This window comes from Astatotilapia calliptera, chromosome 2 (genome assembly GCF_964374335.1).
Source record: "Astatotilapia calliptera chromosome 2, fAstCal68.1, whole genome shotgun sequence".
NCBI classification, from domain to species: domain Eukaryota; kingdom Metazoa; phylum Chordata; class Actinopteri; order Cichliformes; family Cichlidae; genus Astatotilapia; species Astatotilapia calliptera.
In genome coordinates this window covers 32,066,422-32,210,600 of record NC_137423.1, presented here as the reverse complement: position 1 = coordinate 32,210,600, position 144,179 = coordinate 32,066,422, and the positions used below count along the sequence as shown (strand labels likewise).

Genomic DNA, 144,179 nt, shown 5'->3' with positions numbered 1-144,179 from the left:
CACAAAACAATGACCTAAAAAACACTAACAACATGTAGCATTACACAGTGTTTTCTTGTGTAAAACAAGGACACATCTCTGTTTATAATTTCAATATATGTTACTGGAATGAATCAGACATCATGCAGAATTCGTTAATATTTGTTTATGTATTTTTATTTTTTTGCACTAAGTAATCCCAAAATACAAGAATTTGTATACACACCATCCACTGATACACATACAATAGTAATGCTATTCTACTCGGTCTCCTCCATTTGGCCACAGGTTCTCATCCACATCACATCTTATGTCATCTAGGGCAATACACCTAGGAAAGAATCTTCTGGCATGCCAGAATTGAAGGAGTTGAAAAATTGAAGGAGTAACACCTGTGTAGATGTTCATCTACAATGAGAATAAGCTGTGGCTGGTTAAACTGCATTTTTAGATTTAAAATATGTTTCAATAAAATATTGCTGTTGCATTTTGCTGTCTTTTTAAGTTTTGCATTGTGTTATTGTTTTGGCCATAAGTTTAACAGTTTTGAAAACAGTATGTAAGCACATGCGAAATGTCCTGTCCGTACAAAGATTTTTGGCAGTTGTTGTGTCTGAGTGAGAAGATAATTCATGAAATTTGAGAGATGTAGTCATTGGATGCATTTTGTGCCAAAACAATGATAACTGGTCCTCAGTTTAGCCCACATAGACTTCTGTTGTGCTCACTGTGTGAGGAGTTTTGCAAACGTGACCTAAGTATTGAGAAATGTGTCCTAGCGTCTGTAAAAAACTGTAATACAACCATGTCCAAACTGGGCGTGCGGAACCCTACCTCCCATATTATCTGTCTGCACCAGAATTCTTTCCTTTCTGTGTATGAGTGTGTGTGTGTGTGTGTGTGTGTGTGTGTGTGTGTGTGTGTGTGTGTGTGTGTGTGTGTGTGTGTGTTACCAAATCTACTGCTGACTATATATGGTGATATAACATCCAGCTTCAAAACACTTACTGTAAAGTGCAACCCACAAAAAAAGAAAAAAAACCTTACTGAGCGTGGTCAAGGGAAAGGCTACAAGACCTTCTCCAAGCAGCCTGGCTTTTCTTTGACCACGGGTGGTAATATTGTTAACAAGTTTCGAGTCTGTGGTACCGAATTAACCTTCAGGTATGTGGTTGCAAGAGTAAAATTGACCTCAGATTGAACAGCAAGATACTTCAAATGGTAGAAAAAGAATGAAGGAAAACTTCAAATCTAATAAAAGATGACCTCAAAGATCAACTGTGGCCAGTTGCATTGTATGTTGCTTTCTGAAGGGGACTTTTCTACATGGAAGGCAATTCAGAAAGATCTCTTTAAAAAAAACGCAGAAAAGGAAACATTAAACAAGCTCAAATCTACTTTAAAAAAGTCAAAAGATTTCAGGGAAAATGTCCTTTGTAAAGATTAAACACAGATTGAGTCATGGTGAGTCGCTTAGCTTTATGTTTACAGCAGAAGAGAAATCATCTTTCGAAGGAAAAAACAGGATTTTAAATAGAGGACTTGCTTAATATGAGATTCTGTGACTGGCACGGAGTATCTTGAAACTGTGCTGGGCAGGATGAAATCAGAGGATTATCGAGGCATTCTGGGGTGATACATACTGCCCAATGTCAGAGAGCCCTGTCTCGTTTAGAGGTCTTGGCTACTACAAGAGGATAATGAACCTAATGAAGATACATCCGAAAACATCCAACTCTTTAACTCTTTTGAAGTGGTATGCGGTCCTGATGTTAATCCAAATGAATATCTGGCAACAAGCTGAAATTTGCTGTTGGGAAAAGGCAGTTAGCTAAAGAAGACTGGACTAGATTACCAGTTGACAAGCATTTGATTACAGTGCTCAAAAGACTTGATATTTTTGTTTTTCATTTTCTTGTGTTGTTAAAAATTACATTTTTATTTTCTTTGTTTTTAATCAGCATCTGTTATATTGAAAAAGGAATGCACACTGACGGAAACCTACTTCAGGAGAAAATTTGGAAATAAGTGGAACGGTACTAAAACATTTGGACCACATCTATTGAAGAACAACCAGCTTTGATCTTCACCACAAGGCAAGATGCAGGTTAACAACAAATCAGTGAGCCTCCCAAACTTTCACTAAGAGCATCCTGCAAATGCCGAGGATCAAGATAAGGGAGCCCTTATCTCCAGCGTGACCAATTAAAAAAGACACTGATCCTTCCACCTTTGACCTTTCAAGCCTCTTGGCGCTCAAGAGCCTGCAGCCCAGAATGTCTGGTTCACATCCCACTGTGGGCTCCATCAACAATGCGGATTAACTTTAACCCTCTCATCACTGACCTTTAGAAGTCAGTCAGCCACTATGTTTGGTTGCCATCAACTTTAACCTTGAATGGGATTGCATGCAAGAGGCAATTCACTTAACAGCCATATGTAAGTTACGTCGTCATTTTTTACAATTTGTTCTCGTACTGCTAAAGGCCTCTGCACATACCCAGTGATTTCCCTGTCAACCATCATTAATGGGGAAGTGGACATCTCAGGCTCTGGATGCAAAGATAACCTTAATATATATTTCTCACCCTGTAATATGTCTGTCAACAACATCCGCCGTTCCTATTGGTAGCCACTTCAATCGCTGGCCCGCCGACTGAGCATTGGTAATTGTTATTTTGCCTGTCAATGCTACAACTGAGCCACCACATCACTGCCACTCTTTCTGTGTTTACGCTCCTTAATACCATTTAAGCATCACAATTCCTGCAGGCCCTTTCCAGCCCATTTGACACATTTCTCAAGTCACTAGCAAATAAGATGGTGTGAGTACTTGCTTTGCCCTCCACAAAGAAAGAGTATTTCGTATACCTTTTGTGAAAGAGCATCATATTGAAAAGGGGAGGTCTAAGCAGTGCCTCAAACAAAATACAGCCCTCCTTTACCTTTAGCTCTAACACAGCTACACAATGCAGTCAATCCTCCCACCTAGAATTGTGACAGGGACAGTGACAGAGAGGTTGTATAATTTGTGCCGGGAAGATGGCATATCAAAATGGGATACTCCTACAGTTGTTTGTGCGCTTTCCTCAAGAGGTGTTCAGGCCTCAAGTATTATTCACTGCATTCCGGGTGGAGGAGATTTGTGGTTGATTCCCATGCTGAATCATCAGCCTTTACCTGCACAGTGTACCACAGCTTCTAAAGGGCTGTGCTTAGCATTAAAGGATGTCAGTGAGAAACTTGGATGAGAAGCTTTCTGTGTTAATGTACTTTTGAAGGTTCAGAATACTGGCCAAGACTGGGCCATCTAGTTCTTGGCCAGCTTCTGCTAAGGAGAGGATTGGAGTGACAAATCATTACTGGCTAACCTAATGCTCTGTGTCAACTGGGATTTGATGCAATGTGTGGGGTCAGGAAGCCCCCTTAGGTATAGCAGGATAGATACTGCAGATTAGAGTATCACTGCAGCACTGAATGAAGCCAGTGGCCTCAGCCATTTAAAGAAGTATGATCCTATTAAAGGCTGATGGCAATAGTCCTAGGGTGTGTTCAGAAAGAGTGCAATCTGAGTGTAATGTTGAAGCTAAGACACATGTGAATGTAACCAAGTCATATTTGCTTTGGGTGAACTGGGATGAAGACATATTTAAGGTCATTTTTTGTTTCACCTTGAAAGTGAAACTCACGTTTAACCCAAGGTTGCATGACATTGTATAAATACATGGAAATAAAAAGAAGAGCAAAGTCCTTTAGAGAAAAGTAGAACAGTTTGACATCAGTCTGAGCTGTCTTAATAACACGGTCAGGGACAGTGTGTAGGTTAGTAGGTAGCTTCAGCTGATTTTCTTACGATTAAGTTTAGTAGGACAATGCTTCACTTTGTTAAAAGGCATTAGTTCTCAAAGGCAATGTAAGTGTTAGTGTCAGTGTTTGGTTATATTTTAGCTACATGCTAAAACAAACATTGACAGAAATGTTTGTGTTTAAAAGAAAATCATACATTGTAAAAAAAAAAAAAAAAGGTATTTCTTTCAAAATTTAATTCAAACTTTCACATATTTCTTATTCCTTACAAGCAAATTGAACTATTTCAACCCTTTTTGATTTTGAGGATTTTGGCTTAGATGTAGCTTATGAAAATCAGAAATGCTCAAATTAGAATATTTCAGATCATTTCGATTTTCATTTTTATTCTCATAACTTGGTTGGAGCTCCTTTGACACAAATTACTTCTATGCAGCACGGCAAGGAGGCAATCAGCCTGTGGCCCTGCTGAGGTGTTACTGAAGCCCAGGTTGCTCTAATAGTGGCCTTCAGTAGTTTTTGGTTGGGTGTTTCTCATCTTTTTCTTCACAATAACTTGGAGATTCTCTGAGGGATTCAGGTCGGAGGGGCTGGTTGGTCAATCAAGCACAGTAATAACATGGTCAGCAAACCATTTTGTAGTAGTTTTGGCACTGTGGGCAGGTGCTAAGTGCTGCTGGAAAAGAAAATCGGAATTTTTTTCATAAATCTTGCCAATAGATGGAAGCATGAAGTACTCCTGGTAGATGGGAACATTGACTTTGGACTTAATAAAGCACAGTGGACTAGCCACCATCAACACAGGAGATAACATGCTACTCCAAATCATCACAGACTGTATAAACTTCACACTGGACTTCAAACGCCTTGGATTATGCACCTCCTGACTCTTACTCCACTAAATCAGAACTCTAGGATCTTGACTTCCAAATGAAATGCAAGATTTCAATATGTTGTCTTTCCTTACTTTGGACCACTGAGCAACAATGCTGTTCTTTTTCTCTTTAACTCTTGTATGCTGTTCATATTTTCATTACTCAGGAAATCTTACTGCCTGTGGTGGACAAATCAATGAACCCATAACAATTTATATAAAAATACTTAATACTTCATCTTCGCCACCATTTTTGGGGGCCTGGTTGCACCACATTAGCAGTCACACGAGGCGGCTGTAGTGAGAATGCCGTTCAGCACCACCAGACTTTAAATTGATGGTGCCGCTGTAGATCACCTGGTTGAGCAGGTAAGTCTTCACTACTGAGCCTAATTTGAATCTGCCCTATAATATTTCCTCTGTGCCTGTTCTTCTCACTTTCACCCTTTGTCTGTTGTCTGCACTGTTCTATCAAATAAAAGCAAAAGGCCTCATGCTCTGAAAAATCTTCCAAAAGTCCTCTCTCTTCTAAAATCACTGAGGTCCTCTAATCAGAGAATCATTTTGTCATGCTGATGGACAAGGAGCCACACATGCAAAGCTATTTATTCGCTGTGTCCACTACTGATTTGCAGCTGGGATAGAGAGTGAGAAAATAAAGTGTTTCCCACAAGACAAAGACTAAAATGTGCGGTGGAAGCAAGCGGGTGTAGGTGCTTGAAATTTAACAATGTTGGAGACTTGCGCAGGAAAAAAAATAGAAGAAAGTCAAAACACACCTACACACACGTGCAAACAAATACACACTACTCACACGGCAACAGCAAGGCCTGTAGCAGAAGGGCAGAGTAACACAGCATGTCCATTATTTAATGAGATAGATGTCCAGTGGACCTAAACACCACATGTTTAATATCAGTGTGTATGGGAGGGGTTACAATGTGAAGACATTGAAAATATGTTGTTTTAGGTTTTCTTCACAGAAAATGAACCAAAGGCAAGGAGTCTGAGGGTTTAAATAATCCGGCTCTTAAGTCTAACGTCATTAGCCATTTCAATTCCTAAATTCAAATAAACACTGTGGTATAACTGTGAGGTTCGAATGGCCCAAATTCTTTCATCTCCAATAAAATGTTCTGTGTGGCTGCTCTCCCAGCTGTTACAATAAAGTTTAATGACCAGGCATCCGTGAAAAAGAGGATTTACGAGTTTAACAGAGTTTGAAGTTAGCAGGAAGTTAGCTCGCTAGTTTTTAGCTAAAAATTATATACCAAGTTCTTACCAAGGGATTTCTAAAATAATTTTAAAAAAAGTACAGTTTACTTTATCACTTCAGACATAAATGAAGACAGAAAACAAAACAGCAGCAGTGTTTTTAGGGTTATTGAAGTTATAATCCTAAAAACATATAACTGTATATATAGCGCTACTTGATGGTTAGCTTCAGAGCTATGGTTAAGATAATATAAACAGATTAGCACAGCGAAGATGGCGAATGAACATGAACTTTTTCTGCCTCAATAATAGTTAATATGAGGGTGCTCAATGGGCAGAGACGAATGCAATCATATGGCAGGGAAAACATGATGGAAATGGACCAAATTTCAGTCAAGAGAACACCTGTGATGATTCATCAACAACGTGAGGTTAGTCATTAATATGCTGCTGCATGGTTTGGATTGCTTGCTATGAAAAATCGCTGATCCTCAGCTTCGTGTACCCTTTCAAATCTTATTTATCCTCAGAGTGGTTAGTTCTTTTTTGAAGCATTCAAATGTTTGGTGTCTGGCAAACTGTGAGCTTATTGGCTGTAGTTACATTGTAAGGTTTTAAAAAGTGAGCTTAAAGATGCAATGCACTTGAACAGTGCTAATAAAAAGCCATAGACTCCTACAAAGAACATGGATTATTTTTAGAGGCTTGTTTATATTAAATAAAACAAAATACAAAACCGTTACAACACATTTAAAAGACAACAAACTTAGCAAAAGGAGAAGGAGCTTTGACTTGAAAGCAGGGTTGAGATGTGATCACTTAACAAGCAATATTAAATTTCATATTTTGTCTTTTGGTAAACATTTATTTATCCATCCATCCATCCATTCGCTACTGCTTATCCTTTTCAGGGTCGCGGGGGATGCTGGAGCCAATCCCAGCTGTCATAGGGCGAGAGGCGGGGTACACCCTGGACAGGTCGCCAGTCTGTCGCAGGGCTAACAAACAAGGACAGACAACCATTCACACTCACATTCACTCGCACATTCACACCTAGTGGCAATTTGGATTATCCAATTATTTATTTATTTATTTTTTGTTTCACACATGGTACAGCAGTAATTCATTTCCCATACACAACCTTCCTTTCAATTAAAGTAACACTGTTTCCATGCATGAAAAGAGCAGGAAGAAGAATAAATTCTTATTGACACCTGCCCCCTATCTGTGATAATACAAGTAGGCAACCAAAATTACACTCTGACAATATTCTGCACATAATATATGTAGCTGCCATCACCAGTGTGTGAATGTGTGTGTGAATGGGTGGATGACTGGATATGTAAAGCGCTTTGGGGTCCTTAGGGACTAGTAAAGCGCTATATAAATACAGGCCATTTACCATTTTTTTTTATAACAAAACAAAACAAACCAAACAGAAAAATATACTCAACAATGAGCAATACCACTAAATCTCAAACTAAAAGGATCATATTTCTACAATTAAATTCTATTATTTTCAACTTCTTCATATTGGTTTATCATTTTATTCTTATAGCAGATTTTAAATTGAGAAACATTTGTACAACACTGAAGATGATCACTGAGAGAATTCCAGTTTCTTATGCCTATGTCTGTTGGACACATTTGCCTTTGTGTGGTTCGAGCAAACCGGTGCTTAAAATAAAACTTCCTTCTGCCGTCCCCATTTTCTGAACACAATACTAATAAACTTTGTAACTTAAGAGGTAGTGTTTTATTTTTTGCCCTAAACATAATAGTTAATGTCTGTAATTTCACTATGTCTTCTAGTTTTAATAATTTCAATTTTATAAACAAACTATTAGTGTGTTCTCTATATTTAACATTGTGCATAATTCGAATCGCTCTCTTCTGTAATAAATATAATGGTTTCATATTAGTCACGTATGTATTCCCCCATACTTCAACACAATAGCTCAGATAGGGTAGAAACAATGAAAAATATAATATTCTCATTGTCTTGTAATCTATTATATATCTTACATTACCCAGGATATAAATACTTTTAGCCAACTTTTTTTAACATGTTCAGTATGTGATTTCCATGTTAACTTGTCATCCACTATTACACCCAGAAAACGGAATTCTGTCACTCTTTCAATTAATACTCCCTCTATAGATAATACTATCTCTTCCTCCTTTACATGGTTTCCAAATATCATAAACTTTGTTTTTTCCAAATTCAGCGATAACTTATTTACATCAAACAATTTTTTTTATTATTTTCATTTCAATAACCATCATTTTAGCCAATTCTTTCAAGCTTTCTCCGGAACAATAAAAATTTGTATCATCTGCAAACAAAACAAAATTTAACATTTTTGGCACATCACAAATGTCATTTATATATAAATTAAAACAGGTCCAGCAGAGTGGAAGACCACAAGGGTTAAGACACTGGCATCACCTGGAATACAACAGTTACATCCCTTTCCCCAAGATAGCTGCAGATGTACTGATGCTCTGTCTGAGACTGTGCTTTAGGAAGAGCCTCAATCAACTCCTCGTGATGCTCTCCCAAGTCCTTGAATTGCCTTTTTTGACAGTCTACACAAGGCCACCCTCATCCCTGTAGCTCGTGTACCTTTTCCCTCCTTGTCAGCATTAATGTTTTGATGCAACGCTCTGTGAACAAACAGGTTTTTCACCAATAACCTTTTTTGGCTCACCCTTGTTCTTCTGATGATCATTTTGCAAATTTGGTGCCCCCCCCCCACCCAAAAAAAAAGCAATAAATCAAAGAAATATTGTTGTTTGGCATCTTACTAAACCTTACTCTAAGAGTAAAGTCCTAGTCCTAGACCCAGAGTCCTAATCCTGTAGAATCAATGAGTTGGGGTCTTGGTGCTATTGCCCCACCAATAAACACTGAACTACCATCGGTACATTAATGATTACATAAGAGCTGTGATGCAGAGAACAAGTAATCTTTTGCATTTTGATGGTCATTGTTCAGCAGTACACATTGCAGAGGCATATATGTGCAGTTTGTTCAAAGACCAGAATATCAAAGCTTGTTGGAACCATGGAAAGGGTAGTCTTTGCCTCACAACACCCGTCAGTTGCCTTTAATCTATTTCAACTAATATTACATCACAAGAAAACATTTTGAAATAGACAAAAGGAAAAATTTCAGTGAATACGTCTCTGTTTTTTACAGTTACGGTGTATTATTTGATGTGGCACACCTTTCCTTTTCTTTTCCTTTGGTGCTTCCTGTCACTGTCCAGCAAAGGAAAAAAACAAAACAAAACTTGGTTATCTTGATCATCCTTGCTTTTTTCCAACTTTACATGAACAAAGAAGATTTTTATTCTCTTAGGGACTGAAATACGCTGTCAGCGACAACAGAATGGTTACCTGATGCACAAAGCTCTCTGTTGTTATAAAACCATTTACACAAAGCAAATGATGCTGACTAAATGGAATGGCAGTGTAAGACTAACTCAAAGGAGACACATCAATTGAGTCAGAATGTGTTACTTTTTAGCAGCTGTACATCCGACCAAAAGCACTCTTAGCTTGAAGTGTGCTTAGTGTCACTGCCAATTTCGAAATGAATACCCTCTCTTAGCGTCCGATACCAACATTAGTAGGCAATTGGCTAGAGTAAATGGGAAAGTGGATAAACATTATCTATTGCTTTTATACAAACATAAACAGTCTGTTCACATTAGTGCTACAGCATTTAACAAGACTACTTCTCTCAAACTAATACCTCTGAATGTTAAAAAGAGGCAACACCGGGAAGAAAAAGAAAACGGAATTATTAAAATCAAATTAGTAATTTTAGTTATTGCTTGGACTTTGAATGACACTTGTTTTTTAGTAGTTAATGTCATCCAGACAAATGGAAATCAATTTTAATGAATGGTCAGGTTAATTTTTCGCAGAGAACCTCTAAAAACAAAAGCATTGGTTCTTCACGTGGTTTGATTAAACTTGGCTGTCTCTGAGCATACTAATGTGATGAAGTGCACCAAAAGTGTCTATGCTTGATTGCAATGCACTGTGATTATTTTTTAATAGATTTTCATCTTTTACAGTTGAAAGGGGAAGTTACAGCTGACACATATTTATGTGATATTGTTGGTATTGTTGCACTTAAAATGGTCCTGAGACGTTTTTGGAGGCAAAGGATTTGAATCAGCACAGAGTGCCCAGGGAAACAAAACAAATGATCCTAATTCTAACAAATTGTTGTAATGCCAGTGGGCTTCTTCCCAGTGGTTCTTTTTATAAATTGGGACATAATGCAGCAGTAAGTCAAAGCATCCCTCATTTTTTATGGGACAAACTCGATGATCTGTGTGCCGAGTGTGGGCTTGAAGACACACACAAGTACACTCAGACTCTTGCAGGCACATGCAGACACTGCACCTGCAGAATTGTAGGACTAGCTCACTGGCGATAGTGGGAGGGGATATAAATGGCCCATAGCGGACCGTTCCCAGCGGGCAGATAGTGATAGTCAAGCAAGTTCAAGGTATAATCTCCGTTGGCCCATGAGGGGGACTAATGAGTGACTGGAAGAACGGGGAGGAAGATGATTATACTTTACATACTAACCTTGGCAACTGGGCCTGTCCTTTAATGACGGCATAATTCAGCGTTCACCTTGGGAGACTGCCATGGGTTTTGGTTTATGAGGTCACCCAAGTAACCTCAATCATTCAAGTGCACGCTCTGTCTTTGCTTCAGTGACTTCCCTCAACACACACACATACCAAGGCACGCGCACTGCCCCCGTGTTAGAGATAGGCTGCCTGCCGCCGCCACCACCAGCGGCAGAACAGGTTAGATCACAATCGCGCTTTACTATACCCTCGGTCTGATATCCTTGTGCCGGGCTGACTTGTTGTTACGAGTGGATTGACAGATGCGCATATAACTCAGGATTAATCTTCCAGTAAAAAAGAAAAGAAAAAAATGAGAGAGAGTTTGACTGTGTATGTGTAAGTCCACATGTGCCTCGTATAAGTGAATAAATTTGTCAACTAATTAAATGTATCACATTTTACTTTTACTTGCTTTTTAAAAAAATGTTATTTGTGTTGTTTCTTTTGTTTTTTATTTTGAAAAAATCTCACAGAGTTAAGATAAAATGCCAACTGTAAATAAATCCAGTGTATTTAATCACCGGATTTATCACTATACTCCAGTCATTTGGCATTTTGCGTCACCTTTTCAGCTGCTATCTTCTTACATATGGAAAATTCTTTAAGCACAGAAGATGTGAACAGAAAACGAGGCAGCTATACTTCCTTTGATCAATAAAGAGGTTTTAGCTGAGCCACAGCGAGCTGACGCCATAAATCTAAAGATTTCAATATTGTGCTTTCTAAATGGTACTTTTAAATCTTTATTGTGTGATTTGTTTATTCTTGGTGCTGCAGTGATTTTACTGCAATTTTATTTACCTTTTAAGTTACAATTTTTCTGCTGCTAGATCTCTACCCCCGACCATTACTAATTGATACTAGATCTTATTACATATTGATCAAAAAGAGGCTGTGCCACGTCCGAGAACATCGTCTAATTAGATGATGTATATTTCATATGGCTCTTTTGCAATACAATACAACATACTGATGTATTAGAATATCCATTATTCATACAGAACGCCAATACATTTGACATATTTATTTTTCAGTCTGCCTTGGCAGTCAAGCTATTTCAGAAGATGCATGCATTTGACTCTAATTTTTGGATGCATTGTGCGGGTGTGGCAAAGTGGATCTCTTGTCTACATTATTAAAGGCCTCAGATGTGTTTTTCCTGTTTTCAGCTGATGGAAATATATTATCATGAAGCTGTGGAGAGCTGGAACGGCACATTGTATTAACAGCTCCCGACTTGCTCTGGTGCAAAGTACAGGATGAGTATGCTTGACTCTACAAATATTGCCTGTGCTCCCCTTGTATACTGGAGAGGAGGCAATGCTCGCATGTCTGTGTGGTGATCAGAGCAGAGTTTATATTTCAAGTGTGTGAAATCATCATTCGCACTTGTTATGTTAAGTCTGTGACGAGTGCAGAGATTCAAATGACCAGAGGGTTAACATATAGGGGTAAAACATACATTTAATGGCAGCAGTAAAATGAGGATTTAGTCAGCAAACAAGGCGGCTGTCGCAGCAGCAAAAAGCACAACGAGTATATTCTGCAATAGCTTGGATAAAGCAGGTTTTCGTGTGAAAAGTTGCAAAATTGATCTAGACTGCACTGCTCAGACTAAATTTTACAGCTGTCGACCTTTGTCCAAAGTACAAAGGTTAGATTTGGATTTTATTTCAGTTTTCAAAAATCCTCTTATGTCTAGCATAAGTTATGTCTAACATGGTAAACAGCTTACTGGCTGTGTAACTTAGGAGTGATGTGACTGATTACAGTCACATCGTGGCAGTGCATGACAGTAACACTGATGGCATTCTTTGACAATGAACATACTGTACAGTGACAGTGAGTTTTGTGAGAAATTACAGCCACTCTATCATTCAATCTTCTGCCTTCTCAACTACACTCACTACTTAGTCTTGTCAGATTTAGCCATGCAGAGTCTCTTTAATGACGACTTTTTGAATTTACTGTGAGCTTTGATGTGAGTTGGCAACTCAGACTGCATTCAAGCACCTGTCACTATTTCACATTCGGAAGAGGGAAGATGGGGAGACAGACAGACTGAGAGACCAGCAGGTGTGTGCTAAGCCTAGCAGCGTAGACAATATACTGTAGCCAGACAAAAGCTTGGAAACCGATACGGGCAGCCATCGACAAAGATGTTGTTATTATTATTGGCAAGTGTTAGTTCTCAACCAGAAGTCGTACTTTTATTTGGCCAAGGTTTGGGCAAAACAGTGGAATTGATCTGGAATTGATCAAAATGCCTGTATGGCTCCTCTCATCTAAAGGGGATTTCATTGATCTGCCAAAGTCCTTCTCTATAATTGCTTCAGTGAAGTGTAGGAACAGCAGTTTCAGGTGGATAGGTATCAGAGGAAAGAACACAGCTTGGACAATTTACAGATCCTTAAACTTAAAAAAAAAAAAAAAAGCCCGACCCACCATCCCCACCCACTGCAGCCTAGACTCCATCCGTTAGAGGCACATCGGTAAATGCTGATCTATAAAAAGAGAAACTTGATCACCACACTTAAAGCACCCGAGATGAAAATAGAATTTTTTTAAAAAACACAACTTTAAATTATATATTCTGATACAGCTGTAAGACAGACAAATCTTCTTAATCCATATTATCGCCTCATCTCTCTTATCTAGATGTATGCATGCAGGCTTATGTCAGTCCGTAGGTTTAATGTTACTAGACTGCCACCTAGTGAAGGCTCACGAAAGGTCCCCACACTTTCCACAAGAGAAGTGAATGATGGATCGATTCAGCTGCTTTGAGCAAGGTGTCAAAGCTTGTCTTTTACAGACTCTTTTGATGGCAACACATTTAGGATCTTAGTAGCAGTGACACAGTGAATGATGATTTGCATAAATCACTAACAAATCCAGACACTTGGTTTCTTTGTGATACATTCCAGTTATTATAAAAACTGAACAGAGAGTTTTTGAGTAATTAAAACTGCAGAATGCTGGTAATTTTTCTGTCATTGCAGATTAATCAGAATATAAGTTATGGATGTAGACATCTCTATTTAATAAATAATGGACGTCTGCAAATCTATGATCCTCTGCACTCAGCTCTCCCTTCCTCCACTTTCCAGTTTTTCTTCCTCCTTCCAAAGAATGCCAAGAAATTTACTGCCATTAGGGCAATCTGCAGCCAGTGGATGAGTTGTCTAATGTAGAAAGCAGAGCCAATGGCTGTTGTTAAGTCTTCAGAGAAAGTGAAACCCCTCAATTACTTAGCATGGCTTTTAAAAGGTACATAAACCTCAGTGATTTGGATTTCTCATGTGTCTGAATCGTTTTCAAAATACAAAGATGAAGGTTTCGGCAGTTGAATGAAAGAAGGAAATATGGAGGAGTGAAATGGAGCACCAATATAAGAAAGGTCACAGACACTGTATCTCCCAGTGGAACTCTTACCCCTCGTCTAAAGCAGTGCCTTTTTATCCTTCCTCAGAAAAGAAAATGCATGTAAGAATTTGTATGAACTAGTTTATGGTTAGTTGAGCTTTTTTATATCAGAAAAAAAGGGAAGAAAATCAAAAAGAAAGGAGAAGACAGAAGCAAGACATTGTGATGATTTGTATTTTCCAGCCTGTCCCTGCCACTTGGCAGTGCAAACAGAGATTTTGTGTTTTTTGGCCAACATTTGAGCTTAAGTTGACAAGAAGAGAAAGAAAGAAATAATATGTAGGTGGTTTCACCAAGAGACGAGACCATTTTCAGTCATGCTTGAGGAATTTGGAAAAAATTTTATGTCTCTTATTCTTCATCAGAAGCCATCAGATTTGGATCGTTTTTATCAGACCGTACATTATGTCCCCCAAATATGCAGATGGCAGTCCCTGTCTTGTAGAACTGAGTAATGACTAGGCTGGGTAAGTATTGTTAAGGGACTGTTACAGCAAACCCAATGAATTGCACAGTGGGGGCTAATTGAGAGAGAGACAGACTGGGGCATGATTGCTGCATTCTCCAGAGATGGTTTTGTCTGAGGCCAGGCGAAGGAGAATGTCGCCTTGTCTTTTCTGTGATTACCATGCATCAAAAGCAGATTACACTCATAAGTATTAGTAGGTTACAGATATTATTTATTCAAAAGCAACACTGCCTGGCAACTGGATTATTCTCTTAAGACTAATCAGACTTCTTATTCATTTACTATTCATCTTAGATTCTAAAATGGATATTAATAATAGATGAGCTATAGAACGACAAAAAGAAAAGGAGAAAATAACAGTGAACTGTCATAGCAGCTCTGGTTTTTCAGTGTTGTGCTGCAGTGATGGGTTATTTGTGCAGGCAATGGGTTATTTTTGCAGACTTAAATCAATTAAAGCGCTTTAAGGGATGAATTACCCAGCTTTTTACTGTAAGCATATATTCGGGCAATCTATTGAACAATGACATTTGTATAGACATAATTTAATGAACATCTGGTTTTCAGTGGATGCCTAATGATTTCACATTCATCTTCCACTAAATGGCTAAAGTGCACACAATTACGTTTTTAATTAGCTGTGAATATGTTTCTGTCAATTGGAGTGATTCATCTCTGAAACATGAAATGAATCACGTGATTTCAAAAAGACTGCATTTGTTCTGATTTTGGAGCACTAGAGTATGTCTTCTGGGTTAAAAGTTCTGTCGTTAAAAAATAGGTCTCTTTAATAATTCTTGATATTGCTTTGTTCTCCCCTCTGCAGAGGAGACAAGGGGATTATCTTAAAGCAATATTCATTTTTCTCCCAATTCACAACATGAAAAATTTGAAAAGAACTCACACATATATATATATTTTATCATTGTGCTTTTCATCTGATAAAGAAATGTCCGGCTCCCTAATGAATACTGTTTGGCACTTCCCAGTCTGCAAGACCTTTTAGACTCCTCAGTGTGCTGCTGACAGTCATTTCATCTGGCCCGATCACTAATTCCTCATTAGAAATGATGAGCTTCTTCATCACCTCTCTTTGCAAAAGGTTAGCCCTGGGCCCAGAGGAGGGGAACGGAGTCCTTCACTCTGGACCTGACGGAAAGCTTCATAAGGCTGCAGCTATTGATTGGGGGCTTCAGGTTGCCTCTCCACCAATGTAGGGGCCTGCAATGCAGCATACTAAGCTGATGTGTAATCAATGACTCATACCACAGCCGCCCTCTGCACGGACCCGTCAAATTATACAGTAGTCATCCAATATCTGACACAGTGTGTTTTTAAAACTGCCTTCCGGAAGAATGACACACCAACTTACACAGGTAACTGCACACAAGCTAAAGCCGATGTGAATACGTGTACAAAATCGTGCACACTCTCAGACACAAACAAGCACTGAGTCCTGCAGGGCTACTTTTGATTTTTTTTTTCACTCTCTCTCTGTCCAGATGAAATGTTTATCATCTCAAATACTCTGTGAAAAACATATACAAGTTATAAAATCCAACCCCCTTTGGATACGGTTGCTTTTCGAGTCTAATAGGCAGCTGTGAGATGTGGCCTGTCTATGCACTTGGCCTGGCAGCAGCTCCAATGTGCCCTCCTCCTCCTCTTCATGGGGTTTAATGATATGCACAAGCACACTCCGGGGCCAGCTTCCCAGAGCATTTAATCCACAGAGATATGATACTATGCTGGATGTTGTGTCATCTATCAGAATCTCTCTTCTTTTCTTATTCTCTTCACTTTTTCCCTCTTTCCCTCTATAACATCATGCAATGCTGAAAGAGTTTGATCAGATGTCTACGATATATTGACCTGTACAACTATCTATGTGTTTTCAGCTGATAAAGTAATGTTACTCCTTTTAAAGTTTAAAGACTGTAGCTTTTATTGTATTGTTTTACTTTGACTCTGTATTCAGTGCCAGTGCTTATTGCTGAGGTGCTACTGAACTAAGCTCCCCGGAGATACCTTTTAGTAAAAGAGTGGGCTTAGTTCTGTTATCTCTTCTCATTTATAAAGTTTAAATGTTAGTATGTAATTTTCTTTTCTTTTTTTTCCTTTTGTCTACTAAAGCTTAGATGCTCTCACCGCTCATTATAGCATGTTAGTTCTCAGTTTTTTCTCAGTTTCTTCTAAACAAATGTTGGGACCAGTGTAAAAAAACATCCCAAACATTGCCTTCTGTGCTTTCACCTCTTACATTTGTGGTGTTTTGGCTGGAACACTCTAAGAGCTCTCAGGTTACCCTAATATTATGTACTGTTAATGAGTACTAAAACAGACATTTATGTCTGAGGAAATATCACTTATTATCACTTTAGCTCTGTGCTACTCATTGTAAGCATCACAGAAACTGCATTAGCTTCATGCTGTAAAATGCTTTTACATTTATCAATATAAATTCTCCAGATCAGTTTTGTTAAGGCAAGAATGCCCATCAATACCATTCTTTATCCATTACATGGTCCATTACATTGTCCCTATGGCTTCCTAAAAAGCCATTAAGTAACAAAATCTCATGGAGGAAACCTAATCTCTCACATCACAGGGAGTTCAGTTTGGAGCCTTTATCAGAATATGTTGCCCTACTTTCCCCTAGGTTTTACTTAGCAGCATGCAAGACAAATGGACAGCCATTAGCTGTGTATTAATTACATGTAAAGAATTACTTTGTTAATCAATCACACGATTTTTCCCTTCACTTGTCATATTAGCTGATGACAAAAACAATAAAACCTGGAAGGCCTGTTCTGTTCTAATCTCTGTGTAGTGCAAACAGGCTGGAACACTGAATGCATCTGCTTCTTGTTTCTTCTGGAGATGCACGGTGCCGCGCCACCCTGCCGAGCAAAGGTTCACAAAAACACCTCAAATAGAACAGACACAAATTATCATGTCAAGATAGATTAATTGCAAAGATTGCTGAAAGACCAATGATTACCACTGTCAGAATGCATAGATGTGCAGACACAGCAGCATAATTGCTTTTTAGCGTGTATCATATAAAATTATCTGTTCCTCTCTGCAAGAATGAATATCAAAGTAGCAACGCATCTAATCCAAGTACTGCAAATGATTAGAATGTGTTCAGTCGCTGTCGCAGAATAATGGGACACTGGTGACAAAGTGTTTCTAAGCTCTTTTTATTCAGTTCAGTTACTCATAAAGTGATTTACACTACCTTCTTTCTTAGCATACAGTACATGTGTAGTAGCTGATTTAATATAATCATCATTGGGTACATCCGGTATGGCATAACAAATATAACTAATATTCATAAAAGTAATTGATGTATTGAGTTGTGTTGGGGCAAAATGTTGTTATACAATATATATATTAGTTATATCAAGATAGTTATATCAGGATACTCTGGAAAGGAAGAGATGGAAATAACAATACAGAGTAAAAAAGTGATCTTGAAGAATGTGAAACGGTCAAACATTAGATGTCATCTATCCAATTCAGTTTACTTTAATCTCTGTTGGTCTGTCTGGCTTTCCATAAACTCCTCCTACATAATCAGGTGTTGAGCAAACAAACCTGACACACAGGTACATCTTAGACCTCTGAAGATTGTCATCAATATCACATATTATGACGTCACCTAACCTAGCAACATACCAACAGGCTAAGATAACCCACTCTAGCATCTATGCAACTATGACACCACTATAGCATTGTGTTTATAATGTTTATTCCCTGACAGTAACTTCTAATTTATTAACAGAGAACTCGAATTATACATGATATATCATGTTGCCAAGCAACCATCTATGATACAATAACGTGCTTTTTTCCCAACTATGGTGTCGTTTATAGTATCTATGATAGTTTACCTTATTTGACATATTGAGAATTTCATCATCCCAATATTTGCATCATTTCTATAAACACTGTTACATTTCTTTCGATTGCATTTAAAGCTTTGCAGAATAGTAAGCAGAATATTGCATTGTCTCTGCTGGGGTATGAGTAACTGTGGTGTAGGCCCTAAGGCATGGGTATGACAACAGAGGTAAGAACAAACATTTTTACCTCCTCTGAGCTTATGCACTGCATCCTTGGCCAGTTTAGTGCGTGCAGGGCCCCCTGTGAATACACCGTGTGATACCATTGACACAGATTATGGATTTTACCTGCTTAAAAATATGCTATGTGGAAGCGTGGAAATGTCAGGGAAGGTACCCAGGCTCTGCGATTTAGTGGGAATTTATAGATCACCAAATGCTGCTCTCTAAGGGAAGAGGGAGGGAAAGTCCATGCAGAAGGCTCGTCAGAATGCAGCCACTGTTTCCCCATTTCACCCTAAGCAAGAACTGATATCTGGTAAATTTGCATATACATGTATTTGCACAGATCCAATCAAACATCAAGGTGCTGACACAATTCCAGGATTCAAAGCGGAATACCAACCAGTGTTGCGGCTGTAACTAATACCCACTGCCCAAGGAAGAGGAGGGAAGGGTGCATTAGCTTTGGAACAGATAACATTAAAACTACAGAGGAGTTTTAAGGAGACGGCATATAGCAGCACAGGTCAGGTCACTTGTTCTTGTTACAGCTGGAGTGTGTCAAGCAAGTAAAATGGATTAAAGGTGGACAAGCTATCCTGTCATGTACCATTCGGTTCAATGGGGCATCTGTTACACATAGTGTGAATAATTAATTATTTCTCTCAAAAGCATCTTATGTCCATACAGTATGTCTGGTAAACATAATCTTAACAAACTGTCATGGTAGATGTGTGACCAATTTTGGATCAAAGGTTCAAGGTTACTTGGAAAACTCTGTGGGCTTATTGAGATAAGAGATTTGTCTGCATAGAAAATTTCAAATCCTGTGTTGCATTTCGTGTTTTTGTGCTCATATATCTGCAGCCAGCGAGGACTAGCGCGAAACCAAAATGCATCAAACCTCAAGAAGTCAAAGTGTAATGATTGCAAAAAAGAGTTTTTTCTTTTTCTTTCTCTTTTTTCAGAAATGCAGTTAATGAAAGTGGAGAAACACAGTGGAGGAAAGGAAATAGAACAGAGGTGTTTGAAAGAATATATTAAGACCTGAATGGAGAGATAGAGGAAAAATATTCCTCATCCGCAGTCCTCAGAATGTGTTATTAGGGAATGATTTCAACAGGCTCTTAGTAGCTCTCATTAGATGGTGTATCAAACCAGAACAAAACTCACTTCTCCTAACTATGTGGAGGAAGTGGATTGGAAAATTAAATGGGGAGAGGAGAGTGAGGCAGCAGTCTAGGCCATGCTCTTGTCACCGTGCCCCTGCTCCCACTAACAAGTCCGCTCAGTCGGCTCGCGCTGAAAGTCATTCACATGGTCTTTAATTTCACTTCATTGATTAGAATTTAAAGCCCCAGAATATAGCAAGGAAGACATTAAGATTATCTGTTCCCTAAACCGTTCACTGAACATTTGTTTTTAAATTGTGGCACAGTATGGCTGAAATCTTGTCTTTTGAGTTTGTGGCCCTAAAACTTCAGAAACTTTCCAAACTGGGCTTGCGTTCACAGTTGGGCACTATGTGAGTGTGTTTTCTAAAGAAGTATATATTTATATACTGCATGCAGTAGATCAATAAAAGTAACATTTCATTAATCTTGACATGCTGTTCCTGCTTGATGCCAGATGCTGGGGACACAAGCTGTCGAAACAATAGACATGCTCTTCAGTGCTTACTTTCCCCTTCCCTGTTTTCTTTGTTTGCACCTCCAAAGACAGCATTACATCTGTCAGCAAGATATGATTTACATAAACATCAAACTATTCTACCGAGTATCTGTCAGGGAAAGTCTTGAGACTAGCAAAATATTAGCATTTCAAGGTTGTATTTACACCATGTTCATATCTATTTTGCATGTACTATTTTTATGTGTTCTTAATTTACACTTATATGGTTTCCTATATCTCTGACCAAAGCCAGAGGGTTGATATTTTATACATTAAAGCGCTTGGACATTAGATAGCAATAACATCCTTTTTTGACAAAAAAGGACAAAATACACAAAAAACCTCAATACGTGACACTTGTGAAGTAAGATGCAAGAACAAAAATAATCATGCAATCATGCGGTATCATGATAGTGATGAAAAAAAGTCACTCGAGAAAAGAATTACAAATAACTTCAGTTCCAATTTATTCAGCAACTGTATGTAATCACATCTCTAAATGGAAATTATATGTTGGACAAGTCCACAGCTATTTTACAAGGCATTTTTACCGCTGATTGTACACCAATCATGTCCCGCGTGTACAACAGTTTGTACGCAGTGGAACTGCTGTTAATGTTAACTCTATGAAAATTTCCTGATGCTTCTCGGTGGTATGTATGTTCCTCTATAAGCTTGTTTTTGGAGTTGTGAAGAAGAGTGTTTGCTTGTGTAAATGCTTATTTTGCGCGGACACACTCAAAAAGAGACCAAAGTGGCACTCTTGATGCCATTTGCATGATTAGTTGTTATTGCTTAACAGGGCAAAGCGTTAGCCTGAAATTACAGTTGTAGAGAGTGAACCAAACGGCCAGTTTGATTGGGGGGTTTTGCACCTTAGAAGAAAAATCATAATAACACGATTTATATTTCTGTAAACTAATGATCTCTGTTTGTTTACAAAAACTTAGCTGGTTTTGCTGTTATTTTTCTCTACAAAAGTCAGAGTCTGTATGCTTCTGTGCATAGAAATAACACACATGTAAATACAGACCTAATGTCATTGTTCCTGTTTGAACTAAAAAACCACGTGAATGCACTTTTTTGACTGTTAAAAGCTTCTTATTTAAAAAAGAAAAAGATATAGTTTGTATGTTGGTAAGTAAGGTTGGATGATTGCAGTTCTCTTTAACACTATTTCCAATCAAAATCTTTCAGATGTGACTCAACTATAAAGAACTTTTACAGTCAAGGTGTTTTTAATGTTAACTGTTACCCTATAATTAGATGACTACCTAAACAGATACTCCTTCAGTCCAGGAGGAATCCAGCATTATTACCGAAACTATTAGACTGAATATTGTTGTAACAATACAATATGCATTAACCTGGTGGTTGGTATGAGCAATTGGGATATATTCCATTGACAGGTGATTTTAAAAACACCATTATTTTGAGTATGAAGAGCAAATTAATACTTTTCTAGGATTGAGCATTGCTGGAAAGATCTGCTATAATGTAAGAATATAACTAAAAAATACTATATAGATAGATAGATAGATAGATAGATAGATAGATAGATAGATAGATAGATAGATAGATAGATAGATAGATAGATAGATGGATGGATGGATGGATGGATGGATGGATGGATGGATGGATGGATGGATGGATGGATGGATGGATAGATAGATAGATAGATAGATAGATAGATAGATAGATAGATAGATAGATAGATAGATAGATAGATAGATAGATAGATAGATAGATAGATATGCAGAAATTATTTTCTTTGCATCATTAAATGATTTCAGCTTCTGATATCTTTGTGGACCTGCAATAAGCTATATAGTCTTCTGAACTTGCACCTTGTACTTCAGGTAGTGTATAGATTAATACTGCCTGCACTATTTTACTTTGCTCAAGTGTAAGGATCAATACTCTATGAATTTCTAAGCTCATCTTGGCTTCGGGGATAGCCTGTAACCTGTGGCACTGACACTCTCATCTATGCCTTAAGTCTTCTCCAAAGCTCTGAATTTGTACTACAAAACTTCTCTATTGATGAGCCACAGAAAGGTGATCTGCAATGTGTTTAATAATGGACACAGATTGTCCTGCCTTCGTTGTTGCTTTAAAAAAACTGCACTCTGTAGGCATTGTACATACACATAAGACCACTGTATTCATTACGTCAGCTCTCCCCTGTGTTCAGACTAATAAGTATTAAATGCTAGAGATGGATTTGTAAAAAAAGCTGTAGCACTTCTGCCAATAATTGAAAAATGGCAGTGCAGAGGGTTTGATTTAGTTTTACGTTGTTCCAGTTTAGTAAAATGAAAAGTGAAGCATTATAAATTGCAGGTGTAAGCTTTAAAGGGCATTGGAATACAGTAGTTTTTCAATAACATACTGGAGGTGAAATCTTTTCTTGAATTGTTTTAAATGCTGACCACTGCAGATGCACCTTAAATTAAAGTTTGGCAAGTGTAACAACTTACAGACAGCAACCAGCACAATTGTGATGTATTTTTGGACCAACGTACACAAACTACATAATTAGCTGCTTTGCATTTTTTGTAATTTCAGTTTGACATCCTCAACTCTACACATCGAACTCACTGCAATGACACTGTTTAGCTATGCAACACGAACTTTGAATGCTGGGAATTACTCTTCTAAACTGACATGTGATACAGTGAAAAGAGTTCTTTCATTATTGAAGATGAAGATTAATAATGTATTTTCTATAAAATTTGTTGAAGTTTCATCTAATCTTTGTTTAATAAATCACAACATTTTAAGCTGTGGAAAATGTAAAAAATGAAATAAATAAGATTATAAATATTAAACTACAGTAGAAAAAAGTAGTCTAGATATGGTTTCATCCCAATAATACATTTTATAATTGCTAACTGCAAAGTATCACATGGTCAATTTAATTTGTTAATTTTCAAATATAATTCTGTTTTTGCAATTTGTCGTGAAAAGCCCTCAAGTTACCTCGAGGCACTGGCAAAAGAACCTGCCCCTGATTTTAAATGTCATGCAGCAAGAGCTAGACATAAAAGATTTAAATAGGCAGCACAGCTCTTAATAAGAATAATTTTGGATCGGTTTAAAATTAATGAAAGTTAAACTAAGCATTAACGCCCTAAGTCTGTTTTTTAAAACTTTCAGAACAGCTGAAAGTGTGTAGATATTGAAAGTCTGCCTGAACACTAACAGCATCAGAGTTTTGTGATAACTTTGAATTCCTAGAATGTGACACATTGTTGATGCAACAGAAGACCAGAAGAGCCAGACAGTTCTTATTCCTAGGGTGGCAAATACCACCATTTCATCAAAGGAACTAGTGTTTCAAAGTTATGCACAAAGAGTTCTTTGGCTTTTGTGGCATGATTTACTGGGACTAAGCTCTAGTGATGAGTGTTTCGCTCCCAACTTCTCACAATTTATTACTTCTTCCACGTAAAGAAGCTTTTTACATTGCATTTAAATGCACTGAATAATTGAAATTTTTCAAAGTCCATATAAAAGTTGAGAAAACAACAAAGCACACGAACCATCTATGGTCAAACCTGAGACTTATCTAACCTAAAGTAAATGTTATCTCTCAGTGTCTCAGTGTCTAATAACACCATGGTTTCTTTCAGATGCCTGTAGATTGCAACAAAAAAAGCTCTTGTAAATTACTTTTTAATTTACTTTGTTAATTAAGTCGACTTAAAAGAGAGGCACATTAAGCTTAATGCAGAAAAAAGGAATACAACCTGTGATTTAAATGCTTTAGCACATTCATTACAAGTTACATCTTGTCTCGTCAGACATTGATTTTTGCAAATATCACTGTGGCTAAGCTTGCTTTCTTAGTGTTGTGCTGAAACATCTTATTGGCACCCCTCAATAATAAGCTGCACAAGCTTTTTTTTTGGTAAATTCAATTTTTTTGCTGTTCCAGAAGTCCTTCTCTACGGCTCAGAGGCCCAATGCCAAAAAGCAGTCTTATAGTGCTGATGTTTTCTTAAAAGCCACCAAATTGTATCAAGGCAATATTATTTATACTCAGCTGAGCTGAAGCTTAACTTTCATCCTGGGCATGTCAACATCACAAATATTTTTGAGGCAGTGCTGCCCCAGTACTAAGAGCATCAACGTTTTTGCAGGGTATGACTGAATATTAAGTTTCATAGAACATGTACATGCACAAGAAGCACGGCCTCAAAGTGAAGAAGGTAAAAAGCACAAAGAAAATCTGAGAGGTGCAAAGATAATGATAATGACTCACGAACCAGCAATAACTCGCATAACCATTTTTTTTTGCATTTCATGTTACAGTTCTTGTTCGTATTTCACTAATGGCAGTAATCTTTTTCTCAAATCTCCCATTTTCTCAACCACATGTCCATCTGGGGTCACGGGGGGGGGGGGGGGGGGGGGGGGAACCGGAGCCTATCCCAGCTCACAGTCTAAGAGATACAAGGTACACTCTGGACAAGTTGACTGTCCATTGCAGTAGTTTCCAACACTCTTTAGTTTTCTTTAGTTTTATTATTTTCATTTTATTATAACTCACCTGTAATAATTCAATTAAAATCCAGCTAAAATTGTTTGGTTACTGCTTCATGTGAAACCAGAGAATAATCAAAGAGTCTTCCCCTCCATCTCGTGTTTGAGGGTTTTAGTTGGGAGAAACTGATGTGGTCAAAAATAAGATCTACCTCTCAGAATTTGATGCAGTCTGAATTTCATCTGACACACAAGTTCTAGTCCTTATCATCAGCTCAGCCTTCCTTAACTTTCCTTGCTGGAGAGAGGTAACACAAGCTGGAATGGGTTGGACTGTAATCCCTGCGGATACAGTGAATCTACATTGGCAAAAGGACAATAGTAATGATATTCACCTAATCTCCGTTGACAGATTCAGGACATGCTTTTCATTAACACAAAAGTGGATAAGAGAGCAATAAGCACTGTTTCAGAGTTTACCTAAATCCTTTAAAGCTAACTGAGATTCATATTCTGGTGTCACCTGTCTCCATCTGCTCTGTCTGCCTGGGCTTAAGCCAATGCAGGTATCATATTTACTGAGCTCTTTGACATACTTTTTCAGCTGTATTTTTCAAGGAGCGTGATTTCAACGATCACAGGGACAAAGTTAATTTCACCGCCAGCCACATAAACTTCAACTACATCAAGAGTTACTAAAATAAGTCAGATGCATGTAAGAAGACACTGTGCCTCTGTTTTGGGTTTAGTGAGTGCTTTGACATTTAGTTTAAATGACCCAAAAAGTAGTTACTTTAAAATCTTAACTGTGAAGAGGATGTAGAAAGCACTTCAAAAAAAATTTCCTATTTCCTAATATGCTAAGTGGCTTCGTGAAAAGGTCTTTATATAATCCAATTGTTCATGCAGGAGAAGTGTTAAAATCCCAAAGCATTCTAAACATATTGAGGTGAGAAAAGCAGTTATGAGCTGACTAAACCCTTTTTGTTTAATTAAAATACAAAAGTTCCACTGGAAGCGTATCTGCTTTGTCAACATCCTTCTTTCTTGTATGAAAGACAAGCATCAGATTGTGCTGTCAGTCATTTCAATAGAACAGGTGTTTTTCAAACGCCGGCTATCTCACGCTATAAAGAAACTTTTCGTCTTGCCTAGTGGAGAGATCACTGAAGCAAGCTCACAAACAACTTTTTTCTCTCCATTTTTCATGAAGTGAAAGCGTGTCAGAGGAGTTTCTATTCAGATTGCAAAGGAGGTAAGAAGAGGGAGGATAGCACTTATTTTTCTTTTTAATTAGCTTCATCTGAGGAATTATCCAGCACTAATATAATGGCTCGATTCATCTCCCACACCATCTGGTCTGAGAGTGGTGAACCTCTGGAGCTGATTGCTTTCCCCTGGTGCTGTGTCGGGGTAATAGGCTGTTCAAAGGCTGCTCTGGGCTCAGACAGCTGAGCAGAGGTGGGGCAGAAGCAGCTGGCCTTGGCGCCATCACCTGCTGCCTGTCAGAAGGCTTTGAATATGGTCCATCCATGCCCTAAGTGTATGTATCTATGTGTGCGTATGCGTCTGCTTGTGTACGTGTGCAACATAACTGAGAGTCAACTTGAGACAGAGTATCAATTTCATCGTCTTCCTTAAAAAGCTGTAGAGAGAAACAGTGAGAGTGCAATCACTAGAGCTCACGTGAACATCTGGAAGAGGTGAGCCACATGACGAATAAGGAATAGTGAGTGGCGATTATACCAACACTTCAGTTGGTTTCTGGTTCTGCACGACATACGACACCATTAAGGAGACACATCGTTTTCTGTATATAAATTGCTTTTGGATAAACTGTACACAAGCCTAAATCTCTGCAGTTTTTCAATCATTTTAATTATATTTTAACATATGCGCCTTAATTTTAAAATCATATCACTGTCACTCAAGCTTGAATCCAAACACTAACTGTCAGAATAGCAGGGACTCATTTGGACAGTTTGACAACATATGGCTTGACACACGTCCTCCAAGACCTTACACTACAGTGCACCGAGTCCCTGCATAGCTGACACCTGTTGACTGTGACCTATTTTTGGCAGTAATTTTCTGTTTAGAGAACATGCTGTGGTTATAATGGCACCTATCTATACTGTTAAACAAAGAATATGAAAATATTAAGTTTTTAACAAACAGAAAAATCTATTTTGAGTCTGCAGCATATAATAGTAGCTAGATATTGAGTTAGATTTTTACAGTTCTGTTTAACTACACTGATTTTTTTTTTTTTTTTTTGTGAAAAAGCTCTGACACACTCTGTGTAACTTACCAGGTCAGCACCAAACAGCTGCCAGACAAATTTCGTGACTTACATTTGACAGCTAGTCAAAAACTTACTGGCACCTCAACTCTCCAAAAGGTCACAGACTCAGTTCTTAGAGCCAGTTATGCATCCAGCCATTTGGCCCACCTTCAGCTCCCTCCCTGGCTGCCTTTTAGCTGAGTCATTCCTTGCACATTCACCAAATGTGTAAATAAACCTTCTTGCCTCTCTGATTTAGTCTCTTGATTGATTGAGTCTCTTGAATGGGGTACACTATTGACAGTTTGCCAGTCTAATACAGTGCTAACACTTTGTGACAGAATCACACACTCACTCAAACATAAATATGACAGTCAGTGTAGAATCATTTAGGGATGTACACATCTAGTAAACTGTATATTAAAACATTACTGCCCTTGCTAGTCGATGCCAGAAATGCCAGTTGGTTAAATGCATTATTTTTATTTCATTAATATATCACAGCTTTTGCCAGTTTAAAGCTGTTACAAGGCTACCTGTCACTACCATTAGCTGCAGCCCTGAAAGCCATAACCCTGCACCTCTTTCTTGCTGATGTTGTTTGAAAGAAGGCAACTGGACTTTTTTCGGTTTGTGAAGATGTTTCGTCTCTCATCCAAGAGTCCTGGGTAATTAACTCTTAGTAGGAGCAGTCCCCTTTAGAGGTTGTCGTGAGGGTCTTTGGCCCACTAATGCTCATGTAAGTCGTCACATGATCCAAGGTGTCAAAAAAGCATGGGTATGGGTCATTGTTACCGGAGTGAATGGTTCGAACCTCTGTGAGACACTGAGGTCACATGAGGCAAGGTGTGAGTCGGAGTTGAAAGTGGAAGGGATCTCAAGACTGCATTGTTGCTGGCCAATAGCTGATGTTGTAAGTCACCACCTCTGTTCAGTGGTCATTCACAGTGGACATAGATGGCCTCTGAGAACCAATGGTTTGAGTTCTTTTAAAACTGAAAAGGTCTTGGATGAGAGATAACTGAAGAGATGTGTAAACAAGAAAAAGGAAACCTGCTGCTAGCACAGCTACGGTTAGCTTGACAGAAACATGATTAACAGTTTCATATAGTTACTTAAATACAACAGAAGAATTTGGTTGGCTGATGGTTAAATTTGACCATTTGATGTGTTTTCAGTTCTACATGTTTCTGAAGCTTTTCTTTCTGTTAGACTAAATTATTCACAGGAAACATCCCTAGTTTGGACTGTGTGAGGAAGCCGGAACACATGTACAAGAAGGCTGTGTAAACTTGGTAAAAAAAAATGGCCCGAGGCAAACATCTGATTCGAACCAAAAACCTTCTTTCTGTGATGCTACCGTTCTAACCTGTTCTAACACCATGATGCACTCACTTCAAGTCAGTTTCATTTTTATTCTGCTGCATTACGTTTTATTTATATGCCACAGTTTTTGTGTTTGGCTTTGTATTGTAAAGTATAGCCCTACAACAGTGGGATGGAACATCTCATTTTTAGAAGACCTCGACCGTTGATGGAGTCCAGCTCAGGCAGGGGCAGCCGGAAGACAGAAAAGAGCAGCATTTAGAGATCACAAACAACATAGGTGATAAGACAACGGGTGGAGAGCTGTGTCTCCAACTATGCAGGTTTTTGATCACTCTGTATGTGAAAAGGCAGGGCCATAAGCTTTTTCTACCTCCTTTAGGGCAACAGTAGTATTCTTGAGTAAGCTTTCTGGAGTCCTGATGTCTAACCACCAAGAGGTGTTTGATTGACCAAAGTCACCAGTGCAATTCAAGACATATAACTCCATATGTCTATAGTGTTTGTTCCATTTTATTACAATATTTACTCTCTGTCCTAGCCCTTGCTTTGTCTGACCAGTAGGCCCAGCCAGATTCTCCTGACCAACTTTTCTTTGTTCCTCAGGTGTATCGTTACATTGCCCCAGTCTTCAATAAACAAACAGGCCTTGCCATCTGTGACTGCACTACTGACAGCAACAGCAATTACTATGTTATCTACACCATATTTTCTATATGGCAGCAAAATTGCATGAGTGGAAAATACCCCTTGAAGCATTTTGGGTTCCCTGTTTGTATATGATATGGTGTATGAATTTGTCTTTGTGTCCAAATCACATTTTGATCTTTTCCCAGAACTTAGAAGCACACGATCATGTTTCCTCATTACAGTTCTTATGTTACATCATTGTAAAGGGCCGGGTATTCATCTTACTGGGTTGATCGTGACCGTGTGGTTCCCTAAACCTGCCAGTGATACAGCAACAGATCTGATGGCGTACTAGGGAAATATCTGGTTTTTCTTACTCCAGTGTGTGTTTGCTACAAATAACAACCCAGCCTATACCTGGGCTTTTAATTACACTTACAATGTTAACACTTTCATACTTGCAATTATTGATCATGTTTTCAAAGCTACCCATTTATTGCCATACCCCGTTAGCTAGTGAAAGTGTGGGCCTCTGGATGAATCATTTCTTCCAGCTTTGTGAGATTTTATCTGACATAGTTTCTGACAGAGGTCCTCAGTTCTCTTCTCATGTCTGGTAGGTGTTAAGTTCAGCCCAGGGAGGCACAGTAAGCCTCCCATCCTCAATATAATGGCCAAGCAAAACAGGATAACGAGTAGAAGGAGGATGCACTGTGCACAGTGTTGACTGCATTACCTCTGATAATCCTTTCACCTGGAGCTGCCAGTGACCCTGGGTGGAACATATCGGTAATACTCATACGCTCAGATTCCTTGTACATTTCACAATTTGTTAAATAGATCTCTCACTCAAGTCTATCATATAAACAGTGTAGTTTACTTTTTCACAAATGTCGCTGTTTACATTTGGTTAGTGTCTCTCAAAATAACCCTCCAGCAGCAAAAACTGAAATTATAATTATTGACTAGAATCAAGGGTAACAGAAATAAAGCCCTCCAAGAAATCCAGGAATCTCTGTATGTCTGTCTATGTGATGTGCATATATGTGTGTGTTTTTGTCTATTTGTGCAGCCCACATAAAGTCTTGGCCGATGTATTGCTGGGGGCATAAGAAAGCACAATGTCGACTTTGAGGTCATAAGCTGTAATCTTATTTTAGGCATCTTTTCCCTGTTGCTAGGCAGTCACTATCAATCAATACACAAAGCATGTCACTCATTTTGCTGGGTCAGAGAGTCAATATAAAGATGGACATAGCCAACCTTGACATCATCAACTGGTATGCCAAGTCCAGTTTTTGACGCTTCAGGCTAAAGCCATCACCATCCTAGGTTTTTCAAATCTAGTGTCTCAAGCATACCAGAATTTACTTATTAATACTTTTGTATTAATAAGACTGAGCCCATAAACTCAGCAGACCGTCGAGTGTCATTTTCCCATAATAAGACTTATTTTTGCAACCTCAATAATCATCTTTCCATTCTTTCATGGAAAGAACGCAGGTTTAAGGCACTTCTTCGTGGGCTTTACTTTTCAGACTTGGAAGCTACATCCATGTTTTATATACAGATGTACTCTGTCTCTGTCCCTTGCGCTGCTGTTTTCACTCAGTTTATTTGACACTAAAACGCAAGGATGCCATCTCCATAAAACCTCTCTTGACATGTCTAGATGACATTAAAGCTTGGTTGGCTCGAAACTTTTTAAATTTTAATAAAAAGAAAACAGAAGTGTTGGTGTTTGGACCCAGTGGTCCCTGTGAGTCCTCCTCTGTTGTTTTAGGATCCCTGGAAGTCTATTTTAAATCTGTTGTTACTGACCTTGGTTTTAAGTTGGACAGTGATTTTAAATTGGACAACCAAATCAGAGCAGTGGTGAAGTCCAGTTTTTATCATTTAAGGCGACTGGCAAGACTAAAATCTTTTCTTTCGAGGCAGCACCTTGAAACAGTGATCCATGCTTTTATTTCTTCCCGCCTGGACTACTGTAACTCACTTTATGTGGGGGTCAGTCAGTCATTGCTCTCACGTCTGCAGCTGGTTCAAAATGCGGCTGCACGACTCCTAACAGGAACTCGAAAAAGAGAGCATATAACCCCCGTGCTGGCCTCTCTGCACTGGCTGCCTGTGTCTTTTAGAGTTAATTTTAAAATTCTTATGTTTGTTTTTAAATGTCTACACAGTCTTGCCCCGCCTTACCTCTCTGAGCTTCTTCATCCCCACATACCCTGTCGGTCTCTCAGGTCAGCTGACCAGCTGCTCCTGGAGGTACCGAGATCCAGGAGGAAGTTCAGAGGGGACAGGGCCTTCTCTATTGTGGCTCCAAAATTATGGAATAATTTGCCCATGCATGTTAGAGAGGCCCCTTCACTGTCCACTTTTAAATCACGTCTTAAAACCCACTTTTATTCCTTGGCTTTTAACCTCAGTGAGACTTAGTTTCTTTTTTAATGCAGTAGTTATTTAATTAATGATTTCACTCTTCTTTTATTTGTTTTTTATTTATATCTCATGTAATTTTATTTTACAGTTCCAATGTACAGCACTTTGTGTCAGCTGTGGTTGTTTTAAAGTGCTTTATAAATAAAGTTGATGATGATGATGATGATGATGAATATGCTAGGATTTATGATCAAAACATCATCAATTGAGTCTTGACATCCTTTGTGCAGAATTATGTTACAGTGATGTCTAGAATTTAGAATTAGGATGATGACTGAAAAATGTCACAGGGATATTTGAGAATTTTAGTTTTTGGTAGTTACTTTTAAGATGTTTAAAAACATAGTGTTTACATAAAGTTCACAGTAAATTAGAAAAGATACGTCATTTTCTCTTGTAATTAGAGTTGAGGCTAATTCAAATGGCTTGTTAACTGAGCACATAAAAACAGCAAGCTCAGTTTACTACGCTTGATATTAGACAGTCTGTCTTTGCATTTGTTTGTTTGTATATGCTGTTGGTGAGCTGTCACACCAATCAAATGAGATGTTGGGACCAAATGTAAAGTTGACCTTGTAGAGTGAAACCGCAAGCTGCGGAGTGACGCTAGACGCACAGCAGATGTACGGGGTGAGCATTGTCAAAGCTGCCGGAGAATATATGCTAATTAGTCATGGGCCAATGTTGCCTACGCTAATTAGTCATGTAGAGCTATGGTGGCTAATGCGGTTAAAGCATGCTAGTCTGGTTTATATTGTTTAGTAAATAGTAATGTGGAAATACATCAGAGGTCTATCTCTCACTCATGATCTAATGATAAACATGGGATAGTGGCTTTGGCTTTCCCATTTTGTCTTTGTTTTCTTTCTCATGCGTGTGGGTGGGTATCATAGCTTGTGATGCTGTGATTGTTATTAGACTACACACAGACCCTCGTAGTTTTTCTGTCCTTGAACACAAAGCCTGCGTTCATCTTCTTGAAAACACAAATGACCTTGTGTTTTCCTTAACGCTAAATGACATCTGCATTTCCCAACTTGGAACTGTCAGGCGCAAGTTCATGCTGGGACACTCCCTCCACATTTTCTATTACAATATTATCCATGATGTCTAAATCACATGCATCAAAAAATGCAGAGGAGTAGATTGAAAAGGCAACAAGCCGGAATATGATGAGTTCTCTGCTTGACTGACTGAGCTGAAAATAGTAGCATGCTAATATGTATTTCTGACAAGTACTTTTGGAGACACTTTGATTCGCTCCTGAGGATGTATTTTTGGGACCGTCAGCCCTTTTTTATTCTCATGCAGCACCAACCCTGCTGTAAAAGGACTGCATATCTACATAAAGGCATTGCTCTTAATCAAGGAGACTTGGAATTCACAACATGGAGAAAACATGTAAAACAAATGAGGACATACCTCGACTTAACAGCGTGTACTGTAGAAATTAAGAGTGTGTATGACTGCAAGGGGGTGGAGGTGAGGAGGGGGTTATTGAGGGTATCTTATCTAACAGTTGAGCAGGTTTATGGCTTCTAATAGGCACCCTGTCGGATTGAATTGTAAATATGGAGCACCATTGTGCATTCAAAGGTGTGTACATCGTCTGCTTCATTTACCAGATGCTAAGTCATGACCAGCTCGTTTATTACACCGTGCAATCCACAATTAAAATGAAGAGAGGCTCACAAGTAAAAAGTCATTTACCTCAGCCCACGCTGCACTTACACACCAGACACAAATTTCACTGTTACTTGAAAACTTCCCATGCATGGAGCACATTATCATTTGATTTCCATCCAGGGTTCTCAATTAAAATTATACAGAGGTTGCATTTCATTACCTGAGCTCGGGGCAATTTGCAGGCCATTAAGCTTCTACCTGTATCAGTGGAGATGTTTTTGAGGTGAACATCTGGGGTTGAGGAGGTAGAGCATGAAATGAAATGCCCCTGGCTATCTGCTCTGCTTTTTGTCCAAAAAGGGCCAAGGGTATTAGAACGCCATGCATAGTAAAGAGTGTGTTTCTATGGACTGCAACAAATTGGTCTGGGATCTGAATAGAAATAGAAAATCAACCTTGAATGTTTGGCACCAAGTTTGTCAAAGCACTTTCACAGAAAAAGTGTTTTGTCGTATACTGTTGGATGTCTTTTTTTTTTTTATTATTATTATTATTATTTTCACTTTGAAACACATCTCATCAGTGAACCTTTTTTTTTTTTTTTGCTGTCAAAATCATCGAGCCCTATAAAAATGCAAGGCACTCCTTGGTGAATTCCCCAAAAGGGATCGTGATTCTCTATAAAACTGTAATTGATTTTTGTGCCGTGTAATAATAAAGACTTACCATGAAGAAAAATACTCTTATGAGACCTTTTAACAACCAGACCTCATTACACCTTGGATCTAATGTTTTTCTTTGTTTGTTTATTTGTTCATTTTATTTTTTTGCAAAACCATAATTTAAAATGCAAACTGCAATTACGCTGCTTAATTATATAATATAATTTGATTGGTGATGTACTAAAAATTATGGCTTACAACAATTATTCTCTGTAAATCTCTGTTGGAGTGCTGATATGTATTCTGTGTTGTCTGTGTGCGGATTTTGCTCGGATGAGATAAGACTGAAATATGTCCACAGACTACAGTGGTAGATAAAAATAATCAGATTTTCATTTCAAGAGATATAAATGACATACTCATGTGAGTTGTATGAGCAAAATTTTGTTCTTAGATGTTCTGTTTATAGAAATGCTTTAACCATTTGCTTTAAGGCAGCAACGTGTTCATCAGTTTATTACTGATCATGTTACTGTAGCAGACTTTTAGAAAGAGCTGCATATAGTGTGGCATCTAAATATACAATATAAATCCACGCTGTGATCACACATTGGTATGTGTATTGTATTTCACCTGAGTTAGCATTTCTCTTTATATTTGAGCGTACGCCATTACATATTTAAAAATTGCACTGTTTTATATGTAACAAGCAATATCCATGCTTTTCAGGCGTTATCAAGTTTTCCTGTGCTTGCTATAGAGTCCCGACCTTTAATCTTCTGTAGTTGAAAGACATGAAAAAATTAAAAAGCCGGTCTAATATCTTTCATGAAAAAATGAGGAAAAAAAAAGATCAAACCCCAAAGCGAAACCTATACTTAGTACGGGGCAGCTTTGGTGTGTCTCTTTTCACACTGTTGTGAATAATGACATTTCTTTGTTGGGGATTATAGGTCCTTGCAACAGGGTATTCCAAACAAATTTTGCTTGTGACAGCCTGAAATGGCTTTCAGTTTGTCAAATAACTGCAGAGTTGCTGTCTAAGTCATGCAGTGAACATCAGTTTCCTTAACACTGTGAGGCAGCTGCGTTAAGAGAGCCCCAGCACATACTAGCTTTTCATTTCTGTTATCATACTCCAACAGTATGGGGATCTCGCTGGAGATTTGTATGGTACAAGTTGTATTCTAGATGATATGCAGTAATCAGGCCCTTTGAGTCTCCTTCTGTCTCTCTCCCTGTCTCTCTCTCTAGTCTGTCTCTCCCTTTTTCCCCTGCCCTGACTAAAGCTGGTGAGCGTGGAAGTTTTGCAGTGTTTTAGCATTACATCATTCCACATGGCACACTATTAAGCTTTTGGGAACTGGGAAGACAGCCCAGGCCTTCAGATTTGTCATAGCATTGAGCTCCATTGTTGCCCTGAACAGATGAATCGCATGTTGACCAAACCAGGACTGAGCTGGAGGAAATAATTAATGCACAGTCCTCTTTGTTTCCCTCAAATGCAGTGCATGAGCAAGTGGTGACTACTGCTCAGATTTTGTCCCTTTTGTGTCAACACTGGGGACACATATTTATTCTGCGAGAGGCATGGCCTCTCTCCATCTAGCCCTCCATCTGCCCATATGATATTCCATCCAGGTACGATGTCATGGTGACGCTAAGTTATGCAGTGGAATTTATTGTCTGCACTGCGGCAGATTACCGTTGCTTAACATGCCACACAGGAGACTTAAAGAGGCAGCACTTTTTGCAGTGTTGCATCCCGCTGGCAACTGTATCCTGGAATGGCTGAGGCATGCTGGGATACCTAGTTTCCTATGCAGTGCAGGACAAAAAGCATACAGAGCATGCAGTACACTGCAAGAGAGGACAAGGGAAATTAAACACAACAGTGAATTTTTATTTTACCTGTTAACTACATTTTTGCTTTTAGTTTTTGTAACACTAATGCATGCACTGACATATTATCCTGACCCTTTTGGCAATTTTTGTCAAATATCTGGCATGTGCACTGACTATTAGAGCTATTAAAAACCAACTCACACGCTCACTCTCTTCACACTTTCTCTTTCTAAAATAGGTTGTGCTTAGGGGCAGTCAGGGGAAACATTAAGTTATGTAATGATCAGGTGTGTAAACCCACTGTTTACAAGGACAATATTTTGTATTACATTCATTCCAAGTGGCCTTCAAAGCTGGTAACTAAGTATTAGTTAGTATTCCTTCCAGCCCCATTCTAAAATAAAATACAGATTCAACCCTAAATAATTTAACACCTCTGCATTTCAAACAGGGGTATCAGGAATGAGCCTCAGGATGAATTTGAAGGGAAAGTTTCTTATGAAGCTAAAGGCTATGTAACAAAAGGCTTAAGCTACTTTGAGAACAAGAAATTTTCCTGTTAGAAAAATGTCTAGTAAGAAGAGAATTAATCTTTTGAAGTTGTTATCTGCATACATACGCTATCAGATTCAGACACCAGGCTATAGGAGGATAAGAAAGGTTCAACTTTTGTCCACCGTGGGCAATCCTCCTGGCAATATGACTGCTCTGTGGGTTTTACCAGTATGATGCTTATTGCCTTGGGTTAAGCAAGAAACAAAATGTTTTAAAATTGATCAAATCAACCCTGGTATGCCTCTGCTCAGACCCCATCTAGGTTCTTAGGAGTATTCCCTACAGCTGAATTACTGGGCTTTGCAACATAGCTTTACAGCACTTGCACAGTGTTGTTACTTTAGAACTGTCACACTTGTATCACTTTCACATATTTGTCTTTTTCAGTGCCCATATAATGTGTTATGTTTGTACTGTAATATGTTTGTATTGTATGTTTGTATTGGGGCAGGGATAGCTCAGTAGGTAAAGTGGTCGCCCCATGATCGGAAGGTCGGCGGTTCGAATCCACTTAACGGCTACCCTGAGGTACCCCTGAGCAAGGTACCGTCCCTACACACTGCTCCCCGGGCGCCTGCTTAGTGGGCTGCCCACTGCTTCACTGAGTGAATGGGTCAAATGCAGAGAAAAGCAAGTAATTTCCCCATGGGGATCAATAAAGTATCCATTATTATTTATATATGTGCAGAATAATATGTATATAAGGATAAGGTGCATCACTGTTATTATGTTATTTTTATTTAATTTTATTTGATTACATCCTGATGCCAAACAGTCTATCCATCATTTATCCTTTTACAGCTTGTCCTGTTTTTCATGTTGTGTGTGCTTGTCTTGTGCTGTTGTTGCTTTGTTAAAATAAATAAAATAAAATAAAAAAGTTACAATTTATGTGAAAATAAAATGTAATTTATAATTTATAATTTAAATAAAATGAATTAATTTATAGATAGATAGATAGATAGATAGATAGATAGATAGATAGATAGATAGATAGATAGATAGATAGATAGATTGATTGATTGATTGATTGATTGATTGATTGATTGATTGATTGATTGATTGTGTGCCTGCATGGGTCTGATTCTATGTGTGTGAGCCATGGAAAGGCAAAACAAAGACAGCAGCTTTAGCCACTATTGTTGAAGGGAAACAACATCAGCTTTTATACCAATTTCTTACCCTCCTTCAAAGAAAAATATCTGGGAAGAGTTGCAGAAAAACACAACAGGCTGGTAAGAAAGATGATACCAGAAGAAAACATCACTAACAAGTTGGATATGTCATGTAGGTTTCCACTGTAAACTTTTGTTTCTCAAAGATGACTCGCTGTGTTGCCACACACATGAATTTCTACAACTTGCGCTTCCCCTACTGTCGTGATATTTATGTCAGGAATTATATCGGTTCCATTTAGACCGAGCAGCAAAGCAGGAAGCATTCAGTTTACAGCATGTTTTTTTGTACCCAGTAGCTTTTCATCTTTGATATATCTCTAAATATAGGAAGGTGGTATTAGCAGCACAACAATCTGTGAAGAACTTACTATTTTTAAAACTAATATTTAGCATTTTATTAATATTCATTTTGAATTGTTCATGTTCAGAAACCTTTTGTGGATGTTATGGGAGTTAAAACCAAGCATTAATATCATTAATAGTTTCTTCTTTTATACTTGCAGTGAGGTCTGTTCAAGGCATGCTGCACATTTCCAAATTATTCTCCATGCAGTAAAGAAGCAATTTTTAAGATTCACTTATAATACATTGTAAATATAATTGGTAAATACATATTATATAAGTGTTGAGTATTAAGGAACATGTGATTTTAAGGGAAACCAGTTTAGAAAGGCTGCAAGTTAATTTAGAGTAAGAAAACATATTTCCAACAGTGTTGTTTAGGTTAAATCCTATCAATAACTCATTACTTATCACTGACTTGAAGAGTAGTTGACTAATTACTCTACAGAAAACAAATTAGTTGCCTTTTGTCTCCAAGGAAACAGTGACAAAGATGCCTTCAAACAACTCTAAAGGCTGTAGGTAAAATGTATGTGAATTAAGATAATGGGGTTTTAAGAATTAAGATCGGGATTCAGATTCTGGGAGTGACATTTTTCTTTTTTTGACTTTGATTGCATCAAAAATACAGACTGTTAGCTAAACTCTGAGCATACAGTATTTATCTGTTTAATTCATGGACATTTCTGTTGTGTTGCACATGTAGAATTGCTGCACAATTGCCACCTCCGTTTTTTGTTTGCAGTTGGCCACATGTTTTTAACTGAGTTTTGTCAAGTTTTTGTTATAATCTCACCCTCTATTCTTCAGCTCTGACAAACCCACATAGGCCTGACCCAAAGTCTGCAGGGTGTTGGACATTTGTTGGCTCTTTATCCATTCCAAGACTCTCCATTATGGCTCTGGATGACAGATGAAGATATGCCGATGTTCTCCCTCAGGCTGTAAAGCATAAGGTCTAACCTTCCGTACAGCAGAAGTAATGGTCCACACCTTTAATTGTCGTGGGCTGTTCATCTTCACTAACAATAGCAGTAAGCAATGGGTCTGGGAAAGAAAGGCAGTCGTGTCTGACAAAGGAAGTGATTTAGTTCTGGAGGCAATTCGTAAGCGGTCGTTGCACGGGCAGCAGTAATGTGCAGAGAAAGATCATATAGGGTAAGAGGCATAGCAGACACAAGAGTGGCACACAAGCAATGCTAGATGGTTTTTTTCTTCTATTGCAAGGATTTATAAGGAAAAAAGCTGTTAAAATATATATTGTGTGTGTCCTTCAAGGAGCTATGCTTGTGTTATTGAAGTGGACATGATGTTCTCTGAATTATGGCTACTGCAAAGACTTAGAAAGTGAGTTGGACAGAGCAACTTTGTTCTCATGTCTGTATCTGTCAGAAAACAAACAACACATCTCATTTAAAGAATTGAGCTGCTTGCGTATGTGATCTTTTTCAGGTCTTGATGTTTTCTCATTATTCCATTTGATGTCAAAACACCATTTGATGCTCAACTTTCAAAGGTCTGCGTTAGGTTTTGTATTTCTTTATGCCATACGAGCTTCCGAAGAAGCAAAACTGCTGTGAAAAAAATGTGCCATTGATGGGTGACTAGTTTGCTGTCTGCATTAGACACATAAAATAAGGAATATACAAGTGCAGTTACCAAATTAAAGTGTGTTCCCTGGGAAAGTTGAGGCCCATTAAAATGATAGATTGCATGGTGTATGCAAAGGGATGCTTTACACCCACAAAACAGTCTAATTGCATTCATTCCTGTGAGAAGTCCGTAAATGTTGAATCTAGATTCTCAGGCGTATTGGCAGCAAGCTGCTAGACAGCAGATGACTAGCTTCAAACGAGTAGCGAGGGGGAGGGTTGTAAAATCTTGACAAACAGTGAGAGCCAGCGTCCACATCATCTCTCGCCCCTGACAGGCTTCCCCATGCATGAATTCAAAGCTGGTAAAACCATGGCTGGATTCATTTTGATCTGACATCCATCATGTAGATCAGTGTTGTGGTTTCACTGTACTGTGTCCACGATAAGATGTTTTGGCAATCGGCCCATGACATCTGTTAGAGTCAGTCAAGAGAATCTGGGACCAATTTGGCATTTGTGTCAAGTTATTGTTGACTTTTTGATTTGAGTGCCTTTCATTCATTATACAATAGTCACCAAGGTATGCGATCTAGGTCTGATTGAAAAACTTGCTTAATTTGAAGATGTCATTATCTGTCCATGAAGCTTGTCGCTGTGTCCTAATTCTCCAACAATTATACACACACATATATATATATATATATATATATATATATATATATATATATATATATATATATATATATATATTAGGGGTGCAACGATACACAAAATTCACGGATCGGTTCGGTTCGATACTTTGGTGTCACGGTTCGATATTTTTTCGATACAAAAAAAAATGTTCATGCCTTTTTAATTTGTCATTTATTAAAATTATAAATATATATTTTAACTCAAAAGTACAGTTTTTAAATTTAATGTTTGTGAAACAAAAAAGTAATAAAAAAAATAAAAATATCTCAGGGCTTGCAAAATTTCAAAATCCCTGATAGCCCTTCGGCCAGGGACTCTTCAGTTTTTGGGTGTCCAAAATAAATTTAAGTAGCCCGAATAAAAAAGAGAGCAATTTTTTGATTGATGTTTTGTTTCCTGTTTTGTTTCCGTTACAATATTATACTTTAATGTATAATATTGTAACGGAAACAAAACATTAATCAAAAAATTGTTGAAACACAAATTACAACATTGTATAAAAATTACAATCATCAACTCAAATACTTGGTTCTAATTGAACAGAAATTTCTATGAACTTGTAAGAACTGTGTAGGACATGAATCAGTCTGTGTCAGATCCTGAATTTGAAAATTCCACTGAAGTCACGGGTAAGAGGCAAGTGGAACCAAGAACTAGGACATTTGCTGGACGGCCAACACGTTAACGAGCTAACTGCGCTAACACACTAGCTCCCACCCATGTAATTGAGCATTGCGTGGCACATCCAACATACTGTTTTACTTTAGTCCATGACGCGCTTACCTTCAGGGTCATACGTCACATGAAAGCCAAAATAGTTCCAAACGCCAGATCTGAATGAGGGTGGGGGAGGTTCAATTTGCCATGTTGAAAGGAGAGCTTAACTTCTGTCTCACTAGCTTGCCCTGCGCTCAGTGAATCTGCGTTCGACTACTCCGCCTAGGCTGCACTGTCGAGCGCAGATCCACTGAGCGCTCAACACAGACAGCATCGGTCAGAAGGACAGTTGATAACATAAATTAAAAATTTTGTATTGTTTGATACATATGCGTACCGAACTGAAAGCACTGTATCGAACGGTTCAATATCGATACGAATATCGTTGCACCCCTAATATATATATATATATATATATATATATATATATATATATATATATATATGTATATGTATGTACATGTATACATGTATACATGTATACTATATATATATATATATATATATATATATGTATATGTATGTACATGTATACATGTATACATGTATACATATATATATATATATATATATGTGTGTGTGTGTGTGTGTGTGTGTGTGTGTGTGTGTGTGTGTGTGTGAGTGTGTCTGAATTAGGAGGGCCTGCAGGAGGGACTGGCAAAAGTGTTATTTATTGGAGGTAAATGTGTTTTGTCTTTCATGTACTAAAAAATCCATTAAGAAGTAAACGACACAAAATGCTACAATATCAGTGATGGTGTGAGATGCACCCTAGAAGCATTTTGAAGAGTCAAGGGCTCTTTGATGGTTATTGCTGTAAAAAGAAAAAAAAGACACCCATGAAAGTTGGTGGACTGAGACAGTTAACCATGCAGTGGTTTCCTTAACAGCGCTGTCCAAATCCACTTAGAGAACCCGTCTCATATCTGCATTATAGAACTATAGCATAACAGTACCAGCTTGTATGGCTAAAGCATGGCAGCATGTGTGTGGAAGGCGTTAGGCAGATGGGATGTGTCTGATATTTCTCACTCAACATAATGAGACGGGAATGCGCTTCACCAATTTTAGGGCCCGACTGATGGCAAGAGACACAGTGCCCACTCATACGGGAGGGATCTTTCCCCTCTTCAAAGATAATGAGATGACAATGTATTCAACTATCATTAGATAGAGACAGGGTTTGGGGGGAGGATAGAGGGAGAAACGTTCTACAGCACTTGTCTGCTGCCTTTGATCAGCCTGAAAAGCAACTGTCACTCTCTGTATCAGTGCTGGACTCATAAAAGCTCAGCTAACTACTTTATCACTGTCAGCGTCACTAAAAGGCTGTAGTTTGTAGCGTACGTGCATTCTCGAGCGGGTGATTTTTCAAGCTCACCTGGATTGTTATCTGAAAATGAACACACATCTCAGCGGTTAGATATTGTCCTGCTGCCCGTGTGATGTGTTAAATACATCGTCTCTTGCTGAATTCAGTCGTTTGACAAAAAATTGTTGCAGTGTAAAATCAATTTGCCATCACCTGGGAAGAGAAGGCATACCATTTTGCCTGACATGGCACTCCATTGCAACATGTCAAAAGTGCCATGTTAACAGGCTTATTTAAGCACGCTTGACGGGACAATCTTATTCTAAGTTGACAGTTTGTTGTGGCACTTGTAGAGGGATCCATCTAGTCTTTAGTCCCCATGGTGAAGATCTCTCGCATGCTGTTTTTTTTTTTTCATTCTCAGTCTTTTAAGAACACTGTGTTTTGACATATAAGCCGTCAAAATCCTTTCTTTTTTTCCCAGAAATTCTTCATTTAGTATTAGGCTAACTGATTCGTTCTGAAGTTATCAGACTATATTTTGACAGAAAACAATTATGCAGTAAAATTATTTCTCTGGAGAAAAATGTGTTTGGCGAAATCCACAGTTCTCTCTGTGTAAGATTTTATGTTTGTGATGCAGTGGTTTATGACTTACAAGAACTCGAATGTCCCCTAAATCCAAAAAATACTTATTATATAAGAAAGAAACTTTGTAAACATACTCTGTCTCCGCAACCAACAATCAATATAGTAAAATGTTTGCAACTCATGCTGTGTTGTTGCATCTTTCTCCCATCCCTTTCCATCTCTGTTTGCTGTCACAAAAAGAATAAAATATGAGGGAAAGCTGCTTCTTCAGTCCTAGAACTATATATATATATATATATATATATATATATATATCCCCCAAAAGCTAGGCACAGACCTAAAGGAAAAAAATAGAACAGTCTGTCAAGCTTTGTCACACAATTATGAGACATTGTTCAAACTTTTGTGAAGCCAAAATCCTTTTAAAACCTGACAAGTCAGAACTCATCTCGTTCAGAAGCTTCAAGCTCCCCTTAAAACTCAGCAAAACGCTCATTCGAAGGTAAGAGAACAAGTTGCCTTAACATCCAATTTCCAAACATTTCATCATCATGTCTCAACAATTATGCAGGGTTATTAGCTCAAGTATTTGTCCTTGGCATCCTTAATGCCGGTTGAAATTTATTATGAACAGTAATGGTATTGGAGATTTTGATTTGCCATTAGCCTTAGTAAGTAGATCCTCTGCAGTGCAACAGCACCCTCTCTTGATAATTTATGATAGAATTACCTCACCGTACAAGAGCCTACAGTATGCGTGCAGGATACTGGTGGAACAAAACTCAAGCAAGGGATGCATATTCCATATTTTGTCTCTAAACCTCATTGAGAAAACAGTGAATTAAATATTGCATTGCAAATGCTTTTTGGAACATGTGCACTGCAAACTGATCGCCCATTACTACCTTGTGCTGTGCTTTCTCATGGTGCATACAATCCACTTGTCTTTTTCTCAGAGTTTTAAGCACATTTTATAAGTCATACATGTTTTATCGGCTCTTTCGCAATGCTTCAGAAGCAGAGGAACCAGGCAACAAAGCATGTATTCGAGTAGAGTCAGCATGGAAATGTGCAGCGTGAAAATGCTAAACATTGCATTTCAGCTAAATGAATGCAGATTTAAACATTTCATTGTTTAAATCTGCATTGAAATCTGCACGAATCTCGGCTGAGCTCAGAAACAGTCAAGCTACTCCACCCATTGGGATCTTAATATTTTATATATTTTTCCAGAGGTGTTCAGCAACATGTTGTGGCACAAACACATTTTCTTGGGCCCTTGAAACTAGAATTAAATTTTGATTTGAGGCAGTGGATCTTAGTTCAGTCACGTAGCCAATTCAGTGTGTATCCATGTGTGTACTGCAGCTGTTAACCTATTACTAGATTGACTTGGTAAAGCAGCTTAGTCTGACGGTGCTGTTAAAGATTAGGCAATACTGAGGTAAACTATGAGATGAGTATACAGAATTCTGTATATTTGCATCTTGTTGCAATCTTCGCAGGACCAAATTGAATAAAGTAATTCTAATCATCATGGCCCCATATTTCCACAGCACTGCATCTCAAATTAATGTACAGATATATACTGAGGAATTCCACATTTTACTTTGAGAGGTGAGTTTAGATCAAAGCTATTATCCTTTTATTGATTTCCCTCATGAGCTCTGGCAGGAAAAGATGCAGATAAACAAAAATAGAAAGCTAGAGAAGACGATTAATCTTTACATTACGTGAAAAAAAGGAAAGTGCAAAAGGGATTTTTTTCCTGTTATGTGTCTAATATGCTGTGTATTTTAAAATCACCAACAGGTTCCTGAAAATTAAAAAAAAAAAAAAAAAAGTGCACACGTGGACACATAAGCCAATATTATGTATGCGAAAGTGATTGAAATCTTACCAAACAAGCTAGAGGATGGTGGGTTGAAGGGACTATTTGAAGGGTAAACAATGGGGAAAAAACAAAGGCAAGCAAAAGCATTTGGTCCTCATTCTGTTGATGGGAGATTGAAAAAACACAGCAATATCAACAAACATGCTTGCTTGATTTAAGAAGAGGGCACTGCAGCGAAAACAAAACTAAGGTTAACGCTGACAGACATCAAAGCAGCTTCCAAGCCTGTTTAGTCAAAGAATCGGTTATGTTTACTTGAAGCAGAACAACAAGAGTAATGAAAATGTGCCCGGTGTGGGGCCACAACTCTAAACATGGATTTGATCATGCAGAGAAGACTGAAGTCAGTTTATTTATTGGTTCTCATGCTGTACAAAATTATGATAAAAACATTAGCATTTGGCCCCAGAACGTGTTCGAATTACAGTTACAAATTATTAAGAAGAAGGTCGTAATGTTTCGTTTTTCTAAACAGATATACCAACTACAAATGTAAAAATTCGAAACATTTGCAATAGTGAAGTGCTGTGGCAATCAGGTTTCCTAGTGCTGCAGGTAACGTGTAAAATAAAAGCTGTCATAGATTCACATAGCTGGTTTAGATGCACCTGATTCCACTGCAAGGGTTTGTGATGAAAAAAAAAAAGATCTATGTAACTCAGAAGGTCTTATATCCTTAAAAATACAGACAGGACGGTAATGATCGTCATATATAATATTATGTAAATCAAACGAAACATTCACTCGGCTAGCATGCCCAGGAAGGAAGCCAAATGAACAGCAATGACTGTAGTGATCTGAGGGCGCTGGTTTAGGCATGATCCTATAAACACAAATGTCATTTCAGAAAGTTCACAAAAATCTGTACAGCAATGTGAAATATCAATGTGATATATTTTTCTGTAATTCACAAATTTGTAAACCTTTAGAACATGTAACTAGTAACAAGACATCTAAAACAAGCAAATGACTTTGGTGTTTTTTAGCTACAGGCTTAAAAAAAGCAAAATAAAAGCAATAAAACGTCTAAATATTTTATTCAGAAAAAAAAGATCATTTCATTGCTTTACTTCAACCCTCAGTGTTCACAGTGGTCTCCTATGCTTCAGAAGTGATTCTGACCACCCATGAGGAAAGACACTGGTACGGTTATTTCTATTTGTTACAACAATTTTCATTATAGTGGCTATAAATGGAGATTTAATCCCAAAAATATATTGTGTGAGATGGTACTGGTACGAAATGTTTGCGTAGAAATGTAAACTAACCTGGAGTTTGGCTTATTTGTTCAGACTGTAAGTTTTAAATGTAATCTTGCAGACATTCACATCACTTTTCATAAAACTAGTATAACAAAGCCGTACAACAAAGGCCTGGCGCTGATTCTCCGCAGCTTGGCCGAGTCTATGAAAATTCTTGATTGGTCGAGAATGTGAAGAATGTGCAGTGCATTCCAGTTTCTGAACAAGTCCTTCCCAGTGGGCAGGCATGTCCACTAATGATAGCAACACTGGTTTATGGGCAAGGCTCTGTCTGTGTTTCCCTCTGAAAATTCTGGAGAGGCGAGTTAAAGTAAGAAAAAATAAAAGCATGACTCTCAAAGGAACCGTCCTTGATCTGTTGTTTTGTTTGTCCACTCTTCTTTGCTGCTCCCTCATTTGTTACCCATGCTGTTTTGAGACAAAACGCTCAAGGCAATTTCACCACCACCACACAGGCGCCTGCCCTGCCAATGTTAAGAGGGACCTCCTACAGGAAGACAGAGAGGTACACATCAGTCTTTCATGTAAGGATGGCTTTTTAAAAAAATCCTGTTTTACTTCATGCTGGTAAGGAGGTCAAAGGGTCAAGATTTAAACCAAAAAAACGTGCAAAAAGAAAAGCAACTATAAAATATTGATAGGATTCAGTCACTTCAGATTTAACTGAAGCGGTGATGTTGGTTGTAACTGTTCTAGCAAAATATCTGCAGTTCTATTAAAGTTTTATTCTTTTTATAACTTTTTAAACTATTTATTTTTCTCCGCTGGATTTTTTTCATACTTTTTCTAATCTAAAATAGTAGGAATATATTTCATAACTTTGTTTTTGCAGTTTCATTAAATTGAGTTAATGCAATTACCTCAGTCCACTCATTGTTCTGTGCATCGTAGGACTCCACAGTGTTCAAATACGACTGGCCGTCATATCCGCCCACTGCATAAAGTCTGTCACCCAGCAGGCAAACACCAACCGCATCCCGGGGAACACTGAGGGGAGCCACGGTGGTCCAGGTGTCCGTCTTTGGGTCATACCTGTAATTAAAATATTTGGTTGAACAACTGGCCTTGCATTACATTACTCAGTATGGCGAAACAACATTTTCTCTAAAAGTTCATTTACTCAGTCAGTCTAACAGCATCTCATCCCCACTAATTGGAACGGCCTTATGTTCCTCCTGTTTAATCACAGATGTCTGAATGGTCACAGAGAACTAAAGTGAAACATTAAAGCAAAAGACAAAGCTGTCTTTCCAAAAGCAGCTGGCAGATGCTCGGTCCAGGGAGAACTTGACTCATCAGACAGAATTTTCCACAGAAAGATTTTTTTTCATCTGTTTGTCCATATTGGAAGTTAAGAGGCATCATTTGATTTACTTTTTATGCTTATGAACAAAACAGTCACTCAAATGTTTAAAAATCCGTCCACTATGGGAAAAAAGTGTGAATTGTGGTTGTTATTATTATAGTATTGTGTGCTGCTTGTTAAAAGTACATCAGTAACAATGTATATCGAACGGCTCATCCAACTTATCCCAGTTGGCAAAGTTAAAGAGGCAAGGTACATCCTGAACAGGTCACAGGGCTAACACAGAGAGACAGAGAACTACACACTACCATATACACAAGTACATAATCACCACTTAATCTACCAAATGTGTGTTTGGACTGTAGGAGGAAGACTGAAGACTGAAAACTTCTACTCACAACTTCATCTGCTAATAAGGTGCAAAGAAAAGAACAAAAGTTTAAAGAGGTTGAAGCTCCAGCAACACATGCGGTATGAAGAACAACTTTATTGCCTGACCAGCAGATTTCAGCCTGTAGCCTTGCAACATTTTATCTTTTTTAGACTTGCTCTTCATGGAAGAACAACACTGTACCGCTTTCAACTTTTGCTCTGCTCTGTGTACCTTGAAAGTTGTGCCAGACATCTCTACTCTGTTTGCACAACCTTTTATCTTTGTGAGACACACTCACCGTGGAAGAACTGCATAATACCAGAATGCTACAGGCTGTTTCAGCTACAGGCTGAAACATGTGGGTAGAACAGTAAAGTTGTTCTTTGTACTAGGGGTGTATCTGGAGTTTCAGCCTCTTGAAAGGACCTACTCAACCAGTAGGTATAAACCTCTAAAGTTATACAGTACTGACCAGTGCATCACCATGACAAGAGGGAATATATATATAAATATCTGAGTAAAATGTGATGTCCTAGAAAAAATGATGTCTGTATTTTATCACAAAAAACAAAAAAAAAAAAAAAAAAACAGTTACGTGTATTTAAACCACGCCAATGGGTTTACCTCAGGTTTGGACTAAAGAGGATATTGTGGCCACCAGATGGTGCCAGATACTATAACATAAAACCATGTGAAGCAACAGTGGTCTCTACAATAGGGTATTGCGTAATGCAGACATGTCTCCAAATGCAGGAACAGGGTGGGGATCAAGAGGAATTCCTTTTTGTTCCTTTGAGAAATTTTCCTAACTTGACCCCACCCATTACTGAGTTCAATGAACATCAGTCCAAACACACCATTGTCTTCTGTGTACTCTGGAGATGAGGACGTGCATTTACTGACCTCTCAACACAATCGGAGAGTCTAGAACAGTGGTTGGAAGCAGGGGCATCGTGTCCTCCCACGGCGTACAGGAAGTTGTTGTATGTTGCTACACCCACTCCTCCTCGTCTCTTGGTCATTGGTGCACACATGCTCCACTTGTTGGTGTGTGGATCAAAGCACTCCATCGACCTAAGACAGGAGCTTCCATCTCGACCACCAACTGCAAATAGTCTGAAAGATTCGAGTAAATTAAGCAAAATTATGAACGAATATTCGACAAATGAGTAGCCGCTGCGTGCTTCGAAACAGAATTGTTATCTAAACATTATCAGAACAGTGATAGTAAGACAGATTGTAGATGATACGGTGCTGAGCAGAACGTTTTTCAAAGATAGTTTTCTTAGATAAGAAAAGATAACATCAGTGGGTTAAATGTAGCTTGTAGCTCAAAGGAGCAGCAGCTTCTTTTCTACTTCAGCACACAAACATATTCAAATTAGGCCGAAAGCTGGTCTGTTATTTGCCTAATTTACTTTTAAATTGTGTTGTAAGGTATTTAATACATACAAATACATCAAGTGTTTTGCATTTATGGAGTCTAGATTATACTGTATAAATTACCACACTAATCAGAGCAGCCTTTGCTCCGAGCTGCACTGTTGCACAGCCACCTTGGAGTTTATCTGACGCAGACCACAAAGGAAGTATAATGTTGTCGAACTAATAGTGCATTAATACTGTGCTCCAGCTTTTCCTGGACCACTGCACTGTGAGTTACACAACCATACTTGTTTTATTTCATGCTCAAATCCAGCTGCAAGTTTACTGCCTGCAAAAACATTTGTTCCAGCAAATCAATAGCTAAAACTGACTAAGAGGTGCAGGAATAAAGACTAACTGTGCTATCCTTATATGCAAGTTTACTTCAGTCAAGTAGAAAAGTAGAATTTATGGACGGCAGCACCCTAAAAAAAAGAGCATACTCCAATTAGACTTCCTTTTTAAGTGTGAATTGCCTGCAAATGTCTGCCTTCTTAGTACTAATTTGCAGAGGGCAATGGCTTCAGAGGCAGGCAAGCGGAAATACAATAGCACACTTTGCATTAAAGTTTAAGGTTGCACATTTTAATTAAAAGGCTATGATGGGATAGTCAAACAGGTTAGACAAAGATGGGGGTCATAGCAACTTACTTTCCATTAAGTGCTGTGACTCCCATAGTGCTCCGTGGTGTCGACATGCTGGCCACGTAGTTCCACTGTCTGGCCTGTGGGTCCCAGCGCTCCACCGTGTTGAGATAGCTCCAGCCGTCATGGCCTCCTACGGCATACATGGGACCCTCCAGCACAGCAATACCTGCAGAAATAGAAATAAGAAATGAATGCTATCCAAACAATTAATGCTGTAAAGATAAATAAGATGAATTGTCCCATTAGATACTGCATATGAAAAAAATCAAACGCTATAAATATTTGCTACTATAAATATAACGAAATAAAGAGAATATTTTATATTTTATATGCGTGTTTTGATCATGTGTGATTTTGTCTGCATAATTATATTAAGTTGTTTCAAATGTTCATGTGTTTACCTCACTGAGGTTAAATGAAACAAACATTTTTGCCAAAATTACATGAAAAAGGTATTCGAACACAGAAACCTTAAAACATCTAAGAGAATAATCAGTGAAAGAAGTCCAAAGATTTCCAAGTGAATGTTATTCTTAGAGAGTCTGAGCAGAGATACGTTTCTCATTTTAGAACAGAGCAGAGTGAGTCAACCAGCTGGCCAAAGCTATTCAGAAAACAGGAAGACTATAAAACTGCTTTGTTATTCCTCGTCCCCCAGTCACATAGGAATGGTTATTTCCACCAGCGTCAATGCAGAGGGTGCTTTAGCACAATGGATTTTTATATGAAAACACTTATTTCCTTTGGTGAGAGTTCAATTATTTAGAGGAAACATGAGGACAAGACCGCATTCAGAGAACCTCGAGTGACATAAACACTGTCAAATGAAAACTGGTCTTGTAGTGAGGCTTCTTTTTATTACTGGCTTGTGGGTTGGGGATAAAAAACAACACGTTTTTTTCCTTTTCTTTACCCATAAAGCACACAGCAGGAAATGGCTATGCGGGGATGTTGGTAGACACTAAGTTAAAACATATTCAGAATGAAAATATGCACAAGATAAGCAAAGCACCAAGAGATATTTGGTACGTGAAAGATCAAAGACAGCGCAGGTAATCTGTACAGTGTGATCTCCTGGGCTTGCTGATACCTCCGACCACACTGTGTGAGTGAGCTGAATGCTTTGACAAGATCTCCCTCCTCTGTTACCCAGACGTGTTTCAACTGTGAATCAAAATGCTTCTGATATGAGATTTATTGGGCAGGGAAGGGTAAGGAAGAGCAGGGCCAGCACAGCTTGCCAAGCTTTGATAGTGGAATGGAAAAAATATCAAAGGTATATGTCAAAAAAAAAAAAATTTCTTAACAGCCTACCAATTGTGACCTTACTAAATATGTATCCTCTTTGGTGTTTCAAAAAATCTGCTTGGTTAACTGAGCTGAAACCTGAAACATATAGAACCATATGTGTTATGTCTTTGTAAAAAAAAATTTCATCATGAAATAAAAGCAGTTAATGAATTTTTTTTTTTGAAAATTGATGGGTTGCAGTTTGTAATGAAATGATCATTCCAGTTAGTTGGCATTAGGCAGCATAATATTCAAGACAAAGTCACAAAGTTGAATTCAACCACAGTCCTTGCAGATAAGATGATCTCAGTGCCAGCCTACAGTAGCAAAGAGTTCAGCTGATGAAATGCTTTCATTTGGGAAATCTCATATGCAATGTGCTGTTGGGCATTTGCAAGCTACTTTGCAACCCACCTCTACCCTAGGTCCTCCTTTTATACTGTGCCTGATTTAACCAGCATCAGAGCTGTTATCACTGCTTCCTGTTCTGTTCTGTATGGAAGGCTTGCTGCTGCTCTTCCTACCTATAGCTTTCCATTTGAAAAAGAAGTATGGCATGTTTTTCCTACATTTTTCTTTCCATGTATGTGCATGGAAAGGCAAGTAAGTTTCAGAACACAGACATAGTAATAATGCTACTAAAAATGCATGAATGCCAATGTAAATAACAATATGCTGTTGGCCAGTTATATGCCAATCACTCACCAAGCCCATGTCTGTGTGTTGACATTGGGGGCATGGTGGACCACACTTTGCTGATGGGGTTATAGCACTCCACCATGTTGGACGTCTTCAGTCCATCTCTCCCTCCAACCACGTACAACTTATTATCTATCACTGCCACACCAAACTGCAGCCGGCGCCCATTCATGACTCCAACCTGGACCCAAGTGTTTGTTCGCAAGTCATACTTCTCTATGGTGGTAGAGCCTGAAATAAAACAAAATACCGCAATTTAGATAACCTGTGTTGCCATACACTTAGAACAATTGTGTATAAGCTAGCTCTCTCTTTTTTATACATCTGGCAAAGCCATCTTCAGAGTCTTTTCAGTAAGTAGCTATGTCGGATACCTTTGGTAGCATCCATTCCTCCGACAGCATAAAGTGCACCAACAGTGGATTTCCTAGGTTTTGTTCTTGGGCTCTGAAACATTGGGCGTCTTTCAGGTAGAAGGTGATACTTCATGGCTTCCATTAGCAGCTTTTGACATTCCAGATCATCAGAGAACATCTTGTTGTTTTCCAGATCTGCAAGGAGCTATATTTCAAGAAAATAAAAATTAGCTGCATTATAATGTGTGCCGAAAATTTCTAATGTTTATGGTATTTATAGAAATCTCTCTTGTGGAATGGTATTTGTAATATAATGTGTAGATTTTAAATCCCTTTGGAAAAGATGTCATATATATATATAACTGCAAAACAGCATTGAAAATTAAGATTATGATATGTTTTAATTAAAATGGGGTGAAAGCAAAAACAAAATTATCTAATCTTTGTCTATCATCAAACTATTACTTTAAAGGAAGTCACTATATAAATTATTGCAATTAGATAAAACAGCAAAGACATATGAAACACACTGTATTTTAATGATTTTACTTCTTTTTTGTAAATGCACTGCAGAAGAGCTAAACTTTTCTTTCTATTCTGAGAAATAGTAGCACTCTTACATTTCCGCACATTACAGAAACTGCAGTGAAGTTGCTTTTTATGTGGGTTTTCTCAGACATTTCACTTTCATATATTTTTGCATTTATTCATTGATACCGCTATGCCTGCGAGACTTAAAAAGAACTTTACCAGTTTTGAGAAGAAGAAAAAAACAATGATTCATTTCTGTTGTTTATTTGCCTCGCAGCAAATGGCATCTCCCAAGCCATGGATGAAAAACCTTATGTATCATATCTTCCACATATTTTTCATTTTGCAAACAATAATGCTGCAGGTTACTTTCCTGCATACTGATAATAAAAAAAAATAACTTGAGCATAATTACTTTTGGAAAGCAAATTTGTCAGTGAAAATAAAATACCATTTAAAAAAAACAGATATGTTCATGCTTCATATCTGTCAAAAATGCTTATCTGTTTCCTGTTAGGTTATTTAAATCAAGATGACCAAGTTGTAAGTCAGTGCTTACTTGCAGAAATACAGCATAATTTTACATCACATGAACTGTGTTCGTGTTAGTTATTATTTCTATTCATTTCATTATTCATTTTAAGTTAACAAAGTTATAAAATGAGGAGTTACAACCTGGACAGAGTATCAAAGATCACAAATCACACCTTCTGTAATGAAGCCAAGCTGACTTGTACCATCCGAATCATCAGTCACAAGCTCTAACACAAGCATAAGCGACTTACAGTCCTGATCGGCTGTCTCACCTGTGGAGGAAGTAGGGGTAGGCGGATGTAAGCAAGAAGCACCCCGAGGTCCTGTTGTCGATTCTGGACATCATACCTCACCCACATCATCAAAGCTTGGAAGATCGTCTCTTCATCAGGAACATTGATGTCATCGCTGGAGAGCAGCTTAACAATTTCAGCTGTGGGGAGCAGCAGGAACTCCTGGTTCTGAATGACCTCGAGGAAGTGTTCCTGGAACATAGCGGAGACGCAGAGGAGACAGATAATCATCAGTTATTAGCCGAGGAGTACGCTTGGTGCAGCATTTTGTGTGTGTCTGTGTATGTTTCTACATCTCTGAGGTCCAAGTGGCACAAGGACAGAGAGGTGAAGAAAAATGAACGTGAAGAGAGATAGAGAGTGCCAGTTTGAAGGTCTTTATCTCCAATAACCGATAACCGCAGTGAATCGCTCTCCATTTCTCAAATTATTTCTTTCCAAAGAACAGATGAAGCCATCATCTGTTTAACTTAGTTCAGTAAATAAAATGATCCACATAACAACAGACTACAAATCAATCTGGTATAGAGCATTCGCTCCGAAAAGCCTCCTCTTAAGCTAATATGGCATTTTTTCTGCTGATCATACATGATACCAATAAGCCTTTATAAGTCTTTAATGAAAAACAGGCTCTGGAAACCTCCATTACAATCCCACCAATGGTGTGTCCAGTTCCAAGTTTGATGGAAGCTGTTTTCTATTGCCTTTCTAAAGATTAATCTTCCATTTATTGGCCAGAAGCCCAGGCAATATTAAAGCACTGCATGGCTACCTCTTCAAGGGCTTTGTCTCTGGGCAGTTCCATTAGAGATGATATATAAAACATTCCTGCTCATATGTGCATCTATGGTATGTCCAACATTTGGCCATTTTTCTGCACTGTTTATGCTTTAAACAAAGCAGTAAAGGATTCATCATTATAATCTTTAACAAATCGAGTGTTCACTGTAGAAAGCATGAAACCAGAAACAAGCATGCTATTGATCATCAACATGCAACACATTGCAGTGTTAGTCCGATCTATCTTTTGAGGGCAGGTTTTAAGAGCTTAGCAAGGAGAGCCTTAATGAAATGAGGGACATCTATTGATCTCTGGTGCTAAAGAGAAGGGAGGAACTCAATCCAGCTCAATCTTTGACATTGCGTTAAACCAATAAATTTGTAACTGCAAATGCTGAAGAGCTTACAACAAAATTGAAAGCTTAGCCAAGTTTGTTTCATAACCATTTAAAAGGATGTGTTTGTAGATACTGGCAGACTCACAGCAGTCAAGTAAACTCCTCAGAAAACGAGACCAGCGGCACAAGATATTAACTGATTTAACTGAAAGAGTAATTGAAAAACTAATACTTAAACTAATGCGAGGCTGGGAAAATTACCTTCCAAAAACTTTTGATTACTATTTAATTTGCACTGGTTTGCAACAAAGACTGCTCTTTATTCTTTCCTGAGATCAGAATTCATTTACAAAATCGAAATTGTCAAGTATTAATTGAAATCCTGTGTGGAAATCAAAGTATTTTATAGCTGGAAAAATATTGCAATATGAAACTATATAATATTAAACGTGTATATACTGAACATTAAAGTATTCTTTCATGAAGGAAAACGGTGTCAGAAGCTGCCGTGCTGCAATGGGAAAAAACAAGCTTATCAAAACAAAAATCTTCAGCTGAGGGGATAGAGGATAGTCTTCCAGGAAGCCCGAACATCCCTGCTCATTACTGACGTTACTGAACAGGAAGCTGGGCCTCTTGTGCAGTTTTATGATTAGATTAACCTCCTGGTCTCGGATGGGGACTGTGTAAACAGAGTGAGCAGATGTCCTTTAGGAGATAACGCCTGTCTTGTGCTGTCAGTTCTGCATGACCAGCAAGAAATTATCTGACGAACATGTGGGTGAATCCTAATCCAACAGGAATATTTCTCACAGAAATGTAGAGTAATTGCATATCTTAAACAAATAAATCCTAACAAGCGGTGTCAGGAACTCGGTTGGTTATTACTTCCTGTGAGTGCACAGTAATGAAACTAAATTTTTTAAAAATTCGTATTAAAGTTATGTCTTTTATGATTAAAGAATCCCCTGTGTGTGTGTGTGTGTGTGTGTGTGTGTGTGTGTGTGTGTGTGTGTGTGTGTGTGTGTGTGTGTGTGTGCGTGCGCGCAATGATGAGTGCAATCCCATTATTTATTATGATCTGAATAATGCAGCCCACCACGAAAACGTGGTCTGGCTCTGTTCATAGTCCTACCATGGTGTAGTTATGAGCCACATTAAGCAGGTCCACACAGCCCTGGGCATCTGCAAAGGAACGAATTCCCAGGCAATTGGAGGGATGAAGCTGTTTCATCAGAAAGTTACAGCAAACCTGGATGACTTGTGAAAGCTGGAGGAGACAAGCTGCTGCCAGTAAACTCTCAATGGTCTCCTCTTTCAGCTCAAGGACACCTGCAATGTCACAACATGGAAACTACATGAAAAACAACACATGACCGAAACTGCATGGAAGCAGTTTTGCGATTAACATTTGAATCAAATAAAAGGCATCAACAGCTAAATTATAGCATTAATAATGAAATCACTTAAAATCTTTTACAAGGATAGCCATTATTATGATTTTTACCACACAACTTTTAAACTGTAAAAAGTGGATATTTTGATTAAAGCATATTTCCCAAACAGCCATTTGCCCAGTTTAAAAAAAAGAAGCAATTTTGTGTTGAAGTCCTGCCCAGTCTGCCAGCTCTATGATGAATTGTCTTATTGATCCATTTTAATCATGCTGCATTTCAGAAGTCTCATAACTACTTACAAGGGCTAGTGAATGTCTTTATAAGCACTCACCAGTGTAGGCAAAATGAACCAGGGATCTGAGGGCTTCTGGATCCACTCCCTCCATCTTTATCTCTTCTTGCTTTGCCTCTCTCACGTCACTCGTGAACATAGCAGCAAAGTAGTCCGACACAGCACTTAAGACCAATCTGCCATAAAGAAAAAAGATCAATGAATTGGGTTACATGGTGGGAGATCTATGGTCTTGTGGTTTTAAGAATGCCCCCAAATGAAGCTCTGCTTCCTAACAAACAGCATGCCTCACATGACTCAATACACCATATTCATAATGTACTGTCAGTGTACTTATTCCATTTTACAGTGATTTATAGCCCCCTTCCACCACTGTATGATTCCACTTTGTCAGCCTGTGATAAATTATTTTATCCCACATACAGTATGTTATGTTAATAGCTACAATGGTCAGACTTGTAATTATGTTAACTAATTTGTCTAGCAAGCTCAAGCAACAAGCTTGTGGATTCATGAAGGAAATGTGAATGAATAAATCAGTCAGCATACATTCACACGCGCTTACAGTTTCTAATATGGATTTTTATGGTTTAAACTTTGCTTTACATGATTGTATCTGAAAGTAGAATTTAAAAATCCAGCTATAAAAATTCAGGCAACTAAGTTACTAAGATACTTCTTTTCTGGCACTGTGGAACGTACCAGATCCTTAACATAATATACCGTGTGGATAGACATACAAGCAGATCCACACAATGGTTCTCAGCAGTCAAGAGATGCCATGAAGTGGATCACAATATTTGTCCATGTAGGAATAAGGCTGGGCAATGGTGTAATTAGATCACACCGGAGGAGATATTAGAATGCAAACCAGTGAACATTGAGTTTGCATACCTTTCTTGTCACCGGAAAATCAGAAGAGACTTTCTTTGAATTTCAAAGCTCATCCAATTATCCCCCATATAGATCAAACTGACCAAATTTATTGCAAACTGTGGTCCAGACCAAAGTCTGACTGCCTGCATTGCTATCTTAACGAAGTGCATCCAGATGAGCTTCTTTTTAACTCTGATCTAAAGCAGTAAGTAATTAATGAAATCAAAGCAGACAGAGGCACAAACACCAACCTGTGAGCCGGTATCTTGTGGTCCCCTGCTATCAAGAGGACATCACACAGTTGCTTGTGCTGGAGGTAGGTCTCCATTTTCCGGAATGTCTGTTCCGCATGGTTTGTGGCTTGGAAAAACTCATCTGAGGAATTGGTATTCATTCTGGAGAAGGTGCTCAGAACCAACCTGTGGAAGAAGAGCAAAGAGAGAGGAAGAAAAAAGACGTGGTGTAATTTAAAAATATAAAAACAATTAACCCTGACTGTATGACTGCAGTATCTTTACAGTCTGTGCGGTATAATCAACATGTTGCATTTTTAACACAGCATTAAAAATAGTTTGCCCCTCCCTATAGGTATGGAATCTAGGCATGTTTAAATGTTTGTCTGTTTGTTTGTTTGTTTGTTTGTTTATGATGAACTGACACAATATGCAGGGAGATCCACTGAGGGAACACAATGGTTCTTAGCATTCAAGAGATTTCATGTGATCTCTTTAATTCAGCTCATTCAACTAAGGGCTCCAATATTGACAACATCATGCAATGGATCACAGGGTTTGTCCATGAATAAGCTGTAATGCAGGAATACGGCTGGGCAATGGTGTAATTAGATCACAGTGGAATAGAAATTAGGATGCAAACCAGTGAACACAGAGTTTGTATACCTTTCCCATCATCAGAAAATTAAAAGAGACTTTTTTTTTTAATTTCAAAAGCTGCCTAGGGAACAAAGCAAAAACATTAATCTACTAGTTTTAAATGGGGAAAAAATATGCTGCTGAATAGACGTATCAGCAGATCCATTGTGTTCACTCAGTGGATCTGCTTGTGATCTGTTTAATTCAGCCATTCATCTGGATTTTTTTATTATTTGCTTTTGTTTATTTATTTATTTTTTTTGCATGATTTTGTCATTTATGAAATCTAATACCAATGTAGGAGCAGCGACTCCATTTCTAGAAGACAGGAAACACAAGTTAGCAGCGCTGTGACAAATTATTCAAGAAAGTGTATTACTCTCACTTGCTGTTAACTTTATCTGTCCAAATATGAACTAAAAACAAAATTAAATAGCTGTACACAGCAAGATAAACAGCAAATTACCAACGACACAAAAGAGCTTATTTGGACACATTGCACTCCTGAATCCTTTTTTCCCTGCAGTGAATCTGCATCTTTCTTGCCACTCTAAGCTGAAATTAAAACTCTTATGGACTAAACTCCACACATAAGTGGATAACTAAGCACTGCAGTCCAATGGGACAAGCCAGCAGCACAATCAATGCAACAGCTTTGCAGCGAGAATGCGCGCATGCCTTTTTGCCTGTTCCTGTGTGCCTCTGCATATCTGGGTGTGCATGTGTGTTTTCCAAAAAAACAGCGACTTAACAAGTGAACCAGCCTGTTCCTCACAGCATTGTGGTAAGGCTGAGTCCCCGTCCCCATAGGCTGCTAGATTACATGCTGTTTTATAGGCATCCGAGTAATCCCTCACACTCATGGCAAATATTGCAGCCCAGTCGCTTTGGTGTCCTTCACAGGAAAAGTCTACTCAATGACATTTAGAGTTGTTTGTTATGCTACATAAACACCCAAGCCGTCTCTCTGGGGGAATTTACAGTCATCTCATGGCGCTTCTACTGTGTAAAGACTGATAGTGCTCAAGAAAAAAAATGTCACTGCTATTTTAAGCAACACTTTATGTCCCCCGCTCATTACTACTCATATGCTGATATGAGAGCTGCATAAACCAGTGAAGTTACAGATTTGTCAATACAAATGAACCGAAAACCCTGTAAAGCTTGGCAGAGCAATATATTGGCATGCAGTGGGATTGATACTGCAGGAAAGATGGAGGGCGTTTTATTGACATCCTGATTAATATCATAAAAATTTTCAGCCGAGCGTGTGACTTTCTCCTCTTTCACTATTAAAAGCTAAAACATTTTCCATCCAGGCATTGTTTATACAGCACACTAGTTATACCATATCCTATGGTCTAAGCTTTATTGGGAGACTTTATGCTAAATTCAAATGTAATTTATTGCCCTGTCATGATATTCCCCACTGACTCCAGAGTCTCGGAGAGGAACACCAAACAAGACTGAATAAACAGTTGGGCCATAAAACTGAGATGCATTGCCTTTGTATTGGCTCCAAGGCATGCTGTAAGGATTTTTCATGCCTACCAATCTCTCCGACACTAATTGCTTTGGTATCACATTCTAGGGAGCAGTAAATTTGCTCTGAGGTGTATATTTTGCTTCCAATAGTGGGCTGGATCATCACAGGTATAGCCCATTTTTATAGAGGCACTAAAACCCTAGAACACCCATCTCCAAAGAAGCTGCCCTACAGACAATGCTCTACATTGCACAAGGCACACTACAAAGCAATCCACATAAAGCCGCATTGTCAGCGAGCATCCAGATTTCTTTTGTACTGTACAAACTGAAGCATTTTTTTTTTTTGCATCTACTTAAAGTCAAAACTATAAGAAGTTAAATAATAAGACAAAACACAATAAGAAAAACTAGAACAGAATTGGAGATTCTGCCTTATTTATCATCACACCTTATACTACATCAGTTTTCCTTCACTGAGCACATATCACCCCAAGTCTTGTCATATGCTCCTCACACCCTCTCAGAGCTATCACACCACAGTGTGACTAATTGCTTCTGAGACACTGCATATTTAAAAATTCCACTATGCAGGTGAGGCAGAGGCAATGCAATATTTATTGCATTTGTCAGGACTTGTAGCCCAATTGTGTAACTTTTGACCACAAGATACAGATAAATACATGCAAACAATACATGAATAAATAATAATAGACAGCAGGTCATTTAAAATACCTGAAGGATTGTTAGACTGTTTATGTAGTTTTGTCATCAGCTTTTAAACCTTTTTAGCTATAAATTTATGTGTCAGATATGTTGTTGAAATTTTCGTTCTTATTCCAACTGATGTCAACTCCATCTCTCTATGTGAGTGCCAAATGTGAAATGAATCTTTGAAAATGGATTAGAGCAGCCATTTTCCCCAGAATTCTACTGAGTAGCTTGAGTTGTGTGGAAAATCCAACAATTCCTACAAATACAGCTTGTGCCAGCTCTATATATTCAATGAGATCCTTTTCTTTCTGTACTCTGACAGTCAGTATACTGCCACTGGGCTTTATGTTGGAAAGATTTTATACACTGGCTGTAATAACTTGATCCAGGCATCGAGACTGAGATGATATTTTTGCACAAACATAGTTTTCTCTCTGCTTTTTTTCCCCGTGTCACTGAAGATTGCAGCTTTTTGGTGATGTCTTTTTTTTCCTTCCTGTGCCATTGTTATTGTGGGCATACCCATTACCACCATAGCTTGTGAAATCTGCTCTGACTGTAGTCGAATGGGCCAGGGTGAATGCAGTTAGCAGAAGGGTGTGTGGGTGTGTGTGTGTGGGGGGGGGGGGCACAGCAATAGTATTTTGTCTCCCTAAATATTTTCAGTGATCCCAGAGATCATGAAAGCAAAACAAGAGAAAACAAAAAGGGTAAGAGATGAGTGTCCTCACAAATGTAGAAACACATGCACATGTGTGTATTAGGAGCTGGGGGCGTCCTGTAAGTGAAAAAATGTGCAGATCTTAGCAGAAATCTCCTTACTGCTTTGCTGGTGGCAGGTTAACTTGCATAAGGTATGAGGATGTCATATTGTGGATTGTGCATAATTTATATAAATCTGATGTTCGTGGCTAAATAAATTAGTCAGTGATCTTACAGCAGTGTCAGTGCGCCCCAGGGTGGCTGTGGCTACAATGTAGCTTGCCATCACCAGTGTGTGAATGTGTGTGTGAATGGGTGGATAACTGGATGTGTAAAGCGCTTTGGGGTCCTTGGGGACTAGTAAAGCGCTATACAAATACAGACCATTTACCATTTTACCATTTCAATGGAACCTTGTATATACTGGATATTTAAAGGTACTTGTTATATAATGTTTATAGTTGTAACTTTAAAGTTTCTATACTTTACAAGGGGGCCACTAAATGTGGTAAACGTGGCATTTTCCTAAATCTTACCAATGCTATGTAATTGTGCATATTGTGATTGATTTATATTTTAGTCTGTCATAATTATAAAACTGATCGCAGTCTGCACCTCCTTAATCTATTTCAGTGCAAAGTGCTATGAGTGAAACTGCTGAACCAAGTCATGGCCCCTTCTATGGTATCCACGGAAAATTCATAAAAATTCATGTCTCATTTGAACAGAAATTACCAAATGTGGGCGGCACATAATGCGTGTCTTCTCAGTATTGCTCAAAGCACAAAGAAATTTTTTATGTTAATTCTGGCTTCATCTTTAGCTTCCATCTAAGATTGCCTTTGGCATACAGAACGCTGATTGGGCAAACAACATTCACAATTTATTACAGGCAATAACACAATCACCTAAACCCTCCGGGTGTAATTTAAAGATTACAACAGAAAGTTTGTGTTTTGCAGTTTACAAATATCTTAAGGATGCATCAACTGGATGTGTCACACATAGACCTAATAAGCCTTGTGCCATTATGAAGAACTGGACAAATATCTGAATTACTGCTGCTGACAGGGGGTAAGGTGGTGGTATTTCTTTTCCAAGGTGGTGGAGAGGGAATTGAGATATCATTCATAGTAACAGCACGCTGACTCAAGCCACTGTTAGTGTTTATGTGGGAAAGGTCAGGGTTTCCATTCCATTCAGGTTAACTTCTGCCATATATTTTCTGTCAACTGTAGAAAGAAGCTATTTGGATGAGAGTCACGAGGACAGAGCAAATATATAGTATGTAGATGCAGCATTTGGGGCATTAAGAGCAAGTGTGGGAAACAGCAACCCATTTACTACACTACATTTGATTCAATAGCTTCCACACACAGTATGTAGAAGTAACTTGGACAGCAAATGTTTTGTAACCACAGCATAAATGTGTCACTGACTTTTTGTGTTATTATCTAAATACTCATTGCATGTGTCAGTTTTTTTGTCTTTCTATATGTTTTGGTATAACAACATTACATATAATCTTGTAAATATACAGCCACAAGAGGTGCACAGTTTTCATTGAATTTCCCAGATAATTCAGTTTGACAGTAATCTGAGTTGAATTCTACTATGAATGAAAGAAAATGGTGGGACGAAGACATTATATGAATGAAAACTAGTCACTGAGTGGCATATATCTCAAAATGACTGACAGGTATTTCCTAGCTGTAGCAAAAGGCCAAACTTTTGTGTTTTTCACTGCCAGCAGAACTCATTTGTGAGATTCAGCCTGAGGGATTGTCACAAATTATGTGTCAAGGATTTATGATGTGAGACATAATAAGGCCACCCAGCTGGTAGAGTAAATGAATGTGCATATCTCAGTGACATCCATACATCTGCTTAGCTGCAGATGAACATGTGAGCCATGATGTGTGACACAGCCACTGGTGTAATTCACCAGGCTACATCGTACATCCATCCCAAAGTCATTTCCAGCAAGTACTCCTTCACAGTTATTGAGTTGGTGTATTTCCATTAAGCACAGCCGTGACTGAAAAGTGGCATTATGCAATGCACCTATTTATTTCTGCAATAACTGCTCACGACTAAATTTTACTTTCCAACTATTTATTGTACTGAATGATCAAAAAATATTGGACTCGTCATCATATAAAGCATTTGCTCACAGGGCGAATTTTAACATGGGAAATGATGAAATGTCTGTCAGTACTGAAGAGTCGTGTTCTGTTTCGATTTTTCACAGGTTAGGCTGGCAAAACAAAATGTAAAATAAGTCATGATAATGTCTTAAATGAATAAGGCTACAATCAAACACATAAGAGCAGAGTATATGCTCCAACACAAACAGAACCATTTTAATATTTCAAAATCGTGTGAATGTGACGACTGTGCTGTATTTTACATGACCAGCATGAACTCAAGGTCCCCGAGAGCCAGACCGTTACACATTTTTACTGTGAGTCACATCTTTTATGCATGCACTTTTCACACATAGGGACTCAAAAAATATGAACATCTGCCAATTATGCCAACACACAGTGCAGGATGTTGAATTGATTCCAAAACTGTACCTTAGCTGAGAATTATTCATGTTCTTCCCCGAGAACCAAACCATCCACTGACTGTGATATCTATTCAATTCATATTGACACGTTTTTGGCTGTAGGTAGAGACTATGTATTGGGAATTAGGTGCTTTTTTCTCACTGAGCTCTGTACAAAAACATAGGGGAAGGTTTACTTTCATTGTTCACTTCCTCACCAGGTGTACAGAACAAAAGCGTACAGAAATCAGCAATGCTTAAGGACCAATTCACCTTAGAATGTCACAGCCGAGATAAAAGGAAACTTGGTCTTTTCATCTTTAATATGACGTGCTTTTAGTCTTCTGCCAGACAGTGTGTGCACGCGTGCAAACACACACACACACACACACAGCAACACACATATAGAACTCTAACCTATTTACTTCCTGGAAGAAGCTGTAGGATCACATGGAAGTCAGAGGAAAAACACAACATGAAAAGGCAGGGGGAAGGATTTATAGCTGTAAAACTCACTTCAGTATAGGATTTGTAATAACATTCTGCTAGAAAATAAATCAAACATCATATACCAGCCACTAGCTTGAATAGCTTTTAGCTCATAAAGTGGATGTAGTTGTGCTCGGCAGTCTAGATAATTCATGCGATTGCACTGCTTCTTCTTTTTATAGGTCCAGTACTTGTTATGTGATGTAATCACTCCTTCCGGCTATCCTTTTATATTTCTATAGTAGAATGTCATAGTGTGCCTTGTTAAAACAAAAACACTCTTTCAAAGGAATACTGTGCATGTAACCTGGACCACAACACAGTCAGAGGAGCAGGAAAAGCCTCAGCTTTCAGTTCAATGAATAATTAAAAGGATGTTTTATTGGTTCATCCTGCCTAACATGCTGTGGACAATGAGAGTGAGCTGTCCCCAGGTGAGCCATGGTAGAAGCTGAATAGCCTGAGTAAACTGGAAAATGATGGCTGTGCAGTTCATTTAATCTTTGCATAATTAGAGGATCTACATGCATAATGGCACAGCTAATATTTAAGTTAAAATGCAGTTTCACAATGTTTAGCCATTTTTAAGTATGACTGTTATATCTTTATTATTTAAAGTTGGGTTGTTCTCTTTTTTTTTACTGATAACAACAAACACTTTTTAAAAATTTAATCAAGGGGATACTGCCTAATGTGTAATATTTCTTTTTTTTTCAGTTGCTTATTTTATTCAGTAGCTATATTTTCACTGTGAAACCTGAAGAAACCATGTATTTATAAGAGAGCATCCCATAACCAGTGTCTGCTAACTGAGTATATGATCAAAAGTGACCGTTATAGCACTTTACACAGTCTCCTAATTTCTAACACCTAATAACAGTCATACCTTTCTCTGGCCTCCAGCTCTGCAGGGTCTTCTGTGGAACTCTTTACATCTTCTTGGCCAGTGTTTGTGTCATCTTTCCTTGTTGTACTGGGAGAAGAACTGTTCTTTGAAGAATCTTCGCTGGCCTGGGAACCTTGGATGGTGCTCTGCTGATGATGCCATGATTGATGACCTGCTCTGACATAGACAGGTGTGGGGCCTGGCGTTGGTGCCAAGATGCTGTGTACTGGGCTGTTAGTCTTCCGGAGACCTCCAACACCTCTTTCCCGCGAGTGACTTTTTAGTCGTCCCTGGACAGGCGTTCCTCTGTGGTCCAGGCCATCCTGCTGAATGTAACCTCCTCCACCACCAACCCCACCGCCTCCTCCACCAGCCGAACCTTGGGATGAATGGCTGAACCAGCGCCAGCGAAGCCTGAGGATCTGTTTCACGTCAAATTCCTTCTTCCCTGACACAGACATCCTCCTCTGGGTTTGGAGAATAAGGCAAGGGAACGTTGAGTCCCCAAAAACATGGAGAGCAGAGAAGAGAAGAGCCTTGGTTTCAGTCCTCACTGACTACAGTGTGCCTCTTCTCTTCCGTTATTGTCTCATTACTATCATGACCACCCCCTCCTCCTTCTATTACTCCTCCGTTGTTCTTTTAGTGGAGATGGAAAGCAGTCCTCTGCAGCTATTGTTCTTGTGCCTTAGACTACAACCCTCCCTCCAGTTCCCCCTCTCTGTCTTTCTTTCTCTTTTTTCCTCCTGTGCTGCTGTTTCTGTTTGTTGCTGCTGCTGCTGCTGCTGCTGCTGTGCTGAGTTAATGCACATGCATGATCCACACTCCCTCCCCTTCGCCTCGTCTGTTTCGCTTTCTCTCTCGCTCTTTCTCTCTCTCTCTTTCTCTCCAGCTCTGCATAGACCCCTTCGATTCTGTTCTGTGTGTGACCATGAGTATGTTCTCTGTATGTGTATGTGAGCTGGCTGCTCTTGCTGTGAGGTGGAGGTGGGGTATCGTAGAACCTAGATGATGAGGTCACACCGTAACAAAGTAAATCACTGCTTGTTGAATGAGGAACACAGGAAGCTAGCTAACTACTATATACTAGTTCTACATGCTAGGATCATTTGCAGGGGCTCTTATTACATTAATCTACGTGGATGCACATTCATGCTTGTCTATAAACAGAAAATATGAGATACATTAATCTCAAACAAATAAGCACCACATATAACCTCACGCTGTTAAATGGCAGAGAAATTAATTTCACACTAATACACACATTTATGCAGTCTGCCATTTTCACATCAAACAGAATCTCATGGGAGAATGTGTCAATGTAGGTGCCCATGCAGAAAAAATATATTCCCCTTCACTGTCTTGAAAGCCCCCTATAATTACAAGTGAAAAGACTACATACTGATGAGCCTTCAAGGTCATTACAAACCTTCTTCCGCAGTCAGGCATTATATTTTACTGTTCCTTTCTAACATATACTTGAACATATTTCAAAGTAAAAGTGACAGAACAACAGTGTATATGTTTGGACAGCATTTATAGATTTTTTATTTCATTTGTTACCCATTGTAAACTAGGAAAATTAGTGGTGAATACTTTATAACACCTTTTTTTTTATCTGAATAGGATCAGGATGTTTTATGTATTTCTGCAATGGAATAGCTCAGTCAGATTTAATGTTTTGCACCTTAGCTTCCCACTACTATTTTCACAGATTTTATTGCTGTATTACAAAGTTACAACAAGTTTCACTTTTACTACTGTGAAATAGATGAAAATGATAATGCATCAATGTCTTTGTGTATTTATGCCCAATATTTACTTCACTCAAAAAAGTGAGAGGAAACCCTCTCAAAATGCCTTTATCCTCCTTGATCAGCTCGAGCTAAAATATGGGTTATTTGTTGGGGCAGTTGCACATATATTAAATTTATTTTTACCTCTAAAATATGCTTAAATATATTGCTCTAGGAGGTTGTGCATTGCCAATGACATTATCAAAGGATTAAGAATTCTAGTCTGTTTCCTTTGTCTATTTCAAAACAAGCTCTTTGAGTCTTTAAATCTACCATAAAATTCCACTGTCAGTTACCATCAGTGCACACAGCTAAATGTACCTTTACAAGGAAAATACATGTATTGCAGAAACAAAACAGAGGTCTGCCATGTACAATATTGTATTAGTTTTTCTTAATTGCTTTGGCATTTTCTCTGATCAAACATACAGCCATACACTAAAGTTAACTTGCAAAATGATTTCTCCAAACCTTTTCATCTGTTAAAATTAGAGATGGCACAATACCACTTTTTTATGTCCGATACCAATACCGATATCATAAATTTGGATATCGGCCGATACCGATATGAATCCGATATTGTGTGTTTTTTAATCAATAAAACTGTTTTTTTAATATCTTGCTGCTTTTTGTATAAGTTCATACTCAAGTTAAAAAAAACAACAACAAAAAAACAAAACAAAACACTAAAGCTATTCTGTTATACCTGTATGCAAAAAATGCACTGCACCCAAAATATTTCATAGTTCAGCAATACTGATCAATCTAATAAACTTAAACCTACTCCATCCTCCCTATTCTGGTATTTTAAAGAGTAAGCAACCTAACTAATAGGGCTCTAAAACTCCCAGCAAAAAAAAAAAAAAAACGAAAAAATAAGGAACCACCCCCCACCCTCCACCTCATGATGCTTAATCGAAGTAATCAAATTTAATTTGATGCAGTGTGAAAATAATTGCACAGAAATAAATTATTTTTCAAGAATAATTAAATAGATTCAACATCGTTCTTCAACAGAACTGCAGACTGCACAGATGGTACCTTCCCAAAGGAAAAAGTACTATAGCTTACTAGGGTATATTAGACTTAATAGTTACTATATACAGTAATGGACTTCTATTCATTTTACATCAGAGTAAAACTTTGGGTGTAAGATTCAGATAATTATTTAATAAAAGCTCAACATTTTAAATGAGAATAAGAAAGAAAAGTATGTCTTTGTGCCCCCTTCTCCCTGTTAATGCCCTATCGGCCCCCCTGGCTAAACTTTGCTAGATCCGCCCCTGTACAGTTACCAGCCGTCAGCTACGTAGAAAAGAATCCTGGTCTAGAAAGTAATATTAAATAAATTCTAGCAACAGATTATCAAGCTTAAACGTGCTTCTGTTATTCAGCCGCTGGTGTCCTCTTTCTGGGAGATAAACAAACAAGAGAGACGGACTCGCGACAGAAAAGCCGATCAGCTGATCACTGATCAGTTTCATGATTGAAGTAGCAGCAGAAGACGGAGGGGGAGAGAAGAGGCAGTCGCTCCATATATCGGTTGTTAAGCTAAGCGGGAATGCTTTACAAACATTCAGAGATGAACTTACACACTTGCTTTACTTCTCTCTGGGATCACTTCCTCGGAGATGAAATGCCGGATTGGTAGCCGCTCTATCACCACACTGCTCCCACGTGCTACGGTTATGAGGAGAGTTACGCCTTGTCGAAAGTTTTGTGAGGTGCTTTTTTGATATTTAATGGATCGGATTACATTTTTTATTTTTCTCCGATATCCGATACAGTCATTTACGTCAGTATCGGACCGATACCGATACGTAATATCGGATCAGTCCATCTCTAGTTAAAATTAAGGTTTTGTGGATTAAAAGTTCCTTAAATATGTTGTCAGATTTGCATCAGTATATTCAAATTTCCAGGTTTTCGCTACCCTTTAATGTACTTTACAAGACAAGAGTCATTTTTATAAGAAAAAACAACTTTTGATGTGTACCAACAAAAACTACATTGTGCAATTGTGTGTTTCAGTAGCAAAACAGTGCTGGAAATGAATGTTCTCCTTTGCAGTTTAACATGAAAGCGAACTAGCATGCAAGCTAGAACTACCTGCGGCACTCTTCTTCATCACCCTCTACCATATATCCTTACAGATGAAGCTTTCAAAACACTATGCAACTTTCTCCAAGACAGTTTCTTACTTGAATACATCAGACAGTGATTTTCTCCTAATTTGAATGCAGAAGCTTAGACAGGACTCAGTGAAACTTTAAATTTTCCCTTTTCCACTGCAAATATATTCTCCACATATTAATTCATCTTAGTCTAGAAGCTGGATTTAATGTTTTATAAGATATTTTTTTAAAATCAAGGTGCAGATGTGGGGAATTGTATCCTGACTAGATGTGTTAAAGGAATATTAAAACAGTTGTGTGAAAAAAAAAGTCTCATAAAACATCCAATCCAACAGTTTTTCAAAATGCTACCAATAATGCATCATGACAACAGAATGGATTCTTAATGAAAAAATACATTAGAAAGTCCAAGTATGCTATAATGCACAGTGACATCGCAATGGGTCATTGCTTTTGTTTGCACAGAAGTCAAGGGCACAGTCTAGCTGTACACTGCACAACACATGAAATGTGAGATGCCAGATTGGCGTGGTCAACTATATTATCGTCCAACATCTGTCTCCCTACTACACATACCATAGCTGCATGCCTAGTCAGTCACTGAATGTAAGCGGTCGGTTTAGAGCAGCAGTCACATTAAGATCAGACAGTCAAATGTCTTAAATGATATATATTACATTAAATTGTGTAAAAATTCAAACTACTAAATTAATGTAATGCCTTCCTTGAAATCCCTTGATCTTTTCCTTTGTTTGCTTGTTTTTGTTTGTTGCTATCTAATTATGTATCACGAATGCTAGCTAATTATTTATTTTGAAAATGTAAGAACGAGCTTGTATCTCAACATGTGTGATGTGATTTGTTGGGCAGAGACTACCAAGATCCAATCAAAGAAAATGCCATCAAAACATAAAAAAACACACACTAACACACTATGTTCTCTCTTCATTACAAGCACTCAAATGACAATCATGAAAGTACACTTATACGTGCACACACCAAAAGCCACTTCGATTTTCCACACAATAGAGATTTCAACCTTTAAAACAGAAGACTACCTAATAGTTTGCTATTACATTCTTAACTCAGTTTATGTAGAAAGGAAATTCGGTTGTCAACTTACTATGAAAGCCAGAAAATTGTGTTTAGTCTGTGATTTTATGGCTGAAGAAGCAGACAAGACTGCTGTATAGCAAACATATGGACTATGGCATACTATTTAGGAAATTATTAGACAGGTTTGAACACAGTATTTAGTTCTGTCTGGCAAAGGAAAGACAAAGGTCTTTCAATAGGCAGTCTGTGAATAATTTCATTTCTTCAACATTCACTTCACATATTTTAACTTTCCAGATGTTCATCACAAATATATTTAACTTCATAAAACATATATTTGCAATATACGTCTTGTTTATGATTGGCCCTTCTTGCATCTAAACTAATTTATGCTTTCAGTTTATATTGTTTGGCAAAACGATCATCTGGCAAAAGGGACAGTGTGAGTTAAATTACAGCAAATATCTACAAAACAGTAATATTTAGTAATCTTTCTTCTTACCTGAGAAACTGATTTGAAGTATATTCCTCAACATTCCAATGGTGGAAGGATCTTTTAAAATGAATGGCCAACAGGGATGATCCTCATGACTGCTCAAACTCTTTCACTACAGAATTGTTTGCTTCTCCAGAAAGGAAAGGGGCACTTTCCTCTTTTGAAGGAAACTCCTGATAATTTCCTTCCTCTGTACGACAATAACAACTGCATTCAAGCAACCAGGTCCTATCCTGTGTTTAAAGCAAAGCTTTCACAAAGCCCTTTTCAATAAGAGGCGTCTGTTACGTTTGTGTTGATGAAATTTAATGTGTCATAGATTTTTAACTATAACATATTACAATTATTATATAAAACCATTAAACATGGTATTTTTATGAATTACCAGTAAATTTTAAGTATTTATAGTATATATTTATAAATATTGTATTTCTAATCTCATTAAATAAAATAGTCAGATATGAAAAAAAAAAGGTTTAAAACATCTTGCAATAACGTAAGTCCTCGTGATATCATTACAAAAACGCAAGTTAAAAGTGTTTTGAAGAATAATCAGTATCAGTGATGTTGTATTTTAACTCAACCACTGGGGGGTGTAGTCACATTTTAGTTTTATATGGCCATACTCAATATCATAAAGGTTAATGATTTAATATTAACCGGAATTTAAGACTGGTCCCCATAAGATATAAACCACAAGGTTAAAAGTAAGTAAGTCTTACTGGGTGAGGATGTGGGTAATTATAGAGGCTACAAACCCAGAAACATGGGGTATAGTACATCAGTAGTGAAATAGATACTTGGTTTTACCACACAAGTTCACTTGCAGTGTTTCAGTACAGTGTTGAGCTATTTTAAAGTGTTAAATATAAAGATGGAAAAAATTCTTCATTATTCATATTTTTTCATTATTCATTATTAATAAAAATGTATATAATTCCATTTTTTGTTGCTAGATGATAAATATGGCATTGTGATTTGAACTCTTTGAACAAATGCTACTTCCAGATGATAATACATGTTAGCATAATAGGTTACTACCAGCGTCAACACATGTTACAGTGTTGTAGCTGTGTTTGATTTGTTAAGGTGTGCTGCATAAGTTAGTGTAATTGGGTTTTTTAGTTTGTTTTTTGCTTTTTGTTTTTTTGTTTGTTGTTGTTTGTTTTGTTTTTTGTTTTTTGTTGTTGTTTTTTTTTGGGGGGGGGGGGGGGGGGGGCTTTTTTAAAGGAAAATGGGGAAAGAGACCCCTAAAAGTAAAACCTCAGTATTTTTTGCTTATTTGTTTGTTTTTGGTGTTTTGTGAAACACAGTTGAGGCAGGTAAGGAGCTTTTAAGTAAAACAGTTTTATTTTATTTTATTTTATTATATATTTCTGCTTTCTGTACAATCCATAGTATCACAAGCAGTGACACAGGTCTGCAATTATTTACTTTTTTCATTAATGCAAAAGGCCTTTGGTTTTGTTGAAGAGTAAATGTGTGTACTTTGGTAAGCTTCATTTTGAGAATAACTCCAAACTAGTAATAAAAATTGAAGACACATTACAGACCTTCTAAATTTGAATTAAGAACTCTGGAGTCAGGTATAAATTTGTTGTGTTTTGTTTTTACATCAATTTTTGAAAAGCTCATCATTTTTACTAAAGTATTTTTTTTTTTTTTGCGGGTCGTATTTAAAATTTAAATTAAAATAAAAATTTTAAAAAGTTGGAAATATTTGAATTTATATATAATGGATATAAAACAAATAAAAGTCAGATTTTTTGTTTTTGTTTTGTTTTAGTGATATTGAGTTGTACAGTATATGTTCAAGGTTCAAGGTTCTTTATTTGTCACATGCATAGTTATACAAGTATAACACACAGTGAAATGTAACCTGACACGCTCCTCGACATGTGCAAAAAACAAAAAAGGGGGGGGGGGGGGGGGGTAGAGGAAGTACATTATATATATAGTATATATATGTGCTAATCTGTTGACTCTCTCTCCCTCAGCTGGTCGACACAATGCAATTTAAATTAACAGAGTTGGCAAAAGCCAATATAAACTAAATGTGACAGGAGGCATTTGGTGCAAAACCCTCCATTATTTAAAAAAAAAAAACTACTGTTAACTAAATAATGAAGCTAAGCTTCCACTTCAGCAACTTATCAGTGACATAGGTGTTTTTTTTAATTATTGTGTTTTTTAAATTAATGTAACTTATAGTTTAAGTATATCAGTAGAATATATAAGAATAATTACATAAGAATCATTTTACTGTCAACTCTCTAATTCAATTCGATTATATTTATTCTGTGCCAAATCACAACAACAGTCGCCTCAAGATGCTTCATATTGTAAGGTTGACCCTACAATAATGCATACAGAGAAAAACCCCAACAATCATATGACCTCCTATGAGCAAGCACTTTGGCGACGGTGGGAAGGAAAAACTCCCTTTTAACAAGAAGAAACCTCTGGCAGAACCAGGCTCAGGGCGAGGTGGCCATCTGCCACTGGCTGGGGTGAGAGAAGGAAGACAGGATAAAAGGGAGCCAGAGCCATAGGTGAGTAAAGAAGAAATACTCAATGCATAATGGGAATCCCCCAGCAACATACACCAATTGCAGCATAACTAAGAGAGGATTCAGGGTCACCTGATCCAGCCCTAACTATATGCTTTAGCAAAAAGGAAAGTTTTAAGCCTAATCTTAAAAGTAGAGATAGTGTCTGTCTCCCAAATCCAAACTGGAAACTTGTTCCATAGAAGTGATGCCTGAAAACTGAAGGCTCTGCCTCCCATTCTTCTTTTAAATACTCTAGGAACAACAGTGCAAGAGCGAAGTGCTCTAATGGGGTGATACAGTACTATAAGGTCATTCAGATAAGATGGGGCTTGATTATTCAAGACCTTGTATGTGAGGAGCAGGATTTTGTAATAATAATTATGTAACTGAGTAAAAGTTGACATTTCCTTTTTTAAATAGCTGAACTGCTTTAATACCCCAACAAAACTGGTGATCTGTCAGACCTGTGAACGCTGGGTGAATAAAAAAAAGATACAGAGCCCTACGAAGATAAGAATTTCAGTTGTTAGCTTTTCCAATGAAGTATATAAGCAAGTTAAGATATTACATATCTGTAAAAACTACTCTCTGTTTCATTATGTTTTATTCACCCTTATTACGATTTTTTTTATTATAATGATTAAACAAACACTATTAGAAATATATTTTCTGTGTGTGTCTTTCTGTGTGGAATTTGCATGTTCTCCCCATGTTTGTGTGGGTTCACTCCAGGTACTCCGACTTCCTCCCATAGTCCGAAGACGTGCCGTTAGTGGGGTTAGGTTAATTGACGATTCTAAATTGCCCATACGTGTGAATGGTTGTGTTACCCTAAATAGCAACATATACTGATTTTCTTTTAAAACACTTTGAATTCAAAAAGTTTTTTTATTTAGTTTATTTGGCAGATTGCACACAAAAAAATAGACCCAAATAATGATCTCTCTTGCATCTAGTCAATACTATTTCTTTGTCTATCAACAAAGAATTTGTATGCAAACAAATTAACATCAAGGGGGTACTATTTGTGACACTTAATGCAAGCATATGGTGTGTATACAAAGAGAGAGAGTGACAGAATGAAATAAAATCATTAAACAGACCATTAATGAGTGACAATAACACATGATTAGGAAAGAGATCCTGTTTAAAATAACTGAACCAAATGAATATTTGTGGTAAACGGCAAATTTAAGCAAATACATTTTGTTTAAAATGAACAGAATACTACTGACAGCACTTGAAAATGTAAAAACAGTTGCAGTATTGGTATATACATTATCACTCTTTACAATGTGTTATAAAAAGGCATCTTTACTTACTGATTATATATTATTAAAGTTTGAAAATAAAATCACTCCCTACTTAAAAAGGTAACTGTATTTGAGTGAATAAACAACATTTTAATCTTTAAAAAAAACATATTGGTTCTGTGCAATAGACCCCTGGACACAAATATACCACAACCATTCATTAACATTTATTTAATAGAATGAAAAAGAACACAGTGAGAAAACCCTGTAACAAACTATTGATGTGAGATGGCATATATTTATTAAATCTGGACTATATACAAAAAACAATATTTATTATTACAAATTAATCTTATTTACAGTTTGAAGGGATTTTAAACAATCTCATGCACTTCTGTTTGATTACTAAAAGATATTCATAATTAACCACACTGAGATGATTGTGCATGTCTCCTTAGGTTTTAAAGAAACAAAGAGCAATTTTCAATATTAGGAGAAAACATTTGGTTGCAATTGAGGTTTTAATTTGTCTCTTTATCACTTTGTGGGTGAAACTGATAGCTCAACTTTGGGGAACCTGAAACCACCTCTTGAACCACTATCACTGCTAGAGGATGAAGACAGTCTTGATTTTTTAGCAGGTAGCGAAACACCTGCACTCCCCTCCATTCCTGCTTCACTGTCATCTCCCAGTGTCACTTCATATGAGCCCTTTGACTTTGAACCAAAACCTCCAAAAGTACCAAACTTAAGCTTGCCTTTCTTTCCCTTGACCTTGCTTCCGAGATCTAAAGAAATGTCACCACCTTCAGCCTCTAATTGAGCTGAAGGAGAACTAACTCCCCCCTCATCACTGAAAGAGGAAGATCGATGTCTTGATTTCTTAAAAAGATCAAGTGAGGCCGATTTGCCTTTAGTTGACAAACCCAGTCCAGGATCACCCTCTAATTCTATTTTTCCACCCATCATTTCCCCAGAATGTACACTTAGCTCTTTAGAGGTCTTACCTGCTTTTCCACTGCTACTTAATTCTGCCTCTGATCCGTGAAGGTCACTTACACTACTGCCCTTTGCTTTTGATTTGCCAAAAATTTTTGGCATCTTTACCTTAACTTTGCCTTCTTGTCTCAGCTCTGGACTGGGAACCTCAATATTTTGAGAACTGACTTGGCAACTAATAGATGGAGATTCTGTCTTGATGTCTACACTAGCTGCAGGTTCTGATTCAATATTTCCTCCACTTTCTTTGGTTTCCACCTGTGGCAACACAATGCCAAACTTTGGCATTGTGATTTTGGTAAATGTGACTTTACCCTCTGGGTACTGAAGGCCACCACTTGCACTTCCTCCTGAAGCACTTGCGTTTATTTCTGAATCAGTCCCGCTTTGCATTTTAATATTAGAAGATTTTACTTTCATGTTCGACCCTTCCAAGTTAACATTTGCACTATGACTGCCAGAGCCATCAATGGCAGATAAAGATCCATCTCCTTTTAGTTTTGGTGATTTTATATCTAATTCTACATCAGGAAAATGAAGCTTTCCAAACCGAGACTTCTTTGTTTTTGTTCCTTTAGCATAACTGTTTGTTATGTCTGCATTGATTTCTGTTGATGGTGTTTCTATGTCAACATCAGGTTTCTTTGCCTTTCCTTTAACTTTTGGAAGTTTAAATTTTCCTTTTTTCCCTTTTACATTGATGTCAATATCAGGGGCATCAACACTTGCGTCAGTGTCTGGGAAACTAACTTCTGTTTTGAGACTTTTTGGTGCTGTACTGGGCATCTTGATATTGGATTTAGACTCTTCGAGAACTGGGGTTTTCATTGCAAACTTAGGACCTTTAAACTTAGGAAAGGTAACAGCAGTCTTTTCATCATCATTAGAGATGTTAGCATTTGGACCTTTTATGTCACTTTCAAACATGGGCACCGATGCATCCACTTCACCTTTAACTTTAGGCCCTTTTAGGTCAATTCCAATATCGGATGTTTTAAATTCATTGTTGGGTTTGGGAATGTTAATGTTAATGTCGGGGCCCTGCAACTTAGGTCCAGACAATGATGGAAGTTTCATTTTGGGTCCTTTTGGTTTTGCATAGGAACATTCAACTTCAGGCACTGTAATATCAACTTTCGGTGTTTTTACATTGATATCGGCCTTGGGAAGGTGTATGTCAGCATCTGGACCCTCAACCTTTGGACCTTTCAAACCAAAAGATGGCATTTTAATACTGGGCATATTAAGTGCACTTTTGGGTCCTTGAATGTCAATCTCTGGACCTTGGATATCCATCTTGGGGCCTTTGATGTCTCCCTCAATCTTTGGAGCTGAGACATCTCCCTTAACTTTGGGGCCTTTCAAATTAATGTCGAAGTCTGGTAGACTGGGTCCTGAAAGTGATGGAAGGTTGAACTTTGGCCCTTTCAATTTTACATCAGGACCTTCAAGGTCTGGTCCACTAATATCAACTCCCGGTGCTTTCACTTTTCCTTCAATCTTTGGAACATCCACCTCACCTTCAACTTTGGGGCCTTTCAGATTGAAATCCACATCAGGCATGGAGATTTTGGGCCCGGAAATACCTGGCATCTTGAATTTTGGTCCTTTGATCTTTCCACTTGGACCCTCGATATCGAAGTCCGCTCCTTTAATGTCAACTTCCGGGGCTTTGATGTCAATATCCCCTTTAGGAAGGCTGACATCAACATCTGGACCTTCAACTTTTGGGCCCTTCATACCAAAGCCTGGCATTTTGAATTTGGGCATTTTAAGTCCTCCCTTGTGGCCCTCAATGTCAATATCTGGTCCCTCAATGTTCACCTTGGGTGCCTTTATGTCTCCCTCAATCTTTGGAGCGGACACGTCAACATCTCCCTTCAGTTTTGGGCCTTTCAAATTAATGTCAAAGTCTGGTAGGTTGGGTCCTGACAGTGATGGAAGTTTGAATTTGGGCCCTTTCAGTTTTCCATCAGGCCCTTCGACTTCTGGTCCACTAATATCAACTTCAGGTCCTTTCACATTGAAATCAGCTTTGGGAAGGTTTATGTCAACATCTGGACCCTCCACCTTTGGACCTTTAAAGCCAAATGTTGGCATTTTAATGTGGGGCATTTCAAATCCACCTTTTGGACCTTCAATGTCAACTTTCGGTCCCTCAAAGTCGACTCCCGGTCCTTTCACTTTTCCTTCAATCTTTGGAATATCCACCTCACCTTCAACTTTGGGGCCTTTCAGATTGAAATCCATATCTGGCATTGAAATTTTGGGCCCAGATATACTTGGCATCTTGAATTTTGGTCCTTTGATCTTTCCACTCGGACCCTCGACATCAATGTCTGCTCCTTTAATGTCAACTTCCGGGGCTTTGATGTCAATATCCCGCTTAGGAAGGCTGACATCAACATCTGGACCTTCAACTTTTGGACCCTTTATACCAAAGGATGGCATTTTGAATTTGGGCATTTTAAGTCCTCCTTTGTGGCCCTCAATGTCAACATCTGGTCCCTCAATGTCCACCTTGGGTGCCTTTATGTCTCCCTCAATCTTTGGAACGGACACATCAACATCTCCCTTGAGTTTGGGCCCTTTCAAATTAATGTCAAAGTCGGGTAGGCTGGGTCCTGACAGTGATGGCAGTTTGAATTTGGGTCCTTTTAGTTTGGCATCAGGGCCTTCGATTTCTGGTCCACTAATATCAACTTCAGGTCCTTTCACATTGAAATCAGCTTTGGGAAGGTTTACGTCAACATCTGGACCCTCCACCTTTGGACCTTTAAAGCCAAATGTTGGCATTTTAATTTTTGGCATTTCAAATCCACCTTTTGGACCTTCAATTTCAACTTTCGGTCCCTCAAAGTCGACTCCTGGTGCTTTCACTTTTCCTTCAATCTTTGGAATATCCACCTCACCTTCAACTTTGGGGCCTTTCAGATTGAAATCCATATCCGGCATAGAGATTTTGGGCCCGGATAAACTTGGCATCTTGAATTTTGGTCCTTTGATTTTTCCACTCGGACCCTCCACATCAATATCGACTCCTTTAATGTCAACTTCCGGGGCTTTGATGTCAATATCCCCTTTAGGAAGGCTGACATCAACATCTGGACCTTCAACTTTTGGGCCCTTCATACCAAAGCCTGGCATTTTGAATTTGGGCATTTTAAGTCCTCCCTTGTGGCCCTCAATGTCAACATCTGGTCCCTCAATGTCCACCTTGGGTGCCTTTATGTCTCCCTCAATCTTTGGAACGGACACATCAACATCTCCCTTGAGTTTTGGGCCTTTCAAATTAATGTCAAAGTCTGGTAGGCTGGGTCCTGACAGTGATGGCAGTTTGAACTTGGGTCCTTTGAGTTTGGCATCAGGGCCTTCGATTTCTGGTCCACTAATATCAACTTCAGGTGCTTTGACATTGAAATCAGCTTTGGGAAGGTTTATGTCAACATCTGGACCCTCCACCTTTGGACCTTTAAAGCCAAATGTTGGCATTTTAATTTTGGGCATTTCAAATCCACCTTTTGGACCTTCGATGTCAACTTTTGGTCCCTCAATGTCAACTCCCGGTGCTTTCACTTTTCCTTCAATCTTTGGAACATCTAAATCACCTTCAACTTTGGGGCCTTTCAGATTGAAATCCACATCAGGCATTGAAATTTTGGGCCCGGATAAACTTGGCATCTTGAATTTTGGTCCTTTGATCTTTCCACTCGGACCCTCCACATCAATGTCAGCTCCTTTAATGTCAACGTCGGGTGCTTTGATGTCAATATCCCCTTTAGGAAGGCTGACATCAACATCTGGACCTTCAACTTTTGGACCCTTCATACCAAAGCCTGGCATTTTGAATTTGGGCATTTTAAGTCCTCCTTTGTGGCCCTCAATGTCAATATTTGGTCCTTCAATGTCCACCTTGGGTGCTTTTATGTCTCCCTCAATCTTTGGAGCAGACACATCAACGTCTCCTTTGAGTTTGGGCCCTTTCAAATTAATGTCAAAATCTGGTAGGCTGGGTCCTGACAGTGATGGCAGTTTGAACTTGGGCCCTTTCAGTTTTCCATCAGGCCCTTCAACTTCTAGTCCACTAATATCAACTTCAGGTGCTTTGATATTGACATCAGCTTTGGGAAGGTTTATGTCAACATCTGGACCCTCCACCTTTGGACCTTTAAAGCCAAAAGATGGCATCTTAATATGTGGCATTTCAAATCCACCTTTTGGACCTTCAATATCAACCTGGGGACCTTTGATGTCAAGTTCAGGTGTTTTGAACTTTCCTTCAATCTTTGGAACATCTAAATCACCTTCAACTTTGGGGCCTTTCAGATTGAAATCCACATCAGGCATTGAGATTTTGGGCCCAGATATACCTGGCATCTTGAATTTTGGTCCTTTGATCTTTCCACTCGGACCCTCCACATCAATGTCTGCTCCTTTAATGTCAACGTCGGGGGCTTTGATGTCAATATCCCCTTTAGGAAGGCTGACATCAACATCTGGACCTTCAACTTTTGGACCCTTCATACCAAAGCCTGGCATTTTGAATTTGGGCATTTTAAGTCCTCCTTTATGGCCCTCAATGTCAACATCTGGTCCCTCGATGTCCACCTTGGGTGCCTTTATGTCTCCCTCAATCTTTGGAACGGACACATCAACATCTCCCTTAATTTTGGGCCCTTTCAAGTTAATGTCAAAGTCTGGTAGGCTGGGTCCTGATAATGATGGCAGTTTGAATTTGTGACCTTTGAGTTTTGCATCAGGCCCTTCAACTTCTGGTCCACTAATATCAACTTCAGGTCCTTTCACATTGGCATCAGCTTTGGGAAGATTTATGTCAACATCTGGACCCTCCACCTTTGGACCCTTGAAACCAAATGTTGGCATTTTAATTTTGGGCATTTCAAATCCACCTTTGGGGCCCTTAGCATCAAACTCTGGACCTTCGATATCTACTTCCGGTACCTTTATTTCTCCTTGCATTTTTGGAATTTTGATGTCACCTTCAAGTTTAGGACTTTTCAAGTTAAAATCCACATCCGGCATGGAGATTTTTGGCCCAGATATACCTGGCATCTTGAATTTTGGTCCTTTGATCTTTCCACTCGGACCCTCCACATCAATGTCTGCTCCTTTAATGTCAACTTCCGGGGCTTTAATGTCAATATCCCCTTTAGGAAGGCTGACATCAACATCTGGACCTTCAACTTTTGGGCCCTTCATACCAAAGCCTGGCATTTTGAATTTGGGCATTTTAAGTCCTCCCTTGTGGCCCTCAATGTCAATATCTGGTCCTTCGATGTCCACCTTGGGTGCCTTTATGTCTCCCTCAATCTTTGGAACGGACACATCAACATCTCCCTTGAGTTTGGGCCCTTTCAAATTAATGTCAAAGTCGGGTAGGCTGGGTCCTGACAGTGATGGCAGTTTGAACTTGGGTCCTTTGAGTTTTCCATCAGGGCCTTCAACTTCTGGTAGACTAATATCAATTTCAGGTGCTTTGACATTGACATCAGCTTTGGGAAGGTTTATGTCAACATCTGGACCCTCAACCTTTGGACCTTTGAAACCAAATGTTGGCATTTTAATTTTTGGCATATCCAGTCCACCTTTTGGGCCTTCCAAGTCAATCTCTGAGCCTTTTATATCCACCTTAGGTACCTTTATTTTTCCTTCAGCCTTTGGTATATCAACATCACCTTCAAATTTAGGACCTTTTAGTTTGAAATCTACGTCTGGCATGGAAATCTTTGGTCCTGAGATATTTGGCATCTTGAATTTTGATCCTTTGATCTTCCCACTTGGACCCTCAACGTCAATATCAGGTGCTTCTATTTTCACTTCCGGTGTCTCTATTTCAGTCTTAGGTGTTGAAACATTTATATCAGCATCTGGACCTTCAACTTTTGGACTTTTAAATCCAAATTTTGGCATTTTGAATTTAGATCCTTTGGCTTTTGGTGTAGACAGTTCCAAATCAAGGTCAACACCCTCAAGGCTGCCAGTTTTTCCTTTGAGGTTGATGTCGCCTTGTGGCAATTTCAACTCACTGTCTGGTGCATTTAGCTTTGGACCCTTGAAACCAAACCTTGGCAGTTTGAATTTCATTTTCTTTGAACCAGTTTCTGGAATATCAATTGAAGCATCTGGTCCCTCAATTTCAGGTTTTGATAGTTGAAAATCCCCCTTCATATCTCCTTTCAACTTTGGTCCCTTTAAATTGATGTCAACATCTGGCAGGGACATTTTGGGTCCACTTATTGTTGGAAACTTTACCTTGGGCCCTGAAAATTTTCCCTGTGGAGAGCCAATGTCCATCTTGGGACCGTGGACATCTACTTCAGGGATTTTAATATCGCCTTCAATCTTTGGAGCTGACACATCAACATCTCCCTTGAGTTTGGGCCCTTTCAAATTAATGTCAAAGTCGGGTAGGCTGGGTCCTGACAGTGATGGCAGTTTGAACTTGGGTCCTTTGAGTTTGGCATCAGGGCCTTCAACGTCTGGTCCACTAATATCAACTTCAGGTGCTTTGACATTGAAATCAGCTTTGGGAAGGTTTATGTCAACATCTGGACCCTCCACCTTTGGACCTTTAAAGCCAAATGTTGGCATTTTTATTTTGGGCATTTCAAATCCACCTTTTGGACCTTCGATGTCAACCTTTGGTCCCTCAATGTCGACTCCCGGTGCTTTCACTTTTCCTTCAATCTTTGGAACATCCACCTCACCTTCAACTTTGGGGCCTTTCAGATTGAAATCCACATCAGGCATTGAAATTTTAGGCCCAGATATCCCTGGCATCTTGAATTTTGGTCCTTTAATCTTTCCACTCGGACCCTCGACATCAATGTCCACTCCTTTAATGTCAACTTCGGGGGCTTTGATGTCAATATCCCCTTTAGGAAGGCTGACATCAACATCTGGACCTTCAACCTTTGGACCTTTCATACCAAAGCCTGGCATTTTGAATTTGGGCATTTTAAGCCCTCCTTTGTGGCCCTCAATGTCAACATCTGGTCCCTCAATGTCCACCTTGGGTGCCTTTATATCTCCCTCAATCTTTGGAACTGACACATCAACATCTCCCTTGAGTTTTGGGCCTTTCAAATTAATGTCAAAGTCTGGTAGGCTGGGTCCTGACAGTGATGGCAGTTTAAATTTGGGTCCTTTGAGTTTGGCATCAGGGCCTTCGATTTCTGGTCCACTAATATCAACTTCAGGTCCTTTCACATTGAAATCAGCTTTGGGAAGGTTTATGTCAACATCTGGACCCTCCACCTTTGGACCTTTAAAGCCAAATGTTGGCATTTTAATTTTGGGCATTTCAAATCCACCTTTTGGACCTTCGATGTCAACTTTCGGTCCCTCAATGTCAACTCCTGGTGCTTTCACTTTTCCTTCAATCTTTGGAATATCCACCTCACCTTCAACTTTGGGGCCTTTCAGATTGAAATCCACATCAGGCATTGAAATTTTGGGCCCGGATAAACTTGGCATCTTGAATTTTGGTCCTTTGATCTTTCCACTCGGACCCTCCACATCAATGTCTGCTCCTTTAATGTCAACTTCGGGTGCTTTGATGTCAATATTCCCTTTAGGAAGGCTGACATCAACATCTGGACCTTCAACTTTTGGACCCTTCATGCCAAAGCCTGGCATTTTGAATTTGGGCATTTTAAGTCCTCCTTTGTGGCCCTCAATGTCAACATCTGGTCCCTCGATGTCCACCTTGGGTGCCTTTATATCTCCCTCAATCTTTGGAACGGACACATCAACATCTCCCTTGAGTTTGGGCCCTTTAAAATTAATGTCAAAGTCTGGTAGGCTGGGTCCTGACAGTGATGGCAGTTTGAATTTGGGTCCTTTGAGTTTGGCATCAGGGCCTTCGATTTCTGGTCCACTAATATCAACTTCAGGTCCTTTCACATTGAAATCAGCTTTGGGAAGGTTTATGTCAACATCTGGACCCTCCACCTTTGGACCTTTAAAGCCAAATGTTGGCATTTTAATTTTGGGCATTTCAAATCCACCTTTTGGACCTTCGATGTCAACTTTTGGTCCCTCAATGTCAACTCCTGGTGCTTTCACTTTTCCTTCAATCTTTGGAACATCTAAATCACCTTCAACTTTGGGGCCTTTCAGATTGAAATCCACATCAGGCATTGAAATTTTGGGCCCAGATATCCCTGGCATCTTGAATTTTGGTCCTTTGATCTTTCCACTCGGACCCTCGACTTCAATGTCAGCTCCTTTAATGTCAACTTCGGGGGCTTTGATGTCAATATTCCCTTTAGGAAGGCTGACATCAACATCTGGACCTTCAACTTTTGGACCCTTCATACCAAAGCCTGGCATTTTGAATTTGGGCATTTTAAGTCCTCCTTTGTGGCCCTCAATGTCAAAATCTGGTCCCTCGATGTCCACCTTGGGTGCCTTTATATCTCCCTCAATCTTTGGAACGGACACATCAACATCTCCCTTGAGTTTTGGGCCTTTCAAATTAATGTCAAAGTCTGGTAGGCTGGGTCCTGACAGTGATGGCAGTTTGAACTTGGGTCCTTTGAGTTTGGCATCAGGGCCTTCGACTTCTGGTCCACTAATATCAATTTCAGGTCCTTTGACATTGAAATCAGCTTTGGGAAGGTTTATGTCAACATCTGGACCCTCCACCTTTGGACCTTTAAAGCCAAATGTTGGCATTTTAATTTTGGGCATTTCAAATCCACCTTTTGGACCTTCGATGTCAACTTTCGGTCCCTCAATGTCAACTCCTGGTGATTTCACTTTTCCTTCAATCTTTGGAATATCCACCTCACCTTCAACTTTGGGGCCTTTCAGATTGAAATCCACATCAGGCATTGAAATTTTGGGCCCGGATAAACTTGGCATCTTGAATTTTGGTCCTTTGATCTTTCCACTCGGACCCTCGACATCAATGTCTGCTCCTTTAATGTCAACTTCGGGTGCTTTGATGTCAATATTCCCTTTAGGAAGGCTGACATCAACATCTGGACCTTCAACTTTTGGACCCTTCATGCCAAAGCCTGGCATTTTGAATTTGGGCATTTTAAGTCCTCCTTTGTGGCCCTCAATGTCAACATCTGGTCCCTCGATGTCCACCTTGGGTGCCTTTAAATCACCCTCAATCTTTGGAACGGACACATCAACATCTCCCTTGAGTTTGGGCCCTTTCAAATTAATGTCAAAGTCTGGTAGGCTGGGTCCTGACAGTGATGGCAGTTTAAATTTGGGTCCTTTGAGTTTGGCATCAGGGCCTTCGATTTCTGGTCCACTAATATCAACTTCAGGTCCTTTCACATTGAAATCAGCTTTGGGAAGGTTTATGTCAACATCTGGACCCTCCACCTTTGGACCTTTAAAACCAAATGTTGGCATTTTAATTTTGGGCATTTCAAATCCACCTTTTGGACCTTCGATGTCAACTTTTGGTCCCTCAATGTCAACTCCTGGTGCTTTCACTTTTCCTTCAATCTTTGGAACATCTAAATCACCTTCAACTTTGGGGCCTTTCAGATTGAAATCGACATCAGGCATTGAAATTTTGGGCCCGGATAAACTTGGCATCTTGAATTTTGGTCCTTTGATCTTTCCACTCGGACCCTCGACTTCAATGTCAGCTCCTTTAATGTCAACTTCGGGGGCTTTGATGTCAATATTCCCTTTAGGAAGGCTGACATCAACATCTGGACCTTCAACTTTTGGACCCTTCATACCAAAGCCTGGCATTTTGAATTTGGGCATTTTAAGTCCTCCTTTGTGGCCCTCAATGTCAAAATCTGGTCCCTCGATGTCCACCTTGGGTGCCTTTATATCTCCCTCAATCTTTGGAGCGGACACATCAACATCTCCCTTGAGTTTGGGCCCTTTCAAATTAATGTCAAAGTCTGGTAGGCTGGGTCCTGACAGTGATGGCAGTTTAAATTTGGGTCCTTTGAGTTTGGCATCAGGGCCTTCGATTTCTGGTCCACTAATATCAACTTCAGGTCCTTTCACATTGAAATCAGCTTTGGGAAGGTTTATGTCAACATCTGGACCCTCCACCTTTGGACCTTTAAAACCAAATGTTGGCATTTTAATTTTGGGCATTTCAAATCCACCTTTTGGACCTTCGATGTCAACTTTTGGTCCCTCAATGTCAACTCCTGGTGCTTTCACTTTTCCTTCAATCTTTGGAACATCCACCTCACCTTCAACTTTGGGGCCTTTCAGATTGAAATCCACATCAGGCATTGAAATTTTGGGCCCGGATAAACTTGGCATCTTGAATTTTGGTCCTTTGATCTTTCCACTCGGACCCTCGACTTCAATGTCAGCTCCTTTAATGTCAACTTCGGGGGCTTTGATGTCAATATTCCCTTTAGGAAGGCTGACATCAACATCTGGACCTTCAACTTTTGGACCCTTCATACCAAAGCCTGGCATTTTGAATTTGGGCATTTTAAGTCCTCCTTTGTGGCCCTCAATGTCAAAATCTGGTCCCTCGATGTCCACCTTGGGTGCCTTTATATCTCCCTCAATCTTTGGAACGGACACATCAACATCTCCCTTGAGTTTTGGGCCTTTCAAATTAATGTCAAAGTCTGGTAGGCTGGGTCCTGACAGTGATGGCAGTTTGAACTTGGGTCCTTTGAGTTTGGCATCAGGGCCTTCGACTTCTGGTCCACTAATATCAACTTCAGGTCCTTTGACATTGAAATCAGCTTTGGGAAGGTTTATGTCAACATCTGGACCCTCCACCTTTGGACCTTTAAAACCAAATGTTGGCATTTTAATTTTGGGCATTTCAAATCCACCTTTTGGACCTTCGATGTCAACTTTTGGTCCCTCAATGTCAACTCCCGGTGCTTTCACTTTTCCTTCAATCTTTGGAATATCCACCTCACCTTCAACTTTGGGGCCTTTCAGATTGAAATCCACATCAGGCATTGAAATTTTCGGCCCGGATAAACTTGGCATCTTGAATTTTGGTCCTTTGATTTTTCCACTCGGACCCTCGACATCAATATCTGCTCCTTTAATGTCAACTTCGGGTGCTTTGATGTCAATATCCCCTTTAGGAAGGCTGACATCAACATCTGGACCTTCAACTTTTGGACCCTTCATACCAAAGGATGGCATTTTGAATTTGGGCATTTTAAGTCCTCCTTTATGGCCCTCAATGTCAACATCTGGTCCCTCAATGTCCACCTTGGGTGCCTTTATATCTCCCTCAATCTTTGGAACTGACACATCAACATCTCCCTTGAGTTTGGGCCCTTTCAAATTAATGTCAAAGTCTGGTAGGCTGGGTCCTGACAGTGATGGCAGTTTGAACTTGGGTCCTTTTAGTTTGGCATCAGCGCCTTCGATTTCTGGTCCACTAATATCAACTCCAGGTCCTTTGACATTGAAATCAGCTTTGGGAAGGTTTATGTCAACATCTGGACCCTCCACCTTTGGACCTTTAAAGCCAAAGGTTGGCATTTTAATTTTGGGCATTTCAAATCCACCTTTTGGACCTTCAATGTCAACCTTTGGTCCCTCAATGTCGACTCCCGGTGCTTTCATTTTTCCTTCAATCTTTGGAATATCCACCTCACCTTCAACTTTGGGGCCTTTCAGATTGAAATCTACATCAGGCATTGAAATTTTGGGCCCGGATAAACTTGGCATCTTGAATTTTGGTCCTTTGATCTTTCCACTCGGACCCTCGACATCAATGTCTGCTCCTTTAATGTCAACGTCGGGTGCTTTGATGTCAATATCCCCTTTAGGAAGGCTGACATCAACATCTGGACCTTCAACTTTTGGACCCTTCATACCAAAGGATGGCATTTTGAATTTGGGCATTTTAAGTCCTCCTTTGTGGCCCTCAATGTCAACATCTGGTCCCTCAACGTCCACCTTGGGTGCCTTTATGTCTCCCTCAATCTTTGGAGCGGACACATCAACATCTCCCTTGAGTTTGGGCCCTTTCAAATTAATGTCAAAATCTGGTAGGCTGGGTCCTGACAGTGATGGCAGTTTGAATTTGGGTCCTTTGAGTTTGGCATCAGGGCCTTCTATTTCTAGTCCACTAATATCAACTTCAGGTCCTTTGACATTGACATCAGCTTTGGGAAGGTTTATGTCAACATCTGGACCCTCCACCTTTGGACCTTTAAAACCAAATGTTGGCATTTTAATTTTGGGCATTTCAAATCCACCTTTTGGACCTTCGATGTCAACTTTTGGTCCCTCAATGTCAACTCCCGGTGCTTTTACTTTTCCTTCAATCTTTGGAATATCCACCTCACCTTCAACTTTGGGGCCTTTCAGATTGAAATCCACATCAGGCATTGAAATTTTAGGCCCAGATAAACTTGGCATCTTGAATTTTGGTCCTTTAATCTTTCCACTCGGACCCTCCACATCAATGTCAGCTCCTTTAATGTCAACTTCGGGGGCTTTGATGTCAATATCACCTTTAGGAAGGCTGACATCAACATCTGGACCTTCAACTTTTGGACCCTTCATACCAAAGCCTGGCATTTTGAATTTGGGCATTTTAAGTCCTCCTTTGTGGCCCTCAATGTCAACATCTGGTCCCTCAATGTCCACCTTGGGTGCCTTTATGTCTCCCTCAATCTTTGGAACGGACACATCAACATCTCCCTTGAGTTTGGGCCCTTTCAAATTAATGTCAAAGTCTGGTAGGCTGGGTCCTGACAGTGATGGCAGTTTGAACTTGGGTCCTTTGAGTTTTGCATCAGGGCCTTCTATTTCTGGTCCACTAATATCAATTTCAGGTGCTTTGATATTGACATCAGCTTTGGGAAGGTGTATGTCAACATCTGGACCCTCCACCTTTGGACCTTTAAAGCCAAATGTTGGCATTTTAATTTTTGGCATTTCAAATCCACCTTTTGGGCCTTCGATGTCAACTTTTGGTCCCTCAATGTCAACTCCCGGTGCTTTCACTTTTCCTTCAATCTTTGGAATATCCACCTCACCTTCAACTTTGGGGCCTTTCAGATTGAAATCCACATCAGGCATTGAAATTTTGGGCCCGGATAAACTTGGCATCTTGAATTTTGGTCCTTTGATCTTTCCACTCGGACCCTCGACATCAATGTCAGCTCCTTTAATGTCAACGTCGGGGGCTTTGATGTCAATATCCCCTTTAGGAAGGCTGACATCAACATCTGGACCTTCAACTTTTGGACCCTTCATACCAAAGCCTGGCATTTTGAATTTGGGCATTTTAAGTCCTCCTTTGTGGCCCTCAATGTCAACATCTGGGCCCTCAACGTCCACCTTGGGTGCCTTTATGTCTCCCTCAATCTTTGGAACGGACACATCAACATCTCCCTTGAGTTTGGGCCCTTTCAAATTAATGTCAAAGTCTGGTAGGCTGGGTCCTGACAGTGATGGCAGTTTGAACTTGGGTCCTTTGAGTTTGGCATCAGGGCCTTTGATTTCTGGTCCACTAATATCAATTTCAGGTGCTTTGATATTGACATCAGCTTTGGGAAGGTTTATGTCAACATCTGGACCCTCCACCTTTGGACCTTTAAAGCCAAATGTTGGCATTTTAATTTTGGGCATTTCAAATCCACCTTTTGGACCTTCGATGTCAACTTTCGGTCCCTCAATGTCAACTCCCGGTGCTTTCACTTTTCCTTCAATCTTTGGAATATCCACCTCACCTTCAACTTTGGGGCCTTTCAGATTGAAATCTACATCAGGCATTGAAATTTTGGGCCCGGATAAACTTGGCATCTTGAATTTTGATCCTTTGATCTTTCCACTCGGACCCTCGACATCAATGTCTGCTCCTTTAATGTCAACTTCGGGTGCTTTGATGTCAATATCCCCTTTAGGAAGGCTGACATCAACATCTGGACCTTCAACTTTTGGACCCTTCATACCAAAGCCTGGCATTTTGAATTTGGGCATTTTAAGTCCTCCTTTGTGGCCCTCAATGTCAACATCTGGTCCCTCAATGTCCACCTTGGGTGCCTTTATGTCTCCCTCAATCTTTGGAACGGACACATCAACATCTCCCTTGAGTTTGGGCCCTTTCAAATTAATGTCAAAATCTGGTAGGCTGGGTCCTGACAGTGATGGCAGTTTGAATTTGGGTCCTTTTAGTTTTCCATCAGGGCCTTCTATTTCTGGTCCACTAATATCAATTTCAGGTCCTTTGACATTGACATCAGCTTTGGGAAGGTTTATGTCAACATCTGGACCCTCCACCTTTGGACCTTTAAGGCCAAATGTTGGCATTTTTATTTTGGGCATTTCAAATCCACCTTTTGGACCTTCGATGTCAACTTTTGGTCCCTCAATGTCGACTCCTGGTGCTTTCACTTTTCCTTCAATCTTTGGAACATCCACCTCACCTTCAACTTTGGGGCCTTTCAGATTGAAATCCACATCAGGCATTGAAATTTTAGGCCCAGATATTCCTGGCATCTTGAATTTTGGTCCTTTGATCTTTCCACTCGGACCCTCGACATCAATGTCAGCTCCTTTAATGTCAACGCCGGGTGCTTTGATGTCAATATCCCCTTTAGGAAGGCTGACATCAACATCTGGACCTTCAACTTTTGGACCCTTCATACCAAAGCCTGGCATTTTGAATTTGGGCATTTTAAGTCCTCCTTTGTGGCCCTCAATGTCAACATCTGGTCCCTCAATGTCCACCTTGGGTGCCTTTATGTCTCCCTCAATCTTTGGAACGGACACATCAACATCTCCCTTGAGTTTGGGCCCTTTCAAATTAATGTCAAAATCTGGTAGGCTGGGTCCTGACAGTGATGGCAGTTTGAATTTGGGTCCTTTGAGTTTGGCATCAGGGCCTTCGATTTCTGGTCCACTAATATCAACTTCAGGTCCTTTCACATTGACATCAGCTTTGGGAAGGTTTATGTCAACATCTGGACCCTCCACCTTTGGACCTTTAAAGCCAAATGTTGGCATTTTAATTTTGGGCATTTCAAATCCACCTTTTGGACCTTCAATATCAACTTTTGGTCCCTCAATGTCGACTCCTGGTGCTTTCACTTTTCCTTCAATCTTTGGAACATCCACCTCACCTTCAACTTTGGGGCCTTTCAGATTGAAATCCACATCAGGCATTGAAATTTTAGGCCCAGATATCCCTGGCATCTTGAATTTTGGTCCTTTGATCTTTCCACTCGGACCCTCGACATCAATGTCCACTCCTTTAATGTCAACTTCAGGGGCTTTGATGTCAATATCCCCTTTAGGAAGGCTGACATCAACATCTGGACCTTCAACTTTTGGACCCTTCATACCAAAGCCTGGCATTTTGAATTTGGGCATTTTAAGTCCTCCTTTGTGGCCCTCAATGTCAACATCTGGTCCCTCAATGTCCACCTTGGGTGCCTTTATGTCTCCCTCAATCTTTGGAACTGACACATCAACATCTCCCTTGAGTTTGGGCCCTTTCAAATTAATGTCAAAATCTGGTAGGCTGGGTCCTGACAGTGATGGCAGTTTGAATTTGGGTCCTTTTAGTTTTCCATCAGGGCCTTCTATTTCTGGTCCACTAATATCAATTTCAGGTCCTTTGACATTGAAATCAGCTTTGGGAAGGTTTATGTCAACATCTGGACCCTCCACCTTTGGACCTTTAAGGCCAAATGTTGGCATTTTTATTTTGGGCATTTCAAATCCACCTTTTGGACCTTCGATGTCAACTTTTGGTCCCTCAATGTCGACTCCTGGTGCTTTCACTTTTCCTTCAATCTTTGGAACATCCACCTCACCTTCAACTTTGGGGCCTTTCAGATTGAAATCCACATCAGGCATTGAAATTTTAGGCCCAGATATTCCTGGCATCTTGAATTTTGGTCCTTTGATCTTTCCACTCGGACCCTCGACATCAATGTCAGCTCCTTTAATGTCAACGCCGGGTGCTTTGATGTCAATATCCCCTTTAGGAAGGCTGACATCAACATCTGGACCTTCAACTTTTGGACCCTTCATACCAAAGCCTGGCATTTTGAATTTGGGCATTTTAAGTCCTCCTTTGTGGCCCTCAATGTCAACATCTGGTCCCTCAATGTCCACCTTGGGTGCCTTTATGTCCCCCTCAATCTTTGGAGCGGACACATCAACATCTCCCTTGAGTTTGGGCCCTTTCAAATTAATGTCAAAATCTGGTAGGCTGGGTCCTGACAGTGATGGCAGTTTGAATTTGGGTCCTTTTAGTTTGGCATCAGGGCCTTCGATTTCTGGTCCTTTAATATCAACTTCAGGTCCTTTCACATTGAAATCAGCTTTGGGAAGGTTTATGTCAACATCTGGACCCTCTACTTTTGGACCTTTAAAGCCAAATGTTGGCATTTTAATTTTGGGCATTTCAAATCCACCTTTTGGACCCTCGATGTCAACTTTTGGTCCCTCAATGTCAACTCCCGGTGCTTTCACTTTTCCTTCAATCTTTGGAACATCCACCTCACCTTCAACTTTGGGGCCTTTCAGATTGAAATCCACATCAGGCATGGAAATTTTAGGCCCGGACATACCTGACATCTTGAATTTTGGTCCTTTGATCTTTCCACTCGGACCCTCGACATCAATGTCTCCTCCTTTAATGTCAACGTCGGGTGCATTGATGTCAATATCCCCTTTAGGAAGGCTGACATCAACATCTGGACCTTCAACTTTTGGACCCTTCATACCAAAGCCTGGCATTTTGAATTTGGGCATTTTAAGTCCTCCTTTGTGGCCCTCAATGTCAACATCTGGTCCCTCAATGTCCACCTTGGGTGCCTTTATGTCTCTCTCAATCTTTGGAGCGGACACATCAACATCTCCCTTGAGTTTTGGGCCTTTCAAATTAATGTCAAAATCTGGTAGGCTGGGTCCTGACAGTGATGGCAGTTTGAATTTGGGTCCTTTGAGTTTGGCATCAGGGCCTTCTATTTCTGGTCCTCTAATATCAACTTCAGGTGCTTTGATATTGACATCAGCTTTGGGAAGGTTTATGTCAACATCTGGACCCTCCACCTTTGGACCTTTAAAGCCAAATGTTGGCATTTTAATTTTGGGCATTTCAAATCCACCTTTTGGACCTTCGATGTCAACTTTCGGTCCCTCAATGTCAACTCCCGGTGCTTTCACTTTTCCTTCAATCTTTGGAATATCCACCTCACCTTCAACTTTGGGGCCTTTCAGATTGAAATCCACATCAGGCATGGAAACTTTGGGCCCGGATATACCTGACATCTTGAATTGTGGTCCTTTGATCTTTCCACTCGGACCCTCAACATCAATGTCCGCTCCTTTAATATCAATGTTGGGTGCTTTGATTTCAATATCACCTTTCGGAAGGCTGACATCAACATCTGGACCTTCAACCTTTGGACCTTTCACACCAAAGGATGACATTTCAACTTTGGGCATTTTAAGTCCTCCTTTATGGCCCTCAATATTAACATATCTTCCTTCAATGTCCACTTTTGGAGCTTGTAGGTCTCCCTCAATCTTTGGAGCTGATACAGTAACATCTCCCTTGAGTTTTGGCCCTTTTACAGTGTTGTTGAACTCCTCCAATTTGGGTCCCCGTGATGATGATACATCGACTTCAGGTGCTTTAACATTAATTTCAGTCTTGGAAAGGTTAATATTCACATCCTGACCTTCAGGCTTTGGACCTTTTATGCAAAGAGATGGCATTTTAATATTGGACATAATAAGTCCACTGGTTTGGCCTTCACTGTCAATTTCTTTTCCTTCAATCTTCATTTTTGGAGTTTTTATATCCCTCTCAAGGTTTGGTACATCAACATTTCCCTTCATTTTGGGACCTTTCACACTCATGTCCAAATCTTTCAGTTTAGTTCCCGACAATGATGGTAGTTCTATTTTTGATCCTTTGAGATTCACATCAAGGTCTTCTGTGTCCACTTGCGGTCCTGTAATATCAAAATCAGGTGCTTTAACATCAATACCAGTCCTGGGAAGGTTTATCTCTAGACCTTTGACATCAATCTCGTGTGTTTTTATCTCCCCTTTTATCCCTGCTTTATTTTCAACTTTAGGTATTTTGGTGTCAGTTTTGGATTTGGAAAGTTTTAGATCAACATCTAGACGCTCTGCTTTTGGAACTCCAAATTCTGCAGCAGGCACTGTGACATTTACTTGTGTTCTTTTAATATCAACACTGGGTCCTTTAATTTTTACATCCTTACTGTCAATAGAAGGTTTTATTGCTTTAATGTCAGCTTCAGGAATTTGTACATGAGCGTTTGTTCCCTCTTTCCTCTCAGTGTCTGTATTTGAACCTTTAATGTCAAATTTCAGTCCTGCTGTTTTTCTCTCACCAGTTAAATCACCTTTTCCCTCAACCTTGTTCAGCCCAGATATGGATGGAACATTAACATCCATTTTGTATTTGCTATCAGTTGTTGGGAGTTTGATTTGAATATTAGAGTTGATTTCAGCACTTCCGATGTCACTTTCAGACTCTGAATGTCTTACACTCAAAACTGACCCTTCAGTGTTGGCTCTGGGGCCCTTGATCTGAACACCGGCTCCTTTGATGTCCAGTTCAGATTTTTTTGAAGAAAGTCCCGAGGTAACATTATCTAATGTTATTGTTGATTTTTCTATCCTGCCATCTTTCAAATTTGCACCAGTATCTGTCGACCCTCCTATTCTGATATGTGGAATGTCAGTACTACCTGATCCTTTCGTCTGCAGGGGACTGATTGTAATTCCAGATATCTTAACTTTTGTCCTCTCATCTAAAGTACTGTCTGAACTTCCCATCTGTGTTTTCTCTGTGGTTGCAGTCAAAATTTTCATTCCTTTTCCTGGTAAAGACAGTCTACCCGACCCTCCGTTTTCGTCAGTTGAAATTATCCCAGCACCCCCTGACCCAGCTGTAACATGGCTGCCAGCAGTGTTTTTGTTGTCTCTTAGTGTCACAGTCATTTCTGAATCCTGAACACTTTCATCTCCTTGCTCACTACTCCCTCTTGAAGTTTCAGTGCCTTCATGGCATTTACTACCTGTTACTCCAAAGCTAGGAACCTTAAATCTAAGATCACTTCTTTCTTTTTCCTCTCCTATATGCGTTGTAGTTTGAACCCCACCATTGCCCCAGCGTGTCACAGTGGAAGTGATATTTGGCCCAGTGTAAGTTATGTCGCCTGACTCAAAAACACCTTCTTCTGCTCCCATTTTACCTGAAGGGCTGCCATGTGAGATTCTGATATGAGAAGATCCATCTCCAGATTCGTGCCTTAGCCCTTTGACGTCTGGGCTTGAAAGTTCAAGTTGCTCACTTATGCCACTTGGCATATCTACTGTGTAAGTAGTGATACGACGAGTGATGGTAGTAATTGTGCTGCCATCGCTGCTTGTGCTGCTGTGCCGCTCCGTGCGAACATCCACTCCCTCTGCAAGGTCTTCAGATTTCAGCCTTGGTTTTATCTTTCTTGTGTATATTCGCTTATAATCTTCATCATCCCCACTCTGTTGATTGAATGACACAAACATGCAAGTGTTACAGCACACCCTGTTTTAGTCCACTAGCTTTCCTGCAGACATATGAGTGATAATGTAGTTGGTTTTTCTTTCGTTTGTTTGGGGGGCTTTTTCCCCTTTTTTGTTTTTTAAAAAGAACTTACAAGAATGATATCTGGACTGGAATCTCCAAAGCGGGTCTTTCCTTCCCATGTAAGGGTGCTGACTGGTGAACGACATGGTGTGCTCAGCGGTGAGTAGTAAGGGGATTTGTCTCCTTTGTTTTGTAGTTTCAGTCCAACCTTGTGTTTGTTCAGTGTCTTTAGTAGCTCTGCTGTTTCTTCAGAACTCATATTTTCAAAGTAGATAGTGGCACCCACAATTTGGTCACCTATGATTTAAGTGGAAGCAGCACAAAAAAACAAAAGAGCAAAAGTCAGCGTGCACATCTTACTAAACATTTGGTGAAAGCTACATATTTGAACAAAAACTGAATTTGTTACCTTCATATACTTTTCCAGACCGTGCTGCTGGTGACTCTCCTTTCACCTCCTTAACAAAGAGCTGTCCTCCACTTGTCTGTTCAATGGTCATGCCAGTTTTGTCAGCACCTTCCCAATCTGGAAAGAGTACCTCCCTTGTCTCCTCTTCGTCAGCCATCTGTAAACATAGCCATAAAAATAGCAGGTTCAACAGAAAAAAATCATAGTTAGTTGGCAAAAACTCTTTACAGCATAAAATATGGAATACTAGTCTTAAACCTTAAATTCCTAAAATACCTTGTTTTTGTTTTCTTCAATTCAAGCCTCGTTGTAGCACAAATTCTCTTTGTTTTCCTGCAAAAACAAAAGACAGACTTTGAACAAATTCTATCCACATCCCACTTTGTAAGGAGCCTGGGTTAAAAGACCCAAAAGTGAACACTAGATGGTGTTAAAACTCCTTCAGACAATATAGCCTATCTAACTATAAGTGCCTTCCCTTCCCTCCAGGATGCACTACGTTTTGGAAACTTGGTTGAAGTCAGACCACTCCCTGCCCTGAGGAAACAGCCAAATCCCCTGCGTACAGATCAACTCAAACATCAATAGAAACAAAAGTGAGGGTCACAGGTACTTTATTTAAAGAAAAAAACCAAAAACACACCAAGGTGGAAAAATGTATGGTAACAAATACATCACCTAAAAGAGTTACTACTCTAATACAGATGTACAACCACAAACACTAATCTAATAGGAAAACAGTTGCACCCTTGTATAGGATCCCACATTAAGCTTGTAGTTCTGTTCAATAACAAGAGCTATGAATTCCTTTTCAGCAATTAACCATAGATTTGTTATTAATTTTTTTATCACTACAGCTGAAAGTTTTTACAAAGCTGATGACAATGATCTACCTCTTTACGCTGTAGTAGCACACATTAGGTTGGGTGAGGCCATCAGAGTACATAAGGTATACATTATACCTTCAAATAATTACCAAATTTACCATATTTATATCACTTTAAATTAGGCCAACTGAAATTCATGCTTAGCTTTTCAACAACTGTCACTATCGCTGTTTGCAATGTAAAAAGATCATCACATCAATGATAAAGTTTGTTGACAACATTACTAGACATGTGTCCACAAACATGCTGACTGGTAATACCCACTCTCCTTTTTGGAACACAGAACCTATTGTTTTGTTAGTACCAAGCTCTCCACCACCCACTCCTCGAAATATACAAAGCTGTTCCACGATGATGTGTCTCTACCAATAGAAAGGGATTTTTATGTTGTTGTTTGTTTGTTTTTAATTCGAGAGAATGTAATGTGATTGGTGACAACACTATTGGAAGTACTTTTTGATTAATGATGTTGCACCACAAGACAGTAGCAAAGCTCTAGTACCACAGTCATTTCAGTGAGACAATCACTAAAAATGCCTACTGTAACCATTGAGGAGGATTTAACAAAGGTTCTATCGGCCAACAGAAAATGGCAAAAGCCTATTCATAGTTGTGATGAATGAAACAGGATATGAGTCACTTTGGTGATTAGTTTCCTGTGTTTATTGTGATTATGATTAAAAACAAAGATTTAAGGAATAATAACTTGGAAAAAAAATAAGACTGATAATCTTGTCTGACCTTACAAATATATGTATTTTAATGTTAATGTCAATGTGCTAGAAATAATAATATTAGCAGAAAAATTAATATAATTTTACACCACAGTCAAGAACACAGTTACCACACAGGCCACGAATCCCTTCCTCATTCACTGATACTGCCTCTCTGTTATGCAAGATAACAAGTTGCTGGAAACAAGAGGAACCTGAGACGAAGCTAAAGAAGCAACAGTTTTAAGAGGTTTTGTAATATGCATCACTTATTCAGCAGCCATATGCCACTCCTGCCATGCAGCTAAAATGCAGTGTTTCAAACAAATGAGATCGTTAGAAGAAAACAGTTCTGGTGTTTCCTGCAATGTCCAAATTAAGACTGCAGATCTAGGTGGTGCATACAGTTCTGTGTAATATGAACTATTGTCTCAGTTATTTGTAGTCTGTTGATGCCAGTCCTAGGTCACATAACAAGCCCTCTGCAAATTAACACAAGTCAATAAATAGACTGGATCTGCATGGTTGGGAATACTGAAGAAAGCATGCAATGCTTTGAGGTAAAATTAAAATTCTTTGAAAAAATAGCATTTAGCCACTGAGCATGATTATGCCGGAGAATAGGATAATGCTCATTCCAAAGGTGATTCCAGCCGCTTGCAGGTATATAAAACCTGATCTTCACTTTGTTGCTTCATCTGTCCTCCTCCCTTCTTTCTATCACATTGTGCTTTTCCGCATGGCCTCATAGTACCTTGAAACACGAATCTATCAAGACCTCAAGCTGCAACATTATATGCATCAGTTATAGTTGAAATGTGTGAAAACTGAAGGGGTAAAAAAAAACAGTACCAAAAAACACAGCTTTATTTAATTATCTTGGGTAGAGCAAATTCAAATCAGGCCAACTGATGCAGCCATTTACAAAATCTTTAAAGTGTCCTTCAGATCCCACACTCACAGCATTTGGGAGAAATCAAAGGGAATTTGTCTTCCCCATGGGCTCGAACACAGCTCATTTTGCCCGAATATATCCTGTCCTAATCCAGTCAATAAAAACAGACCCAAATAACTGACAAACCTTTCACATGATCTTGTTTTTCTCTTTTGCTAGTCTTATTGGCATTGTACAGATTACTGCTAGATGAGATAATTGTTCAGAAAAAATGTTCACAGGGGAAAAGCATAAGAAATATTATTGGGTTTATAAAAACAGGGTGGGAAGTTAAGAATGCATCCACATTCATACGCATAATCGTGGGACACAACTATCCCTTTATCCCTTCAAAGGTTTATTTTCAAGCATAATCATATAGTTTTGATAAATATTTTGATTTTGGCCTAGCACACAGGCTTACCATGTTTGAACTATTTGGGCCATTGTGTCCTAGACGTTCTGACATATTTCTGGCAGCAAGCTGTGGGGGGAAGCTGAGGCATGCAACAGAAATCAAGGGGGAATTTGAAACACACAGAAAGAGATATAAGGAAAAGAGTATGTTAAAAAAAATTAAAGTGAGGCAATTAAAAAGGGGGGGGGGGGGGTTGTTGTCAAGCTATGTTATAGAACATTAAAGAAAGGCATCCAAGCAGAACTGAAAAAGTGGGGATTCTCCTCAGAAGCTTACAAGTTCAGAGATATGCATAAGAGAATATTTGCAAAAAGTCCCTGCACTTTTTACTGTCATTACTCAACTTAATCACAATTATTAATTTCTTTGCTTATTTTAAGATAAACTTAGAAAGTAGTGTAATTAAGTATAAACTAAATTAGGAAAATTAACAATTAACCCAAAAAGACCTTATGATTATAAACATATGCCAAATGAATGAGCCCTTGTTCTTGAAATCATAGCAAATGGTCTGGGACTCCAGGAGTTGACAGTACATGACAGTCATTCAGCTCTGTATTCTTTCTCTTTCATTTCTATAACGTGCCTGAGTACCGCTGATCCAATGCCAAATACGAAGGTAGATCAACGGGCTTGTCTGTCATGTTTTATTATGGCTTGGTATGTCTGTCCAGAAGGGGATATGAGCAGCCAGCCAGACAAACAAAAGCTTCTGTTACCTCGAATGCAACCACAGAGCATTTCTGGATATGGATCATTTATACAGTATCATTGGCCTACAGATTTAACACTAATCAGTCAAAGTACTGCTAGTTTTTCCCTACACACAAAAGAAGTAAATTATCTTTGGCGGGCTCTTGACATGGTCGTTTCTCAAGAAGGGAAAAGGGACTTGAGTGAAGCAGGTGGTCACTTTGGGAGGAGGGACGGGATACCAAAAGGAGACACATGGAGCAGAAGCACCCAGGTATCAGGTTTCCACAAGGCAGGCCTTTCACAGCTGAATGACGGCGGCATGACCTTCCAGTTACGTTGGAGGCTTTGCAGCAAACATTCCAAAAGCGGTTTGCAGTCTGACCATAAAATAGATGCTGCTCTGTGGTAACACTGACTAGTTAGTGTTTGAGCAAAGTGATGGTTATGTAGTCTATCATAGATTTTCTTTGTATCGTTTCCAATATACTTAAGGGCACTCACTTACCTTGGATTGCTCAAGCAAAGCCAAGGAGCTTCAATTTATTGCTTCTGTTCTTGTATTCTTGACTTCTGTTGAGAAAAAAAAACACAATTAGTATGATTTGTACACAGATTAAGTATTGCTAAGACAGCAAAGAAACCTTTGCTGCTCTCTTTTGCAATAACATTCCATGTTGCTATATAAAGTTGAGTTTCAGTCACATGCTTGACAGATGACAAAAAGCTATGCATGTCTTTTCCACATAGAAGTCCCTGCTATGTTACGAGGTGCATCTCCATATGAATGATAAAGTCAAATGCTGTGGTAGGATTCAGTACTAAGTGATGAAATTTAGCTGTGCTATAGAATGTTAGCCTACACATTAAGAGATGGGAAAGGCAGAACTGAAAAAGTGGGGATTCACTTTAGAAGCTTACAAGCTTACCATACTTATGCATAAGAAAATATTTACAAAAAAGCCCCTGCACTTTTTACTTTCATGACTAGACTTAATCACAGGTATTCATTCCTTTACTTCTTTTTAGATACGTTTATAAAGTAGTCTAATGTAGTAGACTACTGATGCTGATCAATCATCACCTTAAGAGGCTTTAATAATTAACCAACAAGTAGCTGGAAGCAGTGTTGACACTGGTAAGGAAATATGTCTTTTTAAATCAATTTAACCACTTGTTTGTCTCTAAACTAGCCAAACTACAACAAGTAGGTTTGCTAGAAATTGATTAAAAATGAAGAAAATTTGGCTATAGAGGAATTCAGAGAGGAAGTATACTATTAAAAATGCTAATGCATTGATCTGCCTTAGTTTCACTGCTTCATGGAAGACTGTAAAAATATCAAACCACAACAGAAAGGCAGAAATGCGAAGCAATAATAGCAAATATAGCAGCAAAGTTTGTTGCCTAAATTGAATCTATCATTTAAATTCTGAGCATCATTCTTTACACTAAGTCAGTCTTGTGTTTGTGAAAATCAAGGCAAAGCTGAAAATGTGAGACACGTGCTGTAACTAGCCCAACATCTTACAGGTCTTATGCCAATTATTGTGTTATTGTGAAACAAAGCCCTCTTTTTGTCAGTCTCAGTACAAACAGAACCAGACTTGATGTGCGCAGAGACATGCAGCACCAGTGGGAACATGCCCTTCAGGAAAATTCTTCTTCAACCCCATCATTAACTTCCCCCTTCCCAACATTTTATGTTCAATAACCTAAACTGCTCATTACTATATTTGTGAGATGGAACAGTCAGATTTTAATACCTGTGCAATGTAACAAAGCCCCTAACAGTGATGCAAAGTTTAAAAAACGTAGTAAAGTTTGGCCTGTTTTCTGTTGCACCAATAGAATACATAGCTGAGATAAAATACCAGCCAGTAATGGGTTCGCATTACATGTGTGAAGTGAGACTTGCACCACAGCAGCTGTGTATACTCATGCCCCTGTTACTGATTCGGACTGTTATGTCACAGAATACAACAAGGTAGACTAAAGAAAATGTGACACTGTGTTTGCCTTAGTGATAAAGTTATTATATGTGTAAGCTTTTAGGTGTTGTGCTACAACGTCATGATAGAAAATGACGAAATAGGCATATCGGATTTAACAAAATCAAAATATATGAGACAGTTTGCCCCACCCTCTTTACTCAGTGTCTTGGTAAGACCACACACACATAGCACATCTGCAGGTATTTCTGGAAGATAAAATGTGGTCAACAAACAGTGAAGGAAGCAAATAAAAACACGCAGTGCCCAGAAGTACCATACCACAGTCCACGACACAGATCGTGTCGCTTTGCCTCTCGGCTTTACTTGCAGAGGGAGTAGCACAGTGCACAGCCCCACCCAGGCCTCCAGTCACACACATTCCTTGATAGAGCCCTCAGGCCAGCTGGAAGAAAGCCCAACCTCTTCTACAGTGACTAACTCCAAAGAAATGTCCTCCTTCTGACACTAACTCTAGCTTTATTTTGTGCTGCCCACCCCGCACACAGCTGGAGTGCCCACCCACCTGCAATGAGTCCACCACACACCCCCAACCTCCAGGTTCCACTCAAACAAGCAAAAATGCAACGTTAAGTCAGCAGTGCATCTGTGATGGCACCCTAAGACGTGTGTCAAATGTGCATTGAGAGGTTACATTTGTGTCTTTTGGCTTAACATGCGCTTCACTGACGCAGTAAACAGCAGCCAGCTCATCACCCCATCACTTAAAAAGAGACATGCCTCCAAACCTGGACTGTTAACTTTCATACTTTGTGTTTAAGTAGGTCAATACATTCTGGAAACTGATCAAAGCAGCTTTAGTCCGTCTACCAATTTGATTGCCAAATCCAATCAATTTAGTAATGAGAAAAGAGGAGCAATGTGACAATGATTAAGGCTCAATTTCAGAGTGTATCACACAGAGTGGAGCTCTGATAAAATTTGATTATGAGCAGATAAAAAGACCTCAGTACAGCAAGGCAGATACGGAGAGAAGACCAGTGACCTAATCAGTCTTGTTGTCAAAACAAAACAGACTCTCTTTCCCCCCCTGCTGCATTGTATTTAGACACAGCAAAAGCGAAGAAATACCAAAGAAGACAGCAGTATCTGGCCTTCAATGTTCCTTCACAAAAGCAGATAGGACGTGCACGTGTGACGTGTATAAAAGGAACGAGAGTCAAAATAATTGGTTGTTTTCTGCACTCCATAGTCCACATAGCCCTGTAGCAAACCACAAGTCCAACATAAGACTAAAGCCTGCCCACTGACGCTAACTTGGCCTGCTTCTGATTAAGCCATTGTGACTTTGGCAGGAGTCATGCACCAAATGGAAAAATTGAAGAAACTCTTAAAATCCTCCTCTCTTGCTCTTAAAAAATCAGAAATGAGGGGTTGCATTTGAAGCATACTTCAGCTTTGCCTTGATTTTCACATACTTTTTAAGCTCTGCACAGTTCTGTCATAACTGCTTGTTCTCTATTACACACCAAGACATTTAAGACCTCAGTTTTAATTTCCTCTCTCGAGGGTTCTTACAGGTTTTTTAGAGATCCTGTTCCTTTGCATTCCTATTTTTTGCATTCCTATTATTACACCAAGAACTGCCTTTGAGATTGTATATGTAACACTGTGCTATAGACAAAAAACTTGATTTGATTTGAAAAAAAAAAAGCTTATTCAAACTATTTTTTAAGATCTGTTCTGCTATTAAATGAGAAGTGATCCTGGGCTAATGCCCAACAATAGTTTCAGTGGCATGACTATCAAGCAGCTAGGATGTAAATTTTGAACTGGCATAACAAGTTAGACCAAAGAGAAGCGCCAAGTTTGAACAGATCAGCCATATAAAAAGAACATCACAAGAGGCTTACTGACACATTAAACAGGTCACGCCAAAAAATTGCCACGCTTAGTTTAACATGGCAATATATTCAGCTGCTGCTTGAATGAGAGCAAATACAAGTCCATTCACGGAACAGGGGACAAGGTTATGAGTAGGAGTTAGGTGGCAACCATAGCAGCAGAATGTATATATAGATGTGAGACTTCCTTTGCTGTAAGAACCTGAAGCATAAACAGAGCATCAGGATTGTACTTTCAATTCACACTTCTATTTAGACCACACGAGAGTTCCATCCTCGAATATCTTGTGCCAGATAAAGAAAAACCATGTTGAATGTATTTCTCAGTTTACATTCCAAGCATGGTTGCCCTGACATTTAGGGCATGTATCTCCAAGTAGTGCTTAGTAACAGATGGCTTTTGATATTTTTATATAGGAGATGTTTGGAGGAGTACTGGTGCGAGTTCTTGCTTTATCAGACAGAAATGATTCACGCCCTTTTTGAGCTCCATGCTTGGGAAGGTCCCACATTGCTAAAATCTACAGTGAAATAGTCTGAATTGCATGCAGGTGCGTGGTTGCCACAGAATTATTTGTGACTTATTGTGACTATTTCATCGCAAATTTAAAATAACTGTTTCTCAAAAACAAGACAAGCTAATGATAGGCGCTCCACAGAGAATACTGAGTACACACTGAAACATTCCAGCAGTGGGTGAGTGAGAAGGGCGTGGCTGCTGGGTGGATTGCCTAGAAAGACGTTCTGAAATTGCACACTATGGTTAAATTTTTATTTGCAACTTTAGGGAAGAAAAATGTTGCTCATTGAAAATCTTCTCACTCTATACATTTTGCATTGTTTTATCCAACCAATATCCAGGGTGTGCGTCTACGGAGTCGTCCGGAATGCTTGGTTTCGTAATGAAAGCCAAGTGTGAAAAGGATACGCTATAGTTTGTTCGAAACCACCACGCTTTCTTTCAGCTTACTGAACACCCCCCGCCCCACCTCTTCAACCACCCGCTCAACAAACCCATGAGGAAATAGCAGAGGAAGCATGCCAGAGACCAGTTTCCTTGCATTTTATACTGGAACATATGAGTAACACCATTCCTCGCGCCTGTGCTGTCAGTCAACACTGCGAGAATACGCAGTTGCGCTGGCAGAGAACTGCGATAAGCATCTCAACACTGTCAAGGCTCCAAACTGTCATGCGGCATGCTCTTCTTCCAGTTCTTCCTACTAACGACGCTGGTTGTCACATGGGTGAGAAGAGCCGCAACATCGGAGTGAAAGAAAAAGAAAAATGTGATCAATGAAGCTTTAAAATTTCAAGGTGTGCTTTTTGGAATTCCAAGTGACCTACATTGCTAGGTGACAAAATAATGTACCCTCTGTACTGCTGCACTGGTAGACAGAGCAAGTATTTAGACAAACAGTATCCACCCCAGGCCAAGATGAGGCCCTGTTAACTGACGAGCATTTCAGCTTTGGGGCGGTTAGGAGCAGCTCTGAATGTTTGAGCAGCTGAAATATAAATCACGCTTCAAATTTATTATGTTTAAGGTCCACACCCTCTCTTGAAGCAAAACTCTACACCTGAAATATCATGTTTAGTTTGGTTATTCACACCGTATTATCACCAAGTAAAGCTAAAAACGCTAAACATAATGCCGATTAAATGACAATCACTACATTTGGCCCTTTAAGCAGCCTGTGTTATAATCAATCACCTTGACTAGAGCAATTTGAGAAATGCCACACGTGGGTCACCCAGTGTGAGTTAAGTGCACGTTGTAGAAAAGACTACGCAGAGCAGGGCAAAAATCAGCTCTCGCTAACCCTCCTCTAAAGTGACTTTTGGGTGTGGCAGGAGGGAGCTGCAGAGGACACGCAACAGCACAATGAAATTTGACTTCCAAGTGAGATTAAACAAAGGATCTTTCTGAACTCCTGATTCTCAACTTATACACCCACTTCACATAAAATATAGGCAGCACTACATGCAGTGATTCTACTTTAAACCACAGCTGAAATGATGCCATTTTAGGCTTTAAATATATTATGGGAAAGAAAATAATCCCCTGACTTTAGGGTTTCAGAAATGCCTCTTTTTCTTTTCCCCAAACATGCAAAGTCTCAGCTCTTCCCCCTGCTCTGCCTCAAACCTGGTTTCAATTAGCTTGTCTTTCCAAACCACTACATTCCATTACTCCCCTCCTCAACCCCCTGCCCCGCCCATCCCCCCCTCACCAACTCACTCCATGACTCTCTTTCCCTGTCTTCCTCCCTTCTTCTCCCCCTGCACACCCTGGCCAGGAGCCCAGGTTGAGAGACCCATGGTAAAATAGACAAAGACAAATCTTTCTCTGCTCAAGACCTTAAAAAGTAAGTCATGAAATGCATATATGCCTCAGAGCCAAGCAGCAGTGAAAGTTTTCAACTTCATGTTGCGCAACACAAACCAAAAAGGTTTTGTTCAAAAGCTGATACATATTTAGCCAATAAACGGAAGCAGTTTGCATTTAAAAATATAATACTTTTTGTATCTCTCTCTCTCTATATATATATATATATATATATATAGAGAGAGAGAGAGAGAGAGAGAGAGAGAGAAAGAGAGACCACCAACCAACAACACAGTGAATCCAGTGAAAAGACATAGAAAAAGCCATAATCATGACTTTTCTGTCTTCGCCAGCACACCCTTAGTATCCCACAAAGGACATTTAAATGTAATTTGCTGAGACCCGCTGCAAAAAACTGTCTGTAGCGTGGATGGTTTTCCTTTTTTTCACTGGCACTAAAGGGTGTGCCACTGTGAGGAGACAGCAAACAAAAAGGGAGGGAGAGAAAAAAAGAAGGGGGAGGAGAGAGGGGGGATCCACACCCAAAGTTGTTGCTGTACACTCTCATAGGGAAGTAGTAGTAACTTTTTAAACTTCCATTTCTTGGCAAACGACATTGGATTAGATAAGAGAGACATCTGAGCGATAACATCAACACTGTCAACAATCATTTCGGCACCTCTTTGATATAACTTTAAAATGTGGGTTATTAAGGTCCTGTACAAAAGAAAAAGTCCCACTCACTATGCAAAGTACATCTACACATCCACACTGCACAAAGGTGAAATAACTACACAAATGTAGCTATTCTTATTTGTTATCTCTAAGAAGGATCAAAATCATCTAAAGGCAATAAAGTATATAGCCATGAATGACTTATATGCATCTTAGTAAACTGCACAACTTCAATCTAGTCTGCATTCATGTGGTGGGTGTGTACCCACACCCTCATCTCCTGTCCTGCTCTATTTTAATTAAATATTTATCATGTATGAATGTTTTCACACAAAGTTACTGCCACTCTACATATTTACAATGAAAACAAATAACACTGTTTAGGCAAGATGCTCCTATGCAAAAACATTCCCTTAGGGGAAAATAAAAAGTCCTTGAAAAACTCTGGAGACAAGTTTTCTAGTCATATAAAACAACTCATAATAATCTTACAATGATAAACACGCTCACTGCAAGTGCCTGGTGCTATGAACAAGAATGCTGGACAGATAACTGTGACGCCTTTGCAAGTTAGTTATTTAAACTCTGGCCAAGTTGGAACGACTGATTTGTTGTCTTGCAGCAGAGTTGTTAAAGTTCAGAAACCGAAAGAACAGTTTAAAAAAAAACTTTTAACTTCAATTAAAGAAAATAAAAAAGTGTGCAGCTTTACCTGTGCGCAGCCTTAGCGCCCTAGAAGCCTCACGCCTGCTTGAGCATCCTTGAAAACTTCTCCACTTCTCCTCACTCCAAGAAAAACACTTTCACACTGTCACGCCTTCGCAGTCTGCTAGGACTCTGTCAGTCTTTTTCGATTTCTTGATCAACCAGATTTCCAGGGCGTTTTCTGCCCCCTCTCTCTCCCTCCCTCCACCGTTCTGAGTTGATTTTAACCTCTTTTTTTCTGAGTGGCTGCTAGTCTGGGCTGAGCAGAGTGGTTGGACAGGGAGCTGGGCTGGGCTCCTGGTTAGCAGAGGGAGGGGAATCCAGGGGAGGGGACCCGTGTACGGGGAGTGGTCCTTAGTGTTCATGGGACCACCCACTGCTTCACAAAGACGGTTGCAAAGACATGCAACAGGAAAAGTGAGCTCTGCTTGAAAAAAAGAACTTTCAACACTTAAATGTCAGGTTTTCAAACTCTTGTTATCCGAATGTAATCAGCACTATGTAACAAATTATTCAGGCAAGAAACTTGTACTGTTTTTATCATGATTTTTCTGTTTAAAACAGCTTTTTGCCCACTTCAGTTTTTGTTCTACAGTATAACAATGAAGTACACAGAGAAGAAGAGATGCACTCCACAAAATGGTTATCATGACAGACAATGACATCAACATGTTATTAAAACATTTACACTGCCGCACATAAACTGACACAAAGCTATCATTACCAAAATGGTTCGGGACGACGGCCTTTAGTTAAACACAAAAGGCAAGGTGTCTATTTACAAGACAGGATTTACAGAAGTCTGTCGCTTTAATGGGGCCCACCCTGTGCTAGTGAACTGCAGTAGCAATATAATTTATATTAAATAATTTTTGCATCTAATTTGGACATTAAAATGTATTCCACATTTTCACTGTGCTTTACACAGGTTGTTGTTGTTTTTAGCTCACTTTCATACGCTGAAAACTGTAGTTGCAGTAGTCATTGCTGTAATTGTCTGTGTGCTGTATGTTGAGTGTGTCACATGAAAGTTTATTTTTAGAGTGAAACTGCTAATGTTAAGCTTAAAGTCCTAGATTAATGTCAGAGTACTTCTTTTACATCCCACTGTGTTAAAAGTACTGCAAAGCCAAACACTGAACGTTATGAATTAAAACCAAAACATTCTAAATGATCATAGCTATGAAATGTTTCAATGTGGTATGCAGACACGCAAAGCGATGGCATGATAGCTTGTTACGAGAGTCACTGGGCGGTTCCTCTGACAAATCATACTGGGATTATGGGTATGGCTGTGTCACCAACAGGCTTATAGATGAGAACATCTGATAAGCCATGACTAACACTATGTTTTAAAAAAAGGTATTCCCATCCATTTTTGTTCCCAGTGTACACCAGCAGCTTTGTTAAATGAACTTAAGTACTCCCCTCAAGGACATGTTTCGAAAAGTGTTTATTTGGGCGTTCCTAACGCTACTAATGCAAGTGTGAAAGCTGTTACTACAGTGTTTAGCAGAGCAGAATTTATAACTTATGTGCTGGTTTCTTGTAGCTCACCACAAGCTAACCTTTACCATCACTTATCCATTATTTTTATTTTTATCCTATTGTATATATAATTTTATTTCATTTCATTCTATTGTATATAGTATTTTATTCTATTCCATTCTATTCTATTCTGTACAGTTGTGTACAGTATCTTATTCTTATTGTATTCCAGTGTTCTCTAATTTTATATACAACTATATATAACTTTGCACTGTTCACTTTCTGCTAGACAAAACAAATTTCCCACGTGTGAGACTAATAAAGGTTATTTTATCTTATCTTATCTTATTACTCTTGGCTGCTTTTACCATCTAGCATAGCTGTATATAGCTATGGATATTTTGTGCCACATGCTTTTATCAGTAACAGTAATTTTGGAGGGTTGTGGATTTTTTGCCAGTCTTGGTAGCTGGGGACCTCCGTCAGGACCTCAACTCCTGGCCGCCACACGGCTACGGTGCCTCCTGCGGGTGTTGGGCCTGCAGGAAGATGAGTCCATGTCCCTTTTTCGGGCTGTGCCCGGCCGGGCCCCATGGACTAAGGCCCGGCCACCAGACGCTCGCCCTCGGGTACCCTCCCCAGGCCTGGCTCCAGGGCAGGGAGGGTGAACTGCTCCCTCTGAATCGCTCTTTGTCTTGTCCCTCACCCAGGACCAATTTGTCATGGGAGACCCTACCAGGGGGCAAAAGCCCCCAGACAACATAGCCCCTGTGATCCCTGGGACACACAAACCCCTCCACCACGATAAGGTAGCGATTCACGGAGGACAGGAGGCAGGGAGGAGGCCCCAGGGCAGACCCAGGACACGCTGGAGAGATTATATCTCTCGGCTAGCCTGGGAACACCTTGCTGTTTCCACGGACAAGCTGGAGGAGGTGGCTGGGGAGAGGGAAGTCTGGGTTTCTCTGCTTGGGCTGCTGCCCCCGTGACCCCGCCCCAGATAAGCGGAAGAAAATGGATGGATGGGATTTTTTGTTTGGGTTTTTTAGGGGGAATATATGTGTGCATCCAGTTTTGAAAATAGAATTCATATGTGGGTTGTGGATGCACATGTGTGTTTTAAGTGTACACATGTGCGTCTCCCCTTCTCACAACAGTGTCTAGTGTCTTTGAAATTCCTGCAGTGTCCTTCTCAATATGCCACACCCATACTCAGCGAGATGAAGGCAACATGCAAGGAATAGATTACATACAGAGGAAGTTACTGTGTTGTTTTTGTTGGGAGTGAACCGGGGAGTGGTACTCACACGCTTGTGCTTGTGCGCGCACACACGCATATTTTAATGTTACTACACTAGAAACTTTGAGTCAGGAGATCTCAGATTTTGTTTTGTTGCGAAAACAGGGTGCAGCTCTCCCACAAAAAAGAAGGCCCGCTGTTTGTGCGCAGACGTGTGTAGATGTCTGTAATTGTGAGCACACTGAGATAAAAGTGGAGAAATAACACCAAACATGTGCAAGACATGCAGAGATCCTAAAGAACTGTGTATAAAGTGGGGTAAAGCTTTACTCTTTGGGATGGAACAGTGTTTAAAAATGTTCAGGGGAAGTTTCAAAAGAGTTTTTTTCAAAAGTTTCAAAAAGAAAAACGTTACTTTAGTGTTTAAAGTATACTGTGTGTATGAGTGCACAACTACTAAAGCAATCATCTAGTGCTTATAGTATTTTCCACAGAATTTAACGTTTTAACTTGAACAGAATAAGATTTCACCCACTTTCGAAGTACAGCGCCTATTTGATTCCCTTTCTTGCCAACGGGGTGTGGCCTTTAAAGAACAGTCTTAGCTACCAGAAAATGCTGATTCCAGACAGACAACTCCTGTTATGTGTCTGCTAGCAATCAGGATTACTCCTGTCAAAAACGATGCACTGCTCACAAACTTTTCAGTAGGAGTTAAATGTTTACAGTTATTTAATAACTCATCAGTAAATCATATCATTGGTTATTTTTTCAGATACTCATGACGTTTATCTATAATACAGGTGTTCACATATAAATTTCTTATAAATATATCTGCTTTTATTCTAAATGAACTCACTGCAGCAGGTCAGAGGGAGACAAAGATAAGCAGAGCAGTCAGTTAGCTCTGGGACAACTCAAATGTGGACTGTTCAAACTGGATAATTGTGAAATGTGCTAAATATCTTCCATGCTCTTGCAAAGTCAATGTCCTCTGTGTATCACTGTTTTGTTGCAGATCACTCACTTGAATACAAGGATATGTGGGAATGGGTGTGTTTCCTGGCTCTAGGTGTGTCAGCCAGTGTGAACCAGCGCAAATAGCTTGGCTCAGACGCACGATGAGTCACAGCCCATGACTACAATGAAAACATGGGCAGCTCAGACTGCAGAGAGGAGTAAAATCAGAGGATTAGATTGGGATGGACGGTTGAATAAATGTGTGTGTGCTTGTGTGCGTATGTGTGTGTGTCTGCGTGTGATTGTTTGTGTGCGTGTTATGAATAATTTCTCCCGCAGGATAAGGGAAGTCACATGCCACTGGCCTAACTGTAACTTGTGATATGACTGAATAAAAGTAACATAACAACCAGACAAAATAACTTTTAATCTATCAAATTTCTTTCAGCAGCTGTTTGGACCTGCCTATAGGTAAGAAGGTGTGAGTAGAACACCTGATTGTGCAACACAGGCTTAATCATACACAATGGACTGATCTCAATCAATGATTTCCAACCACATATCAGGTTTTTAAACTGAATGAACACATAACTCCAATTTTAGCCAAACTACATTGGCTCCCTGTTAAATATTGCATAGATTTTAAAATTCTTTTGTTCACTTTTAAAATTCTAAATAATTTAGCCCCCGCCTATCTCTCTGAACTACTCCACTTATACAATCCCAACAGAGCACTTAGATCATCCAATCACATGCTCCTTGCACAACCTAGGTCTCGAATGAAGTCGAGAGGAGACCGGGCCTTTGCAACCGTGGCACCCAGATTCTGGAATAACCTCCCTGTACATATTCGTACTGCCGAGTCTATCCAGTCTTTTAAATCACGTCTTAAAACTTATCTTTTTACTTTGGCTTTTGATTCTAACTAGTTGGCTGTTTTAGGTTATTGTGTTGTTACCTATTGTTTGTTGTCCTGTTTTATTGTTTGTTTTAATTGTCTCGTGTTTTTACTGACTGTGAAGCACTATGGTCAACACTGTTGTTTTAATATGTGCTATATAAATAAATTTTGATTTGATTTGATTTGAATGGATGGTATAATGGCTTTGAAAGCTGCAAATAAAATGTAGTATACGATGGAAAAAGAGAAAGATTTTATAGTATATCTGTAAAAAATAAATCACAAATATTGAAGGAAACTATGATCTTAGATTCAGACCATGCCAGCAGTGTACTGTAAGTATCTTGTTTGTAGGTATTGAGATGATTTTCAAGATATGATAAATGTCTATTCCAGAGCACATTTAAGAATATAACTCAATGTTTGCTGCTTTTTGTTTCTAGAGACATTGTCAAAATGCTTCTGTTATGATTTTTTCAAACTTCTGTTAAATAAGTGGACGAAGATGGATGGATGGATGGATGGATGGAGTATTCAGTGTAATGACTACCCATCCCTGGCAGTAATCCCAGAAAAAATGAGAAAAAAAGAAATTCAACGCATCTATTTGACGACAAGATTACTTTCTGTAGTTTTGCTTGCTTGAAAAGTTTGCTCAAAAGTATTTTAAAAGCCTGGTTTGCATTCAGAGAGCTTATCAAAAGCAGGCGGTCAGTACGCAGAAAGTGAGCAAATAGAAGTTCTTTGTAGCTTCATTAGATTTTTTTTACACAATGCAACATTGTCGATATTGTGTTGAGTGTTTTTCCAGCCAATGCTGAAGACAGAGTGAGATAAACATTGTCAAAGAGGCATTGTCAGTAGTGGAGAATGTCAAAAGAAATTCACCACAAATTCCACTTGTGTTTTTGGTGAATGAATGCACTATTGTAGAAGATGAGTTCAAAATAACTGCAAAAATAATCAGAACAAACACTGACCTGTCTTATGTTCCTACAGCTGCTGCCAGTTTCTTTTTATTTACTTATTTAGGATGTTTTATCTTTTTCTATGGTTTGATTCTGAAAGCAAATCAAATTGAAGTAAGAACTTCTTTAAGGAAAACACCCACTAAATCTAAAAGAATTGTATTCTATTGCACTGCTAAAGAATAAAAGTTTTTTTAATAAGTTATTAATATAGGCACCCTCTGCAATTATACTGTGCGCAAAAAATAATTAAGTATAATGACAATATTTGTTAAGTTTAGTTTAATAAAGAGAGATCATGAGAAGGAATTAAACATGATTTATTGATGTATAGAATTAAATTTGAGGTATTTGCCAGTTAGACTCCAATGGCCATCCCAGCTGTGATTTTGATTAGGGCAGGACCCACCAGAGTCTAGACGCTGGTGGTGGAGATGGAGGCATGAATGGAGCCTCAGTGATGAGGGAAAGAGGGTGATGGGGAAAGAGGTGTGTTGCACAAAGGCGTCTGCAAGGAAGAATGATGGATGCGCAGGAAGATTTAAAGCACGCAGAGTGAAAGCTGATTGGCCTGAAGAAGGCCGGCAGAAAGATGATTGGGGTAGACCAGTGATGTCACCGTCACCTTGACTGCCAATACCTGGGAAGCAGTCAGATGTGTGACTACAGATCTTCTTGTACAGCTACAAGCATTTCACCCCCATGTCATACTGTGTATGGTTGTGTGTGTGTGACAAATAAAATTTGAATTTGAATTTTGAATTCTTTATTGAACTAATGCATAAGCTTCATTTCAATAAGGAGAGATCATTAGAAGGAACTGAACATGATTTATTGATGTAGAAAATACAATTTGAGGTATTTGACTGTCAGACTTCGATGGCCAATTACAGCAGAACAGAATCCCAGAAGTGATAGGTATTAGGGCAGTATACCCAAAGAAAAGAACGCATTCTTGCCGTGGCAGGAAGATCTGATCTATAGGGAATGGAACATATGAATTTATGAAGCAGCAGAGTAGAAATTGAGCCTGCGACAAGACTCGAGGGCCATCGGGGGCCAGGAGGGTGGAGAGAAATTGTAATAAGGCATGAGGACAGACTAGAGCTAAGACAGGGACGTAGATCCTTTGATTTGGCTCAGAGCTGAGGTACGACAGGAGAGATACAGAGAGTTAGTGATAAGGCTGAGAGCTGGCAAAGGAGACAGGAGAGATTGAAGGGCAGAGAGGAGAGGCTGCCAGCTTAGGGGCACTGGAGGCCAACCTGCAGCAGAAAGATGATAGGAGACAAGAAAGGGTTGCAAAATGCAGGAAAGAGAAGAGCCTGCATTAAGACTCAGAGCCGCTGTTGGCCAATAGAGAGCAGAGAGCCTACAATAAGACTGAGAGTTGCACAGACAGGAGAGAAAAGAGCCTGCATGGAGGCGCGGGCTGGCCAACAGAGAGCAGAGGGCCTGCAAAAGGCTGAAAGTTGCAAGACAGGAAACAGTAAGCCGATAATCACCAACATGTGAACGACAAGAGAGATTTACCTAACCAAAGCTTCCTGGAATAACAGAAAGAGGCTAAGGGTTTTGTTTGTTTGTTTGGGGTTTTTTTTATTATATAAGGTTCACTATAGTGGACTGAATGAACTTCCGTATAAATGGCTTATGCAGATGTAAAAATCAAAGCTAAACATATCACCCTATTAAGAAAAAAGAAAACAGGCTCCGCCCCCTCACCTGAATTCCACACATAAACTTTGATCAGTTTCATATTACTTGGTATTGAAAAACTGAAACGTCAGTAATTATTGCAAAGACCAAAGCCTGACCTGACCTATCCGGGTCTAGCTTTGCTAAATACAACTCATGACTCTCAGAGATTTAAAAAAAAAAAAAAAAAAAAGGCATTTATCTGCACAGTTAGTTTAAGGCATGACCCAACTGAAAAATTTGAAACAAATGGGGGTATGTTGCGAATGCTGAGCAGACACAGTTCATGCTTTAGTAAAGAAAAACCACTGCAGGCAAGAGAATGTCTAACCTGAACACCCCTCTTGCCTCTACAATGGTGGACAGGGTCTGCACCTTTATAACTATGGCTAGATTTCACTATATGTCCTATCTGTAAGGTTTTGAATAGCAAAGTGACTTGAGCCGAATTTGCCCACTTTTTAGTTGGCTACTCATACAGAACATGTGGACTACTGCCACATGAGCTAAAGAGAGGAATCCTCACCTTCTGCTTACAGGAGTGGGATGCAATATAATGAGAAAACTAACTTGAATGTGTTGGTGCAAGTGCTGCAAACTTAGCTGCGGAGGATTCGCTAGAGTTGCTGCAGATTTAACTCTAGATGAATGTGAATGATCAGGCTGAGTGATTAGACTGGGAATTTTAGCTTCTTACCAAGCTTTGAACTTATGAAATTCCACTAGAATGTGTTTTCAGTATCAGCCAAAGCAAAAAGTTAAATGAGATGTCATGCAAATAACCACAACTGAGAATGAATTAACCATATTTTTTAAAAAGCTGAATACAGTTTCACTTGCCAAACCCGGGCTTGATTACTGCCACACCTGCTGAATCAAGAAATCATTTCAATAGAACCTGTTTGACAACGTGAAGTTGGCTAAAAGCTTGAGGGGGGGAAAAAACACCCATCACACCACAATCTAAGGAAACTCGAGAACAGATCACCAAGGGACTGACATCTATCAGTCTGGAAAGGCTTACAAAGCCATTTATTAGGCTTTGGGACTTGAGGGAATCACTGTGAGAGCCATTATGCAGAAATGCAGAAAACTGGGAACACTGATTAACCTTCCCAAGATTGGCTGTCCTACCAAAATTACTCAAAGAGCACATCAATGACTCATCCAGAAAGTCACAAAAGAACCGAGGGCAACATCCAAAGAACAGCAGGCCTCATTTGCTTAGAGATTCAGCAAAAATAGATGCGTCTGCCTAATCTTTTTTTTTTTTTTTTTTTTAAGTTAACATGTTCTTTATTTCTTTTTTTTTTTTTTCTTCTTTTTTTTTTTTTCTTTGGCCTGTCCCGTTTGGCTCTTTTGCCATCAGAATTGTTGTCTAAAGGCAAAGAAAGATGCCCAACGGATTTACTTTACCAAACTGACCATCCCAGCCTTGCCGTAATGGTCCATTTGATTCACCTTTTATTGTTTATTTTATTTTCACTTACTGAATACGGGACAGACTTGACTGGGGGAAAGAAGGGGAGAAAGAAAGAGGGAAAGAGAAACAGCTGAGAAGAGGGACGGGGGAGAAGGGCAAAAGACAATCTTAAATGGGGCATTTGTGATCGAGCACCCTCAAAATTGGCTGAATGAGAAAAATCCTTCAAAGAAGATTGGGCAAAAATTCCTTCACAGTGATGTGAAAGACTCATCACTGGTTATTGCAAACATTGCAGTTCTTGGCACCAAGGGTGGCACAACCAGTTATTAGCTTTAAGGGGCAATTACTTTTCCACATATGCCCAGGTGGGTTTGGATTGCATTTTCCCATTTAATAAATGAAAAACAGCATTTTGTATTTACTCAGTTTATCTCTGTCTAATATTAAAATGTGTTTGATCATCTGAAACATTTAATTATGACAAAAATTATAACTAGGTAAGGGGGAAAATACCTTTTCATGGCACTGTAACTATTAACAACGGTCCATAGTCATCTGGAAGATAAGCAGCCCTTCATTTCATGATGCATCAAATGTTTTCAGTTAAATACTATTTTATTTATATAGCACCAAATCACAACAACAGTTGCCTCAAGGTGCTTTATATTCTAAGGTAAAGAGCCTACAAAGAAAACGATTACAAATACAAAGAAAACAGAGATAAGCCCAACAATCATATGACCCCTTATGAGCAAGTGCTTTGGTGACAGTAGGAAGGAAAACCTCCCTTTTAACAGGAAGAAACCTCCAGCAGAATTAGGCTCAGGGGGGAGCAGCCATCTGCCGCAACCGGTTGGGGGTGAGGGGAAGACAGGACAAAGTCTTGCTGTGGAAGAGAGACAGAGACTAATAATAACAAATAATTAAATACAGAGAGATGTATAAACACATAGTGAGTGAAAAAGATGACTAAAGAGAAAGCATTCAATGCATCATGGGAATCCCCCAGCAGCCTAGAAGTATTGCAGCGTAACTAAGGGAGGATTCAGGGCCACCTGATCCAGCCATAACTATATGCTTTAGCAAAAAAGGAAAGTTTTAAGCCTAACTTTAAAAGCAATCTCAGAGCGAAGAGTTCTAATGGGGTGATATGGCACCATTAGGTCATTAAGATTAGACGGGGCCTGATTATTTAAGACCTTGCATGTGAGGAGCAGGATTTTGACTTCAATTCTGGATTTAACAGGGAGCCAATGAAGACAGGAGAAATATTTCTTCTCTTTCTAGTCCCGTCAGTACTCTTGCTGCAGCATTTTGGATCCACTCAGGGCTTTTCAGGGAGTTTTTAGGGCATCCTGATAATGACAAATTACAGTAGTCCAGCCTAGAAGTAATACATGCATAAACCAATTTTTCAGAGTCACTGGGAAATGCACGCAAGACAGTTCAGCAGCCTGATTCTTCATCCATAAAGCTATGCTGTTTGTATTAGCTGCAGTGTGCAGTTTAGCATTGCATTGGTGGGATGGGAGTATATGTTGCTCTAAAACCTGTATGTAACTTTCAGCATTGATGGTGCCTTTTCCAGATGCAAGCTGCCAATTCCATAGGCACTGATGTATCCCCATACCAGCAGAGATGTAGGCTTTTGAGTAGTGATTGACAAGCCAGATGACTGTTTCTCTTCTTTAAGTCGAGAGGATGTGATGTTGATGTTTTCGAAAATACATTTCTAAATTCAGTTCATTTGAGCACAAAACAGTTTTCCACTTTACCTCAGTCCATTTTGAATGAGCTTTGGGTCAGAGAAGGTGGCAATGTTTTGGGATTGCGTTCAATTATGGCTTCTTCTTTGCATGGCAGAGCTTTAGCCTGCATTTGTAGGTGGGATAGTGAAATCTTTGCATAGAAAAAAATAACTTTTGGAAGTATTCTTGAACCCATTCACTGATTTCCATGACAGAATCATGCCTGCTGCTTAAGGGCACGAGGATCACAGGCATCCAGTACTGATTTTCTGCCTTGCCTTGTGCACAACATTTTCTGCTGATCTTATCGTACTGTCATAAATGAGTTTTTCAAACACTTTATGATTTTTGATAAACATTATTCTGAAATTGTTCCAGACTTAGTGGACAGTTTTTTGCATATTGCTGACCCTCTGCCCATCTTTATTTGGGAGAAATTCTGCCTCTCTAAGGTCATCTCACTGACCTTTTACCGATGAACCTAGATGCAAAAAAATTCCTCCAGCAGTGCCACTTACCTTTGCAGTCTTTTGTTAACCCCAACCCAACTGAAATAGGGGTCATAAATGAGCTAATACTTTTGGTAACGGTAATGGTCTCAGCTTTCTTTGAATTATTGTGGAAAAAAAAATATTTGTTTATGAGATTTGACAGTCATTGCATTCTGTTTTTATTTACATTTCACACAGCATCCCAACATTTTAAGAATTGGGGTTGTATTTGAACTTTGGATATACAGCACAAATTTTCATCTTTTAAGTTTTGTCCTTAGCTGTTAAATGTTCCATGGTAGTGGAGCTGCAGACTGGCTACAGATGTATGTGTCTGTCTGTTACTTGATGAGCAGGTAATATGTAATGCATTTACAGGGCTATTGCTGAGGAAACAGATACCTGCTACTGTTGAAAATGATACTATGAAAGCAGTACTATGAGGAAACAAAAATGTAAGCAGTGAGTGGGAGCTCATGCTAAACTGTCATAAAGCTAAGGGGGCTGTACCTTCATAATAATGCTCTGCAGTTAGCCTTCACACTGTCATTGTCATGGTAAGAACTTTTACATACAAACCATGTACTTGTAAGGGAATATTTGAATACTGGGATGATGCCTGCTGTTACTTCTGTAAGGACGGTGTACATGGCTTATTCTAATGCTTATATTATTTCCAAACATATCTGCAATTCAACAAGATTAAAATCACTCTACTGTCTTCAACTGTGTTGAGACTGTTCAAGCCAGGGAAGTTTAAATCCTTGTAATAAAAGTAGAATGTAATTCCTCGCCTTTCAAATTGCTTTGCAAGTTGAGTACTGGGTAAAGTCCTGTTTAAAAACCTATTTAACCAATTTAATTAGCACAGATAATTGAATTTCATCTTGTTGGCAAATTAGCGAACCTATGGAATGAAAACTGATCACCCCATCATTAAGAAGTTTCCCCATAACTGAATTAACACATGCATCATTTGTTACGTCAGATGCAATGTATTACCACGTATGCAATTCTGTGCTACGCTAGCCCCAGAGCGCTGTGGGTAAGTAAACTACAAGCTGCAGCTTCTCAAAACAAAGTGGACCTCAAATAATCATTGAGAGCAGAGTGTACCTATGTGGAGATACACTAGAAAGAAATCACTGGCAGCTCATGAATGTGCAGTACTCAAGATAAACTATCTTGCAACACACGGGTCACGCTGCCTGTTATTTGCTATCACCATAGTAACTCGTCTATTGGTAATCTTTTTGGAATTCCCCTCAGTTCCTGCTCTCTCGCATGCACACGCTGACTTACAGGGCACACACGAGCACATGCTGATGACTCAGAATGGCAAGCTGTTCCTTTGGTAGAGAAGAGAATGTCAGGAAAAAAGGGGAATAAGAGACAGATCGAGTTGTGGTTTCCACTGCAAGCTATGAGTCACAAACACGAGGGAGTGAGTCAAAAAAAAAAAAAAAAGACTATTCTGGGATGGCTACTATAGCAACATAATAAGCAAGGGGGCAGGTACTTGCAGGGATGTTTCCATAGCAATGCCCTGTGTGTGTGTATGGATAAATATCACATGCCCAAAAAGCAGTTTGTTATGTAGTAAGGAACTCTGCCCCACTTTTTTACACAAAGTATTATAACAGTTTTTAAAGAAGATGATTATCCCCCTCCCGTCTTGTCTTTCTATTTCAGCCTGAACAGACCTTTTTGTCTGCACAGAAGAGTCATCTAAACAGCCCGATGCTTGGAACGCCTTCCGCACGTTTGGTCTTGTTGTCACCACCCTACAGCAGGCTTAATAAGTTCCTGGAAACCTCCGGTAAATTTATGTTGTTCAAGTGTTGTAATGCATTGCCCCCAGAAAATTAAGCAAGTGATCTGACACATTACTGATGCACACCTTTGTGAATCTGATTAGATTACTGTGATCATTTTCTTCACAGAGTCTCACAGCTATTCACTATCAACTGTTTTCAGCTATTGATCTCTCACTCCACTTCCATCCGTTGTGCAGGCAGATATGATCCCAAGCTGCACATTCCAGTCATAGCTAAAAATGTTGATGCGCTCACTCACATGAGTATAATGTAAACGGCCAGCAAGTCAGTACATGAAGAACAGATGAGTGAAGTGGGGGGTACCCCTCTGCTAATACAAGTCTAAACGGCTTCTTTCTTAACAGAACGTTTTGAACTGAAGTGAGACAACAGTGGTACCTGTTTTTAGTTCTGCAAAAAATACATTTCTAGCAACGCACATTTGTTTTTTCGTGTGAAGATAGCCTAGGGCTATTTTAAACACTGAACGTTGAGTACACACCCAAACCACAACTGTGGAGCTATTATGACTAACATTTGAAAGTAATATTTCCTAATGCACCGTCCTCTAGCCTTGTAGGGTAGCGAACCAACTATAAAGGTTTATTAAAGAGAACACATTTTTATTTATTTTGAATGTTTTTCCAACATGCAATATTTCTGCCTTAGTAGTCATGGCAGTGCATTATTGTAGTTTGGCTTAGTTTGACAACACGCCCCACCTCCAGATTCTGGTAACATGAGACAGAAGCAACTCTGGGGTTTCATGTCCAAAAGTGCAGGGGCTGACTGTTTTCTCTCCATACCTCTCTCTTGACTTGTGTCACGCACTTTCTTCTCTACTTTCACACCGACAAACTCTGTTGCAGGGCAACACAAACTCACCAACAAACAACTTATTAATAATCTCTTCACGGATGACAATAACTGCTTCAACTTAAAGCTGGTACTTGCAGCGGATGTTTCGTGTTATGTTGTCCGAAGTGCTTCGTCACTACTGCAAAAGATCTAATCTTTTCTTTCCCTGCCTCCTTTAGCTATTTCCCCTCAACATACTCACCTTTGACCTCCCTCATTCCATTCTAGGGCTGCGTTTTAGAGCTATAGAGCTGCAGAGAAATGTGCAGCTCGCACACTTTGACTGCACTAAAGCCATGAAAAGACCCTATCACCAAACAGAAGATCTCAAGGTCACATTTCTAATCTAAGAGGATATAATATGATATACAGCATGTATATATGCATGTGTAACTATCTGTAATGTGTTGCAGTCTTTAAACTTCATATTTTCATTCTTGGCCCTGCCTCAAAAATAGAGGACATTTGACTTGAAGTCGCGCTGGGTGCTGACTAAGAATCCATCTTCCTGACCTCATTTTTATTGCTCAAATTTAGTGTGTGTGTGCGTGTGAGTGTGTTAGAGGAATTTAAAACCCAGCAACATACTAGAGTGTAGGGAAACCCCATAAAAGTCTAAGGGTGGGATTATGTGGTGGCTGAGTGTTGTTTCTATCCGCCCAGAGATGTCCCTCCAACTGTGACAAGAGTGATGTGCTCTTGTTTTGGCCAGCTGGCCTGTGACAATAAGCAGAGCTGTAAATATGTCCAGATTTGTGTAAAATAGACACATGTAAGGCCTTTAACGATAACTTAAAGACACAAAATCTACACACTCATAATCCATAGACATGCTTAACCCACACAACAGGAACGTCAGTGGTAGCTTTCCTTTCATGAAAACTGTGTCAGATTGCTTCACCTTGCTGTTCCAAGCCCTCCACTGACTACCTAACCCTTTTCCAGATGTGTGTCTCGCAACACCAGATGCTCAGCACATGCATACCATGCCCAGAGCTCCTACTGCGAGCTGACAGCCACACAGGGACCTTGTGTGGTGAAACAATACATCAGCTCTCTGTGTTCCTCCCTTACAGGGCTCCTCGCTGATCCAACTGCTTTCAAGAATCCCCACCCCTCCTCATGCGAGCACACAGAAGAGAGAGAAAAAAAATGTCCAGAAAACGAGGATCAGTAGAGGAAGGAAAAAGTAGTGAGTGTGTGGCCAAGTAAGAAATAAAGACCAGGGGGAGGAAGGTTGGCAGGACTGGAAGAGAAAATGTTGCTCTTTGGCATAAGACAGCTCATTGTTCTCGTGGCTTGCTTCAGTTTGGTTTTTTAACTCTGAGGCTTCTAAATACAAAGCAGGCACAGCATATTGTGTGGACTTGATGCTGCCTCCATCTGGCAGGAAGCTTGCCTCAAAACGATTAAAACTGCATGGGTTCTGCTCAGAGTCATTTCATATTTGACTTACAAAACAGCTTTGGTAACGCCACTCCTTCAGCAATCAAAGGGTTATCCTTCAGCACTTTTGTAACTGCCGCTGTGGTGCGAGTGAAGTCAAAGTTATTTGCTCAAGTTACAGCCCTCTTCCACCGTGATCCACAGGATGAGTGAGTCATGTGTTCAAGGACTTGGGTGCTTGGCTGTTGTGGGAACATTTCCATTTTCTGATTTCCATGAGACTACAGAACAAACTAAAATGGCTTCCCTGATTCCACACCATGGTGGAAGATGGTTGCGCCAAAATGATCTTGAATCACGCTTAGCAAGTAGGAAAAAAATCACACATCTGACTCACTCTGAGATGAGAGTCCTCTCCTGTGCATCTCCCATGAGTGTGTGGATGAGTGCGTCAGAAAGAAAGCCCCTGCATCCACCCGAGAAGTTATAAAGTTTAATGCGCAACACTTCAGTGATCAAACCACAGTCAAGCGTACTAAATGTGTCACATGTTTGATATTAAAGGGAAGTTAAATCAATATGTGCCTGAATAATCTGCATTCATTACACGGGCTCGTCCAGGTGCACCGTTTCACCTGCAACCACTTGTAACAGACAATGCTGCGACAAACAAAGAAACGCCGGGCAGCAGGTGTGGGGAAATTTCAACAACAAATGATCAAGTGTGTTCAACAAACTTTCATATGGTTGGGTGTGTCCGATGAAGACAAAAGCTTTGTGCTCACAGTTCAGCGCCAACAGACAAAATTTATTCAAAGCATCTGCCATTACAAAAGAAAGAGTTTAGCTTTGAGTTGGGCATTCAGGCAGATGTTAAAAAAACAAGTAAATTGATGTACCACACAGGAAACTGTGGATTATGGTTATCCCTGCTTTCTTTTCCTCTTTTTTTACTCTAGCAATACCAACTTGCAGAAGTAGGTTCTGAAACATGGTATTTCAGCATTGGACTGGGGTGTGGCTCTCTCTACATTTTTATATCAGCCCTGCACGCACACTTATCATTGTCAAAAATAAAAAATCATTTTCCACTTACAGACTACATATTTACATGCGCATTTGGAGCTTTAAAGAAGTTAAAGTTTAATGTGAAAATCTGCTCTGAACTTCTAAGTCTTAAAGAATTGTTTTACTTTGGAGTCCATGCGCCTTTTCAACCACTGTCAACTCCAAAACTGAAACACATTTTATTGATGCTTATCAAGTTTAGTGTTTTGTTTTCATGGCGTAAACATGATAACAAAGCACAGATTTTATGTGAATGGCCCTTGCCCTCGTGTATCCAAGAGTTCCTTATAAAGATTTGTTTCAGTCATCTCCTTAGGGGAGCACAGACTACTTCAAAACAAGAACCCATAGTTTAAGGCAGACAACATTCCCATATTCTCAAACCACAGAGCTCAGCCCAGCCATTTTCTCTACCAGATGTGCTGTATTCAATAGCCTTCAATGTTAAGTCTTTGCCTGCCCTCTACAGGGACTTGAAGAATCTAGTTTTAAGTTGGCTTACCATTTGTATAGTAAACCCACATATGGTTTGCAAGAGTTAGAAATTTAAAAACGCCCTATACATGTTCCAAGACAGCTAGACATTAATCCTGATGAGTCACAAAATCAGCTGCAGAAGTGCATCACAAGATGCCTGCTGAGCCCAAGGTTAAGTAACTGGATAAAGCCAAAATGCAGTATTTTACTGACCTCTTCTGGTTGAATTTTTCATTGCATGTTTCAAAACCTAACCACTGCCTATTAGCATGTGTGGGCACTGTTGTACCATAGACTGCAAGGTCATTTTCTGTTTTTGGTACGCATGAAGTTAAGAAAACCCAAATATTTGTTTGCTTATTCTCAAAACAAAACTTAACAGAAATACATTCAGATTGAATTCACACACAATGGACATCAAAGAGAGAGATAGCATTGAGGGAAATGCTTTATTTCGCACGTCAAACAACCAGAAAACCACTTTGAAGGCCACAGAGAAACTTCATTCTTGTCTTCAAATACTGTCATTCCTGCAGGTAAGTAAGCATGTGTGGCTCAATGTCCATTGGTTTTAAGTGTTGGAGAGCAGAAGCGCAGAGTGCTTTTGTTGACTATCAGTGTCCTCTCACTTGAAGATCTTGCCCTGGTTGAAGGCTTTACCCACATGCTTGAAGTCTCCCTCCCAGGCAAAGTACTCTTTTACCATGGTTTTGCACTCTTCACTGTTTGGATCCAGCTTGCGCCAGTCATATGATTCGTAGTCAATCTGCCAATCTTCAGAGAGCTGGGAAGGAAAGTCACAAATTGAATTCAAGTTAATTACCCTCAGCTTTTAATCCAAAAATATATCATCAACATCACTATCCGATTTTAGATGACACATTCCATCCTACCTATCAAGGCGATAGGTGAACCGTAACAGAATGCATTCAAATGCAGACCATGTAGGCTACGGGACACTTTATATGAATGCCAGATCTCAACATTCCTCAAATGGTTTTTTTTTCCCATTTTCACAACAACTGTATACAACAGAGTGGTTTTCCGTGACAACAGCCTAAATACAGCAGTATCAATAATTATAGTTTGAAATTTAAAGGTAAGGTTTAGTGTGTGCACATGTCCACTGCACAAAAGCAATGTTTTGCTGCCTAAAATAGACATGACAATCCACAGAGTTCAAAAGTCAGCTTAGGTCAGTAACCAACAAATACCTGCACAACTAAATCTGTCTTTATTCAAGGACAATTGTCTTAAACTGCAATACGGTTTGTGGCCACAGCATGAACCAGCCTTTTACTCACTTAACCAGAGATGACTGGGATGAATATGGTCTTGAGTTTCTCTTCCCCCGTTAGATTAAGACTGCGTGTCATAATGGGACACTGCCTTGCCCAAAAACAGGGGTAATTTAAAAACACTGACTGGAACGTTAATCCTAACAGAGCTGCAATCCATGCACTTCACCTCGACACATGAGGAAATGCCCAAATCAATGTGAGAAACACTGGGGATATTATCAAATCAGAACATTGATCAAAGCACGTTTAAAATCTAATACTTACAGTGAAGGCCAGTTCCTGGCCTCTGAAGACCCAGATGCCAGAGATGCTGCTGTCGTTGTTGGTGCCGAACAAGATGACACTGGCAAAGGCATTCTTTCTGAGTTTGTCCAGGCGCTGGAACATACCTGTGAGGTACAATCAGAGATTTGAGACATTTTGATTTTTATCAACACGTCAAGGACATCTTCTATTTGATCCATATCTAAAGGAACTTCTGTCTCTCTACATGTAGAACAAAAACAAAAAAACAAATTGCCTGTGGGGCAATTCTGATCCTGTTTAATGTGACCACAGCATGAACCAGCCTTAAACTCACTTAAAACAGAGATGACTGGGATGAATATGGCTTGCAGTTTCTCTTCCCCCGTCTGATTAAGACTGTGTGTCATGACAGGACACTGCCTTGCCCAATGACAGGGGAATAATTGCTTTTCTCCTAATTGTAGTACAGACCCGTTTCTGAAGTTGATTCAAACATGTCCAAACTCCTTACAAGAACGTCACTGAAGACCTGAAGATGACCAATTTAACATTTGACAAAAAGGTACTTAACACTTATTTTTAAAAAACAAATCATGGTTTTAGCAGTGCCAAGCCCGTTTGTCCCAATTTACACATTCTTTGAAAACTGGTGTAATCAGCTTTCCTGAAAAACTGCAGGATTAAATTCCAACTAGGGCTGCCACAAACGATTATTTTGATAGTCGACTAGTCACCGATTATTTATGCGATTAGTCGACTAATCAGATCATCATCCACTGGACGTAAAACTACAGCTTATTGCACCAGCAGCATCTGCTCTTATATAACTATCATTAGCTTACAGCTTTAAGCTTTTAAGGTGCTAACTAAAAATAAAGACAAGATGATAGTTTATTCAATTTTAATGAAATTTGCAGATTGTTTCGGTAAAGTTTAATAAACTCCTTGCTATCTAAAATATAACAGGACACTGGAGTATATTCTCCAGCATCTCACACTTCTGATAATCAGCTGTCTGCTTGACGTTTATTCAGCTGTGTAAAAACTATAACTTTAATCTCAGCCAAACCGATTTACTCAGGAACAAATAAAATAAAATAAAAAAATAAAAATAAAAAAAGCCAAACAACAACATTTTTAATTTATCTAAGTGACTCATATATATTTAACCTGAGTCGCGAAAGACGGCGGTGGGTTTGAAAACAATTTGCCGGGAGTCCGGTGTTCTCACGGCGCTAGTGACCTAGCCCCCGGCTAGCTATCGAGCTAGTGGGTAACAGACGTCTCCGAAAACGTCGGAGCGCTTTTGAAAATATGTGGTGTCCTGATAAACTGAGCCGATATTTGAGGTTTACACAGCTACATTCTCGCCTGAAAATATGTTAAACGTTTATTTTGTGACCCAGAAAGAATAATAAGAGTAATATTAAAACTAACTAGCTACCGCCATTGTTGGAAACTAAGCTGGGCCGCGCTATGAATTCTGGGACACAGCTGCTTCTTCTTCTTCGGGGTTTAACGGCAGCTGGCATCCTTGTACATGCTGTGCTGCCATCTTCTGTTTCAGTCCGTTATTACACTCTTAAATCCTGCTATTATTCCTGCATCTTTTGCGATCTTACAAAGCTTCAAACGACACGTCGACTATTAAATCAGTCGTCGACGATTTTGATAGTCGACGTAATCTTGACTAGTCGACAAATCGTGGCAGCCCTAATTCCAACCCAGAATCAGTCCAAATGATTTAAATGAGACTAAAACCTAAATCTTCACCAGGACTGAGAAAACCAGCAGTACCCACTGCAGTCAACAAGAACACAAGTTAAGATGCATTTAAAATGATCTGTCCTGTGTAGCAAGTCCCAGCACTGTCTCCTCTAATCCCCTCTTTAAGGCTACATGAGAGCCGTCTTAGAAGTCTACAGACTTTCAGAAAAATTCCCATATGCACACGACTGCCTCTGATCCCAACTTGTTCCTGGGCCATAGGAGCAAACCTAAACAGATGGAGGAAATTCATGCCAGCACATGAAGTAGCAAAGAAAGATGTAAGACCAGGGAAGAAAATAAAGCCTTTTCTGCGTTTGCTTTCCAACCAATAAACAACCATAATAATAAAGTAACTTTAGATACTAATGAGACCAAAGGTGTTATATAAAATGGCTGCTGCTGAGTCTCACCTGTGATAAGGTTGCAGCTCTTGAAGGTAAGTGTGAGCTCCTCGGGATATTTGTACTGGCTGTGCCAGATTGAGTAGCCCTCACGGTCAAAGTGCTCCCAGAAGTGGGGAATGGCTACGGTCAAGGTGTCCTCGTTGGAATACTTTCTCTTGAACTCATCCATAACAAATGCGCTAAAATGAAAAAAGGAAATGACACGAGTTATGTGATCCGTGTACATGCAAGGTGAAGAGAACAAGGTGCAGAAATTAGATTGAGATCACTGGAAAAAAATTAATGTAGGAACAGTTACTGAATGCCTACAACCATTTTGTGGGTCCTACAGGACTATAAAAGGACGTTTAAAGCCAGGATTTGCCACTGACAATAACCCGAGTTTATAAATACCCACATGACTCCACCATCTTTACTTCAAAGAGAATCTTTAAATACCATAAAGCCTTGATTATATTCTGTTGCAGACATGGACAGCTGGAGACGACGTGACCAAGTAGTCGTTCCTTTTATACTTCTCCAAGTCCACTGCCTGGGGTATACGCATAGTTTGCAAATTGTAATGTAAATTTCTCTGCAGACAAGTCTGCACAGTCAACCCCCCCCCTCCCCCCCCAAAAAAAAAATTTAATCAGACCTAAGCCAGCTGACACACAGATATACAGTCAACCTTGAAGGGCAACTATGCATCTCAAAGTTACATTCTGTTTGTGGCCACAGCATGAACCAGCCTTTTACTCACTGAATTCAGAGATGACTGGGATGAATGTGGTCTTGATTTTATTTTCCCCTGTTAGATTAAGACTTGGTGCCATTAAATGGGCACAGTCTTGCCAAATGATAGGGGACCATCTTTCCACAGCATAGGAATGTCAAAACTCAACATGTGAAACCACATAACGAGTTTTAAATGATCAATATGCCAAAGACTGCTACAGATGCACAATAGAGAAATAGGCCTTCACCAACTGATTAACACTCTTAAAGGCAGAGAAGCCTTTAGGGAAAACTACTGGGGTAAAGGGTCACACCCAACACTTGCAGATTGACTCCACATTATAGATTTTTAATTACCATACAAGGTGTGAGCTTACAGCGAAACAAATTCTGAATGATGAAATGTATACACAAAAGAAAAAAGATCTCTCTACCTCTTTGGCAGGTGTGCAAAGGGGTCCTTGGCTTTAGGCTCTGCAGCCAAAACAGCATCACAGTCATCCATTTCCTCTTCAGGATCAGGCTTCTTCTCTTCCTTTTTCTCTTCCTTCTTCTTCTCTTTCTTCTCCTGGGGCTTGCCAGCCTCCTTTCCTCCCTTCTCTTTCTTAGAAGGAGTCTCCTTCTTGGGCTGCATCTCAGCAAATTTCTTGGCTGGAAGAACAAAGCAGTGAAAGTCATGTTCCGTCTTTGGTTTTGTATCTGTTGGGAAGGAGCCTGCCCTCAAATCATTTGCCCAACAATGGCTGATTTTAGCTGTGTTAGTATTGGCGTGAATTAAATCAGATATGCAAACTTTTTTTTTTTTCTTAACTTCAAATAGCCTCAAAGACAATGCTTGGGGGGGGGCAGTGTGAAGTATGGCCCGACTCCATTGTGCACCTTAAACTTGGCAGCACGATCGGGTGTAATACTAGATTCTTAAATTGGGTTCTACTCTGAGATCCCTCACCAGCGAGGTGATTGGAAGATAATTACCCACAAAATTCAGTTGTCAAAGTGATACAGTATTACTATTATTTTTGAAGAATCCAATTGTGCAAATAACTCAAATATTAGCAGTGAATGCAGCTTTTCCAACTATCATTTAAACAACAATGGTGTGGACTTTTGCTTTTAAACATTTCAGACACTTAGGCTACGAGTTCATACTGTCTAACATGTATGCCTTCTGATCTAACTGCTGGTGACTCACCGTCAAACTGGGCCATCTTTTCACACAGCTTGACCTCTCCCAGGACAGCCTTGAACTGTGGCTGGTTGACACAGGTGACAAACCAGCGGGTCACATTGGGATAGGGCTGACGGAAAGAAGGCTCCAGGACCTACAGGGAACAGTGAGGTGTTAATGGCTTCTGGTGCAACTTCCTCCCCAAATTTCATTACAGAGATGAAGTATTGCCATTAGGCTCCAAGGTACCGCAAGGTGCAGCCGTCTGTGACAAACCTGTTTGTAGAGCCAGAGCATGGAGCAGGCCACGGTGATGTCTGCAAGGGTGACCCTCTCTCCCACAAGGAAGGTACGGGTGTTCAGGTGTTGGTTCAGCACAGCAAGGAACTTTTTCACATCCTCCTTGGCCTGCTCGGTGGCCTGGACAGTGGAAGAAAAAGAAAGAAAAATGACTGTAAATCTTATTTTCCAGTACCAAGGTGCAACAACAGGGTGCAGTCCTCTAGGAAGCCATTGTTTCAACTAAGAAACACTGAGCTGTATACCTGCTTGTTGAACTGCATGATTCCCAGAGTGGGGAAGACCCATGCGCTGGCAGGAGGGATGATCTCTGAGTCAGCGAAGCTCACCCACTGCAGCACTTGGGCTGCCGCCTGAGGAGTGGAACCGCGTAGGGTATCATTGCTCACTACGCACACAAGATTTTAAAAAGGAAAGTTGCTGTTATGGTTTCACAGTCGTTCTGATTTTTAAAAAAAATTATAGTACAACTTCAGCATTTTAAGATTTTCTTAATACACTAGAGGTAAAACTGTATAGATATAACTAGTAATGTGGTCTGACCCATCTATATGATGATAAACCCTTGAGTCAAGAAATGTCCTGTGAATTTAAATGTTTTGCTGATTGAGTGCTGTATCCCATCACAAATTCTAGACTGAATTAACTGCATCCCTGAGCAATTTTCTAAAACAAGAGTGTAGAATTCAAGCCACTTAATTATTATTAAATGTGAGACTTACAGTAGTGAGCAATGGCATTACTCTCAAACAGACAGAAGCCGTCATCTCCCTGGTAGGCAGGTACCTACAAATGACACAACTACTCATTTGAACACATTCAATGTGTTTTTAAGTCAGAGAACAAAGCGGTGCATGTGCAGATCTGTTAGCTACGAAACATAAAAGGGTGTGTTGTCAAACTGGTTAAATCCCAGCTCATAAGTTGCATTTGACAAATAACGAGTCAACCTTATTCGTGTGGGAAGGAAAAAAAGAGAGGCTCTAAAAGCAAAGCAAAAATGCATATTTAAGGGAATTGATACATTGAATTGATTAAGCCAGCTGTACTTACCTTGCCCAGAGGGAAGTTGTTGAGGAAGGCAGGAGTACGGTTCGTCTGCCCGAAGGTGAAGGCAGGGGCACTCGTGGCAACTTTGAGGCGAGCACCACTGTACTGGGCTGCAATCTGGGCCTTAAAGGCCCGCCAGTTCTCTGGGTACGTGTACAGAGTCTGAAAGGACAGAAGACAACTGTTTTTAAAAGCAAACTGCATATATATGCACCACACCTTTTCAAGCTGGATGTCTAACCATTTGATTGGCCTATGAATGACTTTCAGGAAATAGCCTGGTGTTTTACTAATGTATATACTGAGTCCTGAACAGGCTTCTGTCGGTTTTCTAATTCTACTTAAGGCATGTAAACTTGGATAAAATTGGTAAGCAATCTATCAAACCCGTTAAGAGGCAGCATTTAATTTGTTTTAGTGTCACAAATAAAAGGATCCCATCCAAATTAAAAGGGTGGACCAATTAAAATCTGGCTGATTAGGCTATGGAGCATGATGAAGCTGAAATACATGCTGACTTGCACGGAATACCGCATTTCTGTTAATCAGTTATCTAAAATAAATAAATTATTTTCACGTGGCTTAAAACGCTCTCTTGACAAATAAGCTGTTCCTTAACACCGAGTCGCTTAACTTCGGAGAATAAATTTAAATATACGGCAGAATTGAGACTAAATAAACTGAACTGTAGCGATACCCTCAGGTAAAAAAAAAAGAGGGAAAAAAAGCGTATGATGTGAGGAGGAGGTTTTCAAAGTGATGAATAGGTAAGGTAACGTGGCACAACCCTGAGCTAAGAGAGCGGAGTCTTCCACTTACAATGCATCGTTAGCAACAGCTAACCTGTGTTAGGAGGAATACTGAATGGTATTGTTTACAAATATCCCCTATAAAAGCTAGAAAACACTCCGAAAGCAATGTCTGTGTGAAAAGCTACTCAGTAAGAGGGCAGATGCATCTGATTTTTAGCGGATTGCAGCAGGAAACCTAAAAGTAAGCACTATAGCTGGCCATCTCTCCATCTTACTCACCCCTGCCGCCATCTTCAGGACGAGAGAAAGAAAGAACGACGGCGCACTTCACTGACGTATTTACGGCCAAATGACGTGCGCGTTCTTGAAATATCCGCGTTCACAATTCTTCTGAACGGCATGGATAAAGCTGCCTGGTCACATTTCAAAACATCCAAACATGACTTAAAAACTTAGTACCTTCACAAATAGCATTTGTAGCTAACACAGGGAGATAAACATACACTGACACAAGGATGTAAGAACAAATTAAATATTTTATTACAGCAAAAGCAAAAAATATGTAGGAATGATGAGCATTCAAAATAACAAACACTACTAATATGGATACTTCTATTCGTTAGCAATTTTTAAGTAAATTTGTTAACACTCTTACAACATTTCCATTAAAAAAAAATGTAGGCTGTACAGCATAATAACATGATGTGCCTATAGGGCTTGGCCCCCATCTCCATACCAGAACAGAAGAAAAATAGTAATTTGTCTGTCTTAATAGTAATTAAGACAGACAAACTGAGATACAACGCAATAAAGTCCCACTGTTTCTTGCTCCTCAGAAGAAAATCAGCTCACAAGACCTGAAACAAAATACAGATGGTAAGTTTAAAAAAAAAAAAAAAAAAAACATACACCATTATTTTTGTTTGTTCTTGTTGTTTTTATGTGCAAATAATCATAACCAAACTAAACCAACAACAACAAAAAAGCAGATCTATGACCCATCTGACAATGTACTGTGGTCTAATAACTTACCCAGATAATCATCCATGAGAGATCCAATGGCAAACTGAAAAACAAGGAAAACTTTGTTTTAATATAGTTTTAAGTATAAAAGATTGATGAAGGCACAATGGCATCCCACATTGATTTGTTGAGCTGAGATTTTTCACTGTTACCGTCTTGGCGTCTGTAAACTGGATGTGACAAGTGATCTGACTGTTGAACCATACACTTTAATAAGTATGCCCTGAACAAAGACAGTTGTAGCGCACTGGCAGTTTGCAGACAGCACATCGACTGGCAAAGAATGTCTGCTGTTGATGGGGACAGAGTACAAAGTGGGTGGTGCAACCCGTCTATGGGCAACTCTTGCCTGCGATGTTGATCAGCCAGTTGGACCAAATTAACATACGAGAGGAAGTGAAACAGAGTTCTAGAGACAATGAAAAAGTGTCCACTGCAGCTACAGTCTGTACTTTTAATGCTGTACTTTTTAATCTTTGACATTTTGAGGGTTTTTTTCCACACTTCTCCTATTCGTGGAGAACTCTGTGGTCGCTCTCTTCCCCATTTTGGCCCACTTGTCAACCAATCGGCATTCAACCAACACACAGCGTTATCCACATCCTGCAACATGCAGTTGGTATGCTTGTCTGTAATGAAATACATACACAAAAAGGCGCAATAGTGCCATCAACTACACACTACACTGGCCCTGATAAACCAGGTGTGATTTTTGTAACCTGGCACACATGGCATAGCCTGTGCAGCCCAGGTTGAAGACACAAGGGTAAAAGCAGGTCAGTCCTTACCACCATTTTAATAATATATTAGTGCAGGAGCTCAGAGATTCCCCAATTACAGAGAGGGAGATGCTGGAAGAGTTGGAAAAAAGCAAAACTTTCTGGAGAAAACTCAGCGATCGCTTTGCTTTGTGTTTCGATTTTTCCCGTTTCTACACCAGCACTGATGTTGAGGTGAGACATATAATTCAGGAGAAGAGCCACAACCCAGTCATAAACTATGAGTTGGTTGTGGCACAATCAATCCTGTGACCAAAACTAGGTGTAAGGCACTTCTGCACTGCCTTAACTTTTCAGAGCCTGTAACTATGAACATCTTTTATATTTATAGGAAATTAACTCTGGCTTAAGTTTATATGAAGTACTTAACTAAAGAAGAGTAACAAACTTGGGGTGAAGAAGTTTTTCAAAAAATAAGAACAAACACTTACAATGTCATTCTTATCCACTCTGGTTCCCACAATCTTCAGCCGGATCTCATCATCTTGCTGGATTACAATGTCCTTAAAAATAAGAGGAAGAAACATCCTTAAATGCAAAACTGACACTTGTGTTTTAACCTTTATCTTCACTATAATGTGAACACATGTCTGAGTTTGCTGAAAACTTTTTTTTTTAAACACATAATAATGATAACTTTAACTTTATTTTAAAAGCCAATAAAGGCAAAGAAGAGAAATGTATTTTAATACATGTTTCTGTAACACAATTATTGTTTCAACTTAACAATGAAACAATACCTCATCAACTGTCTTATAACAGGGTGGATTAGAATTGGGGTCAAAGTCCATTTCTATGGGGATCGACTGCAAAAGAAATGTATCATGAGATTGAATTACAAACAACATAAATACTGCAAAGTGCACTAAATGACAACTAATTAAACACAATTGTAAATATCTTGCTGACTCACGTGGCGAGAGATGAAGCAGGACATGGGACCTATTTCTGTGAACAATCCGACCTGTAAGAATTACAGACATATTTAGAAACATTTCAAAAGGAAGACAGAACACTATTCTTTTTCAGCAATTCATGACTTCCTTCTTAAAACTGGACACATTTAGTTTAACAGTTTGGCTGTTAAAATGATTCAGAAAATTCAGAAGTACAATTTTTTTTATATTTCTACATCTTATAGGATGGATGGAATACACGGTGTAAAAAAGTAACTTTTCGTGCCACTATTGCATTTGCAATGTTTTACATCGCTTTGGAGGAATTTTGGCCCAATTCTCTTTCCGGAATTATTTTGAATTTAGCCACATTAGAGGGTTTTCAATCATGAATGGCCTGTTTAAGGTGATGCCAAAGCATATCAATCTGATTTAAGTCCAGACTTTCACTATGCCACTCCAAAACTTTCATTTTAGTTTTTTAACCATCCAGAGGTGTACTTGTTTTGACTCATTGTTCTACTGCATAACCCAAGTCACAGAGAGCCTCAATGCACAGACAGCTGAATGCATTTTTCCATTTGTAGTTAAACGCTCTCACTGTTGTTCAGTGGAGTCCCAAAACCTTAGAAATGGCTTTGTAACCCTTCCCAGACTCACGTGTGTCAATGACTTTGTTTCTCATCTGTTCTTGAGTTTCTTTAGTGTGTTGCTTTTTGAGATCTTTTAGCCTACATCACTTTGTCAGACCAGTCCTACTTCAATTCAATTCAGTTTTATATATCTAGTGCCACAGTTGCCTCAAGGCACTTTATTTTGTAAGGTAAAAACAAACAAACAAACATAGAAATCCCAACAAGTTAAGTGAGTACTTGAGTCAACAGATTTGACAGTGATCAGCCCTGGGTGTGGGTAGTGAAACTGAACTCAACTTTCCAAAAAAAAAATTAAATTCCAAAATGATTCGTCATATTTAATATAGGATTTAAAATGTAGCAGGAATTATTTTCCACACAGGGCCAACTAGGTTTTGGATAGCCCCCCCCTTTAATAAAGGAATTCATTTAAAACGGCATTTTGTATTTACTCAAGTTAAATATTAATCCTCTCTCTGATACAATTTTTTTTGATTATCAAAAATGCAAAAAACAAACAAACACACAAACAAACAAAAAACTAAGAAATCAGAGAGGGGGCAAATACTTTCCTACAGCATGGTATGAAAACTGTGTTTTAAGACTCTAAACCTGCCCCTCACCTTGTTAACCTGAGTGACCACTGCATCCACAACTTCTCCTTTAAACGGACGGAAGACAATGGCCTTGTATTTGACTGGATAGAGGACAAAACCTCTGCCTGGTTGGATTACGCCAGCACCGATGTTGTCAATGGTGGTAACGGCAATGACGAAGCCATGCCTGCAAGACAGAATTAAACAAATTATTCAAATTGCAAAACAACCTCCATCTGTGGCCCAGGTTTCCAGAAGCCACTGGTCAAATTTCAGCTTCTTTTTAGCCTTTGTTTTAAACTATTTTTAAGTCAAACACAAGAGTCACTCACTTGCCAGTGCAGGTCCCCTCGACCTCTGTGAAGAGCTTCTGCTTCACGGTGTTCAGCAGATTCGGACCAAAATATCTCGGATGTAGTAAGATTTCGTGCTCCAAAGAAATCTGTGAAAACAAGGCTTTTGTAAATTAGCTTGCCGTGGACAACGTCACTGCTCAAGCTATTCTGCTGCCGTTCAAAAACAAGAGAAAAAACACTTGTAGCATCTCCACACGACTATAAAAGCGCAACAGTGATAACAGCTTTTAAGGGTATACGATAAAGTTTTACAAAGCTACAGTAGCTACAAGCACGCCAGCCAAACTTGTATCAACGACAGAACCAGACTGCTGTTAGCGATTATATACAGAGAGCAATACAAATACTTACATGGTAAAACATTTCGGTCTGTTTACGTTTAGTCCCAACTCAAAAATCGTTTTATTATATTTTCTAAAAGATGTTTTTTCGTGTATTGAATGAAAACCAGCCGCTCGTTTGTTCCTAACAAAGTCACTTCCGAGTCAGAGGTCGATGTTGGGAAGTTGTTACCCTCAGTTCTGTCTCTCAGGAGCGTATCGCTTTTCTTTTCTAATTTTGATAGACACGAAAGTTAAATGTAATAATCACAAGTTAAGTTAAACAATAAATATAATAACAATTTAAATATTTTACCTGCCTTATCTACGCATCGCTTAATTAACTATTTAAACGACCCACAGCAATCAGGCTAACCTTTTCAATCCAGTCACAGACTGACCCCTGTCGGTGAGGAGGACTAGTGCGTGAGGGTGTGGACGTGCAGCAGGCGTGCCTCCATACTGGGTTTTGATTGGTTTGTTTTCCACGAGACTGTTAACGTCTGACATATAAACGAAGCAAAAACGAGATATTTGCTAACACGATAGCTGATTAATGGTAAATACTGCTTCAGTTATTGTGTAATGTGACGCACTGTGAAGTCGACTTAAAGCTGGATAGGTAAATATCCCTGCTTAACTTAGCGACATTAGCTCTAACTTTGTGCCTCTTAAGGATTAGTCTGACTTCCTTGAAAACCACTCCGCCTGGATACAGCAGTAGCTGACTGACGATCAGATTAATCTCACACCAGCCTCCAGTTTCTGCTGACTGACATGGCGAGTAACCTCGTCTCGAAGCTGTTCCGCCCTCATCTGACACAGCTTGTAAGTTGTTCCACACTTTTCCACTTTGTAGAAAGCGCACTTTATGGGTGGTTTTACGTGACTGCGCTGTCCTCCCTGCAGGTGTCTCTCCGTTCAGGTTGCTTATTACGGGGGAAGGGGGAGGTGGCAGCAGCGATGTGTACCAGATGTTCCTCCAGTGGCTCTCCACCAGAGAAGATCAGCCGATACCCAATTCCTTACAAGAAAGATCTGCCGTATGATATAGTGGAGCTTATGGAAGAAGTGGAATCAAAGGTTTACATATGAGGCGTTCAAGGTCTTTAAGTCTGCTGAACTTGATTCTGCTCCCCGTTAAACCTGTGTTTCCTTACAGGGAGGATTTTTGCCCAATGTCTTCAAAGTTCTGTCTCACAGACCGGCAGAGTTCAGAGCCTTCTTTGCATACTACAACGAACTGATGAACAAGGACACAGGTGTGCTGTATGTCTTTTTTTCTAGCAGCAGGTGCGTTTTTGTCTGAGATTCAATGGAATTGACAAACTCTGGGAAACGTTAGGCCCCAGAAGGTGCGCACACACTTCAGTAATGGCCCCACTCTTCCCATTGAGAAACACAACACCCAGACTGACATGAACCATGGTGACACAACTTGCTTTTTTTAGTAGTTTCAGTAGGGATGAGAAAGTCTTTGGAGTTTATTGTCGTGTGTGTGTGTGACTGTGTGTATGTGTGTGACAGACAGTACAGTGGTGTGGTGGTTAGCACTGTCGCCTCACAGCAGGGAGGTCCAGGGCCCTTCTGTGTGGCGTTTGGATGTTCTCTCTGGGCACTTGGGCTTCAAAGACACCCTTTAGTGAGGTTAGGTTAATTGGTGAGTCTAAATTGGCCAAAGTGTGGATGGATGGATGGATGGATGTTAGATTTGGATGTTGAATTGTTCCTTTCAGAAAAGCATTTCTAAAATTCAAAACCTGTAACCCTTGCAAAACTACACATGTAAATCCTGTCACATTCCAGGATATCTATAGCACTCTGGGTTCAATGAATCCATAAGCCATTATTTGTCTGTGTGCACCAGCCTTGCTTTTTAAAAGTAAGGAGAGCTGCAGATTTGGTATGCATTTTTAGCAGCTACCTTTAAAAAGAATGCATCATATTGCCTAGTATGAATGAATACTAGGCAATACGTAAAATGAGCTCTTTTCATACTTGCGTGCACTGCGGGGGATTGATGATGAAATCACAACTGCAATATATTTGTGGAGTATTCCTGTAACAGGGGTTGTTTTGTTTTTCTTGACTTAAACTTCAGTTGTGTTTATTTTCATTTCAGATCATTTTGGTAATGTGTAACCTGAGTCACTGTTTGTCCAAAAGAAATGTTCAGTAGCTTAGAAATGGGACAGCGCCAGCAAATTATCTTTCACAGAAAGTTAAAAATTCTCTTTTTAATGAGAAGCCTTCAAGATGGGACGTAAACTTCATGCAATGTGGGAAATGGCTCGTTCCAGCACTAATATTAACAATCGCTGCCATTTGCACTGTTTGGCTATTTTGTTGCTACAATGTAAATTAACTTTTCCGGGTGTAGGCATATTTGTATTAGCCTTTTTGTCTGCAAGTCTGTACATCTAAAATAAAATCTGTCCTGAACAATGCACCACAGCCTGAGAGTCTAGCAGATTGGCTTTAATTCTAAACAGAGTTGAGATTGCGCCTAAGATGTAGCAGGTGTACTGATTTATTGGTAAAACTTTAGCTAGATCAGGTTCACTTCAGTCTTTTAGTACAGGACTGGATTGTTATTTGAACAGGTTTGTGAGAAGTGTTTGCACCTTTTCCTTAAATGCAGCAAATGTAATTTTGACTCAGTATTTTTCCGATAGTTATAAATGTCAATTGTTTTGCAGGTAGATTAACCAAGGCAGACCGTGAGCTGATTGTAGTGGCAACCAGTATCTACAACAGGTGTCTGTACTGTGTGGTATCCCACGGTGCTCTGCATCGCATCTACTCAAAGAACCCCACACTTTGTGATCAGGTATAATCTTAAATCCGGTAATTATAACAAAGGTGTTTTAAGGTATTTTGTATATACACTCATTATGTGATGTGCAAAATTTAAACTAGGCTGTCTGTCACATCTCTTTTTTACTTTCTAATACAGATGCTGTTTGCATGTGACCTTCCTGTTTGGTTTTTCTTAATTGCCATAAATCAGCAAAACACACTTGTAGGTCTAATTGGTGCTCTGTTTTCTCCAGGTCATTGTGAACTATGAAAATGCTGACCTGGCCCCTCGGGAGCGTGCCATGCTGGACTTTGCCATGGCTGTGTGTCGCTGCGACACCATCACAGAGCAGCACTTTAAATCTCTGGAGGAAGCGGGCTTTGACCGCGAGGATGCCTGGGACATAGCCGCCATTGCTGCTTTCTTTGCCATGTCTAACAGGCTCGCCCATCTCACAGACATGAGGCCAAACCTGGAATTTTTTAACCTGGGCCGCATACCACGGGACAAGAGCAAGGACAAGGGGGGCGATGGCAACTGAGAAAGGGAGATGTTACAGATTGTCTTAGGTCAAATGCTGTATGTGATGTTAAACTGTTCATGGTGAAGGAAATTCTCTTATATTGTATCAACATATGACTGTTGATATTTGAAGTGTGGTTTAATGAGGTGTGATAGCCTGTTCTACAGGTGTACACGCTAAAGGCAAATAAATTGACACTGAAATTAGTCTGAAGGTCAGGAGTGTAGACTTGAGATTTAAGTAGCTTGACTGAGCCTGTTTGTTTTGTTTTTTGTTGTGCCAAAATCAAGTTATGCAGTGCAGGCATCTAAATGGGGCTTGTATGAATAGTTATGTTAAGATTTATTCCGATTCGCTCATGACTCACTAAGTTGTGGTTAATAGAGAGGTTAAGAAGTAGCCCTTTGTTTTGTTTTGTTTTTCTGCAGTTAACACATCTCTGACCTTTGAATCTGACCAGTGTGTAAAGTGAGAAAGCTTGTTTGGCTCAGGCCTTAATAGCCTCCACTGCCATGTAATTGTTTATTGCAATGTACACGAAAAGCATACCAGGATACACGAAGACATGCATTTCTGAAGTATTGGGTAACTTTGAACCAATTTCGAGTCCCTTCCTATGGCAAAAAATGTCATGAAACTGACTTTTCTGTATTTTACTGACCTTGTTTTAAAGTTTAAATGGAAAATTGCATTTCCTCAGTTTCACACGGTCTGTGGGATGAAGTTCTTGATTTTATGTGAGCTTGTATTTTCAATAATTTCTGTGTACAAGTGAAAGATGGGGCTTTACTTGCAGATGTCTCTCCTTTGTCGCTGTCAACAGAAATTACCTAGTCTTGGAAAAGTGCTTCCTATCACCACCAGATGGCGCTGCATTCATGAACCTATCGGAATTTACACTGTCTTCTATATGTAACCTCTGACTCATTAATTATTCCATATGTGAAAGATGGGCAAATAAAACCTACAAAGAAGAGCTTTAGATAAAGCTTAAATGTTGCTGAAAATTATCTCCAAGATTTTTTTTTTTTTTTAAAATGCTGCAATCATGCTATCATTTTTCCTGGTGTAACTCTTATCTGTTGGAGTGTCTCACTTCTGTATAGTACCCAGCATTTCCTCTGAAAGTTGATCACTTTTGATAGCAGAAAGTAAAGTCAAACATGCATCACCTGAAGATTTGCTTTTTTTTTCCCCTCTCCTCATGCACTAAAAACTTCCCTGCTCACTAGACTATTTAGGTGATATTCACACCAGGGGACATGAGATTGTGTGTGTAAAGCTTACAGGAAAGAATTACAAATATAGTTTCTGTATCATAAACACCCTGAAAGTCAACCAGAGCAGATCCTTATTGTAGCATAATGGGATTATTTATGTATATACACATTTAAATTTAATCCCTGTGCCAGAAGATGATGTGTCATTAAACCATTTGAAACAGAATCACCTGATGTTAGCAAAGGTCATTTCACAGATAGTTTTGTCCTTGTGTCTGTCCTGGGAGACCTATTGATTTGTTAAAGTGTCATATGGCTCATGTGCTATTACAGGTTCACATTAAGCACCAACCTTTATGACCCCCATGTGTCCTATGACTGTTAAAATGAGAAAACAGTCTCTTGACAAGACAAGTAATGTGAGGCTGCCCTGGACCATTCATGTTGTAACTAGAATAGAATAAGATACGATTGCGCTTTGTTGAGCTTGAGCACATAAAGATAAGAAAAGCCTTCAAAATGAAAGCTTTAACCATTTCCTGTTGTAGTCTGTACTTTGATGGAGGAATCAAGGTTTTATATGGCAGCTGTATGGGGAGTCTGCAGGCCTGCCACAGTGTCTTTATTCTCCAGAGGGAGATAAAACAAAGCACGACACACATATCAAATGGGGTATGATAAAGAGCAGAAGGAAAAAGAAAATTGAGGTTGGGGGTTATGTGGAAACAAAGGTGGAAAAAAGCAAAGTAGAAAACATTTATGAAACATAACTTAGATGTTTCCAGACGGGGTCCAAAGGGTCCAGATTTACAGCATGAGGCACTCGAGACCACTTAGGCAATTACATAAATGCAGACAAACTGTGAATCAAACAGATATTAGACATTGCATTGATCATAATTTGCACAGTAAGGTTTTCTTGGTGGGAAGTTGTATCTCTCCACTTACTTTAGGCATATTTGATAAATTCTTCAATATATTCCCATATTGAAACCAAATAATGTGAAATTATTTTCCCGTGCTGACAGATTCCTCTTATTCATTTGTCATTTTTTCATGTCATGTTAATCTGTCAACCTTTTGAGAACAATCTCCAGATTTTACTGCGTTATTACTGCGTCATCCAACATGGCGAGTGGAAAGATGAGAGGGGAAGTTATGGAAGAAGTTGCTTCTCATAGATGTTCAGGCAGACTTGTCTGCTTTTATTTAACACAACTTTCAATGTTGTCAGACAGCTTCTCCAATGTTTTGCATTTCTTGGAGAAAAGGAAGAAAAGGGGCAAAAAAAATATAAAGTAGGACAAATTAATTGAATATTTAAATAGATTTTCTTTTGCATCCAAATTGTGTATTCAGCATTTGCTTATTTTGTTGCTGTGGTCTTGTTACGCTGCTCTGGTACTCTGTGTGCAGTTCACTTGTAAATTCAAACTCCAAGGCAGCTCAAAACCTTTCTGTCCTGTCTTCAACGCTCTAAAACTGAGGATAGGAATGAGGTTTACGCTTTTCCTTTAAGCGAGATGCTATATCTCTACATAAGGGACACATTTGCCATTTGCAGTGCAGTGAACAGAATGAAGACAGGCAGAAGAGCTCATTTCTAGCAAGTGAGCACATATGGGACATTAGCAAATGGAGAGACACAAGGATGAGACCATTATCGTTCCGTTAAGAACGTGTCGGCTACTGTTAAGAATACATGTGAGCATGCATGTGTGCAGGATTACATATGCACATACTTTGTCAAGCAAAGTGTGTGTCTGCTTGTGTGTAGAGTAAGGCTGTTCTGTAAGCCTTTGCAGCTGGGGTCATTTGCATGAATTTGGCTTGATGGAATTTCACATTAACTGGCTACTTGCCCCCTTATCTGGGAGTCTAATCCCTACAGACTCATCGTGCAAACCCATCACACAGCTGCTAAACAGAGTGGAGGGAAGTAGCAAGTAGAAATGGCTGTGGTGGAAAAACAGAGCATCTATTTGTTACAGCCCTTGATGGCTTGACATTTCCTCTTTTTGTGTGGCTAACCTTTTTGAGTCCTTATGTGCAAACTTGTGTTAGCAAGATCCTGACCTGGGCTGGATTCATCATCCTTTCTTCCTCACTCCACCTGCCATTGTAACAGTGCCCCAGTCCAATTCCTGACACCTGGTTAATAGTGCATCTAGTCTGTCCATTGAGACGGCTGTTATTTAGTGTGAACAGTTGGCTACTGTGTCTGTTACTAGCTTCCCAGCACTCATCGCCTACAAGTAAGGAGATATTATTGTTTACTGATATTATGAATAACCAAAGACATTTTGGTTTCATCAGAAGCAGATATCATCCCTAAGGACAATGTATGCTCATGTGATATTGGCTTTTCTAGCTCACTGTATCAACACCCTAAAGTATACCCTGCTTTCAGGGCTGTGCAGAGATGTTTGAAGGGGCGGGTGCTCCAGTTAAAAAGGGGCAGATAGAACCGGGCTGAATAACAACAACCCACATTCATCAGGAATCTAATATGGAATCTCATCATACTACAACTGCGCACCGCCCAGGTGGCAAAAAATGTGCATGCTCTTTGCGAGCTCATTTCCGGCTCATAACCAGTACGCTCTGCCATTAACGGTGAGATTGGTTAATGGTAGTCATGTGACTGATGCAAACCAGAACCTTTTATTTAGCAAAATTGTGATTAATAGTCAAATGTTATTGTTGAGGGGCACAGGCAGGGCTCCACATACACACACATTAAATAAATAAATAAAAAAAAATTTACCTCAAGAAAAGAACACTTGGAGCCCCCATCAGGAAAAGGGCAAGTGCTTTTGGTTGTTTAGATTAAGTGCCGGACCCATTAAGTCTTGGAAGCTGTATATGGACTTAAGTAAGGAGTCCACTTTTAGTTATATTTTTTCCTCGTCATGTGTAAATCTCCTAATAGACAAGGGTTGGTTTCACTCACTATGAGCAGAGCCCAGTGTGTAGAAAAAAGATTGCTGAGTTGTTGAAAGAAATGATTTAGTCTAAGAAAGAAATAAACTTGGCACAGAAGCATGATGCAAGAAAGCTGCAATGGAAAAGTCAATTTGCACATCTAAAACCTGATCATAGAGCTCATAGACCTTTTGCAGCAGCTGTCACTGTACGCATCACAATGATAGAAGTCGCTGACTCACAGATGAGGTGTGGCAGCAGTCAGAGTTTCATGTTTGATATGTTCCAACAAAGACCTTACTAAGTTTCCCTTTGTAATGGCTCAAAGATTAATAGTAACCCAGTTAAAAATGCTTTTTTAACAAGCCCATGTGAACCTTGCCTAAATGGAAGCATGGTGTGCTGCAGATTAGTAAGATATCGGTTAATTTGTGATGGTTTTTAATGACTCTGCTTGATGTTCTTTCTGTGCTTTGTTTTTGTTTTTTTATGATTTTATGGCCTCACCTTACACCACTGAGCCCTGTTTGTCTTAAATTCATTTCTCAGTTGTCTGTATGGTCTTTTTTTCCTTTTCTGTATCTTGAGCTGGTTTGTGACATAAATGGAGATTAAACATAAATATTTAGCCGACTGAATGGGGTAAAATCTGAACAAATATGAAGTGTTAACATTCCCCCTACTTGCACTAACAGATTAACCACAGGCTAAGCAAAGCGGTCATCTAAACAATTGTGACATGTATAATAATAAAAAACGTGATGATCAGTTCTGATTTGACTAGGAAAATAGGTAATCAGGCAGCATGGCCACCCACTGGTGGTATGATGTTCATGGATATTGGCCCTTTAGGAACTATACACTTCCCTGCACAGGTTTTCCTTCCCTTATCAAATCTAATGAGTGAAATCCAGTAAGGTATCAAGGGTTGTGATGTAAATGGATTCACAGGAAGCTGTCTGGAATTGATTTCATGCACCTAAAATGAAAGAGCAAGAGTTTAATGAGACATGTAACACCTCTGAGAGTGAACGGTGAGCAACTGACTAAAATGGGAAAAAAACACATAGTTGCCACTTGGTCGTCATGGCTTCCTACTTTAGTACTAGAGGAAGTGTTTTCAAACCGGTAATCCACATACTCAGATTACTTCATGCCTGAGGATTATCAGTGATGCTTTACCTAACCTCAAATAAAGCTTTCACTGCTTTTGTGTATCCTTGCTTGTTTCACAGCAGGTAATTTAACAGTGTATGTCTGCATGAAAGAGCCATTTCTGTAAGTCAAGGCATGAAGGCGAGTGCTGTAAAAATAATGGCTTCAACACTGCATGGATGTCAATTCCATCTTAATGATCTAAGGCTCCGTTATCACAGTGTTGACGTTTCAGATTAGGGTTGAGTCCAGCATTGAATATTGTAAATAACAATACAAGTCAGTCTTCACTCTTGCTGTCCTTGAAACCTGACATGATCTGGGCAGACTACTATATTTGAAATTTTTGCTCAGCTAGATTGATAGATAGAAGTTAATTAGTGATAATAAATTGGTCATAGGTGTATATTGTGAGCATGGACAGTTGTGTTGGCCCTGTGACAGATTGGTGACATGTCCAGAGTGTACCCTGCTTCTCACTCTATGACATCTGGCTGCCCATATCACCACTCCATTCCAAATCTTTGACTCAGATAAGCAGAAGAAAATGGAGGGAAATTGCTCTAACCAATCTAACAAATGTGCTGGCTGGACAGGGAGATTGTGTGTTTGGGATTCCTTGGATCAGAGGACCAGGCAGGTGGCCTGGCAACATTTAGGGAAAAGAGAAACAATATTCGGGTATGGCGGCAGCAGCATCCAGCAGGGTTGGATTAATTGGGACCGGAATGAGAAAATGTGAAGAGGGAGCAAGAGGGGTGGTAATGGCCTCTGGTGATGT

The 144,179-nt window shown here is 39.4% G+C and overlaps 5 protein-coding genes across 13 annotated transcripts; 1 reads left to right on the top strand and 4 right to left on the bottom strand.

The window, feature by feature from the left end:
- Positions 1-44,691: 44,691 nt before the first annotated feature.
- On the bottom strand, positions 44,692-70,071 carry klhl4 (kelch-like family member 4). 2 transcript variants are annotated; one of them, XM_026142892.2, is made up of 11 exons: positions 69,941-70,071; positions 57,004-57,171; positions 55,916-56,052; positions 55,323-55,519; positions 53,049-53,261; positions 51,730-51,916; positions 51,362-51,586; positions 49,370-49,532; positions 48,197-48,409; positions 46,475-46,646; positions 44,692-46,101 (listed from the first exon to the last, which is right to left on the bottom strand). In XM_026142892.2, the coding sequence occupies exons 2-11, from the start codon at positions 57,144-57,146 to the stop codon at positions 46,042-46,044; spliced, it is 1,710 nt and encodes a 569-aa protein (XP_025998677.1). In that variant the 5' UTR covers positions 57,147-57,171; positions 69,941-70,071; the 3' UTR covers positions 44,692-46,041. The 2 variants fall into 2 exon arrangements, with proteins under 2 accessions (XP_025998677.1, XP_080163833.1); XM_080307707.1 differs by lacking the exon at positions 69,941-70,071 and adding an exon at positions 64,452-65,246.
- A 3,283-nt stretch (positions 70,072-73,354) lies between these two features.
- Positions 73,355-106,242, bottom strand: ahnak (AHNAK nucleoprotein). 8 transcript variants are annotated; one of them, XM_080307700.1, is made up of 7 exons: positions 105,944-106,242; positions 98,880-98,944; positions 95,003-95,059; positions 94,727-94,883; positions 94,388-94,614; positions 83,555-94,232; positions 73,355-82,858 (listed from the first exon to the last, which is right to left on the bottom strand). In XM_080307700.1, exons 4-7 carry the CDS (start codon positions 94,881-94,883, stop codon positions 74,277-74,279), a joined length of 19,644 nt encoding a protein of 6,547 aa, XP_080163826.1. In that variant the 5' UTR covers positions 95,003-95,059; positions 98,880-98,944; positions 105,944-106,242; the 3' UTR covers positions 73,355-74,276. The 8 variants fall into 8 exon arrangements, with proteins under 8 accessions (XP_080163826.1, XP_080163828.1, XP_080163831.1 ...); XM_080307702.1 differs by having other exon boundaries at positions 73,355-86,536; positions 87,233-94,232; XM_080307705.1 differs by having other exon boundaries at positions 73,355-86,200; positions 87,593-94,232.
- Positions 106,243-122,892: 16,650 nt separating this feature from the next.
- eef1g (eukaryotic translation elongation factor 1 gamma) lies at positions 122,893-130,571 on the bottom strand. Its single transcript, XM_026142776.2, has 10 exons — positions 130,450-130,571; positions 129,422-129,580; positions 129,091-129,154; positions 128,614-128,756; positions 128,345-128,488; positions 128,093-128,222; positions 127,335-127,551; positions 126,190-126,362; positions 124,028-124,152; positions 122,893-123,246 (listed from the first exon to the last, which is right to left on the bottom strand). Exons 1-10 carry the CDS (start codon positions 130,459-130,461, stop codon positions 123,088-123,090), a joined length of 1,326 nt encoding a protein of 441 aa, XP_025998561.1. The 5' UTR covers positions 130,462-130,571; the 3' UTR covers positions 122,893-123,087.
- A 117-nt stretch (positions 130,572-130,688) lies between these two features.
- Positions 130,689-135,168, bottom strand: polr2g (RNA polymerase II subunit G). Its single transcript, XM_026142794.2, has 9 exons — positions 135,092-135,168; positions 134,807-135,007; positions 134,432-134,541; positions 134,127-134,286; positions 132,886-132,936; positions 132,713-132,778; positions 132,404-132,475; positions 131,203-131,236; positions 130,689-131,027 (listed from the first exon to the last, which is right to left on the bottom strand). Exons 2-9 carry the CDS (start codon positions 134,816-134,818, stop codon positions 131,014-131,016), a joined length of 519 nt encoding a protein of 172 aa, XP_025998579.1. The 5' UTR covers positions 134,819-135,007; positions 135,092-135,168; the 3' UTR covers positions 130,689-131,013.
- A 26-nt stretch (positions 135,169-135,194) lies between these two features.
- On the top strand, positions 135,195-139,275 carry LOC113006681 (uncharacterized). The gene is made up of 6 exons (XM_080307691.1): positions 135,195-135,334; positions 135,452-135,603; positions 135,685-135,858; positions 135,938-136,037; positions 137,475-137,605; positions 137,829-139,275. The coding sequence occupies exons 2-6, from the start codon at positions 135,553-135,555 to the stop codon at positions 138,114-138,116; spliced, it is 744 nt and encodes a 247-aa protein (XP_080163817.1). The 5' UTR covers positions 135,195-135,334; positions 135,452-135,552; the 3' UTR covers positions 138,117-139,275.
- The last annotated feature ends 4,904 nt before the right edge of the window (positions 139,276-144,179 follow it).

Bases quoted from the DNA above. Each gene is read 5' to 3' on its own strand.
- ahnak (XM_026142808.2), bottom strand. From the start codon at position 94,883: ATGGCTGACGAAGAGGAGACAAGGGAGGTACTCTTTCCAGATTGGGAA. The intron at 94,615-94,726 runs GTAACAAATTCA...CTTAAATCATAG, and splicing joins GTCTGGAAAAGTATATGAAG to GTGACCAAATTGTGGGTGCC. The intron at 94,233-94,387 runs GTAAGTTCTTTT...TTCAATCAACAG, and splicing joins CCAGTCCAGATATCATTCTT to AGTGGGGATGATGAAGATTA.
- klhl4 (XM_080307707.1), bottom strand. From the start codon at position 64,912: ATGTCTGTGTCAGGGAAGAAGGAATTTGACGTGAAACAGATCCTCAGG. The intron at 49,533-51,361 runs GTGAGTGATTGG...CTATTTCTGCAG, and splicing joins AACACACAGACATGGGCTTG to GTATTGCTGTGCTGGAGGGT. The intron at 46,102-46,474 runs GTAATTGCATTA...GTCTTCCTGTAG, and splicing joins AGAACAATGAGTGGACTGAG to GAGGTCCCTCTTAACATTGG.
- eef1g (XM_026142776.2), bottom strand. The intron at 129,155-129,421 runs GTAAGTACAGCT...TGTCATTTGTAG, and splicing joins ACAACTTCCCTCTGGGCAAG to GTACCTGCCTACCAGGGAGA. The intron at 124,153-126,189 runs GTGAGACTCAGC...TGTACCTCACAG, and splicing joins GAGCTGCAACCTTATCACAG to GTATGTTCCAGCGCCTGGAC.
- polr2g (XM_026142794.2), bottom strand. The intron at 134,287-134,431 runs GTGAGTGACTCT...TCTGTCTTGCAG, and splicing joins GAGGGGACCTGCACTGGCAA to GCATGGCTTCGTCATTGCCG. The intron at 132,476-132,712 runs GTATTGTTTCAT...CTTATTTTTAAG, and splicing joins GTTATAAGACAGTTGATGAG to GACATTGTAATCCAGCAAGA.
- LOC113006681 (XM_080307691.1), top strand. From the start codon at position 135,553: ATGGCGAGTAACCTCGTCTCGAAGCTGTTCCGCCCTCATCTGACACAG. The intron at 135,859-135,937 runs GTTTACATATGA...GTTTCCTTACAG, and splicing joins TGGAAGAAGTGGAATCAAAG to GGAGGATTTTTGCCCAATGT. The intron at 137,606-137,828 runs GTATAATCTTAA...TGTTTTCTCCAG, and splicing joins ACCCCACACTTTGTGATCAG to GTCATTGTGAACTATGAAAA.